This window comes from Macaca fascicularis, chromosome 7, assembly GCF_037993035.2.
Source record: "Macaca fascicularis isolate 582-1 chromosome 7, T2T-MFA8v1.1".
NCBI classification, from domain to species: Eukaryota; Metazoa; Chordata; class Mammalia; order Primates; family Cercopithecidae; genus Macaca; species Macaca fascicularis.
Window position 1 is genome coordinate 88,675,061 of NC_088381.1, and position 138,278 is coordinate 88,813,338.

A 138,278-nucleotide genomic window follows, 5' to 3' on the forward strand; every position below is an offset into this window, starting at 1 on the left:
ATTTGGAAACTATCTGTGAGTATTCTTAAGTTATGGCAACACAGTTATTTGCATAAGTGCAGTAAGAACCTGTTTTCTTTTGTAAGAGGACACAATTGGAAAAACTGGTTATTTTTACCATGGCTTTGACTGGAATGATGTGCTTTCCTTTAAGGAATCAAACTTGACTTATGAACCCAATAAAGCCCTTGGGAAACTGGCCTCATATTTTGTGTACACAGTCCCTGTACAGGGTTTCTGACCTGTAGTAAGTAAAAAATGTCACTTTCTGACAGGCCGGGACCCCCAAGGTATCTTGGAACCTCAAGAGGAAAGGAATTCACCCAACTCATAGGTATTTGATGGTACAAATTCATGTTTGGGCTTGGCTTTAAAGAGGTCTTATCTCAGATTCCTTCTATGGAACAAAGTTCCATGGAAGCCCATTTAAAAGGCCTATGTAAAAAATAATTATTCTTGCTTCACTTTATGCAAATAATCTGGCCAGGTATAATAAAGCAAACCAGTTCTATCATGATTTGCCTTTTAATAAAAATGGGAAACTGGAGAAAGAAAAATTGTTTCAAAACTACAGTACACCTGTTGTTAATTTCTAGTCTTGCCTTACGTTTTTCAGTTTTTATTATTTTCTTTTTTTTTTTTTTTTTTGAGACGGAGTCTCGCTTTGCGCCCAGGCTGGAGTGCAGTGGCCGGATCTCAGCTCACTGCAAGCTCCGCCTCCCGGGTTTACGCCCTCTCCTGCCTCAGCCTCCCGAGTAGCTGGGACTACAGGCGCCCGCCACCTCGCCCGGCTAGTTTTTTGTATTTTTAGTAGAAATGGGGTTTCACCGTGTTAGCCAGGATGGTCTCGATCTCCTGACCTCATGATCCGCCCGTCTCGGCCTCCCAAAGTGCTGGGATTACAGGCGTGAGCCACGGCGCCCGGCCAGTTTTTATTATTTTCTACAGTGTGGATTCAATTCTAATTTTTCTGACTACAAGTCTCCAAATAATGTTTTCAATTTTTTCCTTTTGCTTTTCCTTTTTCCCCACTTTTCCTAACTGAAAATCATTGAAACCTAAACTGTGCTTTCTTAAAGCCCTATAAACTGAAGACTAGACAACTTACATTTCAGAAGAAAACAGCAGCAACCTCTTTATATGTGTTGCTGTTGCATACTATTATGTTTCATCGGGCACTGCCTCTAATTCCCCAAAACAGAGAGTGCTACTGGGAACAAATCGACCTCTTCCACTCCAGTGCTGCATTCGGTGCCCCATAACAATGACCCTCTCTCAGCAGGAAGTAGCCAGAAAGATTACAATGCCCCATCTCCCTACGATTCTCATGATAAATAAATATACAAGCATGACAGAAATCATATGCAAATTGACAGTGGGGATTGTGGCAGGCCAGGCTTCACTAACGCAGGCCTCCATTGCAACTCTTTCAGTACTGACTGGGTAGTTAAGTTAAATATTAAAAGCCAGTGCCCTTAAACAAAGGCTGTAATGTAACAAAAGCCCATCAAGAGTTTTGCTTAGACCTTTCTTGGGCCTTAAAGCATGACAAAATAGTGAAGGAATTCTTAACAGGACCCACTTAGGATTAAACAGGTTTTATTGGACGTCTGAAGAAACTCCCCAGGCCTCCACAAACAAGTTTATTGGAGGTCTGAAGGAACTCCCTAAACGTCTGTGATTTAGCAGGAGACAAGATAAGGGGAATCAACCCAGCATCTAGACCCACTTAGATTAAGTAAACTTACTGAGGCTCCAGAAGTAGGTCTTCCGGACTCAGACCTTAGTCATAGATTAAAAGAAGTTAATCACTTATGTCTTTAGAAGACTGCACACTTACACGTAGACATATAGCTTAGAAGGTATATAAGCTCTGGAAAACTTTGTAATTTTGAGTTGATCTGGTGATCATTTCCAGGCCGTCTCCCCGCAGTCGGTTACAGAGATAAAACTCTTTCTCCCCAGTTCATCTGCATCTCGTTATTGGGCCACAAGAAATAGCAGGCCGACCCTCAGTTTGGTCCAGGAACACTATAGTATTGCTTTCACATATATTATCATTGAGAATGACACCAAACCAGGTGCTTATTTAAAGAAAGGAGGAGGCTGGGCATGGTGGCTCACGCTGGTAATCCCAGCACTTTGGGAGGCTGAGGCAGGCGGATCACTTGAGGTCAGGAGTTCAGCCCCAGCCTGACCAACATGGTGAAACCCTGTCTCTATTAAAAATACAGAAAGTAGCCAGGCATGGTGGCATGTATCTGTAGTCCCAGCTACTCAGGAGGCTGAGGCAGGAGAATCGCTTGAACCCGGGAGGTGGAAGTCACAGTGAGCCAAGATCACACCACTGCACTCCATACTGGGCAACAGACAGAGTGAGACACTGCCTCAAAAAATAGAATAAAAATAAAATAATGAAAGGAGGGGATGACCCCCTGTGTATAGAATGCTAAATACCACACAGCTACACACTCCCATTTGTTGCCTCTAGTTCTAGTCAAAGACTACTTGAAACTCTTAGAAAGCAATAATTTCCTTAGGCAATCCACAATCCCTGGGGGCTTGGAATGTAAATGGATGAACAAATGCCTGAAGGTACCTGATTAACTCAATATTTCATAATCTCAACAGGTAGACATTATCTCCACAGTAAGTCCAGGGAAACTGGCATTCAGAAAAGTTAAATAATTTGATCACATAGCTAGCTGGGTTTCAAGCCCATGTTCCTGTGATTCTAAGAAAACTTCAGTGTATAGATTCTCTTCTCCCTCGTTACCTTTTCCTTACCACATCCTCCCATCTCCCCAACCTATATGTTAGGATCCCAGAAGAAAGCAGATAGTACCTTAGATGATTGAGGTGATATTAATAAAGGGAGTATTTAGGAAGGTGTGGATTTGAACACAGCAACAAATCATGGGGCAACACCCTGGCACTGAATAAAAACAATGCAATTACCTAGGCTGAAGAGAAGGGAGCAGTTGTCAGAAACTAGAGAGGGCCATCCAACAAGAGCTGTGGCCTTTTGCTAGAGGGATGCAGCCAACCTGCAGGGACCCAAAAAGGAGGAACCAGGCAAAAAAATTTACTCTGCTACTCTTTGATCTCCTGCCAAATCCAAACAGAAGCCACAGGACAAAATATCTGTTGGTGCATTGCAACCAGGTAAGCCTCATGGGGCACAGAGCATAGTACCCAGATCTAAAGAGGCAAGCAGAAGATGTCCCACATACCATCCATTCTCTGCTACTTTCAACTCGAGTGATCTTGCTAGGGCTTTGGGAGAGATGAATTGAAAGGTATAAATTTATGTGAAAGCTAGAGAACTATTTCTAGTACAGAGGATTTGTATGGCTACAGAAAGGAGACTCAAGGAGAAGTACATTAGACTGTTGGAGCTCTTTGCCATGTTGTGGGTCACTGATGCTATTAGCATTTGAGGTAGATGAGGTAGAGTTTGGGATATGTCAAGCATAGGTAGATAAGTCATGAACTTTCTGCCTCCTTCTATCCCAGAAGCCCTTTTAGCCTCCTCTGTCCTCAGCCATCATTGCTTTCTTTCCTTTCCATGGCTATTTCCTTTCCTCTTCCCCAAATTCTTACCAACCAGGAACAGAACCATCATTAGTTTGAACCATATTGTTTCAAGAGCTAGAATAAAGCTAGAGAATGGCTCCATGTAGAGAATATCAGGGCAAACATCAGTACTAGGAAACTGAAATAATCTTTTGATTGTTTTCAGAAGATATGAATTCCCAGCAAGGAGCCAGAAAGGGTTATACAGAAGCAGAAGATGAACGTGATTTCTGAATGAGATTAAAACAAGAAAGGCTGGAATAAGAACAGGCATAAGGACCCTAGGACAGGAAGGAGAGCCGAGATGCCTGGGGCATGGTGACTACTAACCTGATTCAGGAGTAAGCCTTGATTCACTCAGTCCTAAGAGATCGATTATAACAAATGATAACTAGAATGACGAGAGGTGAAAAAATAAAAAAGAGCGAAAGGCCAGGCACAGTGGCACATGCCTATAATCCCAGCACTTTGGGAGGCCAAGGCGGGCATGTCACTTGAGCTCAGGAGTTCAACACCAGCCCAGGCAATATGGCAAAACCCCATCTCTACAAAAGAAGATACATATATATACACATATATACACACAAAAAAAAATACAAAAAACTAACTGGGTGTGGTGATGCACACCTGTAGTCCCAGCTACTTGGGAGGCTGAGGTAAGAGGATTGTTTGAGCCTGGGAGACAGAGGTTGCTGTGAGCTGAGATTGCACCACTGCACTCCAGTCTGGGCAACAGAGTGAGGCTCTGTCTCAAAAAAAAAAAAAAAAAAAAAAAAAAATCAGAGGAAGGACATGCAGGATGGGAAAAGGGAGGATGAGGGAAAACTAGTTGGAATAGTCAGGAGAGGATTTATGTAGAGCAATTCTCAAGCCTCCCCAATCCCTGTCCTCCATCCCTACCCCTCATTCTCCACTCCACATATGTACTTTGTATGTACTTAAAGAGGAAGAAAATAGAACAATGATACCTCCAACTGCCCTCCTAGAGCCAGCTTTCCATTTCTGCCACCAGTACATTTTTCTCTAAAGTAACCGTTTGGAACTCATCTTCCCTTTGCTTTCAAGCTGAGGGTTTGATTTGAATATTGCAGTTGTAGGATGACAATGTGTAAAGAAAGAGAGCTGGGGAATAGCATCAGGGAGAAACCAGAGTTTCAGTAGTAGTGTGGGAGGTCAGTCAGAGATCAACACACGAGGACAAGAACCATCTAGGAACAAAAACCAAAGAGCTCCAGACAAACTCTTATGAGAGTTTGTACCACTTCATCTCGCCCTGAAGGACAATTTTAGAGTGTCTTGCCACCCTCACCGCAGGAAACAGTCCCTTGCTCCTGCCTCTGATCTGATCAGGTACAAGGAACAGCTGCCAGAGTTTGAGTGGGTTTGTATGTGTGTGTGGCAACCAGCCAGACACCCTCACGTTCCCCCCACTGACCTGAGCAGGGAGCCCACTGCCACTAGCAAGGGGGAAGCAAAAGAGGTGCAGAGAGGGATAGTGCAGAGAGGCATTCCCAGCGTGGGAATGCTTACAAAATGCTAGTTGTTGATTTTTAAAATTTTTAAATTGTGTTCTTTGTTACTGTCTTCAAAGTTGTTGAATGTCAAATACACAAGACATTCTAATTTCACTGTATATTTATCCAATTCGTGGGAAATTCTGATGTTAGTGAGGAGAGAAGATACAAACAAATGACATTGCTCTGGGCACTATTTGCTCTCACCATACCCTGGCCTCTAGTCAGAACTGACTCTCACTTTCTAGTTAGTCCTCAAATTGCTCTAGAAAGGTGGTGTCTCCCAGCCAGGCACAGTGGCTCACGCCTGTAATCCTAGCACTTTGAGAGGCTGAGGCAGGCGGATCACTTGAACTCAGGAGTTTGAGACTAGCTTGGGCAACATGGCGAAAACCTGTCTCTACCAAAAAAAAAAGAAATGTGTATATATATACACATACATACATACACACACACACACACACACACACACACAATACAAAAAGCTAGCTGGGCATTGTGGCACACACCTGTGGTCCCAGCTACTCAGGAGGCTGAGATTGAAGAATCACTTGAGCCCAGGAGGCAGAGGTTGCACTGAGCAGAGATCGCACCACTGCACTCCAGACTGGGTGACAGAATGAGACCCTATTTGAAAAAAAGAAATAAGAAAGAGAAGAAAGAAGAAAAAGGAAAGAAAGAAGAAAGTGAGAGAGAGAAAGAAAGAAGAAAGAAAGAAAGAGAGGGAGAAAGAAAGAAAGAAGAAAGAAAGAAAGAAAGAAAGAAAGAAAGAAAGAAAGAAAGAAAGAAAGAAAGAAAGAAAGAAAGAAAGAAAGAAAGAAAGAAAGAAAGAGAAAGGAAGGAAGGAAGGAAGGAAGGAAGGAAGGAAGGAAGGAAGGAAGGAAGGAAGGAAGGAAAGAAAGAAAGAAAAGAAGAAAGAGAGAGAGAGGAAGGTGGTGTCTCCCACTCCAGGATTTTCCCGTACCATTCATATACTCTCTAATGTCTAACATCCATCCCTCCTACTGCAGGTTCATTGTTTTGTGTGTACCTTTAGAGACTCACCCTTTAAAAGCTCTTCATGAGATCCTGAATTTTCAAGCTGAAACCATAAGGCTCTTTTCACTCTGTTCTTGTTTCACTCTCTTTCCCACTGAATGTTCTCTTAGCTGTCTTGGGCTTTTGTCCCTAAAGTCTGGGAAATACTCAGATTCCTTGACAATAAGGGGAAGGGAGAAACAGGAGTCCTAAACCTGAAGCAGAGACAAAAAGTAGGGAGACTGTGGTTCTGCTTCTGTAAAATCACCTCTCCTCTCCTCTGAGCCTCCCAGCTCTGATCTTAAAAATCCTGAAAATGGTCAAGATCAATGGCCAACCGTGATATTAGGACCTCCTTTCTATAGAGCTACTACACAGAACCACAAAGTACAATGGAGCTGTAAGATGGAGGAAACACCAAGGGACCTGGGAACTGGGGAAAGTTATTAAGAACCATGTTAACCACAAGGGGGCACTGTGTCCCCGTGGACTAAACTAGAATGTTTAGCTGCTCGACATGGAAATGGGACATGGAATATGCTCTTGATTCTTGAGCTTTTCATCACTCTCCAACAGAGTAGGGAGGTCAGTCAAGGACAAAACCCCCACCCCACGACTAGCTCCCAGAAGAGGGCATCTTTTTCTCTACCAAACTCAGATTTCTTATGCAGAGACATCTATGGGAAAGATACACAGTCATCACCCATTTGACACACCCACCTACATGATAGATGTGTATGCACACACTCACCTATGTACACATACATGTAATGTGCTCCCATTTTTAGAGATTGCCCTGCTGACAGTGTTATCTATGTAGGAAAGACTTGCCTTCCTGTCCATAATACACAAGAGCAGCAAAGATTGATGCTGGTTATAGTTTTTTGCCTTTTCCTTGTGTTTTTCTGAGAAGCTACTTGGTCCCCAATGATTCCATTTATGCCGCTTCTTTTCTGCAGTGTGGTACTTCAGCACTCTGCTGCCTGCCCTGCGTGGGGTCACCCAACACCCTCACCATCCAATAACGTGCTCCACAACCCTGTTACCCAATACCTCCGCTTCCCCTTCTGACCCTGGCCTACCACATTTAAAATAGATCCAGTTCTATGAAGGAGAGTGACGAAATGCTCAAGAATCAAGGGCATATTCCATGTCCTATTTCCATGTCAATCAGTGTGTCAGCACCAGACATCAAGTGCATTAGTCCTCAACTCAGTTCCATTGAGGAAAGGGTATAATTGCCTGTGGAGTTTCTATAAAGCAATGTAGCAAAAGACCTTGTAATATTCCATCACAGTAGTGTTGCCAATAATGCTACAAGGTCCCTCCTCATTTTCACTTCTTGTGCCTCAAGACCCTAAGAATCAGCCTGCAACAGCTGCAAAATAAGAATTCCTCTTGATTGTTCATAGTTGTTAAAAAGCTTCTTTATAAATAAACCACAAACAGACTTAGTTAGCTCCCAGATCTGTTGGATTCCATGAGGGAAGAGGAATTCCCAAGAGAAATCCTCCTTTTTGCTGCATCCCTCCTGAAAGAGTCTTCAGGTGAAAATGAACTACGAGCAGCCCAACCCTTATAGTAAGTTCATGCACCTGGTCTACTGATTGCACTAAAACATCCAAAATGGAATCTTAGGTGACCCCCCAGGGAGGTTCCTACAGGAAGGTGGGTCTCAAGATATCCTTGGGCACTTCTGTCATCAGCCTTCTTCAATTTTTTTTTTTTTTTTTTTTTTTTTAGATGGAGTCTCACTCTGTCGCCCAGGCTGGAGTGCAGTGGTGTGACTGTGGCTCACTGCAACCTCCACCTCCTGGGATCAAGTGATTCTCCCACCTCAGCCTCCCGAGTAGCTGGGACTATAGGTGTACACCATCAAGCCCAACTAATTTTTGTATTTTTTGTAGAGATGGGTTTCACCATGTGGCCCAGGCTAGTCACAAACTCCTGAGCTCAAGTAGTCTGCCCACCTCAGCCTCCCAAGTGTGTTGGGGTCACAGATGCAAGCCACCGTGCCCAGCCTCTTCAATTCTTTCTTGAAGGTGGTGGTGGTGGTGGCATCTCTGAAATCCTGTGGCCTTTCTCAGTTACCCATAGTTGATAAGGAAGTCTCCTAAAATCTAAATGGTTCCTCTCTCCCAAGCTTAAAAATACTATCAATATCAAGGCAACACCATTGTATTGGAAAAGGGCCAGTTTCTACATGGTCATATGTTGTGAAGTGCCTATGCCACAAAGGCCCTCTCCCAGGGTTTATATCACTTTGAGAAGAGAATAAGAGACTTGGACAGGGAGAAGATAGGAAGAAGAGCATGATGCAGGCATACCTAGACAAATAATAATAATGGTACTTAAATTCATCTACAGTTTATTGTTATAGCAGAAGTTGTGGGAGACAGGAGGGCACCCTCCACACATAATACAGTGTGGTCAGAGCCCCAGGATAGCCCTTTCCATCTCTATGCCAAGCCCCAAATAGCCCAGCCCAAGCTTAGCTCCCTCCAGTCCCACTCTAGATGCACACTGAGAGCTACCAAAGTTAGTGCAGCCAAATGGCCCCAGGCCCCTTCCTGTTTCCCCAGCACCAATCCTTCCCCGACACTTGTTCATTGCCCACCAATTCCCATTCCAACTTCCTTTTTACACCCTGGATGTTTCTATCACATCCTGAGGACCACTAACCCACCAGCAAGTCTCCCCCTGACACACATTCATGTAGGTCCATACCCTTCAGAGTCCTAAAGGGTTAATGAGAAGCCATATCAGCTTTGGTAAATGGAGCCCCAGCCCCAAATCCCTCCCCTTGCAAATATGGGATAAGTAGGGAGAGTCTGATGGAGGCACCATGACAACTACAACAACCTCTTACCCCTCAGCTACAGACACCTAGATCAGGACAGAGGATACATGCCCTCTCCACCTTAACACCAAAATGGGGGAGGAGGAGAATTTAGGGGTCTGGGTCCCTAAGAGATATTAGGACATCTCTTTCAGGAGCTGGGGGGAATCACAGGTTAGAGGTCAAGGTTAGGGTAGCAATCAAAGATCAAGGTCATCTCCCCACATGATCTGCCCTTTTTCCCTTGCTTACTCTGGCCCAATGCCCCTTCAGCACCTCCCAGGTTAGTTCTGGGGGAGGTGAGGGCTGGGTCCCACACTAGGGCAACAAGGGTCATTCAACAGGAGACCTCCATGGTGTGCCCCGGGGGCCCCGAAGAAAGAGTTCCAGACTCGCTGCTCTGAGACAGGGTGCGAGAGCGGGACCGGTTGCCATCAATGGATGCTGCACTGGTTAGAGAGGCCGTACGAGACCGGGACAGGCGAGTCATGCAGGATGAGGCCACTGTGGAGACAGAAGGATGCACAAGCAGTCAGAGAGAAAGTGGGGAAATGGGGCTGGCGACTCAGGGTGTGGTCCTTGGATTATGACTAGTTATAACTAAGCCAGGGGATCAATGAGCTCGATTGGGCAGATAGTGGTAAGTCCAGGCATTAACCTAAAACAGTTCCACCCCGTCAGTGCCCATCTCTCCTACAGTGCAGCAATCTCTTGTCCCCATACTCACTGTAGCCCATGCCTTGCAGGAAGTACTTGAAGGCCTCAGACAGCTTGCCTGGCTGCGGAAGTAAGAAGAGGCGAGGGAGACAGTGAGATGAGGTTAGAGGCAGAGCTGGAGCCTGAGGCTGTGGCATTGTGGGGATGGGGTGTGTGGCAAAGGCAGAGCCCAATGCCACCAGTATCCTATGTCACTTCCCCATCCCATGGACGGCAGGGCTACTCACCTGAGTCAGCTGGGGCTGACCTCCAGAGTCAGCCATCTGTTCAGGAGAGCGCCACCCAGAAAAAGTGAAACATACATAAATGAGCCATGCGGAGAGGTGGAAAGGGTCTCTCTTCCCTAGCTTCTTCACTCCAGCCCCTTTGTTTTGTTCTTCGTTCACCCCATTTGTTCCCATGCAGGGCCCTGGAGGCTTAGCAGCTGAATTTAGAGAGGATATATGACTCTGGACAGGGGCCCAGGAGCAGGTTACTGACCTTGAGGAACGAGGTCTGGGTGGGGTCCAGTTTTGAGTTACATTCCACCTGGAGTAAGCAGGAGACTGAATGAATGAGTCACGCCCACTGTGGCCCCTCCCCCTATAAGGGACCCAGGAACCCAGACCCCATTCCCTTTTCTATCAGCTCCCTACCCAGTTACTCCTTACCAGGGATCAAATTCCTAGTGCCCCAAAGTTGATCTCCCTGTGCCAAACAGGGCATCCCCTTGGCAAGATACTCTTCTGACCACCACTCTAGGACCCCAGCCCTCCTCCCTCACTCATCCCAAAATCCCCTACTAACCACTGCATCTTCATGAGGTGCTTGGTCTCCTACCACCAGCATCACAGGACACCTAAAGACACAGTGTTGGGGAGAAGGCAGTGAGCCCCTGACACTCCCTCGCTGGCCTCTGCCTAGAAGTGCAGCTGGAAAAATGTCTGGCTCCAAAGAGAAAAGAGCCTTCTGTGTTTCCCTGCTGATGCCACCAAGAGGATTCAAAGGGGGAAGACCTAGAGGGAAGTGATTTACCAAATAGGATGGGGTGGGACATGACAAGGAAGTTCCCTGGCAAAAGATTCTCCTTCTTCTAAGGGATACAAGCTCCTAGGGAAGATCCAGGGAGACAGGCAATGCATTCTTTCTTAAAGTCTTACTTGAGGGTGATATCACCTCCACGCTCAAAGTTCAGGTCTCGGCGGCTGGAAAGGGGTTAAAAGAGTAGGAATTTTAGGTTGGCAGTGCTATCTAACCAAATATAAGCTATCTCCCCCATGATGGAACTATCGCTGTCCCAAAAATCACAGTCAAATATTGGTTATTAAAAGTGGAAACCAAAGGAGAAGGTGGCAGGCAGGCCCCAAGGACAGCTCCTATAATCACTTGTGCCCTAGATCCCTGGTCAGAGGGCAGCAAAAGGGGAGGAAGGGCACAGGATACAAGGTTATCTTACTTCTGGAAGTCCAATAATCCAAAGGAGGTAAACAAGAGAAGGGGGACAACCCCTTGCAATCCTTCCCACTGGCTCTGTCCTGAAGCTGCCCCCATTGCACACTAAATGCTGCATTCCTGGCACATTGCACACTACCCAGACCTCCCTCCCCTCCTGTGTGCCTCCCCATGACCCCCAATTACTGCTTCTGCATTTCTCTCACATGCATACACACGCAGCCCACCCACTTGTTGTAGCTGTTCCAGTACAATTCAATGTTATCCAGGTTGGGTGCATGTGTAATGATATTTCTGTACTTTTGTATCAACTCAGAATTTCCAGAGAGCTCTTCCTGAAGGAGATAACAAGGAAAAACATTAGGGATGGAAAGAGAAACCAACAATTACTGGAGGAAAAGAGGTAAGCCTTCTTCCTTCCCTAAATTCTGTCCCAGCTAAGGAAGTTAGCCCAAGCATTCAAGTTCCCTGCTGCACCCCTCGACTCTTCCACATCATCTTCTACAACCACTTACCTGGCTGAAAAGATGTCCAAGGATCATCTCCGGAATGGAAGAGGTGAGGCCCGTTAGCTATGAGGAGAGGACAGGTGAGAAAGTTCAGGATATTGGCCAGGCACAGTGGCTCATGCCTGTAATCCCAGCACTTTGGGAGGCCAAGGTGGGTGCATCACGAGGTCAGGAGTTCAAGACCAGCCTGGCCAAGATAGTGAAACCCCGTCTCTACTAATAATACAAATATTAGCTGGGCTTGGTGGTGGGCGCCTGTAATCCCAGCTACTTGGGAGGCTGAGGCAGGAGAATTGCTTGAACCCGGGAGGCGGAGGTTGCAGTGAGCCAAGATCAAGCCACTGTACTCCAGCCTTGGAAACAGAGTGAGACACCATCTCAAAAAAAAAAAAAGAAAAGAAAAAAAGAAAGTTCAGGATAGTATAAGAGACTTAGGCAAAGTGACAGCTTCACTTTCCTGCCCCTTTACTCCCTCCTTGAAGTTCGGAGTCCATCCAGACTTCAAGCATTAGACTCTACCAGAGCCTAACTGGATCCATACAAGGGGATCCCCCACCCTAGGTCTCAGCACACAGGCCCCTCCAAACCTTGTGGGCTGCCCAATCCATCCAACCCTTGGCATTGGGATCAATGTTGATGAGAACAAGACCTTCAACTGTGTCCGGGTGGTTAAGCTGAGGGAGAGAAGAAGGAAGGAAATGAGAAACAGGGCATGGCCTTATCCCCTCCCCGCTAAGCCCTACCCACTTTTGGACTCCCATGGAGCCTGACTCCCCGCCTAGTGCCCACTTCCTCCCCCAAACAGCACTAATAAACAGTATTCTCCTAATCAGTCTGGACCCTCCTTTCCCTTATCTGGGCTTTTTATTTCTTACAGCATATCTCGACAGGATGTAGGCTCCAGCTCCAACACCAACTCCAATTACTGTAGAAAAACTGTGAAAGGGAAAGAAATATATGCCTCACGGACTCTGCTGTCCAAAACCTGCCACAGCCCATCTCTTCAAACTCTTCACCCTCCCTCCTGAGTCCATGAGCACAAAGAAGGGCAGACACAGACCTTTCTTTGGAGGATGCGAAAAAGAAGGGCCCAAGGAGCCAAAGGTTGGCACGGGTAGTCAGGGTAGATCCCTGAAGTCTATCCCAGCTTTCTCCTGGAGAACTAGTGTCTTAAAAACAAACACCCATCCACCAGCCAACCAACACACTGTTTTCCTATATAGATAGCTCTTTGTCCATTCTCAATTTTCAAGAGCCAGTTCAACTTGTTCTGCTTTAGTTCCTGGTTCCTCTATAGGAACAGGAAGAATGGAACTTAAAGCAAATGTGAAAACAGACACAACTTTAGTGAACAAAGGGGAGAATGAGGAAAAGAGCAGCAAAGTGCTGAACCAGAGGTGCTGAGCCCTGGTGTCTAGGAGAAGCTTAGCTAAGAACAGCACCCAGGGGTCAGCACCTCCTTCTGAATACCAAAGACACGCAGTCTGGCGTTCTCTTCCTTCCCCCACTCTCTCTCACCCACAGAGCTCCCCACCCACCAGGTGTGGGCATGAAGGAGAGGGGAGTGGGAGAGAAAGAGACAAGTCTATCTGGTTCCTCAGGGATTATGTCACCCCCTTTTATTCCTCCCTTTCTGATCAGAGAAGGCCCTCCTTAGCCTGAGGCAGGGCCAAGCATAGACCCTTTTCCTTCCCTCCATCCATTAGGGCTACTCTGCTGATTCTGGCCAATTTTCCAAACCCACCACCTTTTCTCAATAATCAAGGTAGGAGCATGAAGGAAGAAGATATATTGAGTTCAGAAGCTGAAACTGGCTCAGGAACCATGGTGAACCTGGAAGTTCTAAGGGTCTCCTTGTGCTGGAAAGAGAACTCTGGTTTGGAGGGGTTCCCAGGACTCTCACTTTAGGTACTGTAGGACGCAAGGGATCATGTCTGCAAGCTGGTCCAGAGATGGGTACTGATATCTGGAAAAGAGAAGCACGTTAAGGAAGATACCAACCTGCCCTCGCACCCCCACCTCAGGATATCCTACTCATTCTCTCCCAGAATCACCACTGCCCTCCCTTTCCTCCTTCCCAGTCGAACCTTTCCCACACCTGTCCTGTTCCTCACAGTCTGGTGAAGCGGTAACGACCTAACTCTTACCCCAAAGGGAACACAGGGGCTCCCTCTTCCATTCCAGGGGCATCCACATGAACCCGCACGAAGTTCTGAATGATTTCCTGCATGTCCCCGAATTGAAACAGTGGCTGGAAGCAAGATTTATCTAAAGAGAACCCACATCACCTCAACAATAGAATCAGACAGGGAAACATGTGCCCCAGTCAGAACTCACCCTTCTTTTCATGCCACAGACTAGGAGAGAACTTCTCCTTCCCACGCTGACCCCTCCCCTCCCTCTGGGTTTCTACCCTTCCTCCACAGCCTCTTTCCAGACAGGAGTGGGAGACGAATGAAGGTCCTTACAGTTGAGTCCCACATCGTGGTAGGTAAGGATCGCTGGGCGTTTGGGTTTGGGGGTGCCATAGACAGTGAAAGTGACAGAGCCATACGGTGTCTCCACAGAGTGAATCTGCAGGAAAACAGGGCACCAGGAGCTAGGCTCAGAGAAGACGAGGCCAGAAAAGGAGCAACACCAAGGTCAGGGAGCTGGGAGTGGGCGGGCAAGGGGGAAAAGGGAACAAAGAATTAAAAACAGGATCAGCAAGAACTGAGGAAAACACAACACTGGAAGATGAGTCAAGATTAGAATAAGAAAGAATAGTGAAGATTAGAGAGAGAAGAGTAGGGGGAAGGAAGGAGAGGTGAGAGATAGGGAAGGGAAAGGACAGAATAGAAGGAAAGAAAACGAAGAGAGAAGGGCCAAGCAGAGGCCATCTTTCTACTGAGGAAGAGGAGAGCCCTTCCTCCCACCTTGGGACTGCCCCCACACTGTTACCTGTCCCTGGTCCAGGAGGATTTGGGCAGCTAACTCAGCCTCCTGGAGAGACACACACAGACACACACAGAAACACACAACCATGTGGTGTCCCAGATGGAGAGACAGACAGACAAAGAGAGACAAGTAAAGTCCAACAGAGACCAAAGACAGAAAGAGATTGACAAAGAGAGACATGGAAAGGATGAAGATTAGTGTAGTGACAAGACAACGGCCTGACTCCCAATTGTAGTGTATGGGGAGAGAGACTAGGGTGGAAGTGGAGAAAGTAGTGGTGTGGGTTAGAATAAGATCAGGCTTGGGAAGTTAGAAGGCAAGGGGGATGCTTAGAGGTCTCAAATTTGGGCATGGGAGTCAAACGGTCTCTAATAACCTTGGCCACCTCAGGCGTCTGTCCTGGCAGCAGTGGCTTCTCCTCTGTGATCTGCACCTCCTGCAGCTCCGCCATGATGCCTGGTAGGATGAGGAAACGAGACTGGGAAGTTGTCTCCACATCCCCACATCTCCTCAAACACCAGGCTTCCTCTCTCAGCACAGGAAGATGCAGGGAACAGAGGGAGCCAGGGGTTGAAGACTACTCCAGAACAGGAAGAGGGCCTTTCCTGCCCCCAGCTCCATTTCCAGGCTGATTGGTGGAAACTTTGGAAGAGGAATCAGGACACCGCTTCTCTTGATACTCACCATCCCCACCGCCACCCTCAACACCCACTCCTCCAGACCCCCTCCCTCCTCTGCCCTGGACCAAGATACCAGGGTGGGGCAGAAGCCTAGCTCAGATTTCCCAGGCTATCTTTAGGGTCTACTCCACACTCTCAGGTAGGGAGCGAAACTCGTAGCTCAGTGACTGAATATTCTAAAGGACAGGGTACCAAAAGACAGGATTTTGAGAGCTCACAATTGACCATGACCTTCAAGTAAAGCCCCAAGGTCGGCAGCTCAAAGGGGGCTAAAAATGACCAAAGTAACATGACCAAAGGGTGAGGTGGGGAAAACAACATAAAAGGGACATCTGTCCAACCAACCCAATGCCTCCCTTCCTCCCAAGACTCTTCCTCCCAACTCTGAATAAACTCCGTAAGTTCAACATTAGTGGGTGAGGAGCAGAGCACCTGGACAGACCTGCACAGGAAGGAGCCTGCAGCCTGCGAGGTGGGGTCACTTACTGGGCTCCTATTGGCTGGATGCAGTGGGATTAGGGGTCAGCGTTCTCACTCCTGACTCTGGGGTCTGAGAAAACACAGCCACGAGGTGAATGACATGGGAGACAGACCCGGGGTCTTTTAGTTACAGAAAGCCTCAGCCAAGACCCAGACTCCCAGGGTCATCAACCTCCGCGGGTCACTAACCCTCCCCAGTGTCTACTCCTGAGTCCAGAGAACACGTCCTCTCTAGGCTCCAGCCGGAATCAATACAGGCTACAGGGGCATCAGTTCAGGCTGCGCGGAGGAGAGAAGGAAGTGCTGATGTGGAGGAAGCCTCCGGATTCGAATCCCGGCTCTGCCACTCCCAGTGTGACCTTGCCCCAGTTCGTTACTACATTTGGCCTCAATTTTCTATCGGCAGGGGGACTAAATGCGGGGGACTAGGGGATCCCCAAAATTTTTGACAGCTCTCCAGTAAGAGGAGGGTAGCAGAGCATGGCTGTTTCCCTCCACAATATAAAAACAAACACAAAGCTTGGTGCCGTCGCTTCTCTCCTCTACCCAGTCTCCGTGTAGGTCCCACGAGTGGAGAAAGGGAGAGGAGGGCGGTCCCACAATCTCCTCCCGGTCTCCCCCGACGGCCCGCGAAGGCAAGCGCCATCGGGAAGGGATGGGTAGGACAGAGGGGACTGGCCGGGCCCAGCATCCGGAACCCGTCCCTACGAGTCCCTACGCAGCCCGTCCGCGTGGAGACGGACACCCTTGCGTGGCTGGTGCCAAGCGCCCCGGACCTTGCACACAACCTCGCGCGCACCCCAAACACGCCCTGCCGCTCTCGGAGCCTCAGCCTTTGTGCGCAGCAGCCGAGCGCCCCCTCAGTGCCGGCCCTTTCCCCAGAGCCGCCAGCTCCAGGGGACGGGGATCAATCACACCGCCCACCTACCCGGCTGGCGCCTTCCAGGCCCTGCGGCCCCTCGCCTGCCCCTCCCCCTACCTGCTGCAGCCGCTGCCGCTTCCACCTTCACTTGCCTTTGACTCGGGCCCGCCCCGGCTCGGGCTCCCCGCAGACCCGCCCCCGGCCCGCCCCAGCCCGCCCCAGCCCGCCCACGGGCGCTTGGCTCCCCGCGGACCCGCCCCAGACCCCCAGTAAACACGCCCCACCTTTCACCCCGCCCAGACTGCCGCTCAGGGAGGGGTTGTGCTGGGACCGGGGGACTGGGGGCGGGCGGCTAGACGCATCCAGGCTCCTCTCGAGCTCACCATAACATTCCCCCCACCCCCCGCATTGGGGCGGTGTGGGGAGTGCGGGGATCCCTCAGCACTGCGAGGGATCCCTCGGCTGCCCTCAGCACCGCCCCTATCCATGACCTGGATCTGCAATTCGCACTCTGGCTCCTTCCTTCGCCCCCAGACTCAGTGGTGGGAACCGGTAGTGGGGAGACGAACCCGGGATACTGACACCCCGCGAGTTCGAATCCCCCCGCCCGAACACAGAGAACTAGATTAAGAAAGGAGGAGGTGGGCGGGACCGCCGCTGAGGAGGCGGGGGTCTCGCCCGGTGGCAACGGCAGGTGTGCCGGCGCCGAAAGGGGGTACGGGGGAACGTCGAGGGCACAGCAGTTCCGACTCCCTAGTGCCCAGAGTCCTGGTACCTCTCCTCTCTTTGCTGCGTCCAGACGCCTGCTCTCCGGCTGCTCCGGGAGAAGTTGGACAACAAGGCGGGGAGGGGGGGCGGGGAATGCGGGGGGCCGCTATAAATAGAGGGCGATCGCGGGCGACGCGGGGGGGTGGAGAGGATGGCCAACAGGGACTCTGGGGTCAATGCCTCAAGGGGCGACGGGGGAGGGGCCGGGGACCCCCAGAGGCTCTGACTCCTGGGTAAACAGGCGCAGGGGCGGAGTTAACCCTGCGGGGGTGGAGTAGGGGCTTGGGTAGGACGCAGTGTCCCGGGCTGGGACCCAAGAGACCCTGTGGCTTCGCCGCTAACCCCTCCCAGTCCGGCCCAGAAAAGGAGACCAGCTCAGGCCCGCTGAATCGCAATGCCCAGGCGATGGTCTCAGGGACTGCCGCGTCCCTCTCGGTGCCCGAGTGGGTTTGCCACTCTAGACTTCACACACACACACACACACCCCAGATGAGCCCTCTTTGTGCCCCTCAGAGGAAGGCTCCCTGGAATGAGGTAGTTGATTAGATAATGTGGCTTAAGGAAATTCGAAGTTGTTTAGGCAAAAGGAAACCTGACTGAATTTCTCCCCTCCTGCCCCCTTTGTAGCTCCCCCAATCCCAGGATCATATCCACCCCAACCCCCTTCAGACTGGTTCCTGAGTTGCCATTTCGGGGGCCGGGCGTCAGGCCAGTCAGGAACAATGGCCAATGGAACTTGAGCTGCCAACTGCAACACCAGCACTGACTGCCCCCCCAAGACCCCCAAGTTCCCCTGCCCCCTTCTGCCTGGGAACCACCCTCCCACCGCCACCCTCACCACCCGCAATACCCCTCCCATCCAAGGAACATCAATGCCCCTTTCATCCCCACTTGGCAGGGTCTACTGGAAAGAAGGAGAGGCCAAGAGGGAGGAGGTGACCCAGAGTAGGAGAACTGGTCGGGCTAAAACCCAGCCTTCCACAACCCCAAATCTAAGGCCCCCACTACATTCCCCAATTTGGAGCACCCAACTTTTCTTCTGTTCCTTTCTCCCACTCCCTTTATAACTTTTTCCCCAGAAACTGGCACATAAGCTGGGCGCCCTGGCTCCTCTCCTAGGCCCCTCTTCCCTCTGGATGCCAGTTTAACACTCTCCTGGATGAGGAAAAGCCCTGCTGGAATAAGGATCACAGCCAAAGGTGCGGAAGACAGGAGAGATCTCACCAGCCCCAGAGGAACCTGGGGAGAAGGAGAGCCTGGAGTGAGAACTTTGTCTGCAGGCTTTTCTTTGTCGAAAGTAGTCTTACTTGGAGTGGGGGAGGGAAGGACCTGAAGGTTCCAGCATCTAAATTCGTCTCTGGGTCAGGATGACTCAGGGGGAACCTGATAAGAGGCCGACGCAGGGGCGCAGGGCAGGCAGGAGGTGGGAAATTTCCACTGAGATCCATTGGCTTCCTAGACGTAGGGGTCCCACCCAGTCTGCTGCAGGCAGAGGTAAGGCTGGTTCTACCCTAAGATAGGGTTCTTCCATGTCAGGGCAGCTCCCAGCCCGACCAGGGTGTAAGTGTTGCAAGGACAATCTCTCTCTCAACTCTTTCCCTTTGGCCAGAGCAGCTTCAAACTATACCTTCAACTAAGCAACAGTTTTAAGTATCTGTTATGTGCAAGCCACTGTGTAGATGAAATTCAAAGTGTGAGTCTGTTCACACCCTCTCTAGACGTTTGTGATGAGAAATGACATTTTGACATTTGTCAAGAGAAGGTACAAACACAGGACAAGTTAAGAAAAATTATGTATATATAAGATCAATCATCTGGACAATAAGTCCTGTAGCAGTAGTTTCCCACCCTTCTTGAGTGGGTGATCAGAGATTTCCAACCCCACATAATAGTTTTTGTATCCTCTGATGGAGAAAATACAAACTATGAATTCATCAATACTTTGAAGTAAGTTTCTGTCACAACGTCTGTAAATGTAGTAATACCTACACATGCAAGGCGTGTTATTTACTCAGTTTACACTCACTCTTTATACATACAGATTCTAGGGCCCTTTGCAAGATTTCAGAAATCCTCACGCCAGAAGGCTGTGGCCCACAGTCTAGAAACCATTTTCTTACTATAATTCAGAGAAGGAAAAGGGCTTTGTTCCTAGGGTGAACCACCAAGATGAGAAATGCAATCATGGAATACTTGAGTGGGCGTGAGGGGCATTCTATCCAGGCAGAGAGAGAGCATGAAGGACAGTCTGGAGGCAGAAACACTCGGGTTACTTTGGAGAACTGAATAGTAGCTTCCCATATATTATCCCCTAATACCATAAGGTTAGTGTTATTGTCCTCACTGTACAGATGAGAAAATTGAAACTCAGAAATGTTTAGTGACTTGCCCAAGTCCACTCAGCTAGTAAATGACATATCTAGGATTCATTTTCCCACCCAGATGCATTCCACTCCAGGGACTATGCTCCTTGCACTACCAAGTAGCCTGTCAAGTGTATAGCAGTTAGGCCATATGACCCCAGCTGAAGAATAATCTGGTTCTTAGGGTTTTTGTTTGGGGATTTTTTTTTTTTCTTTGAGATGGGGTCTCACACTGTCAGCCAGGTGGGAGTGCACTGACACAATCCTAGTTCACTGCAGCCCCAAACTCCCGGGCTCAAGCAATCTTCCCACTTCAGCCTCCTGAGTAGCTGTAGCTGGGACTACAGGTGCATGCCACTGCTCGCAATCACTTTTTTTATTATTATTTATTTATTTAGAGACAAGGTCTCACTTTGTTGGCCTCCCAAAGTGCTGGAATTATAGGCGTGAGCCACTGTGCGCCGCCCAAGAATGATGTTGATGAGAGGTGGGTGATGTTTGGTAGGGTAGATTGGGGCCTAGTTAGTTGTACAGGTCCTTGAATGCTAAGCAAGAAGATTTAGCCATGAGAAGCTGTAGTATATCTTGAGCCATAGAATGTTCCTGAGCAGGAGTAATAAAAAATACTGCTTTGTGAAAATTAATCTGATGGGGAGGAGGTTATACAGATGGATTATGGGCGCGTGGGAGTGAAGAATTAGATTTAGGAAAGAGATCATTTAGAAGCCAGAGTAGTCATCCAACTATGAGATGATAAGAACTTGAATAAGGGTAGAAGTAATAGGAATGGAAAGAAAGGAGTAGATTTGTAAGACAAAGAAAAAAAATAGAAATTGGTGGCATTATTAGATGGGAAAAGGAGGAAAGTCACCAGTCTCATTGCTCTGTTTTAGGATCCATGAGGTTCATCTATCTGTAGGGCCTCTGGCCAGAGAAAAGGCCGAAGAGAGAAAACCCTGAGGAACATCTTTGACCTGCATAGAAACTTATCTAAAGATTTTCAGAGTCTGAGCCTCACCCTCAGTCCATCCCAGTTTTATCCTGAGCTGTCCACATCTGTTACTCTCCAAGGCCTACTGGACCCAACACTGGAAGCCATTTAAAGTTTCTATTGAGACTGGCCTTTTAAGGGATTCTCCATGCTACACTTGAGCCTGGAGACTAGAAAAAATGCCAGCCTGTTTTCATTAACTGCTATGGTCTGAATGTTTATGTTGTCCCCAAATTCATATATTAAAATCCTAACTCCCGGCCGGACGCAGTGGCTCACACACGTAATCCCAGCACTTTGGGAGGCTGAGGCAGGTGGATCACTTGAGGTCAGGAGTTTGAAACCAGCCTGGCCAACATGGCAAAACCCCATCTCTACTAAAAATGCAAAAATTAGCCGGGCACAGTGGCTGAGCTAATCCCAGCTACTGGGGACACTGAGGCATGAGAGTCGCTTGAATCCTGGGGCTGGAGGTTGCAGTGACCCAGGATCATGCCACTGCATTCCAGCCTGGGCAACAGACAGCAAGACTCCGTCTCAAAATAAATAAATACATAAATAAATAAAATAAAATCCTAACTCCCAAAGTCATGGTATTAGGAGATGGGGCATTTGGGGGGTGATTTAGTTTTATGAGGGCAGAGCCTTTCTAAATGGGATTTATACCCGTATAAATAGGCCCAAGGGAACTCATTCACCCTTTCAACCATGTGAAGACACAGCAAGAAGGTACCATCTCTAGACCAGAAAGCAGCCCTCATGAAACACTGAATCTGCCCATGCCTTGATCTTAGCCTTGTCAGCCTTCAGAACTCTGAGAAATAAATGTCTGTTGTTTATAAGCCACCCAGTTTATGATATTTTGTTATAGCAGCCCAAACAGACTAAAACAACTTCCCTGGGCTCGCCTCAACTTCTGTTGTGGGGCAGAGCATAAGGCAATATGACTGGGACCCAGAGGATGGGTAAGCTTGGCTGAAATGATGGAAATGTAATCATCCGAAAAGGTCAGAAAGTTGGCAGTTTGCTCAATTCAGCATGCAAGATAGGGAGACCAAAAGCCCCCTCCTTTGAAGGCAAGGGCTGTAGCTGGGACCAGAAGTGATGTCACATAAGCACTGCTGAGGTCATAGAAATTTCCCTCTCCTCCCTCTGTCTCCTCATTTGCAACAGCCAACTGGCTACCACATATCTGCACACACTTAAATACAAAGGCCGGGAAGGGTCAGATCACCGTCCAGGTAATCTTAGGTACATAAAAGAGGTGGGGGAAAGAGAGAATCATTCAGTAGGTAGGATCCATATTGGTATCTCCAGTGCTGGGAAGGGGAGACTCATGCTGTAGTTGTGTAGGTGCAGTGGGAGCTGGGAGGGAGAGAGGAGACACCAACAGGGAAGAGGGGAGCTGTTCCTGTTGCTGACTGATTTTACCTTAACACTCATCCTCTTTACTCCACAGTCCTCCCTCCCCCTCCTCCTTCACCCCCAAGTCTCTCCCACGACTGCCCTCCCCAACCTCTAGCTGATCATGGCATCAGAGGCAGAGAAAACATTCAATCGGTTTGCTGCCTTTGGAGAATCATCAAGCAGTGGCACTGAAATGAACAACAAGAACTTCTCCAAGCTATGCAAAGACTGTGGCATCATGGATGGCAAGACGGTCACCTCCACAGATGTGGACATCGTGTTCAGCAAAGTCAAGTGAGGAGCCAAAGATGTGGGGGTGGGGGTGAGAAGAAAGTGCGAGGTAGTTGGCCATGGAAGGGTTCATGTGGCGGAACATTTGCAGTGGGCCTACCAAGCACCACAGGGTACCTGGCACTGTGCTATTCTTTGTCATTGAGACACTTACTGATAGGACAAAAGAGGACAAATCTGAGTGAGGTAAGAGTTGGACCTTGGAAGGTAATGCATTTGTGCTCCAAAGTTTCTGGATTTCTGTCTAACTGACCAGGGCCAAGAACGCCCGAACCATCACGTTTCAACAGTTCAAAGAGGCAGTGAAGGAACTGGGCCAGAAGCGCTTCAAAGGGAAGAGTCCAGATGAAGTCCTGGAGAGCATTTATGGACTCATGGAGGGCAAGGACCCAGCCACCACTGGCGCAACTGTGAGTGACAGTCTTCATCCCCTTGACCCTACTTCCCTAAATCCCCATTGTTCCAGTCTACCCTCCCTAACCCTGCCAACTGTGTGACTGTAGAGACAGGGAAGAAACAGACTTTAGAGATCATCTAGATATTCCAGAAGTCAGGAAAATGTGGCCCAGAGAAGGGAAGCGACTTGCTCAAGGTCCATGGCTATTTTAATAGTGGATTTAGAACTAACTTCCAAGTGTCCAGTGTCTGAGCCAGGCAGGTAGGGCTTGGTGGCTTTTGGAGGACATTAGTGTAGAGGATTTGGTACCTGATGCCCACTCCTCTTTCAGTTCTTATTTAGGGTTTGATCTCAGGCCTCCTGCCTCTCACCTACTCCCTTTTTTAATTGTCCTGTCTGAACTAAAAGCTCTTTCTACAATGGATATTGGGTTGGGGAGTGGGAGTGAAGTCCTCTGGCAGCAACCTAGTCAGAATACTTTTTGTTTCCTCTGGAAAGAAAAAAAAAAAACCACCCTCCCTCTGCACACACCACACTCATTCCCACACCACACTCCTCCTCCCCAACGAGTGAATGGCTCTTACCGGAGTTCCTGCCCACAGCTGCATCTGGGCCCTAAGAAAGCAGCACCCCATGCCAGTGGCAGAGCAAGAGCTCCAAGCACTTGTTCTAAGTATCTCTGGCCATCTTTGGGGAAGGGATATGACAGGGTAAGGAAAGGAAGAGGGTTCAAATCCATCCTCTGGCTTGCAGAAAGCAACAACAGTGGGTGCAGTGGACCGTTTGACAGACACCAGCAAGTACACCGGCACCCACAAGGAGCGCTTTGATGAGAGTGGCAAGGGCAAGGGCATTGCCGGACGGGAAGTGATGAATGACAACACAGGCTATGTGAGTGGTTACAAGGGTGCTGGCACCTATGATAAGAAGACCAAGTAAGGAGGAGCTTCATCTTAGCTCACTAGCCCCCTGACCCTGCATGTTTAACACCAGGGAACTTGGAAAATAATAAACATCTGTGTGTGCAGCAGCTAAAATATCTGTCTATGAGGGACAGATGGGCCTACTAGTGTAGAGAGAGGGAGAAGAGGCAGCGCAGGAGTGTGGGTTCTCAACAACAAACCCTTCACTCTGCTTAGCCTTATGCCTACCAGCCATCAGTTAGCATTCCTCCTCAACAGTTGCTTCCAAGAACAGGATGGAAGAATATATTTGAAGTTAAGAGATGAACCAGATGTGGAGGTAAAAGTATTTGCTACTTGTGTTCACATATTACTGATATTCACCTCTCCACCCCCACCCCCTAAAAGGGTGTAGCAGTTCCTGATGTGATGGACTATGACTGTATCATGTATTAGATCCTTCCCTGTCCCTCCACCTTCCTCATCTGTTACAGTTCAGGTTTTTTGGGTGGAGAAGTAGAAGCCAGCTAAGGTGGCCTGACTTCTATTACAAATTTGTTCCAGAGCTAGGGTAATGGGAGAGTCTATTTTCAACACCCAGCCCAGCACTAAGTTTTACCCCACATCACCTCCATCATGGTGCACATGGGACAGAAGAGCTTACAGACTGCTAAGGGTAGCTCAGGAAGATGGCCAGATGGGGGAGGCTGCCAGGATTCCAAGAGCAGGAGTTCTGGGGCACTGAAGAAAAAGCAATTAAATCACAAAGGAGTCAGGTGTATGTTCTTAACTTTTTATTTTGAAATGATTATGGATTCACAGAAAGTTACAAAAAAAAAATAGTACAGAGGGGTCTCTTGTGCCCTTCACCCAGTTTCCTCCAATGGTTACATCTTACGTACTCAGATGTGGTTTTAGAAATTTATGTTTGATTAGAGCTGGGCCTGCCTCGTTCCCTGCCTGGTCAGGGGCAGACTCTGGAGTCTGGGGGATTTGGGAGGAGCTTCTGGAAGAGAAGGGAAGCAGGAACCTCTGTGGAATGGATGAGAGAAGATACCTTGAAATGCCAGTGAGCCAAGGTAAGAAGACTGGAAGAAAAAGAGGTTGGAAAAAGGAAGGCAGGGTGACTAAGGTGGTGGGGAGTTGGGGGGAGAGACAGTCTTAGGCTCCATAGTAAGAAGAAAGAGGAGAGGAAAGTTATATGAAGGGAGAAACAATGATTTCACAGAGAGAAACAGGCTGGAAACTGGGTGTTGTGGGGAAGTGAGGCTAACATGAGTCTGAAGGCCTCAGGGAGGTTCCTATAGCTAGCCATATCCCCTGAGTAGGTGGGTGAGTGGAGGGAATTATAAGGGAACTAGGGGAGGCTGAGACGAGAAGGGTGGTGGGAATGGGGAGGTGAGACTCGGAGCTGGTGCCTGTTGCCATGGTGTGAGCTGAGGCCCTGGGCCTCCATCCAGGACTTAGGATCTGGCCCAGTGGGTGGACAGTCACTGCCAACTGGACACAGTCAACTTCTTGGGTGGGTTTTACTGTCTCTGGGAGAGGGAGGATGATGAGGAGGTGGGGGTGAAGAGGGGGTAAACAAGCTGGAAAGAACCTAGAAGATAGCACCACTTCGCACGGTGATCAAAGCCCTGGACATTTTCCCACCCACCTGGTCTCTTGGGAGGGGACTCTGCCTGCCTCAGAAGTGAGGAAGGAAGTCTTGTTACAGGAATCAGAGTGTTGGAAATGGAGACAGGCTGGTCTGTGGTGGTAGAGGTTGGGGAATGACTCAGGAATTAAACTCCCGAATAGAGACCGATGATACCTATTGGATCAGCTTCATACTTGCGGGAGCAGAGTAGGTAGAGCTTCTGGTTGGTCAGGGTGCTATCATAGTAGCAACTGGTGGGTGGCTGTTGGTAGTTCAGGGAGCAGACCGTGATGGGGAAGGAATCCTCGGTGAGCGTGCAGTATTCATTGTAATTATCACAGAAGTTGTCACTATACTTGCAGAACCTCTTGATGACCTTCCAAGGGGCATGTATCACATAATGGATCTTTGGGCAATCCGAATTTTGCACCTTGCCCCGCATATAGGACATCAGACCATTACAATAGCCCTTGAAACTCTTTGGGAAGATAACCCTGGGATAGTCAACGTTTAAAGCATAGAATTTCTTTTTGCCAATCTGTGTCTTGATGTCCATGACCAGAGTTGGCCCTAGAACAAGCTGAAGGAAAAGGAGCCGGGTCACAGCTGGTGCCATTCCTCCTGCTGGTAGAGTTAAGGTGGTTGGGGGCAGCAGTGGGCCTGGAATGACTGTCTGCCACATCCCAGAGCCTCCAACATTCCCAACCCAACAGTACTTTAGAGATCATCTCACCCATAACCGAGTTCTCATGACCCAGAAAGAGGAGATGCTTGCCCAAGGCCACCCAGCCAACCACCCAGCTGAAGGTGAAGCCACCCCACCTTCAGCCACCCCTGCTCCCTTGGTCCACCACAGAAATCTCAGCCTCTGCAAAGTTTGTGAACTGCAACACTTGCAGAATACGAGCTCTAACTGGCCTTGGGTGAGAGACTCTTCCCAATTATCCCTGGGCCCCTGGCACTCCTGCTAGTAAAAAATGCAGAGAAGAAAGAAGGAGCAGACTGACCTGATAATTCTCTGGCAGCTGGGAGGAAGGACAGGAGCTGAAGACAGCTGGGTAGGGACGGGTGTTCTTCTTGCCGAGGCCAAGACAGTCAGGAGATGAGGAGAGGCTAGAAAGGTTTCTGAGTAAAGATCAGTCTGGGAGGAAGGAATGTCCCCTGAGTTTGATGAGCCCCTGTGCTGAGGGGGTTGGATGGGTGGGAGGAAAGAGGCATTGCCATCTGGTCTCCTCCTCTACAGTGTCATTGGAACACTTAGTTCCAACCTCCCTGCCAAAAGTTCCTAAGTGTCTGGGCTTTCTTTGATGTTTTCTCTGTTCCATAGCCTGTGCTCTCATGGCAAGGTGAGTAGGAAAGCACTGTTGTGTTTCTGAGGAACAAAGTGCTTCTTATTCCTGACCCTCCGAGAACAAAGCGTTCGCCACTTTGTCATCCCACTCACGGGAGCCCAGGAGGGCATGTACTCAGGGGCCTCCCACCAAAGTGCTGGGCTGAGAATCAAAGACCTCCCTGTGGACTCCCCACAGTCCCTATCAGCCTTACTCCTGTCATACCCACAGCGCTCACCTGTGACCTCAGGCCTTGTCAGAGTCTGAGCACTACTGGAAATGTCTGCATGCTGACTCTGAAGCCTCAAACTTGGCAGGTTGGATTTGAAAGCATAACCTGAACATGAAAAGCTGTGGATGCCAGAGCCTGGCGTGATCTGTTTCTTACTGTTGGTTGGTCTCTGAGTGGTTTGCCATGCTGGGGAAAGGGCCACACTCCTATCTTTTTTTTTTTTTTTTTTTTTTTTTTGAGACGGAGTCTTGCTCTGTCGCCCAGCCCAGGCTGGAGTGCAGTGGCGCGATCTCGGCTCACTGCAAGCTCCGCCTCCCGGGTTCACGCCATTCTCCTGCCTCAGCCTCCCGAGTAGCTGGGACTACAGGCGCCCACAACCGCGCCCGGCTAATTTTTTGTATTTTTAGTAGCGACGGGGTTTCACCGTGGTCTCGATCTCCTGACCTTGTGATCCGCTCGCCTCGGCCTCCCAAAGTGCTGGGATTACAGGCGTGAGCCACCGCGCCCACACTCCTATCTTTTTCATCAACATCTTCCCTTTCATCACAATCAAAGAGCTAACTAGCTCCCTGGAGCCTGCTAGCCCTCACTCTTGACTTCCACAGATCACTCAGCCTTGTCTGTCTGCAAAGTGTCTTCCAGATTTGGGGCCTCCTCTTAGGACAGCCTTTTTACCTTTGCTGGACAGCAGAAAAGGGGAGTCAGAACACAGAAAGCTGAGTGCTCCAAGGCCCCCAGTATAGCTCAGGAGGAGGGAGTAAAGCCCCAGAGGGACAGATTGTTGTTCCTCATGTACAACCCCCTAAACTGGCACTTTCTGACAACACAAACTACAGTCCAAAATGGAATCCATCTTCCTCACAACTTGTTTCTCTTCCTGTGTTGTCTATCTCAGTTTCCCTGGTTACCTATGCAAGACACCTGAAAGTGATTCTAGACCCCGCCACCTCCCCAGTCCCAGCTATGGGGAGGCAGTCCTGCATGGTGGTGAAGATAAGGCTTTTGAGTAAAACAGACCAGGAATTGAATCCTGCCTCTGCAGCTTATAAGCTGCACACCACCTGTCTGTTTACTAAATCACTGAAAGCTTCCTTGTTTCATCTGTTCATGAGGATAGTATTTTTTACCTCATGGCAGTATTAGGATCCATTAAGATGTATATCAAGAGGTTTTAGACCAGTGCCTGGCACATGGTGAGTCCTCAGTATGAGCCTGAGTCCATCAGTCACACAGCCCTGACAATCTTAAACTTTTCCCAAGCCCATCTCTTCCATTCTTATTTCTTTCTCAGCAGATGCTCTTGTCTGTCCTGGACACCACACACACTCCAACTCCAGTAAGACTCAACTCAAGTATATATCTGATTCAACTTCAAGAGAAAAAATGTGGTCCCTTCTTTCGTCTAAAACTCTGCAATAGCTTGTTTCTCATAGGGTAGGGGTGCCCAATCTTTTGGCTTCCCTGGGCCACATTGGAAGAAGAATTGTCTTGGGCCACACATAAAATACACTGTCACTAATGACAGCTGATGAGCTTAAAACATGCAAAAAAAATTCATAATGTTTTAAGAAAGTTTACGAATTTGTGTTGGACTGCATTCAAAGCCATCCTGGGCCACACGTGGCCCATGGCCCATGGGTTGGACAAGCTTGTCGTAGGGTATAGTCCAAACTACATCTCACAGGACATAAGATTTCCCATGATCTTGCACCTGCCCATGTGTGCAACTGTGTCTGCATCCCTGCTTCATTCCCACCTTGTCCCTCACCTCCTCCATGCTCTATCTCCTGCTGTCTCCTCTATCTGGAACCCTGCTGCTGCACCACCCCTTCTCGCCCCCATCTATCTCATGGTGCTAGCTCATAGAAAGACTCAACCCAGAGGTCCCACTTAGAAAGCCTCTGGTTGTAAGGCCTCCCCAAGGAAGTGGGCACAGTCAAGTGAGTGAGGAGAGAGCCCACATGGGCAGGTGGCTCATCTGTATTCTTCAGGCTGCTCAACAGGACAACACTGAGTGGGTGCCGATGCAGGGTGTTGCCTGAGCCTGGCTGACTCAAGCCTTTGCTTTGAGGAAGCCAACCACATTGTAGTCCCTGCCTTGAATCATGCCACCTCTTCCCTGGTCCCTCAAGGCTGCAGCTTCCCTGAGAATAGAAAGGGACTTTTTATACCTTTTGGTCTTCCTCTTCCTTCATTCCCCACCCATCCATCACTGCTCTTCACTCCCCACACCCAACACCACTCACTTCTGCCAGACAATTACAGAAACTGAACAGCACGTTATAGAGGAAAGCATTCAGAACTTAAATGATATAATGATGATGAGCCTTTGGGTTCCCAACTGCAATCCTGGTGATCTATTCCCTAAAGTCCTATCCTAGAGGTGCTGATGAATAAGATTACTTCATCCATTCTGACATCCTCATCATGGTGTCATGTGCTCTGTAAGCCTGAGATTAGTGGGATTGTTGTCCCATTACACTGGGTTTTACATACTCAAGCATTACCCTAGGGATGAAAAACTAAGTTCTAGAGGGACAGTGGCTTGCTCAAGGTCATATGTCTAATTCAGTAGTTCCAGGGACAATTGGATAATGTCCTTTTATCCAATTGTCATTTTTGGAGACATGTCATTTCGGAGACGTTTTTGGTTGTCACAACCAGGACTTGCTACTGGCCTGTGGCCAGGGATATTGCTGAACATCCCACATTTCACAGGATAGCTCCCAAAACAAAGAATTATCCAGACCAAGATGTAAATAACACTGAGGTTGTGAAGCCCTGGTCTAAATAATTAGCTAAACAAATTTCTTAACAAAAGCAGACTTACTTGTATCTTATGTGTTAATGAAAATGATAAACATCTGTGACTTCAAAAGATTTTTGTTAAACAAATGTTGATTGTAATGGTGCTGATTCTACCAGCAAAATGTGTATTGATAGTTCACTATTGAAACAATAACTAAGTTGTTTTTCCTGTAAAGATGACCCTCTGCATGTAATCATTTACACATTCTCTCCCTGCCCTCCCCAATGGTAAACATTTGTAGAACAACTGGCTAGGGTGGCAGGTGCAAGGGTGACTCCCTATGACTGAGGAGAACCCCAAAATTTTGCCTTGAGTGGGCTCACCATGATCTCATTGGCATTACCCTTTGCCCTGTCCAATTCAAGTTGCTCAAACAATATACTGTGTCATGGACAGTTCCTGAGCTGTCCTTGAAACCGAAGGATTGCCTCAGCCATCTCAACCTTCTTCTCGTAGCATCACCTCAAACCCAGGGCTGAAGTCCAGAAGCTGCATTGTCAGTTCCTCATCTGCTAACCATCTCTGTGGGCTGGTAGCAATCCCATCTCAGACTGGGATCATTGAGGAGCAGACAGAATGCCTTCTAAAAGTTGAATCAGTTAGGGTCACTTATATGCAAGGCATTATGCTATATACTGTGAAATGTGCAAAAGAAGTATAACAGGTGGTCCTCGTGTTGTGGGAATTGACAGTCTATGAGAAAGATAATACATACATATGAAGAAATAACCAGTGATTCAAGGCAGAAAATGATACATTCTGAAGACAGTAAATGCTGTAGGAATTTAGAGGTGAGAAAGATGTCTCTGAATTTGGAGGGTCAGAGAAAGTTTTCCTCAGGGGTAACCCTGGCTTGGAAATGGATCTCGTGGTGAAGTTAGAAGTTAAGCGGAGATAAAGAAGATTATGAAAGACATGCTTGAAAAATGGGGGGAAACCCGTCTGGCTGGGGTTGAGGCACTCAGTGGGAGAAAAGTCAGAGATAAAGTTAGAAAGACAGATTTGCCCATTTGTGGCAGACCCTGATTACCAGGCTAAGGAAATGATACTTTGCTCTGTACATAAATGGGGAGCTGGGAGGGCTTGTGAGACAAGGCTTCAGTGAACCCCCGAATCAGTTTCCTCTTTCCTCCATCCTGGCTTGTCTAAAGGCATTGGTCTGGGAGCCAAGGATTCCAAACTTCTGTCAGTGCTGCCTCCTTCTGACCCACAGCTGTTCCAGGAAAGGTCATGGGAATTCAAGGACCTGAAGCAAGTCCCACATCTGATCTCAACTTGCTGTATGTTTCACTTTCTCAGTCTACAAAAATGAGCCCATTACCTTTATTTATCAAAGGACCAACAAAATTAGGATAACAGGACTTGGATCTGCTCTTGCTTGGAAGGAAACTCTCATGGGCTTTCCATTGGTATCCAGAGGCTGGGTGGAACTCCGGAAGGCAGAGAGGCTTGGCTCTGAAGGGTAGGCACCAATCCAGGCCCAGCCCTCCTCTCTCCCTTCCCCCTTCACTCCCTCCCAGCACAGGCGAGAGGAAGCAGCAGCTGTTGTCCTGTGGGGAAGACAGGCAGAGGTCCACCTGGCACTGTTGGGATTTTCACAACACCCGCCCCAACTTAAACACACACACACAACAGCAGCCTAAGGAGAAGCTCGGCCAACAGCAGTAACTTCGACGATAGAATGAGAAGGAAGCAGGGGTAAAGACTGCTGGTGTAAGGGACTTTTTCTTCCCTTCTGTCTTCTCTCCCACAATTTTGTCTTCTGCTCTTGCTCTCTCTAAGTCTTTCTTCTCCCTCCTGTGAAACTCCTGAACCAGTCCCTGGCCTGATGCCTGAATCTTTTTCTTCTTCCTAACCTTGTCCCCCTTCCTCCATCTTTTTCTGTTGCCCCATGAATGCAGTGAAGGCAAAATAGCAAAATTAGCCTACCAAGTACAAGGTGAAGCAGATCTTGGAAGCTGGATAATTTGGGCACACAAACAGAATCACCTCCCTTATCCAAATAATTGAGGCAAAACAAAGGTTTCAGTTGAATTGCACATATGGTAGGTTCAACTCTATTTCAATTTTCATGTGCAAACTTAAACCTTTACTCTCTTTTCCCTTTGGACTGAGGCAGTAGGGCCATGTTTATTTCACTTTCACACAGTCCTAAGGCAGCCTTCTACACAGCCCAGCATACTCGAGTTGAAGAACAAACTAGGATAATTACAATGTCAGGAAAACACAAGTGCAGAGGGAAGTTTAAATCATGGCTGGAAGACATCTCACTCTAGAATAATGAGAAGTAGAAAGGAGACCAAGCTAGGCATTCAAATGAGCTTGCAGCCTTCCGCCCAGCCTCCATTCCAAAGGCTAGACTGGCCTCTGCTGATACACATTTGATACACAGCCTGGTTTAAACCGTGGGTTTTATCTCCTAACATTCATGTTTCTACAGCAGCAGGGGCATAATTCTCTATCCAGAACTTCTATCCAGAAGTTCAGCCTGCAAAGCTTGGGACACCTTAACAAAGAAGTGAACAGCTGTTCCCCTAGCCAAGGCCTCGCTGAGGACAAACCAGAAGAGCCAAAGGCCTGTGTGAATTTGTTCTTGATTCTCTTTTGCCATCTAGTGGCATTTCTCATCTCCAACACCACTTTTTCTTCTAAAGATCCTTCATCCTGACCCCCAACCCACAGCTGTGCTGTCCGTCTACTAAAATAATGTCCTCCTGGACTCAAAACAAACTCCCCATCCTCCTGACTCAGAATCATAAATGCTGGACCAGAACACAAACCTTATGATCAGGATGGGTTGTGCGACTTCTCCACAGTTATAATCCACACAACAGCCAGGTAATCCTTTAAGCAGACAAGTTCTTTGTTCATTACTTAGAACCCTCCTAGGGTTGCCTATTGTGCTCGGAGTAAAAGTCACAGGCCTTCAAATGGTCTGTAAGTCTTCCCAATGACCTTGTCTCTGGTTCCTCTCTGAACTCTCAGTCACCTGCTCCAGCCACACTGGACACACTGCTGTTCCTCCAACACCTTAGGCATCTGTCTGCTCTGGGGCTTTTGCAGTGCTAGTCTCTTCACTTGAAACATTCTTCCTCCCTGATAATCACAAGTTCACTCTTATCTTCAAGTCTCTGCCCCAGAGTCAGCGATTTCAACCATCTTATATAAAATTACTGACCGCCAACCCCTATACTGTTCTACTTTTTTCCCCAGCAATTATCACTTTGAGCAAAGTATACATTTTGTTTTTACTGTATTTCTCCAATGGAATGTAAGCTCCACAAAGGCAGGGACTTTTGTCTTTGTTTGTTTTTGTTGTTTGTGTGTTTGTTTTTTGAGACAGGGTCTCACTCTGTCACCCAGGCTGGAGTGCAGTGGTGCAATCATGATTTTTCAACACAGATTTTATCTCCAAAGCTCAAGCAGTCCTCCCACCTCAGCCTCTGGAGCAGCTGGGACCACAGGCACGCACCACCATGCCTGGCTAATTTTTCAAATTTTTCGTAAAGACAGAGTTTCGTCACATTGCCCAGGCTGGTCTTGAACTCGTGGCCTTAGGCAATCCTCCTGCCGTGGCCTCCCAAAGTACTAGGATTACAGGTGTGGCTCACCGTACCTGGCCATTTTTGCCTTTTTTGTTCAGTGATATATCCCAAGTACCTCAACACTGAGTAGGTGCTCAATAAATATTTGTTGACTACATGAATGAATCATGCCCAAGATTCTGAGATTACCTACCACTTACAGGTAAATTCTGAAAACAAAAATACTATTCATCTCAGTTTCACAGGCCTTCTCACGCACAGAGGGTGATGCTTCTCTGTCTTGGCGTCTCGGTTCTCCTGAGTGTCATATTCCAAGCTCCCAGGAGCCCCCAGAGTAGCACTGACCCAGACGCTACACACAGCTGTCACCACCACAAGGAACAGGACATACAAAGTGAAGGAAGCACTAAGGCAGGATGTTGAGAGCAGCAACACCAATAGCATTTTAAACACAAACATTTGGGAAGTATTAAAGTTTCGTAATTTTCAATAAAAAAGGGAGGGAACAAGTGAAATTGAGAGGTGTTGGCTACCCTCTCCAGGTAAAGCCACATGGCCTTGGTTGGTACCTGGAACTGGAGAGGCCCATGAATCATTGTGGAACGGCTTTGCTACTGGGGATGGTGCCGGGCATCATGACAGTGATGATTCACCCACCTCCCTCGTGTCTCTTCCATCTCCTCCGAAAGGTAAGCAGTATCTCCAGATGACAAGGAATCAGACAAAACATCTTTCTAGGCTGTTCGATCTGTACCTCAGGTCAGAGAAGAAGCAACCCTTAACATCACAGTGATTGACTCTTCCCAGGATCGTGGACCATAGGTGTATATGAGAGGATATAAATGACAACTCTTCCTGAAATTGATTTCAGTTGACACCTGGATCAGGTGTTCTATTAAAGAGTCATTAGAACCATGTGGCCAGGGGACAAATATAGTCTTTGAATGTGACGATTCAAGCTTCCTCATTGCTGAACATGTTTAGGCAGGTACAGGCATCCTTAGGTGTCCACGTATTTGGGACATGTAAGTGGAGAGGCATGAACCTGATTCATTTCCTGATCCAGTGATGCTCCCCAGCCCGCCTCCAAACAGACGCAGCATAGCCCAGGCCAGCTCTTAAGGAGTTCAGGAGTGAGAAGAGGCCCTCAGAGATCTGACAGCCTAGCAGCGCGTGGACACCGCCTCAGCCCGCTGAGCAGGAGTCACAGCACGAAGACCAAGCACAAAGGTGAGGCTGCAGTAGGTTCTGGGGAGGAGTGAGGACAGAGAAGGAGGGATGGGCTCCGATCCTGACAGTACACTCGAGTGAGTAATAAAATGGTTAAAGGAGGGACTGGATTTAGGGGAGATGGGGACACGCATTGGGGAAAGGGGAGAGTGATGTTGGGGATGGAGGCAAAAAAAATGAAAAAGAATGGGAACACAGATGAGATGGGAATGGGGACACAGGAACATGGAGACACAAAAGAGATGAGATTTGAGGGAAAGGGGAGAGGACAAAGAGTGACAGGCAACAGGGACAGAATGAAGGGAGCAGAAATACAAGATGAGAGATGGGGCCACAGGGTTGGTGTTGGGACTGCAGCGGATGTGGACACACAGAAGAAGAGGCAGAGATGAGACAGTGAGGAAAGGAGACAACCGAGTAGGGAGATGGGTGATTAGCTCATATGAGCAAGTATAGGAGGACTAATTTCTCGACTGAACACCTGTGTCCCAGCGACCCCTGCCCTCATTCTGACTGCTCCCCCCTTGGAGAGATGGCACCGGCCAGAGCAGGATTCTGCCCCCTTCTGCTGCTTCTGCTGCTCGGGCTGTGGGTGGCAGAGATCCCAGTCAGTGCCAAACCCAAGGGCATGACCCCATCTCAGTGGTTTCAAATTCAGCACGTGCAGCCCAGCCCTCAAGCATGCAACTCAGCCATGAAAAACATCAACAAGCACACAAAACGGTGCAAAGACCTCAACACCTTCCTACACGAGCCTTTCTCCCGTGTGGCCACCACCTGCCAGACCTCCAACAAAGCCTGCAAGAATGGCGATAAAAACTGCCACCAGAGCCATGGACCCGTGTCCCTGACCATGTGTCAGCTCACCTCAGGGAAGTACCCGAACTGCAGGTACAAAGAGAAGCGCCAGAACAAGTCTTACATAGTGGCCTGTAAGCCTCCCCAGAAAAAAGACTCTCAGCAATTCCACCTGGTTCCTGTGCACTTGGACAGAGTCCTTTAGGTTTCCAGACTGCCTTGCTGAGCCTCAATTCCCTCTCCAGGCCTCTGCACCACTCCCCTACACCCAGAGCATTCTCTTCCCCTCATCTCTTGGGGCTCTTCCTGGTTCAGCCTCTGCTGGGAGGCTGAAGCTGACACTCTGGTGAGCCGAGTTCTAGAGGGATGGCCTTTCATCTTTTTGTTGCTGTTTCCCCAGATGCCTATCCCCAAGAAAGGGGCTAAGCAAGCTCAGGGCTGTGGGTTCCCTGGTCTATGCCTTTGCACATGTCTCCCCTGCCCCCTGGCATTATGGCAGCATGACAGCATGACAAGGGGAGGAAATAAATGGAAAAGGGGCATATGGGATTTGTGGACACAGCTGTTTCTGTTCCTGAACTAGAAGTCTTCCCCAGCTCTGACGTGGCAGTGAGGTGACCTGAAGCAAAGAAAAATATAAATAAATACCACTTCATATTTGTGTAGAGCCTCCACGTGAATCCTCTAATCCCCTGTGACATAGACTTGACAGGGATTGTATGCCTTCTTTATGGATGAGGAAATGGAGATTTTAGAAAGCTTAATTAATTAAAGAGCTTGTCTAATTAGTTAGTAGCAGAACCTGGACTTGAACCTAGGTCTCATTACTCTAAATATAGTGTACTTTCTACTCTACCAGTTGGACAACAAAGAAGACACCATTACAGGGGCAAGAGAACTAGGTAAGAGTTCACCCATGAAGAAATGAGTGCTCTGAAGAGCCAGTTACCCTGTGTTGGCTGCAATAAAGATCATTACCTCTCTAGCCAAGAGATTGTTTATAAGGTGCTCTGGCATCTTATTCCTTCTCTCTCTTCCTCTCTAACCGCCCCTCCCACTTCTCTAGACCACTGCTCTTCTAACCTGGGCCCTGGGCCTGGCTCTGGCTGGATCCCCTTGGCCTGAAGACATAAGGCAAAGGGAGTGTCTCAACTTCATCCCCCAGATCCAGGATCACATTTCCTTTGACCTTAAAGGACTTCCATGGCCCTGAGCCTGCTTGTCACAAACAGGCTGGTGGGAGCTGCCAGAGCTTCCTTCCTCCTGATAATGATCTCCCCTGCCTCGTTGCTTCCCTGGCTCTCCACTCTGGCAGTCTGCCCAGGCCTGAGGGGTTGAGATGCGAAAATGCCATTTCCCCGTCCCCCTGGGCTACAGATACCATTTCTCCTGCTCTGGTAAGTGGAGCTGGAGAAGATATGGCTTGGTATTGGCCAGTCCTGATGGTCTCTCCAGCATTGCCTGACCAGCACCATCCCCTTCTTTCTTCCTTTATCTCAGTCCCAAACAAGCTGCATTGTATCCCATGCCCGCCCTATTTCAAACCCAAATTCATTTTAAGACATTCCCAACCCTGATGAGGATTCCACTCTACCTGTCCCTCCCTATCAACTGCTGTGCTTTTTCACTACTGACCAGAGTCAGAGTAAGCTTGGGAGCCAGACAGAATCAGGTGTAAATCCTGACATCTACATGACCTCGAGCAATTGGCTAGTCTGTTTCTCTACAGCAAAATGAGAGGAATCCTACCTGCCAAATAGGATTCCAGGTAAAGATGTGGAAATGATATCTATGGAACTCCTGTCAGCCCCAAGGACTGATAGGTATTAGATCATGATAACTAGTAGTAGCAATCTCCATCTTTGGAAAACACGCAGACCAAGGCAAACACCCTCACTAAGGTCTCCCCAGAGACTTTCTTCTGCCAAAGTGATGATCATGAGTGGGTTAGAGGACAAGCCCGCAGGCAGAGTCCTGTGAGGCAGCCAGGTTGTCTGAGATGATAAGGAGAGAAGGTAGGGAAAGGATGATTAAAAGAAAGGAGAGCAGATCATTGAACAGTTCTAACAGAATGAGGGCCAATAAGTTGATGAGTTGGCCACCACAGCCAAACGACTGAGTGTAAAAATAACTACTACCTGGAAACAGAACATTGCCATCATCGAATGGACTTCTGGGATTCTTTAATAAATCTGAAGTTTATCCAAAATCTGAATTTGTTTTGAACTCTTGTGGTCACTATACTACATTTACCATTCTAAAGAGATGATTTTCACTTGCGGTGCATAGAAAAGCAAGATACTTGAGGCAGCCAATTTTTTTCTTCATTTTATTCTTTTTTCACAACTGTATCTTCTTTATTGATGATCTTTCTATGTATAATATAGTTTTAGAGACATTCCCCTCACAAAATTTAAAGTGGCTAAAAATTATGCCTTCAATACATCCTCCCAAAATAAGAATTTCCAAATAAAACTTTTTCTTGAAAGACTCATGACCTAAATAGCATTAAATAACTAGAAAGTTCTGAAGTAACCTGTGGCGATAGAGGTCAGAATAGTTGTAGCGTTGGGGAAGTACCAACTGTGAAGGGGCATGGGGGAGCCTTCTGAGGACCTGGAAATATTCTATTCTTGGTCTGGATATGTTTCCTATGTGAAAGCTCATTGAACTGCACACTTAAGATTTGTTTCAAGAGGTGGCAAGTGGTCATAAAAATAAATAAATTTTAAAAAGACGTGTATTTTATGTAAGTTTTATCTCCATTTCAAAAAACTCTTTCAAATATATGTACTTCTTATGGGATTATTTTATTTACATAGTAAATGATAATACACAAAGATTCTAAAAAGACTATGACATAATTAAATCATAGATAGAATTATGATGTAATCTAATTTCTATTGTTCTGTTTTGTACTATTTGTTAAATTAAATACTACTTGTGCTGTTTATTAAATTGTTGTAAATACATTGGGCTCAGCCAGGCACGGTGGCTCTCACCTGTAATCCCAGCACTCTGGGAGGCCTAACCAGAGCAGATTACTTGAGACCAGGAGTTTGAGACCAGCCTGGGCAACATGGTGAAACCCCATCTCTACAAAAAATACAAAAATTAGCTGGGTGTGGTGACACATGCCTGTAGTCCCTGCTACTCCAGAGGCTGAGGTGATGGATCTCTTGAGCCCAGAAGGTCGAGGTTGCAGTGAGCCATGATCTGCGTTCCAGCCTGGGTAGCACTCCAGCCTGGGCACCACTGCACTCCAGCCTGGGTAACAGAATGAGAGCTCATCTCAAAATAAATACATACATACATACATACCTTGGTCTCAGAAGGTACAGTTGGCTTTTGAACAACATGGAGGTTAAGGGTGCCTACTTTGTAGTCAAAAATCCAAGTATAACCTTTGACTCCCCCAAAACTTAACTACTAATAGCCTATTGATCACCTGAAGCCTTACCAATAACATAAACATTCAGTTAACATATCTCTTGTATGCTATATGTATTATGTACCATATTCCTATAATAAAGTAAGATAGAGAAAAAAAAGTTGTCATTAAGAAAATAGTAAGGAAGAAAAAATATATTTACCATTCCTATAGTGGAAGAGGCTCATCATAAAAGTCTTCATCCTCATTGTCTTCACGTTAAGGAGGCTGAGGAGGAGAAGGAAGAGGAGGGGTTGGTCTTGCTGTCTCAGGGATGGCAGAAGCAGATGAAAATTGGAATTTAGTGGACTTGCACAGTTCAAACCATTGTTGATCAAGGGACATAAGGTTCTTCCTAAAATTCTCTAGCTAACACACTCTCTCCTATTATTTATGTTACCTGTGAACTAATTTCCTATTTTTTAACCATGTAGAAATTTTAAATAATTGTTTCATATATAAGCTCTCACAACCATTAATAACATCTTTCTTAAAATAATAAATAATAAATATTCATTTATACTTCCACTGGCTGGTAGACTTTCAATATAATAATTTTTTTAAATTCACAAGGAAAATTTCACTCCAGGTTACATCTAGAATACTCACCAATATTTGGAAGTAACTATTCAGATATTAACAATAAATCCAAATGGCCTGGCCTATTCTCATTACTGGTGCCCTACCTGATTAGATTTAACAGTCACTCAATCCTTCATGTGATCTTGATCACAGCCAAGTTAAAGGATGCCAGGAATAGTGATGAAATAGGAATTTGGCTATTCAGGTTTCTAAAAGGCAACGCTGCACTACAAGAAGATAATAAGTTGGGCCAAATACCAAGTCTGGCTGAACTGTGATGCATTGCTACTTGAAAACTGAATAATAGGAAAAGGAGACTGCTTAATTATGAGATATTTCTGTTGCTGGGGCTGGGAGCTTGGAGAGAGGATGGTGTCCAGGGGAGCTTTGCCCAGTCTTGCGCAGATGGACTTAAAGAGAATTGTTTCAACATTGAGTGAAGGAGCAGAAATGGAGTTCAGTAAAGAAAGTAACCCAAGAACTGGAGATAGATGAGCTGGCTCTCCTAGGAGGGAGACTATTTGAGGTAGACTGGGGAGGAGATTTTCTACATGACTTTGGTTCCCAGAAGTCTCCACACACTGAAGTAAATGAGCTCTAGACATTATGAAGAGGGCCAACAGAATCACTGTGAAGAGAAGGATGCTCAGCTCCAGGGATTTCCTCTGCCTACACCCTGCCCTTAAGATCAGGACCCTTTGGCCCTCTTCATAGTGTCTGGGGCTCTGGGGGATAACCCTTGAGCTATGGTACCAAAAAACATACCAGTAGCAACAACGTCCAGGGAGCCTTCTCTTCTCCTTGGGAGAGCTTCAACTCATTTCATCACACTTCTTCCAGGCACCTGCACAACTGGGCTTCCAAAAGTGCTTCAAAGACTTCAGAGCCTCATTCTAATGTCCTCCCCCTACCCCCACCCCACCATAAGTGGGCAAAAAGAAGAGCAGTTATAGCTCTTACCAGGATGCTTACCTGTGCAAGACTCCAAAACCAGTAAGCTTGGGAACATCTATGGAGCCACAGGGACACGAGAAAGCCCACATTGCTAGTGAGATCTTGTAAGAAGTCCACAGTTCATAAGAGGAGAGGTAAAGAAAAATATGTGCTCGTGATGAAAATACACACTGTGATACAAGGCCTCTTAGTTTAGGGAGGTGGGAGTTTCCCCATCTATATAAGCTGGTCTCAAACTCCTGAGCTCAAGCAATCTACTCTCTTCGGGCTCCCAAAGTGCCGAGATTACAGGTGTGAGCCAAAGTGCCTGGCAATAATGCTACCAACAGATGGTTTTTGGGCTTGAATACCTTCAGGGACATGGATCTTCACTACCACTTCACAAGAGTATAAACGTGGATTAAAAGTAACAATACATATAAAGCGCTTAGTACAGTGACTAGCATGTAGGGAAAGTTTGAGTAGTGTTAGCATTTCTATTTATCACTGTGGTGTCAAATGTTGAGTGGCCAAACCTGTGATGAATGGAGCAGGCTTGACTTCCGTGACAGAAGAACAAAGGATTTAAACAAGGGAGGCCAAACTCCTCCTCATCCGCCTCTTGCCAAATAGCTCCTAGCCAAGAGTAGATAAGGTAAGGTTTAAGGTCAGACAAAAAGGACAATATGTATTAATTTCTCTAGATAAAGTAATTTGGGAGGAATGGATGGGTACTTTGAGTTGAAGGAGAAGAAAAAGGGGGCTTTGGAGAATTTCTTTTAAGATTACTTGAGGGAGGTTTTTCTGATCTCCAACCTCTGTGAATTTATGAATCCAAAGATGTGAAAATAGGTTGGAGGACTTAGGACCACTAACTTTTGAGGGTGCCTGTGTATTCCCTCCTATCCAAAGAATTTGATTACTGCAGCAATTGATGGAGACAGGGCTCTAGTGACATTTCCAACTTCCCCTCCTGAGATATTTAAATTAGTCCTTAGGAAGGCTTACTGTCCCCTCACCTCCATCACGGAAACCCCTTATATTTTTCCCACCCTCTGATTCAGCTCCATTTTCTGGTTCATTTCCCATCATTCAAAACCTCCACCAATGCCTGTGACTCAACGTCCGGTGGATTGGTTATAGCAGAAAAACATCGTGGTCATTACTTTCTATGGTTTTTTGATAGAAACTTAGTTGAATTGACACATTTAAAACATTAACTGTGGTGTGAATTAGTACAAATTCCTGCTTGGGTCATGGCATTTAGCACAAGACGGAATTTCCTATCTCCATGGCTTTAGGGCTCTCTCAGTAGATAATCACAATATTATAATGCTGCAAGACATCTTGGCCAGTGTTCTCGAGATCTTCTAGTGCTGCCTTCCTCATGTTGCAAATGAGCAAAATAAGACCCTGAGGACTTAAACACCTTGCCCAAGATTACATAAATAATTTAGGCAAAGAACTCGGGCTTTTCCGAACGAGCCCTGTGATATTTCCAAAGTGGCACTCCAACTAATAATATCGAATGGATCTCAGATATCTTTCTTTTTTTTTTTTTCTTTTTTTTTTTTAATGAGACTGAGTCTTGCTCTGTCGCCCAGGCTAGCGTGCAGTGGTGCAATCTCGACTCACTGCAACCTCCGACTCCCAGGTTCAAGCGATTTGCCTACCTCAGCCTCCTGAATAGCTGAGATTACAGGAATGCACCACCAGGCCCAGCTAATTTTTGTATTTTTAGTAGAGACGAGGTTTCACCATGTTGGTCAGGCTGGTCTTGAACCCCTGACCTCGTGATCTGCCTGCTTCAGCCTCTCAAAGTGCTGGGATTACATGTGTGAGCCACCGCACCCGGCCCAGATATCTTTCAGGGTAAAATCATACATAGACTGGCAAATCAATTTGCAAATGGGCAGACCCCTGGATTTGAGACAAAAGCATGTTCATCCAAAAGAGTATTTAGTGCCCATAATCCTGACATGTTGCATTTCTGACCTTCACCTGAATGCTCATATTGTATCATTGAGATGGAAAAAAAAATAGTACATGAGGAATTGATGGCAAACTAGTCAAGCATGTCCCTGGCCATGCCATTGGCTGCTGGAAACATAAATAAGGATACGCAACAAGAAAAAGCCTGGACCTCCCATCTGCTATTCGGGACCAGGGTGAAAACATTACAGAGATCCTGTTTGGTGGAGCTCCAGGTGGGCCTGAGATAACCCAAGCATTTATCTTTGGTAAGGGTTATCACCTTTTACCCTTGAAATTGGCATATCCAGAACAGGATCTTCATGTACAACTAGAACCTGCAGAGCAATGGTTCCCAGAATTTCCCCTGAAGTGCTAGTAACCACAGTGGAAGATTAACTAAACACCCAAAGGAGTGCCCAACAAGCTTCAGCTTTCTCTGAAGTCTCCTTCTTTCGCTTAACTCATATTTATAAAATAGTAGTGCAGATGAGTGTTTTATATGCTATCTTAAAATTTCGTCTGTGGTAATAATAATAATAATGGATCAATGTCAATCTCCTCATTTTGGTGGCTGTCCTGTGGTTATGCATGCAAGAGTACTTGCAATTAGGACATAGTCACTGAAGTGTTAAGGGGTAATGAGCATAATGTCTATAACTTGTTCTCAAATAGCTCAGAAATGTTAATAATTGGGGAACTGGGTGAAGCATATAGGGGAGCTCTGTGTACACTTTCTGAAATTTTTATATACATTTTAAATTATTTCAAAGTGAAAATATTTAAAAATTTTTTAATGTGATTCATTTCAATTTTTCTATCATACAATGTTATTTTTTGTAAAAATAATGCCTTAAATTACTCCCCACCCCCCAAAAAAAGATAGTTTTGGTAAAATGGTAAAGAAGACATTTATCTCGTGACTGTGTACCCTCTGCACACATCTGTGTCACCAGGGGTAGCAGTACACTGGCTTTAATGTTTTCCTTAACTTGCTCTTTATGGGTTTCTATCTCTGACCAGTGTTTCTTTTCAAGAACTGGTTGAGGAAGATAGGATAGTCATGGGGTTAGTGCATTGGAAAGCTCCTTTTCATGCTGAAAAATGAGAAAATAGACATAGAGCACTTGGAACAGTGACTGGAACATAGAAAATCCTTAGTAAATGTTAACTATGATTGTTTTTATCATTGTGGCCCTTGTCATTCCTAGGAGGGCTGAAGGCTGCATGCAGGCTTGTTGTGGTAAGTCAGAGGTCTTAGGAAGGCAGCCGGCCTATGAGGGGAGCTGGCGTATCCAGGGAGCCACATGCCTCAGCTCTGGTTGGGTTGAAGACAACATCCCCTCCCTCATGAAGATGAATCCAGGAGTGAGGAACAAAGGGAGACAGTCCACCCACAGAGACAAGTTCATAGTACAAATGGGCACCCTAGGAAGGCCTCAAAGAGCTACATAAAAAAGAAAAATGGACCTGGCAGGAGACGGGGTTAGCCACTGGAAACACAGCAGGGCTTCCCAAAAGGCGTGTGGCCACTGGATTCTATGTGGTGGAGCTCTGCTTCTCAGAGCCATAAACCAGGGTCCAGACCACAGGTCTCTCACCACCAGGAAGCTATGTGAAGGTTGAAGCTTGAAAAACCCTACAAGGGTGGCGCTTATAGTTCAAAGACTACCCTCATGGTGCTGCTGTCTTTCAGGCCAGCAACCCGGGAAAATTTCTCTGGCACCCTCGCTCACCCCTCCCTGGGTATCCTGAAAGAATGGGTCTTTAGGGGATAGTTGCTTATTCTCTGCTCCCATTCTTTGAAGTCGCCTTCAGAGTCTACTATTAGGCCTCTCCTTACATTCTAGTAAGGTGCTGGCTACTTACTAGCCCTTTGATGTTTTTTCTTGTGTCACACAAGTGTCAGAACCAGGGGGCATTTTAGAAATTTTTCAGCTGAAACTCCTTGTGTTATAAATAGTAAGGAGACTGAGAGGATCAGAGTGATGACTGAGTTCAACACACGGTTACTGAGTACTCCTGTGAGCTAGCCGTGTGCCTGGCACTATGAAGACAGAGAAGCACTGAAAGACCTGATTCCTGTCCCACAAGTTTACCGTCTACTTGGGAAGACTGGATGCTCTTACTGGATGAAACAGTTAAATAGCAAAACAAGGTAGTACATGATTTAGAACCCAAATGAGTGATACTATGAAACAGTTAATGCTAAAGGGGATTATGAGTTGTATGGGAAGTTTTGTAAATGTGATCATGAGCAAGATAATATGGTCAAGATGAGTTCTAAAGGATGGATAATATTTGAGGGCGGATTCACAAGGAAGAGGGAAACACAGAAGCAAAGTTGAAAACAGCAAAACATGTGCTGGAGACAAAAGGAAAATCGGGCTATTAGGATAGAATTTGGTTAGAATAGTTTGTGTTCAGAAGGAAGACGGGGAGGCCACTCATAAGGGATGGGCAGACTGGACTCCAAGTGAGTAGGAGAAGGCTTTGATTCCAGGCTGGGAAGGCTGGATGTTACCTTGCATGCAGGAGAACCACTGGAGATAAACAGATGTTCTTTAGAGAAATATTCATGAAAAGAATATTTTGACAAGATCCATCCAACATTATTATACATGCTCAATTAAACTCAGGAGAAAGGGTAGGCAAGGAGGCAGTTAGAAGGTCATAAGAGTCATCCAGACAGGCAGTGGAAAGGGAGAGAAATATATACAAGAGAACCAATAAGACTAACTGACTCAAGTGCCCCCATGCTTTGACCATGCTAGGTATTCAGTCTGTTAGCCTACTAATTGATATGGGGATGAAAGATTAGAAAAAGTCAGAGGAGACCAATATTTTCAACTGGAAGTGCCAAAAACAGAAACAGGGGCCTTACAAGGGGATAATCGGGTTTTGAGAAAAGTTGAATTCTCAGACAACAGAACTGGGTGCCTGATGTAACTGGTAGGTAGTGAAGATTCATGTCCCTGAAGGTATTCAATCCCAAAAACCATCTATTGGTAACGTTATTGCCAAGTGCATTGGCTCACACCTGTAATCTCAGCACTTTGGGAAGCTGAGGTGAGTGGATCACTTGAGTCCAGGAGTTTGAGACCAGCCCTGGCAACGTGGCAAAACCCATCTCTACAAAAAATAGAAAAATTAGCCGCACGCTGGCCGGGCGCGGTGGCTCATGCCTGTCATGCCTGTAATCCCAGCAGTTTGGGAGGCTGAGGCGGGTGGATCATGAGGTCAGGAGTTCGAGACCAGCCTGGTCAAGATGGTGAAACCCCGTCTCTACTAAAAAATACAAAAATTAGCCCAGCACTGTGGCGGGCGTCTGTAATCACAGCTACTCAGGAGACTGAGGCAGGAGAATCACGTGAACCCAGGAGGCGGAGTTTGCAGTGACCCGAGATCTCGCCACTGCACTCTAGCCTGGGTGACAGAGCAAGACTGTCTCGAAAGAAAGAAAGAGAGAGAGAGAGGAAGGAAGGAAGGAAGGAAGGAAGGAAGGAAGGAAGGAAGGAAGGAAGGAAGGAAGGAAGGAAGGAAGAGATAGATTAGCCACAAGTGGTGGTGTAGGCCTGTAGTCCTAGCTACTCAGGAGGCTGTCGTAGGAGGATCACCTGAGCCCGGGATATAGAAACTACAGGAAGCCATGATCGTGCCACTGCACTCCAGCCTGGGTGACAGAGCGAGACCCTGCCTTAAAAAAAGAAAAAAAAATACTCTTCTCATTAGAGCAAGAGCTAAGATTCAATGAACTTGGAAGTGCCTTCCTGCTTTGATATTCTATGAAACTGGGTCCATGTAAGCTAGTGAAGTGCCTTGCCCAAGGTCATGCAGCTAATTAGTGACAGAAGTGGGACCAGAATTTAGGTCTATTCATGTCTGGTTCAGTATTCTTACCACTAAACTATTTTAACTTTGATTGTACTCTGAGTTGTACTCTCAGGGGTGACCAGAAACCCCATATAAAAACAAGATCAGTAAAAACTGGCTCTGAAATGAAACAAAGCTGCAGCACAGCCTGACACAGTGTACAGAGTGTAAATTTGAGAATCAGATTGAAGTGGCTCTGTCACTCACTCCTGTATGGCTGTGGGCAAATTACTCAACTCCCACACACATAGACATTGTCTCCTCATCTATAAAATAAGCATAAATATTTCTATCTCGTGAGGATGCTGCAAGATAAGTAAGGAGATGTTTTTAGATAGATTGATCACAAAACATTATAAACACACACACACACACACACACTGCTGAGTTCAGTGTCAAGAACATAGTAGACATTAGAGATGGCATTCAGTCTTCTTCTCTTGTGATCTGGTGGGAACAGGCATCTACCAGTCAGAGCCAAGACTGGCTCATCTCCATCCCACCGCACACAAGGTGACTGTTAGCCCACAAGAGAAGGAAATGTTTAGGCCAGCCCTGGGATCCTGCTGCCATCCCCACTCTGTCACTTCAAAGGCTGGCAGCTTGGGTCTGTAACTGTTAATGAATTATCAACAAACAGGAAAGCAGTGTGGCAAGGAAAGATAACATGAACTTTGGAGCCAAACACACCGAATTTCGAATCCTGGCCCTGCCACTTACTAAATCTGTGGATCTTAACCTGCCAGAATCTTAGTTTCCTTTTCTGTAAAATGGGGACAATATTGTGGAACACACAATACAGTTTGTACAAAAAGTTGTACACAAAGCACAACGCCATGGCTCATGAAGCACCTTTGAAAATGAGATTCTTTATTTTCCACCAAGAACCTAGAACTGTACTGAGCACATTTTAGATGTTCATTACATGATGGTTGGTAGCATCTCTTTCCTCCTGCTGCTGCTGTACAGCCCTGTGCCGACCTGAACCATAAGTAATGTGGTGTATGTTATCCTGGCTGCCTTTAGTAGATGGTAAATATTATACTCTATACTACCATATTCCTAGGCATTTTACCACTCACCACACCACGTTGAATATGTAAGATTCCTCATTCAGTATCGTTTTTGCAGAAATGTATCTGAAAAGATTTTTAAAGTTTTACTTCTGAAATTATTTGACTGTAAGTAAGTTGTGATTGGCACTGTTCCTTCTGCATTCCAGGTACTTGGGAATTCCTACAAAATGAGAAAACTAACCAAAGATTGTTTTCCCATGTAGTGAGCTTTTTATGTGTCCCAAATTTCAAAATAAGTGAAATCAACTTCATGTTACTTTAGTAGCAGGTAAGTAAATATTTTTTATTTGATTCTATATTTGACTTTTCCTGTATTGGAGCCAATATATTTTTCCCAGTCTCAAATGTTGTAGGCCTTTGGAAACCTCCCAGGTTCTAAGCACTGAGCTTCTAGTGCTTAATGGATAAAACAGCCCTGAGGCTGTGGCAGTGGGGAAAACTCATGACGAATGACTAGGATCAAAATACACAATCAAAGGAACCCCATCCCCAGGCCTCCGTGAGTGAGGCTGGCCAGCTGCATGGGCCAGCACCTACTTGAGGGAAAGCATGTTTGCAACTTAATTGGAATCAGAGCTTGCAAATTCTCTGGTCAGTCATCTTGGTTGGCAGTAAATGTTTAGGCCAACTCTGGTCTCCTGGTGCCATCCCCACCCTCTCACTTCAAAGCTTGGCAGCTTGGGTCTGTAACTGTTAATGAATAATCACTTGGTAACCTTTCCATCCCAATGGGAGAGGCTCAGCTGAGGGCCTGCAGAGAGAAATGACTTCCTGGGGCAGGGGTGGGAGGGAGCAGTGGAGAGGGAGGGAAAGATTTGTTCCCTGGTGCCCAAGTCAACTGCTTTCTGGGTAATGTTTTCCTGGGTTCAAAAATCAATGTTTTGTTTGCTTTGTGGGGAGGAGTGCACGAAGCGATCCCTGCTGTGGAAAAGGTGAGTTCTATTGGCAAAGAAGACTCCTCCACCATGTTTGCCTGCGATGACAAACATCTCAGAATTTTTACATTCAGAAATGCAGGTACTAGGAGCCTCAGTGAATTTTGCCACTTTGGAGAGCACTTTATCCCAAAGGCAGAGAAGTTACACAAATCCCAGAGGCTGAGAGGTGGAGCAGAGTCCAACACGCTATCGCCGACCTGAGAAACCACAGTGCAGAGCAAGTTCCCCAGCTGCAGTCATTTGCTTTAACCGTTGACAATTTTCACAATATCTGCTTACCACCCCTATTATATTAATACGCTAAGTTTACATATACTCATTTATTTTAGATAATTCTTTAAAAATGAAACGGAGTAATGCCACCTTTCAAAGAATACTAGTGTTACTTCGTAAACAGAAATAAAAATAAATATAATGAATATCATCTAATTTTTAAATATTCTATCCAGATACTGTTTTCAGCTGAAGACTCAGCCTGAGGCCTGTTGTTGTTATTGAAAAGGAGGAGAAACAAAGACTGGAAAGTGTAAAAGAATTCACCTTCTTGCTCTAAGAGGAGACTTTCTCTTAAACATTTTTACAAGGGTCTGAAGAAATTAAGGCAATGTGCACACACCACCTAAACCCACAAACAGAGACACACTCACTATGCTGTGCTCCTATGGGAAACTCTTTACTCTTCCCTTTTTAGCTTGGCACCAGCCCAAAGGGATGGATTGAACATCAGGAAGCTCTTAGCCCCAGCTCTGCCACTCACTTGGTGGCCTTGGAAAGGGCATTTGCCCTTTCAGGAACTCAAGCTCCCTCATCTTTAAAATGAGGGAGTCAACTGAGATGATCCCTAAGGTCCCTTCCAGCCCTGACCTTCTATCCTTCCAAGACATTCTCCAGCAGGGCAAAATGTCAGGCGTGGAAAGAACCCAACTCGCCATACTGCTTTGCCAGCTGAAGCAGCGATCCCTTCACTAGGAGTGACCATTTTTTCTAACTTCAGTGAGAAACTGGACCACAGAATGGGGAGGAATGCATTTGACTCCACGACCTTAATATCAACTCTTTCAGGGACACCTGAGCTAGCCCAGCAGAGGGGCGTATGGACTTTTCACATGTTTTTCTTCAAGATTTAGTTTCTCAGCTGGGCGCGGTGGCTCACGCCTGTAATCCCAGCACTTTGGGAGGCTGAGGTGGGTAGATCACCTGAGGTCGGGAGTTCGAGACCAGCCTGACCAACATGGAGAAACCCTGTCTCTACTAAAAATAGAAAAAAGTAGCTAGGTGTGGTGGCGCATGCCTGTAATCCCAGCTACTTGGGAGGCTGAGGCAGGGGAATTGCTTGAACCTGGGAGGCGGAGGTTGCAGTGAGCTGAGATCGCACCATTGCTCTCCAGCCTGGGCGACAAAAGCGAAACTCAATCTAAAAAAAAGAAAAAAAAAATTTAGTTTCTCTTTGTGATTTCTCAGAGTCTCAGAAAAGATACCTGGGAGTGTGGGGAGAATAGGAGTTAGGGCACCTGAGAGGTCCTGGTTAAAATTTCGTATTCGACACACTCTAGCTGTGGGATGATATGGAATTTTCTTACCTTTTCTGAGCCTCATTTTATTCATATATATATATATATATATATGAAGGATAACCATACCACATAAAACTGTTGTGAGGGGTAAACAAGATAAGTGTTTATTAGAGGCACAAATTAGGCACATTATCGGCTGGTACTAAACAATAGAATGCCAGGGGTGTTCAATATTTTAGGCTGCACATTGCCCTAAAATAACTGACTTAGCGTATGAAATTCTTAGAAGGACTAGCAAGGCTCCCCCATGATGACCTATTCATCCACCTACCTCCCCTCTCTGTTCCACTGTCTCCCTTAGGAGAGATGGCACCGGCCAGAGCAGGATGCTGCCCCTTGCTGCCGCTGCTTCTGGGGCTGTGGGTGGCAGAGATCCCAGTCAGTGCCAAGTCCAAGGACGTGACCTCATCTCAGTGGTTTAAAACTCAGCATGTGCAGCCCAGCCCTGAAGCATGCTACTCAGCCATGAGCAACATCAGTAAGTACACAGAATGGTGCAAAGACCTCAACACCTTCCTGCATGAGCCCTTCTCCGGTGTGGCCACCACCTGCCAGACCCCCAACATAGCCTGCAAGAATCGCCATAAAAACTGCCCCCAGAGCAGCGGGCCCGTGTCCCTGACCATGTGTGAGCTCACTTCAGGGAAGTACCCAAACTGCAGGTACAAAAAGAAGCACCTGAACGCACCTTACATAGTGGCCTGTGACCCTCCACAACAGGGTGACCCAGGGTACCCACTTGTTCTGTGCACTTGGAAAAAGTTGTCTAAGGCCTGGCGCCCACATTCCACCTCACACTCTGCAGACTGTACACTGCTGCTTTTCCTCCCTCCAGTTCGTTATTAATCTTTGCTCCTCGTTGCAAATGCCATTTTCTTCACACACACCCAACCTCACATACTCTTGGTTTCTTAGGGAGTTTTAAAGACACTTCAAAGGATGAGGGGAGACAGCAGATTCTCTTCAGCCTTTCATTGTAGCTTACTTTGCAGCCCTTCCAGAGTCAAGCCCTCAGGATCCCCACAAGGATGGATCCAGGTTTGGTGAGGCCTGTGGCTTATCTAATTTTGAAGACCCTCTTAAAGAAAAAGGATATAAAATTACAAATGTAAAATAAGATGCTTGGAAGGGCTGTGGCTGGACAGTTCAGGGAGATCCCAGACAGGGGTAATTATCTAAGGAAGGAAGGAAGGGGAATCTGCTGTGTTCCCTGTGTTGGGCAAAGAAATGCATCTGATCTTGCTGTAATAAAGACTCTGCTGTTGCTGATGGAGTGTGTGTTACTGCCTTGGGGTAAGTGGAGAGGTTTGGAGCTCCAATTCCGAGGCCCTGAAAAGGCCCTGAAACACTTGACTCTGTGAGGCATCAGCTCCACCTGCCTTGCAGGCCGGAGGGAAAGCAGCACCCTGAGCAGGCACAGTCTCGGAAGCTGACTTGATTCTGTCCTCCAGCCCCTTGAGGGCTCTCTGGTCATCCCCTCTCATGTGAAGGGGTAGAGTGACAGGAAGGACAGGCTGAGCCCTGGGATGCCAGTCAGGTCTGAAGCCTGACCCCCTTGTTTCTGCACAAGACCTGAGTTCATGCTTCATCAACGTGACCCAAAGCAGGACCCTCAGCATTCTGGAGTGAACTTCCCTCCCTGGGGAATTTCAGAATCAGGACCTACTAAGAATCCTGATCTGGTCCTAATCATTACTGAAGACTAACTGTGGTAAAGGAGCAGTTTTATATGCAATCGGCCATAGACCAATACTTTTGTACAATACAGTACAATGAATTACTAGAAAATGAAATATAACTATAGAAAATACAAGCTCAATTGTTTTATTACTAGATTTAATTAATAGAAAATACTCTGTCAAATTGCCATAACAGTTACTGGTTTTTTGGGTTTTTTTTTTTTTTTTCACACAAGGTCTCACTCTGTCGCCCATGCTGCAGTGCAGTGGCCCAATCTCTGCTCATTATAGCCTCGACATCCTGGGCTCATGTGATCCTCCCATCTCAGCCTCCTGCGTATCTGGGACTACACGTACAAGCACAGCACTGCACCTGGCTAATGTTTGCATTTTTTTGTAAAGACAGGGTTTCACCATGTTACCCAGGCTGGTCTCAAACTCCTGGGCTCAAGCGATCCCTCAACTCCTGGGCTCAAGTGATCTACCCACCTGGACCTCCCAAAGTGCTGGGATTATAGGCATCAGCCGTGGCGCGCAGCCCATAAAAGTTTCTTAATGTTTCTTCTCAATTTCTGTACTTGTATTGATAGATATTCACAGAGAGAAAAACATACACATATCATACACATATACACACATACATACCTACATGCCAACATAAGGCACACACATAAACACCCTCATATGCATATACATACAGAGGAACACATAGTAACAACGTGCACCTGTGTGCACAACACCCACACATACACATATACTCATACTCAACAAGACACCCCCTCTTCTTCCCCAAGCTATCTCTGCTTTCTTATTATACCTCCCTTCCCATATTTGGAAAGAGAGTTTCCTACACAGGCTATGATTCAGAGTAAGGAAAGGATGTTTGGTGAAACGTGAAGTGGCAGAGAAAGCATAGAATCCAGAAATTCAAAATCCCAGTCCCCTTCTATGCTTTCTAGAACTAGAACTCAATGTAGCCTGTCACGCCAACACCATCTCACTGGCAGCGTAGTTTCCCCCACAGCCTCCAGCCCCCTCCACACTGCTCTGCCCATCACTACCACTATGTTACCCACCCTTGTGCTTATAACCAGGGAAGACATCTGGAAGTGAGAGACAAACAGCATTCTTCTATACCCTGGCTTCTTCCCAGTGTTGTGGGCAGGCTCCACTTCCTGTGGCTGCACCTTAAATGATGGTGTTTCTCAGGGTCCTATTTTGAGCTCTCTTTTCTTCCCACACTGTACTCTACTTGAGTGATTTGACTTACTTCCATGGCTCCAACCACCATTAACCTACTCCCAAAGACAGGTATATCTCCAGCCCAGAGCTCCCAAAGTCCAGACATACATGTCCATCTTCATACTGTTACTAGTCCAGTCAGTGTCCCACAGGCATCTCAACCCAAAACACTCAAAACTAAGTTCATAATCTGCCTGGCTTCCAAACCTGTCCCTCCCTACTCCTGCAGCCTCTCAGTGTTCGTTAGTGGAAACATCATACCCAATCATTCGAAGTTCTAATCTAAGACACATCTGTGTCAACTCATGCTTGTCTGTCTGTTTTTCCAGTAATTGCCCACCTTATCCCAGGAACTACCTCAAGAGGGCATAAAAGTTATTGAGTTTTATTTTCTTTTTTCCAAATAGCACTGAGTTCCTAACACGTGCTCAATACACATTATGGCTTTGGAGGGGGGCCGTGATTTGGAGCTAGGCAAATATGCGTAGGTTGGTACAACCGCAGATTCACTATCTTGTTTAGAGGGCAAGATTAAATAGTATATATGAAACTACCAAGTAATAAGATAGAAGAGAAGCATAAACCAAATGGATTCTGTAACATTTTTCTCCCACCTCATCTAGGGTTTCATTTATCCTCAAGTTCATTTATCGTAATCTAAAGTTCATTCTCCGTTGAATGTTAATTTTCCCGTTGCATACCTCTGGCTTAGCATTAGGTCTGTAGCCAGGGTTAGGCAACACCAGGAGAAGTTCAACCATTCAATATCTGTAAGAATTGTGGCCCCAGAAGCTGGGAAGAGTGTGAAAAGAATTCAGAATAGAATGAATTGTTAAGCAGACTAATTATATCTAAACAAGCGGGGGTAGCAACCTGGGTAGGAGTTTCTGACTTCCTTGTGTAGGCTGAAGAATTAGATGGAGTGTAACTTGAATCTAGGGGTCATGGGCTGTAAAACTGGCCCATTCTGAGGGTAATGATATAGCACGCATAAAACAGGGCTCAGTGGGGCAGCTGGGGCCACAGAAGAGCTGCCCAATAGCCTTGGGACAGAATTTCTACTGTTACGCTCTCTGGGCCCCTGAGAACGTGTTTCCAAAAAATCACTTGAGAAGGGTCTCCTCAGCGATTTGGGAGGACACAAGTATTTTAAAGTGGGTAAGTATGTTTTAATATCCAGAAAATTTAGAATGAAGTATAGAAATGTTTAAAAGAATCAACACATAGCATTCACATATTCGTATTAAGGAATTTGTATTACTCTTGTCATTCTAATTTAAAATGCACATGATTTGAAATGAGACTTTCCTTTAAAATTAGTTTTGGATCATTTAAGAAAACATAGAAATTGAATCATCCTATTTATAAATTGTTAGATTTATAAAGGTTTTTAGGTATTCAGGAATGCTTTGTTGGTTAGCTCAAATGGCCAAATTATAAGGACGTGGAATATATATTGAAGTTATAAAATATCTCTTTTAATGTTTAAAGAGTTTCCTTAACTACTTACAAATAAGATCAAACAGTCAGTGAATACGATTCTTTAAAGTGATTGTTAGAATTTATTTCTATGTAAGTTAAACATAAAAGCTTAAGAAAGCTGATTTATAACTTTAACATAGGAAACATAAATGTTAAAAAGCCAAGTGGCCTCTAAATACTCTTTGCTCGGCACAAAAGAAACATTTTAAAGACTCACATTAACACTACAAGACCGATTCATTTCCTATGATATTTTCATCTATACTGCACAGTGGGCTTTGGTGATTATATTTTCTGGTGTTAATATGTTTGTTGATTTTGCTGGGGCGTTTAGCAGGGAGGGAAGCTCAAGGCTCAGGCTCAAGGGCATGCGACTAGCAGTGGAGCTTTCAGAATGGAATCTGGACCTCTGTCTTTCCTCAGCATTCTCCTCCCTCTGCACTGTGCTGCCTTCAGTTGGGTTATTTTTCTGACTTGGGAATGGGAGTATTATATCCTAGAAAACCTGAGAAACATGAGTAGGGTTTCCCTGAGGCCAGTGTAGGGGTGGCAGAGGAATTCAGCAAAATATACTCCAAGAAAAAGTAAAACTGAAAGACTGTGGGCAGGTCTCCATCCTTTATAGGGACTTTTCCTCCTTGGCCAAACTTGGAGTTTTGAGACTACTTTTACTAAGCAAAGTAGTTTTTAAACTGTAAACAAAACAGGCTGGGCACAGTGGCTCATGCCTATAATTCCAACACTTTGGGAGGCTGAGGTAGGAGGATCAATAGAGCCCAGGTGTTCAAGACCAGCCTGGGCAGTATAGTGAGACCTTGCCTCTAAAAAAAAAAAAGAAAAAAAATTTTTTTTAATTAGCTGGGTGTGGGGATGCACACCTGCCTGTAGTCCCAGCTATTTGGGATGCTGAAGTGGGAGGATTGCTTGAGCCCAGGAGGTGGCAGTTGCAGTCAGCTGAGACTGCACCACTGTACTCCAGGCTGGGCAACAGAGCAAGACCCTGTCTCAAAAAGGAAACAAAAACAAACAAAAAAAATGTATTTTAAGCAACCAGTTTTAAGCAAAAATTGCTTAAAAATGCATTTTAAGGCCAGGCGCGGTGGCTCACGCCTGTAATCCCTGCACTTTGGGAGGCCGAGGCGGGCGGATCACGAGGTCAGGAGATCGAGACCATCCTGGCTAACACGGTGAAACCCCGTCTCTACTAAAATACAAAAAATTAGCCGGGCGCGGTGGCGGGCACCTGTAGTCCCAGCTACTCGGGAGGCTGAGGCAGGAGAATGGCGCGAACCCAGGAGGCGGAGCTTGCAGTGAGCTGAGATGGTGCCACTGCACTCCAGCCTGGGCGACAGAGTGAAGACTCCGCCTCAAAAAAAAAAAAATGCATTTTAAGCAATTTACACTTCAGTAAATTAGAGTGCCTGCCTACCAGTGATGTGTACATATGTGTGTGTGTGTATGTGTGTGTATATGTGTGTGTGTATGTGTGTGTATGTGTGTGTGTATATGTGTGTGTGTATATGTGTGTGTATATGTGTGTGTGTATATGTGTATGCGTGTGTATTTAAACAAACCCATGTTCAGGGTGAAGAAGTAAAGTTATGTTAACGGAATTAGGAGTGCTATATTCCGCCAAATACAGATCTTTTGGGATTCCAAACTCCTCATCTGAAGTGCAAATATCTATTGGCACGAATAAAACAAGATAATGTAACAATTACTTGGAATCAATCACTTAGGTGTTGGATTTGGCTTGGGGTTATTTGGAGGCAAGGCAAGGATATAGGTTTTGTAATGGGGGGGTCTTAGGAGTAGGTTCAACATGGGCAGAGACCTGGAGGTAGACACTGAGTACAAAAAAAGGAGATGTCAAGGAACTGGAGACAAAGTTTTACCCGCTGCTTGGCAGTTCTGAAGTCTGGGGGATGGGAGTGACTTCATGCGATTGAAATTCCCAGATTACCTGCTCCGGGAGACTGACTCTGCTGGGGTCTGCCAGTGAGAGCTGGGCTGCTGCTGGCTATAACAGGCACAGGTTATGTCTCAGTAAATGTTAATTTAACAAAATGTGGTTTTGGAGCGAAGGGCTAGGGCTAGGAAAATGTACAGATCATAAGTCTGGAAAGTTTATAAACAATTTCTTTAAAAGTTCTCTCATTATACTTAAATTTTTTCAGTGAGAGGGAATTTACCTATGGAGACAGCTTGTCCCATTTTCAGGCAACTCTTAAGTATTTAAAATTCGCTTACATAGAACCTAATCGGCTTCTCTATAACTGCAACAATTCACTGATGCCCTACCGCTTTGAGCCATTCAGAATAAGCCCAATTCCTCTTCACAATCAACCTTTTAAATATTTTAAGAGTGTTTCATGACCCCTGCCCTCCACATATTGCCACATCTGGCAATAACAAAAGTTATAAAATGGCTTCTACCATTTGACCCAATAATTCCATTTTGTAAAATATGTCAAATGGGAATAATTCAAAGTGGGGAGGAGTACATTTCTACAAATCTTTTTATACCTTTTCTTTGTACAATGGAGAAAAGTTGAACATAATATAAATTCCCTAAAATTGAGAGTGGCTAAATGAATAGTGAACAACTACTTGATTTTTTTTTTTTTTTTTTTTTGAGACGGAGTCTCTCTCTGTCGCCCAGGCTGCAGTGTAGTGGCGCAATCTCGGCTCACTGCAACCTCCGCCCCCTGGGTTGAAGGGATTCTCCTGTCTCAGCCTCCCAAGTAGCTGGGATTACAGGTGCACTCTGCCACACCCGGCTAATTGTTGTATTTTTAGTAGAGACTGGGTTTTGCCATGTTGGCCAGGCTGGTCTTGAACTCCTGACCTCAGGTGATCCACCCACCTCGGCCTCCCAAAGTGCCGGGATTACAGGCATGAGCCATCACACCCAGCCTACTTGATGCTTTAACTAAAGACAATGTAGGCAAAAATTATACTGATGCATGGAAATATATATGGACAATGCTACATGAAGAAAGCAGAACACAAAACTGTTATTTTCAAATGGGTTGCAACTACATGAAAGAGTTTCTGGGTTTGTATATCAACGAAGTCAGTAAGCAACTTTGGAACCTTTCCAGAAGTCCCCTCCAAACCATGCTTCCTCCAGACTCTTTTACTACAATGAACCTACATCTGAGCCAGATGATGGTCCACATCTGTCTTAAATTCTATCCCACAGCCAGGCATGGTGGCTCACACCTGTAATCTGTAATCCCAGCACTTTGGGAGGCAGAGATCAGGAGTTCGAGACCAGCCTGAGCAACATGCTAAAATCCCATTTCTACTAAAAATGCAAAAATTAGCCAGGCCTGGTGGCGGGTGCCTGTAATCTCAGCTACTTGGGAGGGCAAGGCAGGAGAATCGCTTGAACCCAGGAGGCAGACGTTGCAGTGAGCTGAGATTGCACCACTGCACTCCAGCCTGGGCGATGAGCAAAACTCCGTCTCAAAAACAAACAAAAAACAACATCAAAAAAATTCTGTCCTGCATGCTTTCTACTTGCAAATATCCTCCAACAGACAAACAAAAAAACCTCATGAGGACTGATTCCAGGAAGACAGGAAAGCAGCTAACCCCAAGCCTCTGCCTTGCCGTTCCCACCTTTCTCTTGTCCCCAATACCATTCCTGTTCTGTGGAGCTTTCTGCCCTCCTTTCAGCCTTCACTTGGATTTATGATCTCTTTTGGGAACTGGTCAGACACTAGCTGAAAAAGCAGTGACAAAATAGACAAGGTTTTTCATTTCATAAAGTTTATTTTAAAATTATATGTGGTAGAAAGGTGAGTCTATTATGATAGAAAATAAATACATAATCAATAGAGATAAATGCTGTGAAGAAAATAAAACAGAATAACATTATTCAGAAAGACGATGGGTGAGAGACCACTTTAGACCAGGTGGCCAGGGAAGAAGACCTTTGAGACTATAACACTTTAGTTAAGACCTGAAGGATGAGAGCCAGCCACTGGAATCATGAATGAAAAGAAAGCTCCAGACAGAAGGAAAGAAGAGCAAAAAGGTGCCAAATTAAACATCTTTAGGAATAAGTAAGGCATGTTTAAAGAACTGAAAGAAGGGGCCAAATGCAGTGGCTCATACCTGTAATCCCAACACTTAGGGAGGCCAAGGTGGGCGAATCACCTGAAGTCAGGAGTTTGAGACCACCCTGGCCAACATGTTGAAACCCCGTCTTTACTAAAAATACAAAAATTAGCTGGGTGTGGTGGTGTGCGCTTGTAAGCCCAGCTACTCGGGAAGCTGAGGCACCAGAATCACTTGCACCTGGGAGGTAGAGGTTGCAGTGAGTCTAGATTGTGACGCTGCACTCCAGCCTGGGCGACAGAGCAAGACTTTGTCTCAATAACAACAACAACAGCAACAACAAAAACCCTGAAAAACTGAAAGAAGGCCACTGTGGCTGCAGGGTCACCAGTGGCTTAGCATAATGTCACCACAGGGCTATGGCAAAAGATGAAGCAGAAAAGAAAAGGAGAGATAGGTAGAAAAGGAATCATGATGCAAATGGAAAGCCATTAGACGGGGTTGATAAGATTTATTTGGATTTTTTTTTCTTTTTTTTTTTTTTTTTTTGGAGACAGAACCTTGCTCTGTCGCCAGGCTGGAATGCAGTGGTACAGTCTCAGCTCACTGCAACCTCCACCTCCCGGGTTCAAGCAATTCTCCTGCCTCAGCCTCCCAAGTAGCTGGGATTACAGGTGCGTGCCACCACGCCCAGCTAATTTTTATGTCTTTAGTAGAGACAGGGTTTCACCATGTTGGGGTTTCACCATGTTGGCTAGGATGGTCTTGATCTCTTGACCTCCCGATCCACCTGCCTTGGCCTCCCAAAGTGCCGGGATTACAGGCATGAGCCACCGCGCCAGGCCTGATTTATTTGAATTTCTAAGATTACTCTGGCTATGGTGCAGAGAATGGCTTATCAGAAGGTAAGAGTGGAACAGGCAGACAAGTGGGGAAACTAATGTGCTAGCACTGGCAAGATGGTGGTGGTATGGACCTTGATGACACTTAGTTCAGAGAAGACAAGTTGTAAATTTTTGAAAAAATATTACCCAATCAAGTAGAACCAAAACCAATGAAAAACTAAACCATAAATAGAACTGACATATATTTACATATCACACAAATTTTTTTACCCTAAAATAACTAGGATATTGACCCCAGACTCCTTGGAAGGCAGCGCTAACAAGAACATGTGCTCTCAAGCCCATCCCTAAAATTCCCTTTGTGGTCCTTCATTAATTCCCCCTAACTTGAGGCATGGGGCTGAGGCAGAGTCCTAGTCACTGCTACCCTCTAAGGGAGAAATAGTGAGCAGCCTAAAACCCCAACCCTCTATAAGATGGCAGTCATAGCTCTTGGTGCACATAAACCGCGCAATAAACAGTACAGACACAGATGTTTTTCCACCTTCCCCTGTATTAGGATAGCACTAGTTTTCCATAAGAACCATACCGCAAATGTCTTCAGAATTATTTCAACTATTACTCTAAAATAAGTCTAGAAAAAACTAGTTTTTTTTTTTTCTCTCTGACCCACAGGGACATATCTATCACTTATAGAATCTCAGTGCTGGCTTCTACGAAAACAAATTTAACATTTTTTTTTTTAGCGTGATGGTTAGGTGGCAGAAACAGTGATGTGGTGTTTAAAACTCTTCTTTTATGAACTTTGACAGCTTAGATGAGACCCTATAACTTATTAGTTGCGAGTGAAGGCTCTGGCATCAGACAGCCTGGGTTCACGTCCTGGTTTCTCATTTACCGTGTAGCTTAGAGAGAGTTTATTAACTTCAGTAAGTTACAATGTCATCTGTAAAACAGGAGTTCGAGAAGCCCCAAAGAATCTTTAATGGGTGAAGTATGGTAAGAACTGTTTGTGAATGAGAAGGCTTCTAAATCTGGTCTATTCCCAGCCTCTAATTTCTCCATTATAACTACCCCTTCATATTCCCCCACTAAAAATACATGTATCAACACATACTCTGTTGTGTACACACACACGTACACACACACACTTTTAGTTAGTAAGAGCCTGCATTCTTGGAAGAAAGTGGTATTTAACTGCTGTGACCACATGTCACTTACTTAAAATAAACCATTGTAATTTAGCACAGATTTGAAAACTCCTGGAAAGAAGGGGTAACTGCATCCCTGATTCTGTATCCAAACTTCCTTACCCCACCAGCTCAAAAACTTTCAGTGGCTCCCCTTTTTCTCCATGAAAAAAAAAAAAGATCCACTCCCTTTTCCCAGGAGTTTGTGGCCCCCCATAGCCAGATTAATTTATATTCCACTACCTAAGAGTAGTGAGCCTTGGAGTCCAATGGACAACCTTCGACCCTACCAAGGGTTCCCTAAACAATATGGGGAGTGGAAGGCCTGGTGAGGAAAGGTTCAGACACTCAACACCGAGAATGAATGAGCTGGGTTTGAGACAAGTGGATAAGGTTTTTTAAACACTGGCCCCTGTAACCGGCCACTGGGCAGTATTTACGGAATGGACACCAGGGGGTAGCAAAATCTCACTCTCCTAGCTCTGGAGAGTGTCGGTGACTCGAGGGTCCCATAACCCAGTGTTAGAAAGAGCTCCAACTCCTGTGCGGGGAAGATGGTTACTGGGGCTTGTTGCCATAGGTTCTTTTTTGACGCTATGGAGCAGAGGCCTCTTCTTGCCTCTAAGAAGGATGAACATTTGCTCTGTCCTTTTCCAGGCTCAGCGGAGCGGAGAAAAAGGTGGAGGTTAGCGTCCAGAGGAGGTGAGAGAAGAGCAAGCCACCTTGGCGGCTCCCCCGCCTCCCCTCCCGCTGTTCCAACAACTGCCCAGAGGCTCCGGCCTCCGAGGAACTGCAGGCGAGGCCGGACGTTTTCTCATCATCGCCCTCCAGCTGCAGGGGCACAGGCGTTCACGCCCCTCCGGGGACTATTCGGCTTTCTGATCTCCTCTCCTCTCCTTTCCGTCCACCCTTTAGAAGGGCTCACGGAGCTGCGGGGCTTCCCAGTGCCTGCTCAGAGGCCAGGCAGGGCATCTCCCCGCCGTGCCCGTGCCTCTCCCCGGGCTCCTGAGAGACCTCCATCCGGCCTTCCTTTCCCATTCAGACACGGTCGGGGGACGCTTGGGGTTTGATGAGGGAGTGAGGCTAGAACTTTCGTAACTAGCCCACCCCGCTTTGTCTCCTGCGCCAAATACCCATCTCCACGGCCACGAGCCCTAGCGGCCCTGCAGGACGCTATAATCACCCCAACAGAAGGAAGGGGCTGGCATCCAGTACCGAATTATCAAACTGGAGGCCTGGTGCCTTCCCTCTTCTAGCCGAATAGACAGATAGGGATGCGGAAGGGAAGGGCCACGGAGGAGAGAACTCAGAAAATGTCCGGCGAAATGCACGCCCTCCATGAGCATCCCGATCCGGGAACCTTGCCCCCTCGGCCACGATGCCGCCCCCTATCCCAAGCCTTCGCTGCTCCCTGACTCCCGCACACTCCCGCCTTCCCCAGGCAACACAGAGGAGCCCATTGTCAGCCCAGAGGCTCCAGGCCCGAGGAGATGGAGGGAAAGGAGGAGGGCGGTCAAGCCCCATGGGGATTGGGGAATCCCCTGATTCCCGGCCTTCCGCTCTCTGCTAGGCAGGCAGGGGCCTGAAGGTCTCATTTGAGCCCCGGGTCCTGCCCAAGTCTAGAAACCGATGAGAGAAGAGGGTCCCGGGCGAGTTAGAGCGGGGAGGCTTTCCAGCCGCAGGAAGACCCCAGTTCTGGGAAGGGGCGGCACAAGGGAATTCACGCACGCCCCAGCCTTTGGAGCATCCCTTGCCGAGGCTAAACTGATCCCGCGGGGAGCTAGGCGGTGGCGGGAAAAGAGGGGCATCCTCGGCTGGGCGGGCCTCCGAGGGTCAGGGTCGGGGTTACCCGCTGGAGGGCGGGGCGGAGAAGAAAGAAGGTTGCCGGTGAACGGGACGGATAGGCTGGGGACGCCCAGGGAGCGGCAGAGAGTCTCGACGCGGGAGATAGAGTCCCGACAAGGGGTCCCGCGCGGAGGCGGGGGCGGGCGCCGAAGGGCGGGGCGGGGAGGGGCGGCCGTCTCGGCCCTCCCTGGCGGGGCCCCGCGGCCTGGAAGCCGGAGCGGGCCGAGCCGCCACCGCGGCCGGAGCTGTCCCTTAGCCAGACCCGGCGAGACACGAGCGGCGGGAGGGAGGCGGTGGCGCGCCCGGCCCCGCCCGCCCGACCAAGCGTCGGACGCGGCCCGGCGCCGAGCCATGGTGAGTCCAGCGTCGCAGCCCCCTGGGTCCCCTCGGCCTTCGCGCAGCCCGCTCCGGGCCCCCAGTCCCCAGCCTGGTGCCTCCCGATCCTGCCTCGGACTGTTCAGCGCTCCGGGGACTCTCCTCCCTCCCTTCCCCCCTTCTTCGATTTGTCTGTTCGTCTGCCCGACTGTTTAGCTCTGTCCCCACCGAGTATTGCCCTCACCCTTTCTTCCTCCTCTCCTCCGCCTCCTTCCCCATCCTCCCTTGGGTCTCTCCCCTAATCCACACACCTCCCCGCTCCCCGCCCTCCTCTGTCCTGACCTGTGCCTTTCTTTCCTGGAGCTTCCCTCCCCCTCCTGGTCCCAGCTCCTTACCCGCGGGAGACCCCTGCGGGTTGGTCCTGCAGCGTCCCTGGAAGAGGCCCGGCCCCTCGGGTCATGAGAACTGACCTGCATGGAACCACCATTTTCCATCCCTGTCCCCAACCCGGTGAGGCAGGCCCACCCATCCGGCCCTGGGGGACCGGCCACAGCTGTGGCTGGGACGGGGCCAGGGGCATGGCCAAAGAGGGAAATTCCCGCAGAGAAAAAGGGCTGCCTCAGGGTAGTTGGGGGTGCTTGGGGGGAGCTCACAGAACCAGGGGGCGTGACACTGCCAGAGCCGACCGGAGTTTGTGGGGGAGGGAAGTGCCCCAGAGCTCTTGCTGCAGGGAACTGAAGGGCTGCCTCAGGGCACTCCTGCGGCAGAGAGTGGGGAACATGAGCCGGAGCGCCCTGCAGGGAGTAGGGGACCCTGGCCGAAGCAACTTGGGGCGCTGGAAGCTGGAGGGTATCGCTAAGAAGAAGCCCACACCAATAGGAGTGAACACTGCCCTGGGAACTTTCACTGCAGAGTACTCTGAAGCATCGCTGCAAGAGTGGGCACTGCCAGAGAGAGCGCCCACTGCAAAGAGGGCGGGGGCATGGCCAAGGGGGCGCTCCCTGCAGAGTGAAGGAGGGGGAGAGGCCTTGCCAGGGGGAGCTCACCGCAGGGAGTGGAGGAGGGGCAGGGGCACTACTGGGGCCGCCCCTCTACGGAGGGAAGGGCACCCTCTGGCAGGGAGGCTGGAGGAAAAAGAAAGAGGAACTGGGCCAGGGAGAGCTGACTCAGTCTCTCTGGTCTCCTCTCTGGTCCCCGCCGGCAGGAGGCTGGGTCTCCGTGCTCCCGCCCGCCGCCTCCCTCCCCAGACCCCTCCTCCCCTCCTGCCGCTGCTGTTTCCTGTGGCTGAGACTCTCGCTCAGCCATGAGCTCACCGCCCCTAATGGGTTGCAGCTGCCTAGCTGCTCAAGCCCTAGCTCCGCACTCCCGGCCTTGGAGCAGACGGCCCCACTCTGCCTCACCCCCGGCCATCTCCACCTTCCCCCCACCCACGCGCACTGCGTCCGCCTGGTCCCGGAACACTGGGGGTCTGTCTGCTCGCCCACACACCTTGGGGCCGGGTCTGCGCGCTGACGCGCTGAATGTCCCGGTCTCTGGAGTGGTTGCCCTAACTTCCCAGACGGTCGAGACAAACTGGATGGAGGAGCTAAGAGAAAAATAAGCTATTTTGTTTTATGGCAAAGGCAAGACATGGGGGTAGGGCAGGTAGAGACCAAGGTAAAGGCTGCATTGAGTCTCCCCTTCCCCATTTACTGCAAAAAAAAAAAGAAAAAAAAAAAATTCCAGTAAAAGGAACTTCAAAGACTGTCTTGAAAGAGAAGTTTGCAAAGGAATAGCCCAAGGGGTGGTTGTTTAGGTTGTGGGATGGAGGAAGATGTCTCATTGACTCACTTAGGGAGGGGAGTCTGGATGAAGCAGGGCTGAGTCTTTTTGAGACTCCTAGTGGAGGTTGGCAGAGAGAGGTCCCACTGGAATCAGAAAAGACCAGCTCTAATGCATACCATCAAGGCCTCCTCCTCCCTTCCCACAAGTTCCTTTTGTGACTTTTTTCTCTTTCAACTGCCCCCACCCGGTTCTTTGTAACCCAATCCCACATGCTCTAGGATTGGGTGATTGCTTCAGAGCCACTGTGGGAGAGGGAAGAGGGATGCTAGAAAGACCCAAGACAGTCACAGACAGTCTTTCCATCCTCCTCTTTTCACCAAATGACCATCTCTCTTTCACCAAATGATCATCTCTAGGACATAATTGTGGGTGATGCACCTCCACCTGAGATGGGGAGCTCTGGATGGTGTGTCTTATGAGAAGGGATTTGCAGGATGGCTCACCCCCTCAAGTTCTCAGCCATAAGCTCAGTCCCCTGATAGCCCAAAAGCCTGTCTTTTCTCTCCTAGGAAAGGTCTATGCAGTCACCCCAACTCACGAGCACCCGGAACAGCCCTGATTGGGGGCATTCACAACAAATTCTCTCTGGATCTCCAAAGCCAAGGTCTCAGAACTTGAGTGTTGAGTGCCCTGCCACGCTTGTGCACTCCGGCCCAGCCCCACTCCCATTCTGGGCTCATCAGCCAGCATTTCCTGAGTGGCCACTTTTTGCACACATTGTACAATGGGGGCCTTGGAGAACACAGCCACCCCCAGACCAGTGCAGCTCCCAAGGAGCCGCGATTGGGTGATCTCTAGGGATCTGTAGCCTGGTCCTATCTCTACAGGAGCCTGAGCCAGTGGAGGACTGTGTGCAGAGCACTCTCGCCGCCCTGTATCCACCCTTTGAGGCAACAGCCCCTACCCTGTTGGGCCAGGTGTTCCAGGTGGTGGAGAGGACTTATCGGGAGGACGCACTGAGGTACACGCTGGACTTCCTGGTACCAGCCAAGCACCTGCTTGCCAAGGTCCAGCAGGAAGCCTGTGTGAGTGGCCGTGCATCACTATTCTGCCTTCCCCAAGATCCACTGCCACACTCTACAGACTAGCCAGGCTGACTAATTCCCCCACTAACCTGGAGATACAGCCTCCCCTAATACTGATCTCTCCAAAGTCACTTAAGCCTCGTTCTCTGACCTCCCACAAACTTTGACCTTCACAGGCACTGACCATTCAGACACTAACACACACACGCACACATTCATCTTCCCCAAATTCATCTTGACCCCTGAGAAACACTGACCCCCAAAGACCCTAACTCTCCAGACCCAATTCCAGACATTTTCACCCCCTCATATGAATTTCTCAAGATACTAACTCCCCCGTACATGAGTCAACAGAGATCCTTCATTTCTACAGATATAAAGACTTCTAAGAGTCTTTAACTTCTCCAAGACAATGGCATCTGCTGACCACGTCTTGGTAACGATTCAGTTCTTACCCTCCCACACACGGAACTAGCTTCCTAGAGAAGCTTCCTACCACCAGGAGACCGATCGGTCCCAATCCCTTCCTCTCTGCCACCTGAATACCCCAAATCTCCCCTCCTGCTCTCCTGAGAGTGTAATCTTCCAGGCATAGGGCTGGTCCTGCCTAGGGTGGGCCCATTCTAACCGCCCTCTTCTGCTGGCTTCTTCAGCAGAGGCCTGAGTGCAGCCTCCCATCTCTCTCCCCAGGCCCAGTACAGTGGATTCCTCTTCTTCCATGAGGGGTGGCCGCTCTGCCTGCATGAACAGGTGGTGGTGCAGCTAGCAGCCCTACCCTGGCAACTGCTGCGCCCAGGAGACTTCTATCTGCAAGTGGTGCCCTCAGCTGCCCAGGCACCACGACTAGCACTCAAGTGTCTGGCCCCTGGGGGTGGGCGGGTGCAGGAGATTCCTGTGCCCAATGAGGCCTGTGCCTACCTATTCACACCTGAGTGGCTACAAGGCATCAACAAGGACCGGCCAACAGGTCGCCTCAGTACCTGCCTACTGTCTGCGCCCTCAGGGATTCAGCGGCTGCCCTGGGCTGAGCTCATCTGCCCACGATTTGTGCACAAAGAGGGCCTCATGGTCGGACATCAGCCAAGTACGCTGCCCCCAGAACTGCCCTCTGGACCTCCAGGGCTTCCCAGCCCTCCACTTCCTGAGGAGGCGCTGGGTACCCGGAGTCCTGGGGATGGGCACAATGCCCCTGTGGAAGGACCTGAGGGCGAGTACGTGGAGCTGTTGGAGGTGACGCTGCCTGTGAGGGGGAGCCCAGCAGATGCTGAAGGCTCCCCGGGCCCCTCCAGAGTACGGACAGTACCCACTCGCAAGGGTGCTGGAGGGAAGGGCCGCCACCGGAGACACCGGGCGTGGGTGCACCAGAAGGGCCTGGGACCTCGGGACCAGGATGGAGCACGCCCACCCGGCGAGGGGAGCAGCACTGGAGCCTCCCCTGAGTCTCCCCCAGGAGCTGAGGCTGTCTCAGAGGCAGTAGTCTTAGAGGTGTCTGAGCCCCCAGCAGAGGCCGTGGGAGAAGCCTCTGAATCTTGCCCCCTGAGGCCAGGGGAGCTTAGAGGAGGAGGAGGAGGCCAGGGAGCTGAAGGACCACCTGGTACCCCTCGGAGAACAGGCAAAGGAAACAGAAGAAAGAAGCGAGCTGCAGGCAGAGGGGCTCTTAGCCGAGGAGGGGACAGTGCCCCACTGAGCCCTGGGGATAAGGAAGAGGCCAGCCACCAAGAAGCCCTTGGCAATCTGCCCTCACCAAGTGATCACAAGCTTCCAGAATGCAGCCTGGTTAAGGAGGAATATGAAGACTCAGGGAAGCCAGACTCTGAGCCCAAAGAGTTCAAAACAGCAGGCGAGAAAGAGCCTCAGCCCTCTGAAGCCTGTGGGCCTACAGAAGAGGATGCCAGAGAGAGAGAGCAGGAGGGGCCAGGCCTGGTGTGTATGGCAGGTGAGATGACACTGAGTGAGGTTCATGGGGAAAGGGCCAAAGCAGGTCGGGCCTATGGGAGGGGGCAGGATGAGGAGCAGGGTTATGCTGGGAGCAGAACAACCAGAACCATCTTAACTTCAGTCCCATTTTTCTGTCTGTGTCTGTGCAGCACACGCAGGCCCAGAAGGCCTCCTGTCTGACACTCCGACACCTCTGCTGGAGACTGTGCAGGAAGGAAAAGCGGACAGCATTCCAGAAGAGGCCCTTCCAGTCTCCATCTCTGATGACCCTGATGTGGCTTGGGACTTGATGGCATCTGGATTCTTCGTCCTGACAGGTCAGTGGGCATCAGTGGGTGAAGGGAAAAAGGACTGGGAAAGAGAAGCAATTGGGTGGGCTTGGGGACTGGGGGAGGCAGGGTGGAAGGGAGGTAGGCTTGGACTGCTCCCAGCCAGGACAGCCTGGCCGTTTTGTGTCTTCAGGAGGGGTGGACCAGAGTGGGCGAGCTCTGCTGACCATTACCCCACCGTGCCCTCCTGAGGAGCCCCCACCCTCCCGAGACATGCTGAACACAACTCTTCATTACCTCCACTCACTGCTCAGGTAACCGAGGCCCAGTCCTGGCACCCTGGACACTAACCTCCTGGTTCATGAGGACCCTCACCTCCTTCTTCTCAGGACACTGACCTTCTGACCTCTAAGGACACCTCCTTCTTCAACCTTCAGATTTCAAGTCATTGACCTTTGGCCTTACTGACCCTGACCTCCAGCTTCATATCTTCATTGATCCTCAAAAGCAACACTGTTGACTTTCACTGTCTTCCAACACTACCAAGATCATCAGGACATTGGTTCACTTATTCAACAAATATTGATTGAGCACTGAGTACCTATTAGGCACCATACTACAGGCTGACATTGAATGCATGCCATTCCAGAACAGAATTCTGAACTTTCCAGACCTTAATTCCTTGGCCTAGTAGCCATATGAATAGAGACTCCCAACTGCTAGGCCACTTCCTCCTGTACACCCATCCCAGAATTTGGCCCTTTGCCCATTTCTTCCCAAATGTACCAGCAACTAATATCTCCTGAGGACTATTAACTAAATACAGACCCTGTATGTCTGCCTTGCTTTATCTCCTATCCCCCAAAACACACACACAGCAGCCTCTTTGACTCTTCCTGCTCCCACAGGCCTGATCTACAGACACTGGGGCTCTCCGTCCTGCTGGACCTTCGCCAGGCACCTTCACTGCCTCCAGCACTCATTACTGTCTTGAGCCAACTTCAGGTAACCACCACTTGAACAGGCAGTTCCCCTGGATCCTAACTCTTCACTAGTGGCCAGTCCCGGACACCCAATTGCCCAGTTTAGGGTTATTCTTCTCTGCCCTTAGGACTCAGGAGATCCTCCCCTCGTTCAGCGGCTGCTGATTCTCACTCACGATGACCTTCCAAGTGAACTCTGTGGATTTCAGGTTTGAGCCCTTCATTCCTACCTAGTTTCCCATCAGTAGTGGAGAAAGGAGAAGAAGCTGGCTGGAGCCCCAGGCTGGTTTCTGAGTCCTTGGGTGCCCAGGAAGAAACCCCTGCCTTACCCTCTACAGGGTGCTGAGGTGCTGTCAGAGAATGATCTGAAAAGAGTGACCACGCCAGAGGAGCTGCAGTGGGAGTTAGGAGGTCACAGGGACCCCTCTCCCAGTCACTGGGTAGAGATACACCAGGTAAGCTTCCCCTCTAACACCTAGCATCCTGGGAGCCAGGAATGACCCAGCTGAAGACATTCTAGGACAGATGCCAGGTCCAGGACATACCATGGGGCTGCAAAAAAGTGGTTTCCATTCCATTCAATTCAACAAGCATTTATGGCTCCCAAATCATGAGGAAAACATGTGCACTGTGCCATGGTCTACTGGGGAGATGGGAGGAGTATGTTAAATTATTATTATAATTACTATTTTTAGACAGTCTCGCTCTGTCACCCAGGCTGGAGTGCAGTGGTTCGATCACAGCTTACTACATCCTCCATCCTCCAGACTCAAGCGATCCTCCCACATCAACCTCTTGAGTAGCTGCGGCTACAGGCATGTGCCGCCACACCCAGCTAATTTTTGTTTTTTGTTTTTTGTTTTTTTTTTGTAGAGATGGGGTTTTGCCATGTTGCCCAGGCTGGTCTCAAACTCCTGGACTCCAGTGATCCACCCGTCTCAGCCTCTCAAAGTGCTAAGATTACAGGCATGAGCTACCGTGCCCAGCCAAATAAATTATTAATATGACATTAAGTAGTACATGATTTTTGGTGGGAGATAAATCATGAAACAAGTAGAGAAGAGTGCAAGATAGTGTCAATGGGTTTCTGGAAAGCACTGAGTCAAAAGGCTGATTCTTGTTCCAAATTACTTTACCTCACTTGCAGAAATAGTGCCCTTTCTGTACCCACCCCTTGCACCAACATCCAGGCCTCGGGATCTTCATCAGCGAAGTGTAACAATCACAGTATAATTGCTAAAGGTCCTTCCAGCACTTATCTCATGTAATTCTATGAATATAAGTGTTGTGAGTATTCAAGAAGAGAGAAATAAACATGATCTGAGCTGAGTATAAAAGAGGGGTCTGTAGATGGTCTCTAAGTTTCGCCTTTAGTGTCAAAGAGGAAATTGACATGAATAGGCAGAGAGAGGGGGTTTGACAGGGTGAAGCCCCACTGAAGACAGAGAGAAAGGAAGGTCACAGTTACCAAGCTGTGCAATGTGCCAGGCCCATGCTAGTTGCTAAACTGGCATCATCTCCTTAAAAATCACAGAAGCCTTTCTTATCCTGACTTTACAGTTGAGGAACTGAAGTTCAGGAAGGTTTCTGGACCTGCCCAACATCATACAATTAGTTAGCAACAAAGTCAGGAACTGAATTCAGCATTGCCTCCATAAAAGTCTCTGGGGCTACCTCACCCCAACCCTAGGGCTTAAGTTCCTTCTTGAACTCTAATCCTCAACTCCATCCCTGCGTGTGGGTTTCAGGAAGTGGTAAGGCTATGCCGCCTGTGCCAAGGTGTGCTGGGCTCGGTACGGCAGGCCATTGAGGAGCTGGAGGGAGCAGCAGAGCCAGAGGAAGAGGTATGAAATGAGATGGGACAGTGGGGGGATGGGATTGGGATGGGGCTGGGGTGGAGACTCTCTGGTGGAACCCCAACTGGCAACTGCTCCCTATCCCCAGGAGGCAGTGGGAATGCCCAAGCCCCTGCAGAAGGTGCTGGCAGATCCCCGGCTGACGGCACTGCAGAGGGATGGGGGGGCCATCCTGATGAGGCTGCGCTCCACTCACAGCAGCAAGTACGAGGGATGGGTGTGCGGGGGCAGGTGGAAGTGGGAGGTGGAGACACAGCCGAAGGCTGCCAACAAACCTTAGCTGCCAGACCATTCTTATTGTGCATGTATCTGGGCAAGATACCATGCTTTTACACTTACTGTCTCATAACCCTCACAACATCCTTGCGTGCCATTTACTATTACAAATGAGGATTTGGAGGATCAGAAATGTTAACTGTCTTGGCCAACATCGGTCAGTAAAGAGTCAGGATTCAAACCAAAGCAGTCAGGGTTCAACCCATGCTTTTGATCCATGCTGCTATGCAGCTTCTCATGTTTGCATCCCTCGGAGGGATGGGAGGACAGAATTGAGGGGCTCAACAAAGGAAATGATTCATTCTTTCCTGCTCCTTCCCCAGACTGGAGGGCCAAGGCCCAGCTACACTGTATCAGGAAGTGGACGAGGCCATTCACCAGCTCGTGCGCCTCTCCAACCTGCACGTGCAGCATCAAGAGCAGCGGCAGTGCCTGCGGCGACTCCAGCAGGTGAGCCAGGACTCCTATGTCCCTCTTACTCGGCCTGGGAGTATGGCCTCCAGCACCTTTCCCGTTGGTACTTATAGTTGATGGTGTTCTTCTAGCCTGGCTTGGTTGAATGCCCCTCCCTGTCTCCTCACCTTTGTTGGTCAGTGTGAGATTCAACAAGAGGGTGGGAGCATCGTAGCACCAGTAAAGAAAAGCCAGGTCTCCCCCTCCCCACTGTTTATGCTTGATCGAAGATGCTGAGAGATTGTGAGAGATGCTCAGCTGCCCTAGGGGCTTCTGAAAAGAGCTGATCAACTCTGGAGTGCCTACCTTCTTAGCTGAAAAATAATAAAAGTCTATTGATACCAGTTCATTAGTTACACTGCCACACATGCACCCTTAACTCCTTATGTGATGTCATCCCTCAGACCTGAGGTCGGAAAGGTACCACCTCCCTCCACCTTGGAAGGAGAGAGCATTGAAAGCACCTAAGAGGAACTACAGGCTTCTTTGTGGGGAAGATTCAGGAATAAGGCTGGCTTCTCTGAACCTTGATTCTTCTCTCCTGGGGTTAAGAGCCCCATAGGGATTTGCTCTCCACCACACCATGTAAGGTAGAGGGAGCTTTGAAATCTGATTGTTCCTCCTTAGCCCCGAGCATGGTGAGTGGACACTTTACGGACCTGCAGGTGGGCATCAGAGGAAAGGTCATCTCAGGGCCAGTGCTAAAGCGGGAGCCGAGACTTTCTGTTTCCTAGGATTTCTTCGTATTGGCTTCCTCTAAGCCAATATCCTAGAGATGGGTTGCATCTCCTGTTTGCTTACCTGCTTATTAGCTGTTTCCCCAACTGGTTAAAAACAAGATTTGGAATCTAAAGTGCTCAGCTTGAGTTCTAGTTCTGCCATGTGTAAGATGTTGGACAAGTCATGAAGCTTCTCTGAGTTCCCAAGTCCTCATCTGTAGAATTGGGATAGTAACAATTAACTCACAACATGGTTAGAAAGATCAAATGAATTCAGCAAAGGACTATAAAAGTGGTTATTGTTGGCACTGGCTCTTAGGAACAGTCTCAGACTTCTCATCCTCAGGCTGTCCCACCCCCAGCTTCCAGCCTTTCTTCAGAGGAAGATATTATCATCACTTTTTGGTCAAATATCTCAGAACCAGCATGAGAGTTTGTATAGCCCCATAACAGGCAATTAAAGCTGGACACACACACACATACACACACACCCCTTCTGTGCTGTTTCTCCAGGCTTGGTCCCTGCGACCCTTGCCCACCAGTTGCCAAGGCTTAGTGAAAGCCGTCAGTCATCCATATGACCCTCATCCTGCCTTTGGTTCACCCCAGTTTGATGTACTTCACACTCGGGCATAGCTCTGGAACTTTGACCCACCTCCCTCAGTACTTTCCACCAGCCCAGCTTCCCACTCATCTGGCACCTTACTGAAGATTTCTTACTCGGTTTTTCACTTGACCCTTGTGGAAACTATTACCATTCACTGTTGTCATTCCCACATTGCAGATGAGATGCAATAGTTCACTCAAGGTTCTACAGATTGGTGTGGTGGGGCTGATGCTGGATCTCAGCCCTTCCTTGCCTTTCCACTCCATGACCCCCTACTCTGCCACCCCATCTGCCTCAGGTGTTGCAGTGGCTCTCGGGCCCAGGGGAGGAGCAGCTGGCAAGCTTTGCTGTGCCCGGGGACACCTTGTCTGCCCTGCAGGAGACAGAGCTGCGATTCCGGGCTTTCAGCGCTGAGGTCCAGGTGAGAAAGGGCAGGAGGGCAGGTGAGAGGAGGCAGGGAGAGACTACCTAGGAGTGAGGACCAGGTCTGAGAGCAGCCTCCCTTCTCCAGGAGCGCCTGGCCCAGGCACGGGAGGCCCTGGCTCTGGAGGAGAATGCCACCTCCCAGAAGGTGCTGGATATCTTTGAACAGCGGCTGGAACAGGTTGAGAGTGGCCTCCATCGGGCCCTGCGGCTACAGCGCTTCTTCCAGCAGGTACATGCAGAGCCTTTTCCTTTTGTTCCCCCCATTTCCATTTCTTTACTTCCTTTCTGCCTGGAGAGGCTAATCAAGTTGTTAAAAGCGGAGGCTGAGGAGCCCATCTCCTTGGTTTTGACTCTTAGCTCTGCCACCTGCTTGCTGAATGACCTGGGACAAAATACTAAACCTGACTGTGCCTCCATAGATCTACCTCACAGGGCTGCTGTGGGGATTACATGAGGCAATATATAAAAGCCGTTAGCCCAGAGCCTGCCACTCATAAACGCCATATGAGTACTGGTTATTCTTTTATATAGGCTCTTCCATCTCCATACCAACTCCAAGTGACATGGTTAGGCAGTGATGCTGGAACAGTGAGAAAACGGGGAGAGTGATGGGCATTGGGAAGCCACAGGCAAGAGGACAAGGGCTGTCGTTGGGCATCCTTTGTGAGCAACACAGGCCCTTACCCTTTCTCTCCCATCCCCAACCCCTTTGATTTTGTAGGCACAGGAATGGGTGGATGAGGGCTTTGCTCGACTGGCAGGAGCTGGGCCGGGTCGGGAGGCTGTGCTGGCTGCACTGGCCCTGCGGCGGGCCCCAGAGCCCAGTGCCGGCACCTTCCAGGAGATGCGGGCCCTGGCCCTGGACCTGGGCAACCCAGCAGCCCTGCGAGAATGGGGCCGCTGCCGGGCCCGCTGCCAAGAGCTGGAGAGGAGGATTCAGCAACACCTGGGAGAGGAGGCGAGCCCACGGGGCTACCGACGACGGCGGGCAGACAGTGCCAGCAGTGGAGGGGCCCAGTGGGGCCCCCACAGCCCCTCACCCAGCCTCAGCTCCTTGCTGCTCCCCAGCAGCCCTGGGCCACGGGCAGCCCCATCCCATTGCTCCTTGGCCCCATGTGGAGAGGACTATGAGGAGGAAGGCCCTGAGCTGGCTCCAGAAGCAGAGGGCAGGCCCCCACGGGCTGTGCTGATTCGAGGCCTGGAGGTCACCAGCACTGAGGTGGTAGACAGGACGTGCTCACCGCGGGAACACGTGCTGCTGGGCCGGGCTGGGGGGCCAGACGGACCCTGGGGAGTAGGCACCCCCCGGATGGAGCGCAAGCGGAGCATCAGGTGAGATCCCAGCCCAACTGGTGCCCAAGAGGCAGACCCAACTGCCCAGTAGGAAAAGAAGGTGATATTGTTGGGGGTAGTGGCTCCCTCCCACACCTCTGCCACTCCTGTTGTGCCTGCAGTGCCCAGCAGCGTCTGGTGTCTGAGCTGATTGCCTGTGAACAAGATTACGTGGCCACCTTGAGTGAACCAGTGCCACCCCCTGGGCCTGAGCTGACTCCTGAACTTCGGGGCACTTGGGCTGCTGCCCTGAGTGCCCGGGAAAGGCTTCGCAGCTTCCACCGGACACACTTTCTGCGGGAGCTTCAGGGCTGTGCCACCCACCCCCTACGCATTGGGGCCTGCTTCCTTCGCCATGTGAGTGATCCCCTCACCTTCTTCCAAGTGCTCTCTCTTCTGTGTTCCAGCCTCATCCATCTGTCCCTCTTTCTCAGTACCCACAGCCCTCTCCTCCCATGTATGGTCCATGCCATTGGGGCCCAGCCCTGTTCTGTGGGCACCTCTGCCTCTACTCAGCCTCTGCGTCCCTGCTCTCAAGGGCTGCCTGGACTATGCTCTCTCCACAGGGAGCCCTTCCCCACCTGGCAGGCAGAGTGCTCCCTGGTGACCCATCCCTCATTTGGGCTACAGAGAGGATGGAGGGGGAAGAGAGAGGTTTGTCTGCACAGACCTCGCTGGAGACACCTTATCTGTTCTTTACTGGCACAGGGGGACCAGTTCAGCCTTTATGCACAGTACGTGAAGCACCGACACAAACTGGAGAATGGTCTGGCTGTGCTCAGTCCCTCAAGCAAGGTAACTTTTTCTCCAATCTTCAGAAGAAAAGTAGAGGGGCCAGGAAGACCTAAAAACCCACCCCAAAAATCCCACAGGGAAAAAAGCTTTCCTGGATGTGCCCAGGAACATCACCTACCAATCATCTCCTAGAATTGCCGAGGGTGGGACAAGCACTGGACTGGTGAGGCCAGGTTCTTATCCAGTCCACCTGAGGGACCAGGCAGGACTCCTGACTCATCTGGGCCTCCATTTCCACATCTGGTAAATGGGGGCGATAGTCACTATAGCCAGCTCACAGGGAGGATCTGAGCAGCAGAAGAGCTCACATCAAAAGACGTACAAGTGACTTTAAAAGTTCAAAGCCAGTGGCCCAGCGTGGTGGCTCACACCTGTAATCCCAGCACTTTGGGAGGCCGAGGCGGGCGGATCATGAGGTCAGGAGATCAAGACCATCCTGGCCACCATAGTGAAACCCCGTCTCTACTAGAAATACAAAAAAAAAAAAAAAAAATTAGCCAGGCGTGGTGGTGAGCACCTGTAGTCCCAGCTACTCAGGAGGCTGAGGCAGGAGAATGGCGTGAACCTGGGAGGCGGGGCTTGCAGTGAGCCGAGATCGCACCACTGCACTCCAGCCTGGGTGATAGAGCAAGACGCCATCTCAGGAAAAAAAAAAAAAAAAAAAAAGTTCAAAGCCAGAGAGTACAGGAGATTACTATTTTGATTCTTGTTCCATTTCCCTTCAAGATATAGACGATGATTGCTGGCCTGCAGGCCCCCACCTGCTTTCTTTCCAGGTGGAAGGGTTTCGCCTTACTTTAGGGAGCATCTGGGCTTCATCTATACCCAAAAGCCTAGGGTATCACCCACCTACCCCCCAACCCCTGAGCTTGGCCCCTAGAGGCTCCAGCCCTCCCCTCATCCCTGTCTGTGTCCTCCTCAACCTAGGGCTCCATGGAGGCTGGACCTTACCTGCCCCGAGCCCTGCAACAGCCTCTGGAACAGCTGGCTCGGTATGGGCGGCTCCTGGAGGAGCTCCTGAGGGAAGCTGGGCCTGAGCTGAGTTCTGAGCGCCAGGCCCTTGGGGCTGCTGTACAGCTGCTTCGGGAACAAGAGGCCCGTGGCAGAGACCTGCTGGCTGTGGAGGCGGTGCGTGGCTGTGAGGTGAGGCCCTGGCTCCAGTCACTGCTGCTCAAACGGCCCAGCCCTGGCCTCAGAAGCCATGTAGGTTGGTGACAGGAGAACCAGGCTCCAGGTCAGAGGGCCCCAGGCTTTAATTTCTAACCAGCTGGGTGGCCTTGATTGAGTCACTGAACTTCACTGGGCCTCACTTTCCTCCTTTGTAAATAAAGAAGCTATGTCCTCCCAACATCCCATGTTCCTACATCCGCCTTGTACTCTCCCGTTCCTTTCCTAATTGTTATCTTTCCCCACCTACCCTATACTTCCTCCTGCCCCTCAACACCCAGCACATACCTTATCTCGTCTACCTAGTCTTTTTCCAGCCCTGAGGTTCCAAAACATGTTGGAATCCTATATCCTCCTCTGGAATAGACCTATTTCCCTTTCAGTTCTTCACTGATTCTCTTCCTGGATCCCCAGCATGCAAAGGCTTCCCCACAGGCGGCTATAAACCTTACTATGCAGTGCACCTTGCCATCTTCAGAAACAGGGCTGTGCTGCTCAGCTGGGTGGGCTGTGCATGGTGACCAGTGGATGGACTCTAGGCTGAGGGCTTCCCTGACTTCCTGACCCTGCCTGAGAACCAGTGCGTTAGGCCCCTTGCCCTATAAATATATTTTTGCTCCCTGTAAAATACAAACAAAGGGCCCCTGGGCCAACCACTTTTGCTTTTCCTTTCTCCAGATAGATCTGAAGGAGCAGGGACAGCTCTTGCATCGAGACCCCTTCACTGTCATCTGTGGCCGAAAGAAGTGCCTTCGCCATGTCTTTCTCTTTGAGCATCTCCTCCTATTCAGCAAGCTCAAGGGCCCTGAAGGAGGGTCAGAGATGTTTGTTTACAAGCAGGCCTTTAAGGTACAATTCCTGGAGTGAGTGGTGGAGGTGACAGGAAGTCATTCTCTTCTTGAGAACTCAGGATGTTCTGGAAATTCAACCCCAACACAGGTTGAGAATCTGCATCATCTAGAATAGGCTTTGGCTTGTAATCGACCATCAAGTTAGGGTGTCAGGGGATGTTGGAAGTCCCTGTCACTGGTCTACCTCATGAGGTTTTCCTTATCATTCATGCGGAAGCCTTAGGAGGCATTCCAAACGAGACTGGAAGAGGAGCTTTCCCACTAAGGACACACATGCCTTTGGAATTAGGGTTGGTTCCTAGGGCATGAGGAGAAAGCACGCTATACTTTGACTAAAGAATCCAAGAAGAGGCAGGCCTTGCTTTAGGGAAACAGCCTTGATATCCAGATAAGCATTTATAGCAACCTATGGTCCTGGATCAGGCAGTGTGGGGTGGATTCTAAGGGTTTCTAGACTTTGTACCCCCTGCATGAGTATAGCATAGAGGAAAAGGCCTGGGTCCACTTCCAGCTCTACTAAGCTATGAGAAGCCTTTGTGCAAGTTGTTTCATGTTTCTGGCCTCATTTCCCCTTCTGTAAATTATGGTTGTTGTGAAGACTAAATGTAGAGCACTTGGCACATGATAGGTGTTGAGCAAACGTTTACTGAACATCCATCAGATGCCAGGCTAAGCCCAGTGCTTGCCATGTGGCGCCACCCAGCCAGGACTTGCTCTGTCTTCACCCACTGCCCTCTGCTCTTCCTCAGACTGCTGACATGGGGCTGACAGAAAACATCGGGGACAGCGGACTCTGCTTCGAGTTGTGGTTTCGGCGGCGGCGTGCACGAGAGGCATATACTCTGCAGGCAACCTCACCAGAGATCAAACTCAAGTGGACAAGTTCTATTGCCCAGCTGCTGTGGAGACAGGCAGCCCACAACAAGGGTACTGGGCAGAGCTGAGGAACAGGGTGCTTGGAGTCAGGGTTATAGCAGGAAGTTTTCTGGAGAGTATGGGGACTGCTTGGGAAAACAGTTTATAGGATGAAGAAAGAATGGCTTAGAAGAAGATTCAAGATTTGGCTTGAGAGAAATTACTGAGGTAGAAATAAGCCTAAGATATACCAAAAAGAAAGAGAAAGCTGGCAAATTTCAGGGAAGCAAGAGCAAGTAGGGGTCAGGTGCATTTTGAGAGAGCAAAGTGGGAGGATTGCTTGAGGCCAGGTGTTCAAGACCAGCCTGGGGACATAGTGAGACCCCATTTCTACAAAAAAGTTTAAAATTAACTGGGCATGGTGGTGTGCACCTATAGTCCTAGTTGAAGAGTAAGGTAGGAGGATCACTTGAGCCCAAATGTTCAAGGCTACAATGAGCTATGATGGTGCCACTGCACTTGAGCCTGAGTGACAGAGCAAGACTCTGTCTTTAAAGGATTAAAAAAATTTTTTTTAATAAAGCAAATGGCTGGAAAAAGAAGGTGAGAAACCACTCACTTGGATTTAAGAACTGCTGCTACTTGCTGTGTGACCTGGACTAGTTTTGTTTTTTGTTAGTTTTGTTTTTATTTTTGACTTTTTGCTGGGTTTTACCTTGGTTTTAATTTTCGGAACTTCATTCTGCTCATCTGAAAAATGAAATAGTAATGTCTTCATCTTAGTGTAATAGGGATGATTAAGTAAAGTGAAATATATGGAAGCACCTTGTAAACTGTAAAAGTATGTAAAAATGTGAGGGTTTTTTTGTTTTGTTTTGCTTTTTTTTTGCTCTTAATACCCAAGATGCAGAGTAGAAATCAGGCAGCTGGGATGCCAAATGGGCAGGATGCAACATACTGGAGAGAAGAGCCAGATATCTGAGGAGGAAGTCACACCATCATTGCCATCCATGTTGTGATAGTCAACAGGAGGAGTAAAAAGAGACACGAGAGGAATGAAAGGGAGGAATGAGGGTTGGAAAGGAGCAAAACAAAAACAAAAACAAACCAAAAAAGTAAACCATGACGTGCTAGGGCTAGAGAGAAGGGCAGGAAGAAGTTGGTAACAAGTGTCCCTATTCCCCAGAGCTCCGAGTGCAGCAGATGGTGTCCATGGGCATTGGGAATAAACCCTTCCTGGACATCAAAGCCCTTGGGGAGCGGACGCTGAGTGCCCTGCTCACTGGAAGAGGTGAGGGCCATGGTGCTGGGGGGTGGCCCCCAGGAGTGAAGACCTTGACAATGAGGATAAGGGGAGGTGTGGTGGAAAGTCAGGAAGGGCATCTCGTTCCCAAATCAGTGGGACTGGCTGGGAGGCCCTCTGTGAGACTGAGGGTCATTCCAGGGAGCCAAGAGGGCTTTCCCACACCAGCACCCCACCCCCCACTCCCCACTCTCTGCAGCCGCCCGCACCCGGGCCTCCGTGGCCGTGTCATCCTTTGAGCATGCCGGCCCCTCCCTTCCCGGCCTTTCGCCGGGAGCCTGCTCCCTGCCTGCCCGCGTCGAGGAGGAGGCCTGGGATCTGGACGTCAAGCAAATTTCCCTGGGTGAGGCACCTCTGAAGGGGTGGCTCCCAACAGCTCGGTCATGGTGGTGATGTTCAGGCTGCTTGCTGCTGAGCAATTCCTTTTTCTAGCCAAGTAGCCCAGTTGCCATGACAACTATGTACAGCTTCCCCACTGCTAAAAGAACCGTCTGGTTGCTAGGGTGATGCTTACAACAGCCTGTTGCTAAGAAGCACTTCCTCTGTACCTCTCTCTCTAGCTCTCCTTGGGTTTCTATGGAAACTGCCTCAGCTTCCTGTTGTACCCTCTTGGTTCACCACGGCAATCCTTATAGTTTCCTGTCGCTTCTTCCCTGGTTGCTCTAATGATGCTGCTGACAATTTCCTGCCTCTTGGTAGGGGGTTCCCTTGCAACTGGATCGCTATGGTGACTTACAGCTTCCTGTTGCTATGGAGCTTTTTCTTCCCTGATGGAGCAGCTTGGTTGCTTAAGGTAATCTGGAGGGATTCTATACTCTGCTCTCACCCTAGCTTCCCCTTCAGCCCCAGAAACACTTGACTCTTCTGGAGATGTGTCCCCAGGACCAAGAAACAGCCCCAGCCTGCAACCCCCCAACCCTGGGAGCAGCACTCCCACCCTGGCCAGTCGAGGGATCTTAGGGCTATCCCGGCAGGTAAGTTCCTACAATGAGGCTAGGAACGAGGTGATCTCTTTGGCTGCTTTCTGGGTGGGCTTTTCTGATCTTTCAACCCTAGGGGGGTTGGGGGAAAACTGTGAACCTGTGCTCCTAGCTGAGGCTACAGACTGGATTTATTATCTTGTCTACCTTTCTCCTCTCCCCGGGACCTGGCTAAGAGGCATCAAGGTCACAGGTTAAAAGGAATCTTAAATAAGGAGTATAGTGCTGGGGTGGATGGAAAGGGGAGAATGACAGTGGCCTGGCTTGAACTTGGGTTAAAATGGCAAAACTCAGGCCAGGTGAGGTGGCTCATACCTGTAATCCCAGACTTTCAGAGGCTCAGCTGAGAGGATCACTTGAGCCTAGGAGTTCAAGACCAGCCTGGGCAACATAGTGAGACCCAATCTCTACAAAAAAAGAAAAAAAAGTTTTAATTAGCTGAACTTTTGAGGGGTGCACACCTATAGTCCCAGCTACTCAGGAGGCTGAAGCAGGAGGATCTCGTGAGCCCAGGAGGTTGAGACTTCAGTGAGCCACATTTGTGCAACTGTACTCCAATCTGGGCAACAGTGAGCACCTGTCTCTAAAAAAATAAAAGTAAATAGCAAAATTCAAGGACTTTGGGTAGGAAAGAGAGATGAACTGACAGGCTTGTGGGGAGGGATGGAGGGAAAGAAAGCGAGAGAAAGACAAGAAATATGTCCCTAAATTCACTGTAGTTTCTCTCCCCCCAGAGCCATGCTCGAGCCCTGAGTGACCCCACCACGCCTCTGTGACCTGGGTGAGTCAGCATCCCCAATTTCTTCCACATCCAACACTCCTTCCGTCTTGCATGTACCTTCCTTCCTGTCCCCAGCTACTCGGGAGTCTGCTTCTTCCCTCTCCCAACTCATCTCCCTCTTCTCTCCTGGCTTCTAGAGAAGATCCAGAACTTGCCTGCAGCTTCTCCTCTCAGCACACTTTGGGCTGGGATGGCAGTGGGGCATAATGGAGCACTGGGCGATCACTGAATTTCTTCCCTCTGCTTCCTGGACACAGAGGAGGTCTAAGGACCAGAGTATTGCCCTGCCACCACTATCTCTAGTCCCCCTAGCTTGGTGCCTTCTCCTGCAGGAGCCAGAGCAGCCACATTGCTTGCCTTCATACCCTGGAGGTGGGGAAGTTACCCCTCTTCCAGTGCTTTCCCATCCTGGGCCACTGTATCCAGGACATCACTCCCATGCCAGCCCTCCCTGGCAGCCCATGTTCTCCTCTTTTCTCACCCCTTGACTTTCCCTGAGAAGAATCATCTGTGCCAGGTCAACCGGAGTTCCCGGTGACTCCATTCTGAGGTGTCACAAGAAATGAAGCTATGCAAACTATAATAGGAGGGTGCAACAGGGAACTGTAGACTTTATATATGTAATTACTGTTATTATAATACTATTGTTATATTAAATGTATTTACTCACACTTTGCCTCCAAGGAGCTAGAGTAGTCCTCTGGATTAAGGTGATAAATAACTTGAGCACTTTCCCTCAACCAGCCCTTAACTAGAACACAGAAAATAAAACCAAGACTGGAAGGTCCCCTGTACCCTTCCCAGGCCCAGAGCTGACTGTGTGTGAGCCTGGGAGAATGTGTCTCCTCCACAGTGGCTCCCAGAGGCTCCACTCTCTGAAGCTCCTTCTCCCACACTGCACCTACTCCTTGAGGCTGAACTGGTCACAGACAAACTGGGATGCAGCACAGTCCAGCAGTTCTCAAAATGAGGCCCTCAGGCCACAGTGTGTGAGAACTCGATTGGCTATTTGTTAAATGCTGATTCTTGGACCCCATCAGAGCTGCTGCATTGAAACCTGGGGGTGAAACCTAATATTCCGCATTTCTTATCAAACTCTTTGGGTGATAACTAAATGTCTGAAGAGGTGACTATTTCCTGACAGAAGGGCCCAAAGAGAGGAGCAGGACATAGGTAGGCAGACAGACACAGGGCCCTGTGCCTCACGACACCTGTTTATTGGGGACACGACTCTGCAACAGGGATGACAGGAATCGTACCAAAAATAGCGACGTCTACAGAGCCCCTGATGGGGCTAGAAGGGTACAGTGCTCCCCACCCTCACCCCTTGTACAAAAATAAACTCTCACGCCTATGGACCAGCAAAGACTGGCAGAGTGGCTCCTCAACAGGGACACAAACCCTCTCTGCCAGCCCAGGGACCCCGTTCTTTGACCCTCACCTCTGCCACTTCTAAGGCACTGTGACTCCCTTGGGCTGGGTGGGTACCGCCAGCCCACCCTCCTACGCCCTCCGCCCCTTCCACCTCTGGTCCGCCTGGGGCTGGGATATGGGTCCCACGCTGCCCCCTGCTGGCTTCTCTACCCAACTACCTCTAGCGCTCCCCCGCTCCGGCGGGGTAAGCTCACTAAGCTAATCGCCCCTGAGGGCTCACTACCGTTCTTGCCCCCCTAGCCCTGCCTCTCCGGGTCTGGACAGCCCGGAGCCCTCCTCCCCTTCCTGCGAAGGACTGGGAGGGGTCTCTCCTGATGGTACTCGGGCAAAGGGCGAGGACGCGTCAGCCTGGGGTGGCCGGCGGCCCCTAGCCCGGCGGCTGTGGTGCACTTGAAGGTGCAAGGCCATGAGCTCTGGGGCTCCAGTGGCGAAAGGGCAGAAGAGGCAGCGGTGGAGGGCACCCCCCGGCCCGGCCTCGCCTCCCGGCCCTGCCCGCAAGGACAGGTCCAGGGGTTCGGCCTCACCACCTCGCCCGTTGCGCAGGGTCCTCCCAGGGCTGGCGGGCTTCCGACGGGACCCCGGCCCAGCACCGCTAGAAGGAGGCCGGGGGCTTGAGGCACCCTCCACCCAGGTCGCAGGCTGTGGAGACGGCTTGGCTCCAGATTGCGGGGCTGAACCCCGCTGGGAAGGAGGCGGTGGTTCCGGGGGTGGCCCGGGGCCGGCCCCGCTCCTCTGCTCCCGGTGGTGGCGCTGTAGGTGATACTTGAGCGAGCCGGACTGGGTGCCCGCGTAGTCACAGTGCGGACACTTGTAGGGCCGCTCGCCTGGAGAAAGTGGGTGCAAAAGGGTTACGGGGTCACGATCACTGCACGCACCCACCCGAATTTCGCCCAATTTAGAGACCTCATTCTCAGAACCAAGAAAGGGCACTGCGTCTCCCACCCACTTTGATTTAATAAAGGAGCCTCATTTCCCAAGTGATCTCATCCAGCCAAACTGAAGGCTTCGGAACAAACTTCACCTCCCGGTGTTTCGGTAGCCCTCGCCTTTCTGCCCGCCCCCTAGTCCCCTCTCCACGCCGGAAGCTGCCTCCCTCACCTGTGTGCACTCGCAGATGCACTTTGAGGTGATGTGCTGAGCGGAAAGATTTTCCGCAGAAGGGACAATCCTTGCCGGTGGCGCCCCGGCCCCCTTCAGGCCTGGTTCCTCCAACCAACAGCCCATTCTCTTCTGCAACACATATATTAAGAGGAAGTCAGCGGGGGCCTACACTCTGTCCAGGTCCCGTGCACCCACCCCACACCCACCCCATACCCACCCCACACCCACCCCATACCCACCCCACACCCACCCCATACCCACCCCACACCCACCCCATAGGGCTGCTTCCCCTCGGAGTCCAGAAGGAAACAAAAGTCTGAGGGGTTAGATTTGTTGTGACTAAAGAGTCAAGTGTTCTCAAATGATGGCAAAGCCTCCAGAAAAAAAAAAAAAAAAAAAACTCAGAAGAAATAAAAGATAAGTTATTTTAAAAAGGAAGCTATGGGGGAGTGGCGGCGTAAGAGTCAGAGGAGGACGCGGCGTACCCGGAGAGCGGAGGGTCCCTACATACCCTGCGTGGTGGTCGATCTTGCCGGGGCCCCAGCAGAAGGGGCAGAGTGCCCCGGTCCCTCACCCGGGCGCGGATGCAGGGAAGCCAGAGGGCCCAGCGACCTGCCCCGGGCCCAGGTCTCCTCCTCGGCCTCCACCACCTCCTCTTCTTCCTCCGGCTCCTCCGCACGGTGCCGGCGAGCCCGGGCCGGGAGAGCAGAGGACAGCGGGCGGAAGCCTCCGAAGCTGCGGCCGGGCCCGGGCTCAGCACCCTCGCCGTTGGGCCGGCTCTCGCCAGCCCGCAGGCTCAGGTAGCCCAAGAGGCTCGGGGGCTCACGGCGCTCGGCCGGGGTGGGCGCCGGGGCCAAGAGGAGCGCTGGGCCCAACGGCTCATAGGCCAGCAGGCCGAGGTCAGGAGGCTGCGGGGCCCGGGCAGGCCCGGAGCCAGGCCCCGGGGCACGCAGTGGGCCCAGCTTGCTGGCGTGCACCTTCATGTGGTTCTTAAGGAACCAGGGCTCCTTGAAGCAGCGGCCGCACACCGGACACGCATGATCGAAGGAGGCCTTGTGCTTACGCATGTGGCCCTTGAGAAACCAAGACTGTGTAAAGCTCTGGCCGCACACTTGGCAGCGGAACTCTGGAGGTGCTGGGGGCTCCTCGGGAGCGACAGGAGCTGGGGTCGGGGTTGCCTCACGTTCGGGCTCGGGCTCCGGCTCCGGGACTGATCTAGTTTCGGGCTGGGGTGGAGGCTGAGGCTGAGGCTGAGGCTGAGGCTGAGGCTGAGGCTGAGGCTGAGGCGCAGCGGTGGTGGCCGCCAGGGGGCGCTCGGGAGCCCCGTGGGCCGTCAGGCTGTGGTGCAGCAGCTCCTCCTCCTGGCTGGAGCCGAAACTGCACAGGCCGCACTTCCAGGGCCTGTGCAGGATGTGCAGGTGGCGTTCGCGCTCCGCCGAGGTGCGAAACTTGCCTTTGCAGTAGGGGCAACGGAAGGCGGACGATGAAGGAGCCTGGGGCCGCGCCAAGCCCTCAGTGGCAGCGGTGGCCTGCATGCCCCCTGAGCTTCGGGCTCTCCCCAGTCGAGCCTCGCGTAGTAGCGCGCGCTCTTCCAACTCCAGCAACAGGCGTGCAGCAGGACTACGTGGGCGCTCGGGCTGGTGTGTGCGCAGGTGCGAGCGCAGCAGAGCCCGCTGCGCCGCGCGGTGGCCGCAGTGTGGGCACTGGAAGGCCTGGGCGCCTGGGTGCGCCCGCAGGTGCAAAGCCAGGATAGAGTTGAAGCGGAAGCGCTTCCCGCATACAGGGCAGGGGAAGCGCCGTTCGCCTGCACGACTCTCAGACCAGCTCACCGCTCCCATCCCGGGCGACCCTGCGCTCACGGCTGGCCCGTTGGAGTATCGCTGCAAATCCAGCTCGCCGTCGAAAGCCGGCGGCGACGGCGCTAAGTGGCCGCTCGGGGCGCGGGGACGTGAGCCCTGTGGAGAAAGATCTGCGTAGAGCAAAGGGTGAAGGTAGAGCTGTAAAGGAAGAAAGGGCGTCACCTCGAGGGCCAGGACAACACGAGGGAAGGTGGACTGGGGCCTGAACTAGGAACACACAGTGCTACTCACCTCGGGAAGTTGGGGGTGGGGTGTATGGGAATCGAGATGTCAGGACCAAGGAGTTAACTTCTAATAATGGGAGGTCAAAGAGAGAGAGAGGTAGGCAGGAGAAGGAGTATACAGTTGTAGGTACTTGTAGGTTGAAGCCAGAGCTTCACTCACCTCCATGGACCCCCTTCACATTCTTTGGTTCTGGGGAGTGCAGGGAAGAGGAGGAAAAGCTGCTAATGAAGGCAACAGGTGCTGTGGAGCTAAAGCAAGAGAGACAGATTCGGAGGAAGAGATGAGCCCTAGTTTTCAGCAGTAAAGTCACTCCCTACCCCCAGACTCTCAGCACTCTGTATTCCCAAAACCAATCCCTTCTCCCTACTTGCATCTTGAGGCACGAAGGGGCTGCTGTACTCAAAAACTGTACCTCTTGATTTGCCAAGCCTACAAGCCTCCCAAATAATCCAGATTTCTTCCCGAAATTCTACATTTTAAATGCATGGTCCAGAACAACCACAACTACCACCCCACCCCCTGGCGGTGGGGAAGACCATCACAGTATGCCCCTCTCCCATGTAGGTTGGGCTATGCAGTGTGGTGAGCAAATGGGGTGGGCTTGCCATGCTCCCCAGTTATCCAAATGGGATCAGTTGCTCTGAGACCCCTAACTGACCAGCCAGCCAAACATCCTTCCAGGTTCCACAGTGCTTCCTTCTGCCCTTACCCTGTCTTTCTGTCTTTCCCCCCTCATTCTCCCTCCCTCCGCCTGGATTCCTGATCCATTCATTTCCATTCATTACAGAGACTCATTCATGCATGGGAGAGAAACACCTCCCAGCAGCAGAGTCTGAAGACAGACAGAGGGGGAGGGGCATGAGGGGGAGGGAGCCAGAGGGAGAGGGAATGAAGAGAGAGTTGGGGGAGGAGTGGAAGTTAAGGGGCACAGCTAGCCTGGGGAAGGGGCTAAAAACTGCAAATACCGTATAGGATTCATCCCCTTGTTTCAAACCTTGGAGCCTGCAGTATGATGGGGCATCTGAGCCCCTTTGTCCAGGGCTGTTCCGAGGCAGGCTTTCCTCCTCTCTGCAGGGGAGAGGCTCCCTCACACAAGAGGAGGATTACACTGGCTCTGAGCTCAAGAGGCTGGAGTGAGGGACGGGGGGCGGGGCTGGGCCATCTGCACAGATAGGGACTCAGCACATGCTCTGAGCAGGAAGGGGTTAAAATTCTCCAGGCTAAAATTCCCTAGGCCTGGGACTTGCAGAGCTCCAGTGCTGGGGAAGGAGATCATTGAGAGGAAGAGGATGGGGGGGGCGGGTGCTGATCCTAAGCTGCAGAGGAGTTTAGCATGAGGACTTAGAAGAAACCCCAGAATCAAGATTCATGGAAATAGGCCTGGGAAGATGACCAGGAGTCATCTAGTCTACCTTTCTGCCTCATACAGAGAACGGTATCTGGTCAAGGCTAAATGAATGTGGGCCTAACCATATTTTTTTTTTGTCTAAGAAAGAATATTTGAGATATAAAGAACTTCCTTACAATAGGCATCACGAAACTGAAATGGGTTACTGAGAAAGAAAAAGATGCAAGCACTACTTTGCCTAAGGATCTTTAATAGAAAAGAACTGGGCCAGGAGTCAACCTGCCTGTCAGCAGAGAGAAAAGGCTCTGGAGGTCCAAGGCTTCTTTAATTTTTGACATTTAGTGGATGTGGTAAAACTCCATGAAGGGGCAGGTACCTGTTACATGTGGAATCGGGGCTATAGGATTATTATTAGCAGTTATTATAATTAACAAAGTGTCCTTGTCCAAGGGTCACCAGATGACCTCCACTATCACTTAATATGTGTATTTCTGTAGCTTCAAATTAGGGCACCCACTCTCATCCTCTGGATCCTTTCCTGGGACTAAGAGCCTAGCTAGGCTTATTGAATAGTGCCACAGAAGGTGAATTAGAATAGGACTGAGGGGTACAAGGCTATTGTAGGCCTAGTCTGAACATTGATAACCCTACAACCCTTACTAAATCACTTAACCTCCCAGTTTACTCATCAGTAAAATAAGGGGATTGGACTAATTTATATTGTTAGTCCCTTCCTGCTCAAAAAAATTTGTGGTTCTAAGTCATAGAACTCTTTTGGACCCCAGAGAGATGTTAAAACAAATGGTCATCCCTTCAGTACCATGGAGAGTGCAGTGGGCTACCACAGAAGCCACTTGGGCCACCTCAGTACCATAGATAGAGCTATGAGGTGCTAGAGGGGCTCTTTGCCATTTTAGCATCACAGATACAACACAGAAAAGCTAGAGCATTTTTTTTTTTTTCGTTCCTATCTGAAAACCATAGAAAAAAACCCAGTGGTACCAGAGGGATTATTTTGGCCTTTTAGATGTCACTGAAAATAGAAAGAGCTAATAGAAAATAGATGTAACTAGAAGAATTTTAATTAGCTATAAGGAGCATCCTGACAGTTACAGTTTGTACATCCTGGAATGAGTTACTGAGGCATCATATTTGGGTCCATCACATTCTGTTGCTCTCCCGGGGATTCCCGGAACATCCTGGTGTACAGCCAATCTGGTATATTCAGAGGAAGCAGATGGTGGAGGCGGGGGGGCTGGGAATACTGCATGGTCATAGCTGACTAACCTATGGGCACATACTCTCATTCTGAGAAGATTCTAGGGCCCATAAAACTGTCTGTAGGATAGCCAGCAAAATCTCATAGGAAGCTGGCCTCATATCTGAGGCAAAAAGAGTGGGAATAGGGCAAAGCTTCCTATCCCAAAACAAAACAACAATAAACCACTTTGCACATAGCAGTTTCCAGAACAGAAATAGAGTGATATACAAGAAGGCCCAAACTGAAGCTGAATTCCCCAGCAGGGAAAGTTTCCCCAGAATGTGGCCTAAAATCAACAAAACTCACTGAGATACCTTCCTAGGCCCAATCAAGATCTCCTGAATCATCTCCATATCAAACCAGGTTCCAGATACCTGATCCCATGATTTTTTCTCAGTAGGGGAAAGAACTGACAGGGACTGGGATACTATGAACTGCCTTGGAACCGAGGTCATGCATATATTGCCCTGGACAATAATCACAGAGTTTTCTATAGTCAGGCCTTAAACACCATCCCGAGACTTGGCCAGACAGCAGCACTGACCTACTTTCCACCCCCACTGGGAATCAGGGGTTATCTTGCCCTTATTTGGATTCTGTAAGGATGAAGGGCCAGGGATAGGTATCAGAAACCTTTCAAAAGCAACAGGCCAATTATCCTTACATGCTGGGGCAGCTGGTAGGGAAGTGGGTGTGGATCACTAAACCTTACTCAGTAGAGAAGGATGGAATGGTTGGTGAAAAGACTTAGAAACAACAAGGACAGGTACATAGAAGTATTTGCTAAATGGAACACAAAGACTGTCCCTCAAGTCTTGTGATTCAAAAGTTTTTAGGGTCAAAGTGTAAGGAGCAAGGGTTCAGGACTTCTGGGGTCCAGTTGTAACTGCCTCTGGTCACCTCTAACACAACAGTTTTCCCTCTTGAGAATCCTACACCTCCCGAATCTGCTAACAATTATGATTACCACTGCACTAGATGGGGTTAAAAGCAAAGGGAGCTTCTAGGGCGGTCTACAGTCAAGACTACCTTGATCACACACACACACCAGTAGTTCACTTTTATGGTCTCCTCTCCATGGCCCTCTGAACCTCACTGCTCAGATAGCTCCTCCAAACCCACTCCACTCTGCAGCTCGCCAGCCTTTTTAGACTGAGTTCTTGGTAAAGCCTCCTTCCCTGTGTCCTCACTCTCCTGAGTTGGAGACATGGAACCTCAGCCATGGACTCCAAAGGTACAGCAGGAAGCAAGAGGAAGGCACACCTGCTCACCTGCTGCCATCCCACCATGGGGAATCTTATCCCAGAGGCATGTCCTAACGCAACCCCGATTTTGATTTTGAAAGTTCTGGAGGACCTGGGTTTGGGAACGGGGGTCATGTTGACAGCCCTAAGTCCCCTTAAGTAGAGCTGACCCTAGAAAAGTCAGTATTAGCACCCACGTGAGCCTCAGTCCTCAGACTGGGACGTAGGGGTGACCAAGGGAGCCTCTGGGAAAATCCCCCTCCCAGAAATAGATTGCTAAGTAGGGTAGGACCTGCAATCCTGCCCGAGAGGTTTTTCCAGCAGCACCTCAGACCCCTCCCCAGGAAGATAAGCCAGAAGGATGATGGGGGGCAGGGTTGGGAGATAGGGAGGCCAAGGCTCAGCTACCCCCGGCCAGGAGAACAAAAGCTGAGTTACAGCCGCCTCCGCTGCTGCCGCGGGCCGAGCTCTTTGTGACACTTTGTTTGGGACGCAAAGAGGGAAGCACCCCCCATCCTCTCCCCTCCCCCGCCACCCCGTGCTCCCGGAGAGTTTGGGCTCCTTCCCCCTCCCCCACCAGCCCTACCTGGGCCGGGGGTTGAGGGGTGCACATCCACTCAGGCTCGCGGCTCTGCCGCCCCTCACCCCCAGGCCCCTCGCGCCCTGCCTTCGGGCCCCTACAAAGACACCCGCCACCTCCCCCGCCACATCCCCCCCGTTGGCCCTTCCCTTTGGTGTCTGCTCCCCCAGCTCCTCCACCTGGCCCCCCCTTCCTTGGGGCCCCCCAGCTCTCCAGGCTTCCGAGGCCGCCACCCCCACCCCGCCCCCCCAGGAGCTCTGGGCGAAGTTTGCTTGGGGCCGAGCCGGCGCCCCTCCCCCGCCCCCGCCCCCTGCACCTGCTCCGAGCCGGGCGCGCTGAGCGGGCCCCCCCTCCGGGAGGGGGGGAGGGGGCCGGGGGCGGGGGCCGGGTGGCGGACGGGGGGGCCCGGGAGTGGGGGGAGCGGCTACTCACGAGCCCCGGGCGGGCGGCGGCGGAGCGGGCGGCGGCGGCGGCGGCGGCGGCGGGCGGCGGGCCGGCGGCGCGGGCGTCAGCGTTACGTGGGGCCGGGGGAGATGCGCCGGGCCCCGGCCCCCCCGCCCCCGGCCCGGCCCCCGCCCCCTCCCCGGTCCCCCGCCCCCGGCCCTGGCCCGCATTGTGTGCGGCGGGAGGCGGCCCGGCCATTAGCATGCGGGGGGCGGCGCGGCGGGGCTGGGAGCCGCGCGGGAGCCGGGCTCTGGCTCCGGGGACAGGGAGCTGGGGACCCCGGGAGCCGCGAGAGGCGGCCGCCAGGGGCGGGGTGCGGGCGGTTTGGAGACGGGGGGCGCTGTCGGAGGGAGTAAGGGAGGGAGCGGGGGTGGGGCGCACAGAGGATTCCAACAGGAGACTGGAAGAGATTTTGAAAGGTCATCTCGTCCTTCCCCCAGCCTCCAAGCAGCACTGCCCCTCCCTCCCTAAACCCGGACATACCAGGGAAGGAGTTGGCTCTGCCGCTCTTTCTGCCCCAACATGCACAGACTCGGGAAGTTCTTCCTGGGGTTTTATCTCAAAGCCTCTCCCTTACAATTTCTGTCTCTCTTTTGGGGGAGGAGGAGGGGCGATTATAGAGATAGTTAATGTCGGCCGTATAAGAAACATTATTAAAGTTACTCTTCGGTCCTTTCCGTTCTTGATAAACAATTCCTGCTCCTTCCTCTCGAATTCTATTTTCCATCCCTCAAGTCACTTTAATGGCTCTTCAATACAACAAATATTTACTGAGTGCTTACTAAGTGCCAGGCACTGGGCTCAGCGCTGTGAGGGATGAGAGAGAAGTGGTACCTTCCTTCCAGGCGATTGTAGTCTAGACTACAAACTAGTAAGTAGTATACTCAGATTTATTCAATATTTACTGAATGCCTGTTCACCTATCTAATAGTTTATAATCTTTCCAATAACCCTCTATAATAAAATTAGTCCCCATTTACAAGTAAGAAAAATGAGGCTTCAGGAAGTCTCTTTCCCCAATGGCCTGCAGGCTCAGGGATCCTCAGTGCAAGCCCAACATCTCACATCGCCACCAAATAAAATCAATGCACATGGGAATTGAGGAGGAGTAGATACACAACAGTTTTCTGGATCTCTTTAAAACGTGACTCCCACTCCCCGGGAAAGAAAAAAGTAGATACAGTGCCCCGCCGATGTTGGCACAGCACTGATGGGGCAGGAGTGGCTTACAAAAGATCACTTGCCTCCCAGGACCGTGCCTCCTCTACTAACTTCTAGAGTCTTCTGGCGCAGTCTCCTCTTACCGTCAACAACAAGAAGTAATAGTGATGATGATCATAGCCACTAACATTGAGCACTTGTGTGCCAGATACTGGGCTAAGCTCTCTTCCATGCTGAAAGCAACCCCTTGAGACTGGTATTATTAACTTCCTTTTATAGATAAGGGAACAGAGAGATTAAGCAACTTGCCAAGGGCACCCAGGTAGACCTGGGATTTGTTTTGATCTATAGACTATATTTGGGCCCAGCTGGTTGTGCTTCTGACTGTAGAAATGTGTCCCCAGCTCACCTGCTGAATAACACCTTTAGTGTATGGGCATCAGGCTCATCAGTTTGACCTCATCAGCACCACTAATAGTAAGCACCCACCCTGAATCAACAACTCTTCATAGTCATATTGTTAGCCCCCTTTTATCAGTGAACAAACTGAGGTTCGAATAGGTAGAAAAACGTATCTATCAGGACACACACAGTGGCTCACACCTGTAATCCCAGCAGTTTGGGAGGCCAAGGAGGGGAGATCACTTGAGCCCAGGAGTTTGAGACCAGCTTAGGCAACACTGTGAGACCCTGTCTCTACAAAAAATTTAAAAATTAGCCAGACATGGTGGCATGTGCCTGTGATCCCAGCTACTTGAGAGGCTGAGGCAGGATGATTATTTGAGCCCAGAATGTGTAGGCTACAGTGAGCCATGATCATGCCACTGCATTCCAGCCTGGGTGACAGTGAGCCCCTCTCTCAATAATATAATAATAATAACAATAATAATAATGTATCCAAGATCACACAGATGGAGAAGCAGCAGAGCTAAGATTCCAGTCCAGGTCTGTCTGGCTATGAGGCACCTTCTCTCTCAAAAATATTAATTGTTGCAACAGCATCCTTCCAAGACTCACTATTTGAGGACCATCTTATGTATACATATATATGTGTGTGTGTGTGTGTGTGTGTGTGTGTGTGTATCCAGTTGCAGGTTATCATTGAATCAAAAACAATCACCACTATAAACAGAGTCCCCCCATCCATTTAGTCAGTGTTCAATTCAGAGTAAAACCTTCAAGAAAGAAGGGAAGGGAGACTGTCCAGAAAGTGAGAGGCAAGAAAGCCACTGGAATTTAACCTTACCTGGTCTGGGGGCAAAGCTTCAAGTAGTAATGACAGGGGACCAATCCAGACAGAAAGTAGGATCTCTAAGGAAGGACAAATAATTTGAGGAGGAAGCCAAAGCAAGAAGTAAGATCATGTGGAAATGAGGGGGATTGAGGTCCAGAGTGATAGTGTCCATGGGAATGAGGTAAGTGAAACCAGAAAAGGAACCCAGGATGGGCAGAAATGCGGGTAATGAGAAATGAGAACAGAGTGAGGCCAGGCTAGACATCTTGTGGAGCGAACTGAGGCCGGTATCTACCCAGGGCCACTCCCTAGATCCTTAGGCCTTCATAGAAACCTTTGCCCCACCACACCCCATCTCTGACAGCCTTTCTCTGCCAGGACAAGTTTGTCGTCTGCTCTGAGCTATCAAGCCCCTTAGGAGACCTAAGACCCAGCTGGGTCCCATCCCTTTGGAGTTAACTGCTTCAGACTAGGTAGGTGTGAGGACCTGGACCTCAAATCCCTGGATATTGGGAGTGGGCAGAGGTATAACTGAAAGATATGTTGTTGAATGTCCTGTCTCCTAATAGATGGAACCTATAATGTATTTTTCCCAGCCTAGGAAGCACCTAATTCTTGTGGGCAAAGGAGCCATGGAAGATAGAGCTGGTCAGCAAGAGCAGGAGAGACACAGCCTCCGTCTGGAAAAGCTACAACATTGGGCGAGGCACAGGCAGAGTGGGCACCTCTTGGTGCTGGCGGTGAGGACAGGCTACCCCATCCCAAGTCTCAGCATGTCCACTTCTACCCAATTCAATTCCATCCATCCATCCATCCATGTTAAGTGAGCACCTACCATGTGCCAGAAACTGTGCTAGGATCTGAATGGGAGGAGGGTAGAGGAAAACAGAAATAAACAAGGCAAGACCCTTAATCTCCAAGTAGCTTCCATCTTGTGGGGGAAAACATACAGGTAAGTAACTAAACTACAATATGAGGCAGAAAAAATTAAATGATACTTATTTTTTAATGATCACTTCCTTCCTTGCTCTGGGTTGACTGCTTTCCTCTACCCTCCATTCAATCCCATTTCCTGATCTCTAAAGAGGCAGGAGTTATGAGAAGGGAAGAGAATCCCTGACAGTTTCTCCTCAATTACCCTGCCCTTACCCCAGGTGAGTCAGCTATGGCTGGCAGTGGTTGTGGTGCCCCTTGCTGTCTCAGTCACCTGCCTGAACTCTGAATGTCACATGGCCACAGCGCTGCCTCTTGGGCCTGGAGCCTCAGTAAGACCCACCACAAGGGAGGGTGGAAGGTCCCAGGGCCCCTTCCTAATGGGACCAGAGCTCAACACTTGCCCCTCTCACCATTCAGGGTCTCCTCACTGGGACTGTTACCCTAGAGCTTCGCAGAGCACCCCGCCTCTGGAAGGTGAGAAGGAAGAGAACGCAGCACTGTCCCCCCACTCCCTAAAACAGACACCTACAACCCTCAGCCTAGGAAGTAAGTGGCTAAGTGTTGACTCATCCTCTCAGCTGTCACCACTCACTGGCCTCAATGACTGAGGAGGGAAAGCAAAAAAGTTAGAGGGCTTATGGCCCTGTTTGGAGGCTGAGAAACCGAAGCTGAGTTTTGTCTTCAGCTAGGCTGCAAGTGGGGATTGAGGTTGGAATGACTCCCCTAGGCTGGGCAGGGCTGAGCTGGCTCACTGGCAGGTGCGGGCCATGATGATATTCAACACCTTCAACTTGATCTTGGGTTTCATCGTGGTGGTGGTCGAGGTGATGAAGACAGCCTTGGGGCCTGCCCCAACTGCCTCCTCCCAGGTACTGGTGAATGAAGGAGAAGGTGGGAGGATGAGGAGGCAGGAGGAGGTGAAAAGGGAAAAGGGCAGGGGCGAACAGGTGCGGGGTCCCTGCATTCTCAGCCTTGTCTACCTGCAGCATGCTGGCTTGCTGGTGCTGGAGCTCAGTGCTGAGGCCTTCACCCTAGGGGGAGTGCTGGTCTCAGTGCACGCCCTATTCTTGCTGAGCCAGAGGAAACCAGGATGCTGCAGGAGCCAGAGTCTGCACTACCAGGAGCTGCAGGAGGTATGGGGGCAGGGAAGAAAGCATGAATAGCTAGCTGCCAACTAATTTTTCCACTAGCTATCCTGGTCAGTGGCATTTAACGGAAAACAATGGGGCAGGAGAGAAGAGGTCCTAGAATGAAACTGATTGGCTTTCTCTGGCTTTGGACATTTCTCCCCTAATGGTGGGTAAGAGGGAATTGGGAACCCAAATGATTGAGGTTAAAAGAGTGGGAAAGCATTAGGAAGCTGCCTAAATATTGGCAGGACTATGGGAAACAGGATAAAAAATTGGGCAGGAGGAAGCAGTTGTTTCTGTCTGGGGTTTCTCCTTTCTCACCTCTACAATTTGCTCACACCTGTCTCTGGTTTTCAGGGCTTCTCTGAGTTGGAAGAGGTTCCTGGTTTGGAGAATGGTCCCACGGTGGCCAGCACAGGAGCAAATGAGAGGGCGGGACAGCGGGAACAGACACGTGCTGCTCTCCTTCCACCCTGAGAGAATGCTCTCCAGACATTCCTGCCCCACCCCACCAAACTCAGAAGCTTGCTGGGATCCTTTGAGTCCAACAGGAAGTCCGGGAATGCCTTCAGTTTTCACTCAGAGCAGGCCCTTTTTGCGTTCCTTCCCTGTTAGGGGAAGATATACCTGGACGAGAATATATCTCACCTACCACCTTGAAAAGCTGCTTTCTCCCTTCCATCCATATCCTCCCTGTCACCTCCCCATACAGCTTCACATCTGCCTCATCTCACTCTTTTTTTCTGTCCACTTTTCATAATCCCATCCACTCCAAATCCTGGACCCTGCACACGCCAACTCCCTGAATCCAATTCAGGAGTGCCCCAGTTCCCCTTTCGATCCGTCTCCTTTCTGCTGCAGCGGAGACTACAAGTCCCAGGATGCCCCACTAGCCCGTGACCGGCCGGGAAATAAAGAGCCTTCTCTCCGCGGTAGGGGCGCTGTGGGTGTGCTGAGTGACGCGAGGCGGGGAAGTCGGGGCCTAGCCTAGCGCTTTCTCGGACGCGACCACTGGCCCCGCGTTCGGGGAGGAGCCGGGCGGGCGGTCCTGCACTGGCGTGCCGCTCCCCCAGCCACTGCAATAGAGAGCTGGCTCTGGGTCCCCAGCCCTGCGCTGGCAGCTTCAGAGACTGGCGAGGGCTCGGAGCTGACGCTTGGCAGAGCTGGGGCTTCCCAGATGCTGTCGCCGCACCCCCTCGCAGGAGGGCCCAGGTCCGAAGTCCTGAGACTTGGAGCGCGCGCGAGAAAGGGGTTGGAGATGATGAGTCAGAAGCGCGGGGCCTTTCTCGTCCCCTCCCCTGGGGCCTGGGCGCTGAAGACAGGCTCGCTGGGCAGGCGGGTAGATAGGGCAGGCAGAGGGAGGGACGCTGCGACCTGCGTCTCTGCCTAACGCTTTCCCGCCTCTTGCGAGCACGCCGGTGTAACGAGCCCGCGCTGCCGCCACCCTTTATGTCCAACGCGGGAGCGGGACTGCGCAGGCTCGGCCTCTGGGCTGACCCGCCGACCTTTGATCTCCGCTGCGGTCGGGTTGCTGAAGTTCTGGCTGCGTTCAACCCCCACCGTTTACGACCTTTGCAAGTGTGCAAAGATAACAGGCTCGCTTGGGCTTGGGAAAAGCCCGGAAGAACTGGGAGTCCCAGTAGCAGCAGCAGCTGGGCAGCTTGCTAGTCGCTAGAAACTAGAAATTGACCAGAGCTGGAGTACCAAGAGAACTCACCCCAAATTCACATAGTGCCCGGGATGGCTGTTGGCCTCACACTCATTTTTGTTCCCACTTGAGAAGGCTTCTTTCCCTAGAGAATGCTGCTTCTCCCGGCCTAGCCAGGGCCAGGCACCAGTGAGGATAGAGCGCAGCCTGGCTGCCTTGCCTTGACATTGCAGTGGCGCCCGCTGCAGCTCCTTTCTGTTTGTGACGCCTTGGAAGAGTGGTAATAATCTTCCTATGACAAGGTTAAGTGTGAGTACTAGTGGGTGGGGACAGTTCTGGGATCAGGCTCTGGAATGGAGAAAAGATCTAGGCCTTCTGCATTTCTTCCTCTCCCCTAGTGTAACTGCCAGAATAATGGAGAGCTCATGTGTGCAGGGCCGAGAAGAGTAATTTTCTTGAAAGTCAGAAGGTGGTGGTAGATGAGGAGGCTGAGGGAAGAAAATTAACAATTTGTTCTGTTTTCCAGGTTTTAGTGATGTGATCAGATTAGATATTGCATTCTAGTTCCTAGAGAAGCTTGATGACCGTGTAAATTAACCTCTATCAGTCAGATTAGGCTAGGCTCTGCTGTGGTAAATGCCAAAACCACAGTGGCTTAAAAACCACAAAGGTTTGTTTCTCATACTCCGTGTCCAAAGTAGGCTGGCAAGGGGTTCTGTTCATTGCAAATGTTTAAGGTACCCAAGCTCATGGAGCGCCACCATTTTGAGATCCTACCCTGTCACTATGAAGGTTAAAGTTACCCACCCGCCCCCACTCTCGGAATGGAAGTAAGCATGAAGAATTCTTCATGGACTCTTAAATGCTGCCGTGAAGTGATACATTCATGTCACTTCCACCCATTCAATGGCCAAAGCAAGTCATATAGCCACACCCAACTTAAGGAAGGCCAGAAGGGCAATGCCTGCAAGGAGAGGGGAAGCAGAAATACTTCATTAAAAGAAACATAGTTGGCGGGGCTGGGAGGTTCACGCCTGTAATCCCAGCACTTTGGGAGACCAAGATGGGTGGATCACCTGAGGTCAGGAGTTCAAGACCAGCTTGACCAATATGGTGGCCGTCTCTACTAAAATTACAAAAATTAGGCCGGCATGGTGGTGGGTGCCTGTAATCCCAGCTACTCGAGAGTTTGAGACAGGAGAATTGCTTGAACCCAGGAGGCAGAGGTTGCAGTGAGCCAAGATCACACCACTGCACTCCAGCCTGGGAGACAAAGCGAGACTGTATCAAAAGAAAAAAGAAATGTATTAATAGTTTGTGGTGATTTTTGAACAGCTTAGCAGTTGAAATTTATCTGTTCCAGCAGTTATGCTCATACCTACTTCTTTGGTTTGGTTTCATGAACCCCTAAGTTCTTACTAGAAATTTTTCCTCAATAGGACTGGGACTCAGGAAACCTAGATTCTAATTCTGTTGCTTGGGCAAGTCAGACCTCTCTGAACTACATTTTGTTCACTTGGAGGTTATGGTAATAATATTTATTCTCTCTACCTTACTGGAGTATCAAGGCTAAAATAAAATCACACAAGGAAAAGTACTTTATTTATTTATTTATTTTTTTTTTTTTTTTTTTTTTTTTTTTGAGACGGAGTCTCGCCTGTCGCCCGGGCTGGAGTGCGGTGGCCGGATCTCAGCTCACTGCAAGCTCCGCCTCCCGGGTTTACGCCATTCTCCTGCCTCAGCCTCCCGAGTAGCTGGGACTACAGGCGCCAGCCACCTCGCCCGGCTAGCTTTTTGTATTTTTTTTTTTTTAGTAGCGACGGGGTTTCACCATGTTAGCCAGGATGGTCTCGAACTCCTGACCTCGTGATCCGCCCGTCTCCGCCTCCCAAAGTGCTGGGATTACAGGCTTGAGCCACCGCACCCGGCTAGGAAAAGTACTTTAAAATTATAAACCACTTCAGGGGTTGAAAATAAATTGCCTGTAGAGGTAAGAAGTCGTTTAAATGATAATTTCTTAAAACTCAAGAGCCAGTTCAGCTATAGTTCTTCAATCATCAGTCTGCATTAGATAAACATAGTAGGAATTCAGGTTTTGAATATATGTTACAGTTCATGTAGACCTTGCAAAGTCTAAGAGTCTTAGATTAAACATTAAATTCTTAAAACCTTTCTGATAAAACCTTTTTCATCATATCCCTCTAGGGCATTGGTTCTCAGAGAAGGGTCATTTTGTTCCCTAGAGGATATTTTGCAAGGTCTGGACACATATTTGTTAGTCACAACTGAGGAGTGGGGGAGGTGGGAATATGTAACAATGGAAGGCGCAGTAGATGAGAAGTCAGATTTGGGATTTAGTTCCAGTGCTACTAATGCCGCCTTCCTGTGCATTATCCTCTGCCAGCTGCAAGCAAAGACTATTTGAAACTTGTCCTGTGTTCCTCATTATTCCCCCTCCACACTGCCTATTGCCAGAGTCCCGGGCTGCTCCATGACAGCATTCTGCTTTGCTGCAGTGATTCCCAGCAACCACTGTATCTGCTTCTTTCTTCATCAGTTTGGCAGCCTCTGTGGAGGTCACTCATCTTACTTGAATGAGAACTTCACCGAAAGAAGAAACTGACAAGGTTTCCGCTGACATCAGTTTTTAAAGGCCGTAACCCCTATCTATTCTTTTAAACATTAAAGAAATCCAGTTCATGATATGTGGCTTAATATGCAGCAGTGGCACATTGGTGGTTGGGAAATTCTCCATGTGAATACATTTTACCCTCATTTCTTTGAAATTCTGTCATTTATTCTGGCTTTTAATACATGAATATAGACAACTGACGATATTTCACAAATGAACTTTTTCCATTTCTGAATCTGCCTTTTGGCAAGATGGCTCAGGTTTCTTGTCCAGGGCTGTGTCCTCTGCTGCCATCTCGTGGCCTCTTGGCTGCCCAGGTTGAGGTCTCATAAAGCGCCTTCCCTAAGGTAATGTCGTTTGGCAGTGGCTTAGTTAGAGAAAGACTCTCCTCTCCATGGTGTGGGGCGCTACCCAAGTTCCTCCTCTGCAATGGGTCCCTGAGGGCAGCAGCACACTCGGCCTGGCTGGAAACCTGGGCCTCACAATGAGGCAGGAGGTGGAGGGCCCCTCCTGGTCTTCTGCAAACCCTTGGGCCTCTGTGTCTGTTACGCAGTCCTGGCCAGGAGCCACCAAATTCAGTGAACCCAACTGCCCACGGGTAATTGAAGCTGAGCGCCTGCTTGGCCTGAAGAATGCAGTCTCTTGCCCCTTGCCACCTGGGGCTGGGATGCTCTTAATTTCAGTAAGAAATGAAGAGTCTCCCATCAGGTTTTGGATTCTAGGCCCACACAAAATGGGCCTAGAGAAGAAAACAGAAGAGTGTGTTGCTCTGTGTCCACACCCTTCATCCTAGCGGGCCCAGCCAGTGCTGCCTCAAATTTGACATTTGATTGATGGACTGAGCGGGACAGAGGCAGTGGTGCTGTCGCTGAGTCACTGTTTCCTATAAATATGACAAGATCTATGTACTACAGTGATCAGAGGTCCATCACCAGGGAACTGGGAATGTGAGAGACTGCCCTGACCTGGGCTGCTGCTGCTGGTCACTGAGCAGTGAGCACAGGAGGTAAGGCAGGAAAATGTTTTTAGTTGCTATTTTTTTCACTGTGAACGTGAAATATATGTATATATACAACTATATATATATACACACATATATAGTTAAAAATCTTCCCATTGCTAACAGTAATTCGTACAACTTTCCCCTAGTTGTGAGCCCCCTCTCCTGACTCCACCCAGTTCCCATAACCCTTAATCCCAGCCTTCTCAAAAAAAAGGGAGGAGGAAGAGAGGAGGAGCAGAAGGAGAAAGGGAAGGAGGAGGAGGAGGAAGAAGAAGACTGCTTTTGGTGTTTGCTTTAACCTGATGTCCTCATTATAATTCAGAAGGAAAGGCCTGCTCATCTAATTTCCTAGGGCCTCAGGCCAGAGACAGCCATACTTACAGGTAAATTGCTACTAGGCTGGCGTGTGTTGCTTCTCCTTAAAATTCAGATGCCATTTACTCTCATCTTCTGTTTCTTTTATGTTTTTCCTTGTTTGCCTATTTTTCTTTTTTCTGACTTACTTCATTTATATTTTGTGTTGCCTGTTTTTCCTGGATCCACTTAGCATCTAAATCTTTGGTTTATTTTTCTTATCAGAAGCTTTTCCTAAGTTGTGTCCAGAGTTAATGGATTTTCTTTGTTGATTCTTGACAGTTTTCCCTTGCCATTATAAAGTTTTCTTGTTTTTACCCAAGTCCAAACTTCTACAATATAATTTTGTTTGCTTTGCCTCTTTATGTGCTCTCTTTATATATAAAGAAAATGCTATGTGCTCGCTCTTATTCCTTTTTTTTTTTTTTTTTTTTTTTTTTTTGGAGACAGGGTCTGGCTCTGTTGCCCCAGGCAGGAGTGCAGTATTGTGACCTTGGCTCACTACAACCTTCGCGTCCTGGGCTCAAGCCGTCTTCCCACTTCAGCCTCCCACCTAGCTGGGACTACAGATGTATGCCACTACATCTGGCTACTTTTTGTATTTTTTTGTAGAGAAGAGGTTTCATCATGTTGCCCAGGCAGGTCTCCAACTCCTGAGCTCAAGCGATCCACTCACCCAAGCCTCCCAAAGTGCTGGAATTACAGGCGCGAACCACCGTGCCTGGCCTAGTATTATTACAGGCGCGAACCACCGTGGCCGGCCCAGTCTTATTCTTTATGTAAAGCTGAAGTCATAGCAAAGGAGAAAGAAATTATGCTTTTATAAACCTCAAATATAATTATGACGAAAAGAAATTGTTCTTTGCGTAACTAAGAAGTGAAACTGGGTCCAGTGGTTACTTGTTATAGAGAGGTCAACTTTAGACTGAAAAATAGAAACTGGACACCTTTCAAAAGATGAAATGCTTTCAAGTTGGGCTTTCAACCTCTGGATATGTTAGAGGTGTTTTGTGCAATAAACTTTATCATGCAATGACAGGTTATTGAAGCAAATATTCAAATATCAGCTGAGTGGTTGAATTAGATAACTTTTAATTTCTCTGCCAACACTCAGATTACATTAGCTTTTCAGCAGTGGTGATGTTTTTTAATTGACCCATCCATACTCTCCGATGTCTGGCCCTGGAGAAAATTGTAAAGTAAGATGCTAGTATTCCTCTAGTCCCTAGAACCGAGTGTTTCAGTCTTGGCACTATTGATATTTGGGCCAGATAATTCCTTTTTATGGAAGACTGGTGCATTGATTTGTAGAATGCTAAGCAGCAACCTTGGGCCCTATCTACTTGATGTCAGTAGCACCCCTCCCTCCAGTTGTGACAACCAAAAATATCTCTACACGTTGCCGGATGTCTCCTGGGAAGCAAAATTACTTCTTTCTTTGAAAAACAATGCCTTAGAAGGATATGATAAAGGTTTTAAGACGAACTTAATGTCTAATTTCTCAAGATCCTTGTACTTAAAAAGACCTACAAAGATCTACCATAACCAAACAGCACATCCAAAATATGAATTCCTGCCCTAGCTTTTTCCCCCTACTCCTCTTTTCTGAATTTTCTATGTTGTGTTATTGTTACCACATCAGGCCAATCTGGTTCAACTTTTATGTAGCAAAGTTGTGAGTTATTTCTCAGTTGCCATGGACCCCAGGTTGAAAGTCACGTAATCTGAGCATGTCCAGATGAACACATGTGCTACCTCAGGGGAAACCTGAGTGCTCAGACCAGGAAGGGTGGGGGCGACTGAATTGAGAAGCAGACACCGCATAACAGGATCCAGAATCCAATCAGATGAGCTCTCTCATCACCCCATGGCAGGATCCAGTCATATCATGCCTCCTGGCATCATGTCATTGCAAAATGCAATCAGATCACACCTCATTACCCTATGCTTATAAAACCCAATGCAACCCCCAGCTCAGAGAGACAGGTTTGAGCATTTCCTCCTATCTCCTTGGCAGTTGAATCATGTTGCTTCCCTGCTTAAAAGCTTTTCAGTCCTCCCCATTGCCCACAAGATTAAGTCCAAGCATTTTTAAATGGTGCATGGACCTCTGTGATTTAGCTTCTGCCCACTCTTCCAGTGTCATCTCCCATGTCCCCTCTCTTGCTTTTCACGATTTGGTGATAGCAGTTTCAGGGAGGTAGCATTGACATTTTTTTTCCCTTACCAGAGCTTTCTATCTCATCTGTTTTTTCAGTCTCAAGAGTACATTCAGCATAATGCTGAATTAGGACAGCATACAAAGGGATCAGTATCACTTCCCAACTCTGTTAACTCTTCCAATGAAGACACGCAAGGAACTTGGACACAGGAAGGGGAACATCACACACCGGGGTCTGTTGTGGGGTGGGGGTAGGGGGGAGGAATAGCATTAGGAGATATACCTAATGTAAATGACGAGTTTATGGGTGCAGCACACCAACATGGCACATGTATACATAAGTAACAAACCTGCATGTTGTGTGCACATGAACCCTAGAACTTAAAGTATAATAAGAAAGAAAGAAAGAAAGAAAGAAAGAAAGAAAGAAAGAAAGAAAGAAAGAAAGAAAGAAAGAAAGAAAGAAAGAAAGAAAGAAAGAAAGAAAAAAGACATGCAAAGATAATGGTCTTTTAACATACCAGGCAATTTTAAAGTTTTATGTTGACATTGAGAACATCTCACTGGTATTAAAAACTTCAGCTCTTTAAATGTATAATTTGTTTAATCAAATTGCACCTTCTTTTTTACACTTTGCAAGTATGGCGTAGTAAATACATTATATTTAATTAAGTAACTTGCCATAGTTTCTGTATTGGGGATATTAACATCATTGGTTGGATCTTTTGTTTTGTCATCTTGCTATTTTTCAGAATCTTGAAATAGCACATTTCCATGATGTCTATTCTCTTCAGTGCCCGTGGAAACATACAAAAAAATGTGATGTCTATTCCCCATTTCTGGTTTTCCTGACTCTAGATTAACAGTTGTATCTCCAGCGTTTACTTCTTGGACTTGTTCCTTGGTTGCACAAGCCTCCTCAATATTTTCTCCGAAACTGACATTTTCTTAACTCTTTGTTGTTAGAATATCTACAATTGTGTGTCACATCTCTTCAATAGGCTGAGCCCCTGCCAGAATGGCCTTCTCATAGATGGTGAGAATACTTTCAGTAGGACTTGGGGTTGGTTCAGTATGTGCAAGACATATTCAATATTTTACAAGATTTTTGGCATCTGGAATATTTTAAATCAGATTGTTCAGTGTGACCAGTATTTCTTCTTCTGGGCATCCTTCATTAGTTAGGTTTAGGCATTCAGAAAATGTGTTGCTTACCTTTTCAGTAAATAATCTTTGTTCATCTTCTATCATGGTAGTCCAAAAGGACCCAACTGGTTTTTCATTTTTTCCTTAAGGCTCACACTAGGTAACTATTCAGTTAGGAGGCCTTTTCAGCAGTCTCTTTGCCAGCTTTCCACTCATTCAGATGAGCTTTTCTCTCTTCTGAGTTTTCTTTGGATTGAGTTGATCTACTATCAGCAGTTGGTTTTGCTATAGTATGTCTTCACTAGTCAATGGGTTTTGATTTTGCTATCAGTTTGGCATTAGACGATGAAGCACGAGCTGGGGGCATTGGCTCACACCTGTAATCCCAGGACTTTGGGAGGTTGAGGTAGGAGGATCCCTTGAGGCCAGGAGTTCAAGACCAGCCTGGCCAACATAATGGAGCCTATCTAAAAAAATAGGTTTTTTTTTTTTTTTTTTTGAGATGGAGTTTCACTCTTGTTGCCCAGTCTGGAGTGCAATGGCGCTATTTCAGCTCACTGCAACTTCTGCCTCCCAGGTTCAAGCAATTCTCCTGCCTCAGCTTCCCAAGTAGCTGGGATTTCAGGCTCCTGACACCATGACCGGCTAATTTTTGTATTTTTAGTAGAGACGCAGTTTCATCATGTTGGCCAGGCTGGTCCCAAACTCCTGACCTCAGGTGATCCACCCACCTGGCCTCCCAAAATGCTGAGTCACCGTGCCTGACCTAAAAAATAAATTGTTAAAACAATAAGATGAAGCAAGCCTGGCTACAATTTCACATGCTACGCTCCTTTTTTTTTTTTTTTTTCCTTTTTAAAACTTACTTTATTTTGGCAACCTCTTGTCCAATAGATCAGATGCTATGCTTATTGATTGTGCCTTATTTCTTTTCTATGTCCTGAGACAAACTGGTTTTGACCCTAGATAAAACTGTTTTTGATTGTAATAATTCTGTTTTATGAGACCTTTTCCTGATTGTAAACAAGGCTGAGGTTCTACCGATGCCTTCTTTCACAGTGTCCTGGGTATTATTGGATGACTTCTAATAAGAGATCACACAGACTTAGTGAGCACTACATTTGGTGTACCCCAGGTTACATTTAGTGTAACCTCCGGTCCTTGCACACGCTGTGAAAAAGTACACACTGTTGCACCTTGAGTTTTTGTTGTTTCAAAAAGTTCCAGGAAGAAGCAAAACAAAACCCCTTCCCTCCAGAGATGCCCTCTGAATTGGAGATGAATTTGGCAAACTCCCCACATTACCATACAAAAGTCCCACCCAAGGAGGAGTTTTTTGCCACTTTCTATTCATGTGATATACGAAGAAGCATGACTGATGACTTTACTCCACCTCTACATATGATGACTCAGCTAAGCAGCCCAATACAAGCCCTGTTTTTAGCTTTGTTCCGAGAGGAACTGTTTTGGGAATTATCCCCAGTATTCTCCTTACTTGTTGCAAGTAATGAAATCCCCTTGTTAAATTTTCCTTGGTTGTGGTCATTGGACTGTCACTGTCCAAGCAACCGAACTCACCCATTGTGTGGGTAACACTAGCAGTCGTGTTTGAGACTCTATTACTTTTCACTGTTACGCTGCTGGTGTTTATAGGCTGAGGCTCTGTGGCTTTAGGAATAGTAATTGAAAATTTCTTTGTTGCTGCAGAACTCTCATCTTTGACTTGTAGAGGTTTTCTAAGGGAATTAAACTTAGACTGAACAATTTAGCCTCAATAAGATTCCATCACAGACTTCTTGGGCGTGTCAGCCTCTTGCTTTTGTTTTTCTGCAATCATATGTTTCTGTTTACTATTATTGTTAAGGTGAAATGTCTTATATTAATGTCATATGTTGACATTGGGGGTCATCTTCAGTTGGTAACAACTTCAGAGTTTGATTATTATCCTCAAATTTATGTGTGACAATTACTATAGTTGAATTGGTCAGTTCATTAGAAGGTTTTAAAGGAATACAATTTTTACCACCATTGTATTGTTTTTGCTTCTCATGAGTTTGTTGACATTTTCTTTACCAGCCATTTCTGACTTAAGTTTCAAAATATTTGTCTCTTTTTTTTTTTTTTTTTGAGACAGAGTCTCGCTCTGTCGCCCAGGCTGGAGTGCAGTGGCATGATCTCCCCTCACTGCAAGCTCTGCCTCCCGGGTTCACACCATTCTCCTGCCTCAGCCTCCCGAGTAGCTGGGACTACAGGCGTCCGCCACCACGCCCGGCTAGTTTTTTGTATTTTTGGTAGAGACGGAGTTTCACGGTGTCAGCCAGGATGGTCTCAATCTCCTGACCTCGTGATCCACCCGCCTTGGCCTCCCAAAGTGCTGGGATTACAGGCGTGAGCCACCACGCCCGGCCTAATATTTGTCTCTTCTTGGAACTCGTCCTCAGATGTCACCACTCTCTGGCCTCTATTGAGGTTACGCAGCTATGGTAGCCAACTTACAGATTCCAGCTCAGGTCTTTACCATTCTCGGATGCAAAAAGCCTGGACATTCTCTGATTTTCCTGTTTGTATGCAAAAAATGTTTTTCTTCTTAACAGATGTTTCTCGAGTCTTTGTCTTTTTCGCTCTTTGAACATGAATTGGGCCTTGGAGGTCACTGCAGGTCCTGGAATATGGCTTGGGTATTTGTCACAGTCTGAGGTGAGGGGATGCATCTCCAGCTTTAACTGCAGATGTAGGACTCCAGGCCACAGCCAGCGAATACCGCCTATTTGTTTTCTTGTGTAGTGAAAATCACAATTCAATATTGGGTTCCACCCATTTTGCTTTGACTCATACTGTTTCCTTAGTGCTACTCAGCAATTAGTGAAATAATCTCTGGTACTGCACAAAATATGAAATGCTTCAAGAATTTGCATGTCATCCTTGCTCACAGGCCCTGCTAATCTTCTCTGTATTGTTTCTTTTTTTTTTTTTTTTGAGACGGAGTCTCTGTCGCCCGGGCTGGAGTGCAGTGGCCGGATCTCAGCTCACTACAAGCTCCGCCTCCCGGGTTCACGCCATTCTCCTGCCTCAGCCTCCCGAGTAGCTGGACTACAGGCGCCCGCCACCTCGCCCGGCTAGTTTTTTGTATTTTTTAGTAGAGACAGGGTTTCACTGTGTTAGCCAGAATGGTCTCGATCTCCTGACCTCGTGATCCGCCCGTCTCGGCCTCCCAAAGTGCTGGGATTACAGGTTTGAGCCACCGCGCCCAGCCTGTATTGTTTCAATCTTAGTATATGTGCTACTGAAGCAAGCACTAAATTATTTATTAATATGTATGACAGATTCCTCCATCTCATCCTTGCTTTATTCTCTCCCTCTACCTCCTTTTTTTTTTTTTTTTTTTTCTTGTTCTTTTTGATTATCCCAAGGATGATGATGATGACAGCACTGACTCAGTGATGGGCTAGGTGAGGGTCAGGGCTGTTTGTTGTACACACTAGTGAGATGGCAATAAAAAAAAAAACTGTTCCCGGACCAAACTGAGGGTCGGGCTGCTATTTCTCAGGGTCTAATAATGAGATGCAGACGAACTGGGGAGGAAGAGAGTTGTTTGTTTGTTTGTTTGTTTGTTTGTTTGTTTGTTTTTTGAGACAGAGTCTCGGTCTGTCACCCAGGCTGGAGTGCAGTGGCATGATCTCGGCTCACTGCAACCTCTGCCTCCCAGGTTCAAGCAATTCTCCTGCCTCAGCCTCCTGAGTAGCTAGGATTATAGGCACCCACCACCACACTCGGCCAATTTTTTTGTATTTTTAGTAGAGACAGGGTTTCACCATGCTGGTCAGGCTGGTCTCGAACTCCTGACCTCAGATGATCCACCAACTTAGGCCTCCCAAATTGCTGGGATTACAGGCATGAGCCACCTTGCCCGGCCAGTGGAAGAGAGTTTTATTTCTATAACCGGTTACAGGGAGAAGGCCTGGAAATTATTGCCAGGCCAACTCAAAATTTTCCAGAGCTTATATACCTTCTAAGCTCTATGTCTATGTGTAAGTGTGCATTCGTCTAAATACATAAGTGATTTATTTCTTTTAATCTATAACTAAAGTCTGAGTCCTGAAGACTTTCCTCTGAAGCCTCAGTAAATTAGATTACTTAATCTAAATGGGTCCAGGTCTTGGGGTGATTACCCTTATCTTGCCTCCTGCTAAATCACAGAGGTTTGGGGAGTTCCTTCAGACCTCCAATAAACTTGTTTGTGGAGGCCTGGGGAGTTTCTTCAGACCCGCAATGAAACTTGTTTAATCCTAAATGGGTCCTGTTAAGAATTCCTTCATTATTTTGTCACGCTTTAAGGCCCAGGAAAGGCCTAGGCAAAACTCTTGATGGGCTTTTGCTAAATTCCAGCCTTTGTATAGAGCACTGGCTTTTTTTAGTTTTTAATATGTAACTAAACCAATCAGTCAGTACCGAAACAGTTGTGATAGAGGCCTGCATTAGTGAGACCTGGCCTGCCACAAAACCACGAGTCACAGTGATATGATGTCAAAATAACTGAGTTAAAAATTCTTACTTTAGCATATATATTTCTTACTTCCATTCTTTACTTAAGCTGTTGTATCCAGTCCTAGCCCCACGCCTGTCCTTCAGGACTCCCTCTGCTCAGTACTCACCCACTTTGGGAAGCTTCCCTTGGCCTTTCCGGCAACCATCATATTATGGTCTTCAATACTCCCTTAGTACTCTATACACAGTCTACACTTTAAAAAAATTTTTTTTTTTTTTGAGATGGTGTCTCACTCTGTTGCCCAGGCTGGAGTGTAGTGGCGCAATCTCAGCTCACTGCGACCTCTGCCTCCCAGGTTCAAGCAATTCTCTTGCCTCAGCCTTCCAAGTAGCTGGGAATTATAGGTGCATGCCACCAAGCTTGGCTAATTTTTGCATTTTCAGTAGAGACGGGATTTCACCATGTTGGCCAGACTGGCCTCAAACTACTGACCTCAGGTGATCCTCGGCCACCCAAAGTGCTGGGATCACAGGTGGGAGCCACCATGCCCAGCAAAAATTTTAAACTTTTTATGCAAAAAAAAAAAAAATCACAATAATGGTAAAGTTCAAATGAAAAGTTGAGGAAGGAAGGATGACAGAGAATAACATAGGTAAAAGATTGTTAGTATTAATATTGAAAAGAATTTTAAAAATTGATAAAGACAAAATAGCCAATTTACCAAAAAGAAAGAAATTTAAATGGCCAATAAATCTACGAAGGATTATTTATATTCATAGTAGTTAAATAAATGCAATTTAAAACAACAAGATGCTGACCAGGTGCACGTATCGTGCACATATAGTCCCAGCTACTCAGGACTCTGAGGAGGGAGAATGGCTTGAGCCCAGGAGTTTGAGGCCAGCCTGGGCAACATGATGAGGCTCTGTCTCTAAAAAACAAAAATAGGCCAGGCAAGGAGATTCCTGCCTATAATCCCAGAAATTTGGGAGGCCAAGGCGGAAGGACTGCTCGAGGCCAGGAGTTCTAGACCAACCTAGGCAACACAGTGAGACCCCCATCTCTACAGATGAAAAATCAGATGAGATAGTGGCACACACCTATAGTCCCAGCTACTCAGGAGGCAGAGGATTCCCTGAGTCCTTGAGCTGCAGTGAGCCATGATCTTGCCACTACACTCCATGGCTTGGGGGATAGAGTGAAACTCCATCTCTAAAAAAATAAAAAGAAAAAGAATTAAAGCAGTAAGATGCCATTTTATGCCAATAAGATCATTAACATTTTCAAACGCATAAACCCAGTGTTGATGATTATGCAAGGAAATGGGCACTTTCTTATATTTCTGGTAGGACTACAAATTGGCATAACTTTAATGGAAAGCAATTTAATGACTTGTATCTACAGATTAAGAATTGCCTACTTTGGCCCAGCCATTCTGCTTCTAAGAATTTTTCTCAGGAATAGAGTGCAGGGAGTACTTAATCCAGGGCCTGACAGGCAGGTTTGTTTCCTCCTTTCGGACCAGAGGCTACCACCGCTCACATGTTCCATCAGATCCTCGTTGGGGTCAAGAAGCATTCACACTTGATCCCCCTTCGTATTTATTAAATCCGGAGGTACTGGAGCAGTGCTGTATGTCCAGCATCTGGCATTGTTCAATCAAGATGTTAGTTGGGACAGAAGACATAAGCCAGAACCCTGGAAGAAACTGGGTCCCAATAATCAATAAAGACAAAAATATGTTATTTATATATTATTTATTTTATTTCTATTTTATCAATAAAGACAAAATTATATTACAATAATCTATAGTCAGTGAATATAGATTATAGCAAACTAAAAAAGGAGGTCCAGACTTCTAAATGACATGTTTCACCATAAAGCTGCTTACAATGAAGGTCTTCCTGAAGCCATCCACACAATTTACCACTGAACCAGGAAATAGTTCTCCTCTAAATGCATAAAATCACTTTGATGTGTTGGGGATTACACCGATTATATCTGAAACTTGGGAGAAAAAAAAAAAAAAAAACTTTTCCCAGGAATAACCTTGGACATGTGCAAAGAGTTACTCGCTGAAATGTACATTACAGGATTAATTTTAAAAGCTTCAAAGGCAAACAGTCTAGATATCCAACAGTAAAGCAACTGACTTTTTTTGTTTGTTTTGTTTTGTTTTTTTGAGACAGGGTCTCACTCTGTCACTCAGGCTGGAGTGCAGTGGGACCATCCTGGCTCACTGCAACCTTTGCCTCCCGGGTTCAAGCGATTCTCATGCCTCAGCCACCTGAGTAGCTGGGATTACAGGTGTGCACCACCATATTTGGCAAATTTTTGTATTTTTTGTAGAAAGGGGGTTTCGCTACGTTGGCCAGGCTGGTTTTGAACTCCTGACCTCAAGTGATCCACCTGCCTTGGCTTCCCAAAGTGCTAGGATTACAGGCATGAGCCACCGCACCCAGCCCATAGTATATTTTTAAGTGAAAAGCGTACTGCATTCAATTTTTAAATTGGCAAATGACTTGAATAGACATTTCTTCAAAGAAGGTATACAAATTGCCAACAAGGACATGATAATGATGTTGAGTAGGGAATGCAATTCAAAACTACAATGAGATACCACTTTACCACTTCACACCCACTAGAAGAGCTATTAAAAAATGGAAAATAGGCCAGCATGGTGGCTCATGCATTTAATACCAACAATTTGGGAGGCCAAGGTGAGAGGACGGCTTGAGCCTAGGAGGTCAAAACCAGCCTAGGTAACGTGGTGAGACCCCCATCTCTATAAAAATTTATTTAAAATTAGCTGGGCGTGGTGGCATGTGCCTGTATTCCCAGCTACTCAGGAGGCTGACGTTGGAGGAGCCCTTGAGCCTGGGAGGTCAAGGCTGCAATGAACCATGACCACACCACTGCACTCCAGCCTGGGCAACAGAGATCCTATCTCAATAAAAAAGGAAAATAACAAGTGTTGACAAGGATGTGGAGAAATTGGAACCCTCATATATTACTGGTAGGAATGTAGAATGCTGCAGTCACAGTGGAAAATAGTTTGGTGGTTCTTCAGTAGGTTAAGCACAGAATTACCATATGACCAGCAATTCCATTCATAGGTATATACCAAATGGGTGCTCAATTGCACATGAATGTTCATAGCAGCACTATTCACAATAGCAGAGTGGAAACAACTCACATATCCATCAACTGATGAATGAATAAGCAAAATGTGGTATATACCCATATGATGAAACGACATTTATTATTTAACCATGCTACAGCATATATGAACCTATATAATATTACGCTAAGTGAAAAAAGCAGACACAGCCACATATTGTATGATTTCATTTATATGAAGTAGCCAAAACAGACAAATCCATGGAAATGGAAGAGCATATTAGGGTTAGCAGGAGCTGGGGAAAGGAGAGAATGGGGAATGAATGCTTATAATGGCTATGGAATTTTAAAATGATGAAAATTTTATTGAACTACAATAGATAATGGTGATGTTGCACAACACTGTGAATGTACTAAATGCCACACTGAATTGTGCACTTTAAAATGATAAAATGATGAATTTTATATTATGTGAATTTTACCACAGGAAAAAAAAAAAGCATCTTACAAAACAGTAGAGGGCCGGGCACAGTGGCTCACGCCTGCAATCCCAGCGCTTTGGGAGGCCAAAGCGGGCAGATCACTTGAGGCCAGTTTGAGACCAGCCTGGCCAACATGGTGAAACCTCGTCTCTACCGAAAATACAAAAATTAGCCGGGCATGGCAGCGCACACCTGTAATCCCAGATACTTGGGCGGCTAAGGCAGGAGACTCTCTTGAGCCTGGGAGGTGGAGGTTGGAGTGAGCCAAGATTATGCCACTGCACTCCAGCCTGGGCAACAGAGTGAGACCCTGTCTCAAAAAAAAAAAAAAAAATCCACGGTAGAAATAGTCTTGTTTTTCTAGAAGTATATGCACAGAAAAAAATGGTGTAAAGATAAATATCAAATTACTCTAGTTGTCCATGGGTGGTCATTTAGGACTAATGTTCTAATTTTTCTACAGCAATCCTAGATTCCTTGAGTACTTTTAAAACATGCTGTAGAATAATATCTAATGAAACAGGGGAAGTGGCCATCATATATTTGTATATTATTAATCCAAAACACTATATTTGAGTGATCCCAATTTGCACACGTGTGCAAAAATACACACATTGCATAGAAAAAAACCTACTGAAAGAATATATGCCAATATGTTACTAGTGGTTTTCAATGGAGTGATCATAAGTGAATTTTATTTACTGTTTAAAAAATATATTTTCAAAATTTCTCTAGTGAATATACATTACTTTTTGTTGTTTCATTTTAATTTTTATATTTTCTTTTACTTGTGTGTATGTGACAAGGGATCACTCTGTCACCCAGGCTCTGGACTACAGTGGTACAATCACAGCTTACTACAGACTTGACCTCCGGGCTCAGGTGATTCTCCCACCTCAGTCTCTTGGGTAGCTGGGACAACAGGCACACGCCACCATGCCCACTAATTTTTTGTATTTTTACGGGATTTCACCATGTTGCTCAGTCTGGTCTCAAACTCCTGGACTTAAGCAATCCACCCATCTCGGCCTCCCTAAGTGATGGGATTATAGGCGTGAGCCACTGCACCCGGCCATATATTACTTTCATAATCTGAGTTTTAAATATTTTTTAAAAGATTCTCTTGGCCAGGCGCGGTGGCTCACGCCTGTAATCCCAGCACTTTGGGAGGCCGAGGCGGGTGGATCACGAGGTCAGGAGATTGAGACCATCCTGGCTACCATGGTGAAACCCCGTCTCTACTAAAAATACAAAAAAAAAAAATTAGCCCGGTGTGGTGGCCGACGCCTGTAGTCCCAGCTACTCGGGAGGGTGAGGCAGGAGAATGGCGTGAACCCAGGAGGCGGAGCTTGCAGTAAGCCAAGATGGCGCCACTGATTTCCAGCCTGGGCGACAGAGGGAGACTCCGTCTCAAAAAAAAAAAAAAAAAAAAGATTCTCTTATATATATTGAGCCCAATATTATCAACATATTGAGTCAAAAATTCTCTCTTTTTTCTTTCTTTTGTTTTTTTGAGACAGAGTCTCGGTCTGTCACCCAGGCTGGAGTGTAGTGGCATGATCTCGGCTCACTGCAACCTCCACCTCCCGGGTTCAAGCAATCCTCCTGCCTCAGCCTCCCAAGTAGCTGAGGATTACAGGTGTGCACCACTGCACCTGGCTAATTTTTGTATTTTTAGTAGAGACGAGTTTTCAACATGTTGGCCAAACTGGTATTGAACTCCTGACCTCAAGTGATCCATCTCTCTATGCCTCCCAAAGTGTTGGGATTACAGGCATGAGCCACTGTGCCTAGCTCCCAACATTCTTCTTACTGGTTAAATGAAACCTTTAGTTGGGGGGAAATTGAAAGAGTTTTAAAGATAAATAACATTGAACAATTTAGAAACTATTAAAATGAAGGAGGAAGAGTGAGGAGGAGTATGTTCAGAGAGACCAGTAAACATGTGCTTAGACATTTTTTAAAAATCTGAGCTGGGAATATGGCTCACACCTGTAATCTCAGCTACTTGGGAGGCTGAGGCAGGAGGATCCCTTGAGGCCAGTAGTTCAAGACCAGCCTGGGCAACATAGTAAGAACTCCTCCCCCTGCCAACATCTCTAAAAAATAAAGAAAACAAATGCTGGCCAGGTGTGGTGTCATCCGTATATAGTCCCAGCTACTCAGGAGTCTGAGGAGAGAGGATCAATTGGGCCCAGGAGTTTGAGGCCAGCCTGGGCAACATGGTGAGACTCTGCCTCTAAAAACAAAAAATAGGGCTGGGCACAGTGGCTCATGGCTGTAATCCTAGCACTTTGTGAGGCCGAGGTGGGCAGATCACCTGAGGTCAGGAGTTCGAGACCAGCCTCACCAACATGGAGAAACCCCGTCTCTACTAAAAATACAAAATTAGCCAGGCATGGTGGCGCATGCCTGTAATCCCAGCTACTCGGGAGGCTGAAGCAGGAGAATCGCTTGAACCTGGAAGGTGGAGGTTGTGGTGAGCCAAGATCGCGCCATTGCACTGGGCAATAAAAGCGAAACTCCGTCTCAAAAAATAAATTAATTAATTAAATAAAAATAGGCCCGGCATAGTGGTTCAAAGGGCAGGGGAAAAAAGAAATTTAAAAAAAACCTCTTGCATAGTTGTCTAGCAGAGTCAAAGATATTATTGTAGGAGAGAAGTTCCTTTTGCTGTAAAGACAGGGTCACCCTTTGTCACCCAGGCTGGAGTTCAGTGGCACAATCGTAATTCACTGCAGCCTTGAACTCCTGGCCTCAATAGTTCCTCTTGCCTCGATCCTCCCACTTAGGCCTCCCAAGTAGCTGATTCTACAGGTACCAGCCACCATGCCTAGCTGAGGAGTATCTTTCAAAAATGGAAGAGAATGAGGACACCACAAAATTATATTAGAAGATAGAGACTAAAAGTTGCTTTTGCAGTAAAGTTGCTTTTGCAAAACACAGAGCCAGGGAGTTTAAAAAGAACCTAGAAAAGGAGTAAGAGAACTGCATCCAAATTTGTGACCTCTGATTTTGGCTGGCCACTGGGTTGCAGGACAAATGGGCTGCAAGAGTGGTTTGTGTTCATGAAAAGGCCTTCAGAAGGGGTCTGGGGTAATAACAGTTATGCACAATCATGTAGTATCTACAATGATAATAATAAAGATACTCACATGTTATAACAATATTTACATAGACCTTTGTCATGCTTAGTATTAACATATATTTGGCACTGCCCTAAGCATTTTAGTGTTTTAACTCATTTAGTCCTCACAGTACCCATAAGAAGCAAGCACTGTTATCATCTCTGTTTTACACATAAAGAAAAATGAAGCACAGGAAGGTTGAGTAATGTCTCAGATTACTAATGTCACGTAACTAGTAAAGGACAGAGCCAATTTGTATCCAGGTGACTTTACTCTGGAATTCATGCTCTTAACCACTGTATTTTACACTGCCTCTGCAGCCAAAATATCCCCTCAGGCAGTAGTTCACAAAGTGTAGTATAGTCTTTTCAAGAAGTCTAGGAGGTCAAAACTATTTTCATAAAAATATCAAGATTTTTTTTCTTTCTTTTTTTTTTTTTGGCACAATCTCGCTCTGTTGCTTAGGCTGGAGTGCAGTGGTGCGATCTCGGCTCAGGGCCATCCCCACCTCCTGGATTCAAGCGATTCTCATGCTCAGCCTTCTGAGCAGCTGGGACTACAGGCATGCGCCACCACGCCCAGCTAATTTTTGTATTTTTTTGGTAGAGGTGGGATTTTGCCATGTTGGCCAGGTTGGTCTCAAGCTCCTGGCCTCAAGTGATCTGCCTGCTTCAGTCTCCCAAAGTGCTGGGATTACAAGTGTGAGCCATGGTACCCTGCCTAATACCAAATTGTTTTGTTTTGTTTTGTTTTGTTTTGCCTATTTTACTCTCATTCTGAGTATGCAGAGGAGTTTTCCAGAGGCTACAAGACATGTGATAACATCATCACTCTAATGGCTAACAGCAAATGTGCTTGTATAGTCTTGTATTTTCTAGAAGTTTCTATAGTAAACTCTTTGGGGTCCTGAAACCAAAAAGTTTGAGAACCATTGCCCTAAGGTAAAGGCAACATGATTTCTCAAGAGATAATCTATACCAATTGCCAGAATTCATCTATACATTCAGTCAGTCAGTCAATATATAACTATCAAGCACTACATTCTAGGCACTGTGCTTAGTGTGGGGATTACAGTGGTGAGCAAGAATGGTATGGTCCCTAGACTTATATAGTGCAATGGTCTTAAAACATTAGAGTGCAGAGGAATCCCTTGGTATGTTAATCAAAAATGCAAATTCTGGAGCTCCGTCCCAGAGATGTTGAGATCTTTAGTTGATCCTGACACAAAAGAACCTACATTGAAAAACATTGTTCTAGTGGTTGTTTAGCCTGAAGAGAAAACCTGATGAAATGAAAATGATCACCATATATAAAGACCTGTGTGACTCCAGAGAGCAGAATAGCTACCAATAGGTAGAACCTAACCTGAAGACAGGTTTCTACCCAATATTAGGAATGGTCACTCAGCTGAGGCAGTGGGCTCCCAACCAACTGCAAATTTTGAGTCCAGTAGACAGCCATCCCAAAGACATTGTCATAAGGATTCCCACATTGGATGTGACATTTTTCCTATGACCTCCAAGCATAAGGGAATTATAACAAGAACCAAGAGGGATTGATGAATACTGTGACTTAAGAAATAAACCCTCAGAATCTCCAAAGTGATAAGTGTCTTTTGTATTCTAAGGAGATAACTGGTGGCTGGAGCCTGGACAGCTTTAGGATAGGGGCTGGATGCCAGAGAACCAACCATGTAATTAGAGGGTTGGAACTTTCAGCCAGTGCTTCTGCCACCACCATGAGGGGAGAAGAGCTGAAGTTTGTGTTGATCACCAATGGCCAATGAATCAATCATGCCTACGTAATAAAGCCTTCATAAAATCGTAAAAGAATGGTGTTTGGAGTGCTTCACGGTTGCTGAACGCTGAAGGGTGGGGTGCTCCCAGGGGACAAGGAGCTTCCATGACTCTTTCCCCATACCTTGCCCTATGTACTTCTTCATCTGGCTGTCCATCTGTATACTTTGTAATACTCTTGCTAATAAATCAGTAAACATTAAGTAAGTGTTTATCTGATTCTGGAAGCTGCTCTAACAAATTATCAAACCTGAGATGGGGTCAAGGGAACCTCCAATTTATAGCTAGTTGGTCAGAAATTCCAAAGATCCAGATTTGCCACTGGCATCTGAAGTCTGTGGGACTGAGCCCTTAATTTGTGAAATCTGACCCTAACCCCAGGTAGATAGTGTCAGGACTGAATTAAATTGTAAGACACCCAGTTGATGTCAAAGAATTGGTTGGTATGAAAGAAAAATTCACATATCTTGTTCCAGAAGTGTTATGTTGAGAGCATAGTAGGAAAAAAGTTTGTCTTTTTCCTATTACACAAAAGATGTAACTGATTTAATGCACTGTTTTAACCATTCATTTTCCCTAACAGACTGTGTCAAATCAAATTATAAGACAAATTCCAAAGTGAACACATAGGCTAGAACAGTCTATAAGAGCTGGCCAAAGTTCAAGGACTTTGAGGATGAGAGAATGAGGACTTTGAAAATGAGGAAAAAACGGAACAGCTTCCCAGACTTTCCCATGTTACTCATGGAATGGCACCTAAAGTTCAGTGACTTCATTAGTAAGGGCAGAAAACAGCAGATCTTTCTTCTTTTTGGGACCTTGGGAGAGGGTGTTTACCAGACTTAGTCACAACAACTAACAACACCTGCATTCTAGGTTCATATATTCTTTCTGTGCCATAGAAATACAACATAGTTATGAAACACATACGAAGCATTTTATATAACTTGGCTAGTTCTGAGTTTTGTTTCTTGCTGAGCTATTCGGCCTAGTCAAGATTTCAGTACAGCAAATTTAGCCATGGCCTACATACTTTAGGGGGTCTACATGCACAAACATTAACCCTTGGAAGCAAACACTATTATCTCCATTTTAGGAAAGACTATTGTTAATTTTATAAGTCACTCTTTATTTCACTTGGAAAATAGGAGAATCCAATTGAAAACTGATTCATCTTCCCTTACCAAAGCTATCAAACTACTTGGATCTGTAGCCTGCCTACCTTCTCACCTATTACAGTAGATAAATTTTTCTCACTACTATCAAAGAACCAATCCCCCCATTTGTATACTAGACTCCAATCTCTCTTCTTTACTCACAGATTTTGCTCCTCTGATTATACCCTCTCTATTCTGCATCATCAAATTATTCCTCTGTAGGATTATTCCTATTATTCTAAAAATATGTTATAGTATCTCCCATCTTTATAAAAAGGTTGTTTCAGTTGAAGGATTTCATCACCACCAGATGTGTCTTACAACAAATGCTAAAAAGAGTTATTTAAGCTGACAGAAAAGGATGCAAATTAGTAACACAAAAACATATTAAAGTATAAAACTCACTGATAAAAGTAAGTACACAGTCATATTCATAATACTCTAATACTGTAATTTTGGTATATAAGTCACTTATATCTTTAGTATGAAGGCTAAAAGACAAAACTATTACAAACAATAATAGCTGATTAGTTCATTAAGGGATATTCAATATAAAAAGATGTAAATTGTGTCATCAAAAATGCAAAATGAGAAAGTGGAGTAAAAGTGTAGAGTTTTTTTGTAATCAAAGTTATTATCAGCTTAAAATAGCTTGTTATAACTATTAGAAGTTTTTATAAGCCTCATGGTAACCACAAAGCAAAAACCTATTGTAGATACACAAAAAATAAAGAGTAAAAAATCAAAACATACCACTACAGAAATCTCTTAACCACAAAGGAAAATAGCAAAAGTGGAAGAAAGGAACAAACGATCCACAACCAACCAGAAAACAATTAGCAAAATGGCAGTTAAGTCCTAACTATCAGTTATTACCCTGAATGTAAATGTAGTAAATTATCCACTCAAAAGACATACAGTGGCTGAATGGATTTTTTTAATTAAAAAAGACCCAATTATATGCTGCCTACAAGAGACTCACTTCACCTGTAAGAAGACACATAAACTGAAAGTGAAGGGATGGAAAAAGACATTTCATGCAAGTGGAAACAAAAGCAAGCAGGAGTAGCTGTACTTATATCAGATAAAACAGACTTTAAATCAAAACTATAAAAAGAAGGCCAGGCACAGTGGCAACCCCTGTAACACTAGCATTTTGGGAGGCCAAGGCAGATGGATCACCTGAGGTCAGGGGTTTAAGACCAGCCTGGCCAACATGGTGAAACCCCATCTCTACTAAAAATACAAAAATTAGCTGGGCATAGTGATGGGCACCTGTAATCCTAGCTACTCAGGAGGCTGATGCATAAGAATCACTTAAACTCGGGAGGTGGAGGTTGCAGTGAGCTGAGATCAGGCCACTGCACTCCAGCCTCAGTGGCAAGAGTGAAACTCCATCTAAAAAAAAAAAATTATAAAAAGAGACAAAGAAGGTCATTATGTAATGAAACAAGTCAATTCAATATTCAGTAAGGGGGTACAACAATTGTAAATGTATATTCACCCAACATCAAAGCTCCTAAACAGGGGTCCTCAACCCCTGGGCCACAGACCAGTACCCATGGGTGGCCTGTTAGGAACTGAGCCACACAACAGGATATAAGCAGCAGGTGAGTGAGCATTATTGCCTGAGCTCCACCTCCTGTCAGATCAGCAGTGGCATTAGGTTCTCATAGGAGTGTGAACCCTATTGTGAACTGTGCATGTGAGGCATTTAGGTTGCGCACTCCTTATGAGAATCTAATGCCTGATGATGATCTGAGATGGAACAGTTTTATCCCAAAACCATCTGTCCTCCCCCTCCCCACCCATGGAAAAATTGTCCTCCATGAAACCAGTCCCTGGTGCCAAAAAGGTTGGAGACTGCTGCTCCTAAATATATAAAGCAAATATGGATAGATCTGAAAGGAAAAATAGACTATGATACAGTAATAATAGAAGACTTCAATATCCCACTTGAAGCAATGGAGAAATCACTCAGACAGAAAATCAATAAGGAAACATTGGACTTAAACTACACTCTGAACCAAATAAACTTAACAGATATATACAGATTTGACATACATTCAACAATAGCAGAATACACATTCTTCTCAAGTGCACATAAAACATTCTTCAGGATAGATCATATGTTAAACCACAAAACAGGCCGGGCGTGGTGGCTCAAGCCTGTAATCCTAGCACTTTGGGAGGCCGAGACGGGCGGATCACGAGGTCAGGAGATCGAGACCATCCTGGCTAAAACGGTGAAACCCCGTCTCTACTAAAAAATACAAAAAACTAGCCGGGTGAGGCGGCGGGCGCCTGTAGTCCCAGCTACTCGGGAGGCTGAGGCAGGAGAATGGCCTGAACCCGGGAGGCGGAGCTTGCAGTGAGCTGAGATCCGGCCACTGCGCTCCAGCCTGGGGGACAGAGCAAGACTCCGTCTCAAAAAAAAAAAAAAAAAAAAAAAACCACAAAACAAGTCTTAATAAATTTATGAAGAATGAAATTATCTCAAGTGTGTTTTCTGCCTACAATGGTATAAAACTAGAAATCTGTAACAAGAGAAACTTCAGAAAATTCACAAATACATGAAAATTAAATACTATGTTCCTAGACAACTAATGGGTCAATGAAGAAATTAAAAGGGAATTTAAGAGGCCAGGCACAGTGGCTCACACTTGTAATCCCAGCACCTTGGAGAGCCAACGCAGGAGGATTGCTTGAGCATAGGAGTTTGAGACCAGCTTGGGCAACATAGCAAGACCCCCATCTCTAAAAAATCCAGGGGGGCAGTGGATTAAAAATATCTTGAGACAAATGAAAATGGAAACACAACATATTAAAATTTATGAGATGCATTAGCTGTGTGTGCTGGTACACACCTGTAGTCTCAGCTACACAGGAGGCTAAGGCAGGAGGATAACTTGAGTCCAGGAGTTGGAGTCTGCAGTGAGCTATGATCACACCACTGGACTCCATCCTAGGTGAAAGAGTGAGATCCTGTCTCTAAAAAACAAAAACAAACATTTACAAGATGAGCAGCAGAGGTCAATAGCAATAAATGCCTAAAAAGAAGAAAGATCTCAAATAAAAAACCTAATATCTCATTGCATTTCAAGAGACTAGAAGAACAAGAACAAACTAAGCTCAAATTTAGTAGAAGAAAGAAAGAAATAAAAATAAGAGTGGAAATAAATGAAATAGAGATTATAAAAACAAAAAGTATTAACAAAACATATTAGTCCATTTTCACACTGCTGATAAGATACCCAAAAATGGGCAATTTACAAAAGAAAGAGGTTTAATGGACTTACAGTTCCATGTGGCTGGGGAAGTCTCACAATCATGGTAAAGGCAAGGAGGAGCAAGTCACATCTTACACAGATGGCAGCAGGCAAAGAGAGAGTTTGTGCAGGGAAACTCTGCTTTGTAAAGCCATCAGATCTTGTGAGGCTTATTCACTATTACAAGAACAGCACAGGAAAGACCTGCTCCCATGATTCAATTACTTCCCACCAGGTCCCTCATTCAACATGTGGGAATTCAAGATGAGATTTGGGTGGGGACACATCCAAACCATATCACAAAATGACGAGTTTATTTTTTAAAAAGATAATCAAAATCAGTAAACCTTCAGCTAGATTAAGAAAAAAAAGAGAAGACTCAAATAAATAAATCAGGCCGGGCACAGTGGTTCACATCTCTAATCCCAGCACTTTGGGAAGCTGAGGTGGGAGGATCACTTGAGACCAGGAGTTCAAGACCAACCTGGGGAACAAAGCAAGACCCTGTCTCTACAGAAAATAAAGAAAACTTAGCTGAGCATGGTGGCTTGTGCCTGTAGTCCCAACTACTTGGAAAGCTGAGGCAGGCGAATTCCTTGAGTCCAGGAGTTCAAGGCTGCAGTGAACTATGATCACACCATTGCACTCCAGCCAGGGTGACAGAGTGAGACCCTGTCTCAGATAAATAAATAAAATCAGAAATGAAAAAGGAGATATTACAACTGATACAGTAGAAATAAAAAGGATCATAGGAGACTATTATAAGCAATTATATGTAAACCAATTGGATAACCTAGAAGAAATGGATAATTCATAGACACATATAATCTACCAAGATTGAAGCTTGAAGAAACAGAAAATGTGAAGAAACCAATAACAAGTAGGAAGACTAAAAATAATAATAAATCTTCCATCTAAAAGCCGAGGACCTGATGGTTCACTGATGAATTCTACCAACAATTTAAAGAACTAATACCAATCTCTCTCAAACTCTTTCAAAAAAATTGAAGAGGAGGCAATACTTTCAAACTCATCTTATGAGGCCAGCATTACCCTGATACCAAAGCCAGATAAGGACATTACAAAAAAAGAAAACTACAGACCAATATTCCTGATAAACATAGACGCAAAAAATCCTCAGTAAAGGTTCTCACTTATCTGTGGAAGCTAAAAATTAAAACAATTGACCTCATGGACATGGAGATAGAGAGTAGAAGAATGGTTACCAGAGGCTGAGAAGAGTAGTCAGAGTGAGGGGAGGGGGATGGTTAATGGGTACAAAAAATAGTTAGAAAGAATAAATAAGACCTAGTATTTTCTAGCACAACAGAGTAAAAGATAATCTAATTGTACATTTAAAAATAACTAAAAGAATATAATTGGATTGTTTGAAACACAAAGGATAAATGCTTGAGGTGATGGATACCCTATTTACCCTGATGTGATTATTATGCATTACATACCTATATGAAAATATCTCCTGTAACCCATATATATATATACCTATATATATATACCATAAATATATATACCTACTATGTACCCACAGAAAATTTAAATTTAAAAAAACCCTCAATAAAATACTGGCAAACAAAATTCAACAGCCCAGAAGAAAAGATGATTCACCATGATCCAGTGAGACTCATCCCTGAGATGCAAGAAAGGTTCAAAACACGCAAATTAATAAATGTGATACAACACAGTAACAGACTGAAAGGGAAAAACCATGTAATTCTTGCAATAGATCCAGAAAAAGTATTTTACAAAATCAACATTATTTCATAATAAAAACTCAACAAATTAGATATACAAAGAATGTACCTCAACACAATAAAGACCATATACAACTAACCCACAACTAACATCATACTCAATAACATCATACTCAGTAAGGAGAAGTTGAAAGTTTTTCCTCTAAGATCAGGAACAAGACAAGGAGGCTACCTCTGGCCAGTTCTATTCAACATAGTACTAGAAGTCCTAGCCAGAGCAATAAGCCAAGAGGAAAAAACAATAAAATGCATCCAGATTGGAAAGAAAGCAGTCAAATTATCTCTGTTTGCAGATAGCATGATCTTATATATAGAAAACTCTAAAGATTCCACAGAAAAACTGCTGGAACTAATAAATGAATTCAGTAAAGTTGAAGTATACATAATCAATTACAAAAATCAAGTGTTTCTATACACTAACAGTGAACTGTCTGAAAAAGAAATCAAGAAAACAATCCCATCTGCAATAGCTACAAAAAAATAGGCCAGGTTCAGTGGCTCATGTCTGTAATTACAGCACTTTGGGAGGCTAAAGGAGGATCACTTGAGCCCAGGAGTTCAAAATCAGCCTGGGTAATATGGTGAAACCCCACCTCTACAAAAAACAGAAACAAAACAAAACCTTAGCTGGGCATAGTGGCACATGGATATGCTTCTAGCTACTCAGGAGGCTGAGGCAAGAGGATTGCTTCAATCCAGGAGGCTGCAGCTGCAGTGAGCCATGTTCATTCTACTGCATTCCAGCCTGGGTGACAGAGTGAGACCATCTTAGAAAATAAAATAAAATTTGCCAGGCACAGTGGCTCTCGCCTGTAATCCCAGCACTTTGGGAGGCTGAGGCGAGTGAGGTCAGAAGTTCAAGACCAGCCTGGCCAACATGATGAAACCCTGTCTGTACTAAAAATACAAAAATTAGCTGGGTGTGGTAGTGCACACCTGTAGTCCCAGCTACTAGAGAGGTTGAGGCAGGAGAATCACTTGAACCTGGGAGGCAGAGGTGGCAGTGAGCTGAGATCGTGCCATTGCACTCCAGCCTGGGTGACAAGAGCAAGCTCTGTGTCAAAAATAAATAAAATGAAATAAATAAAATAAGATAAAATAAAATAGTTAGGAATAAATTTAACCCAGGAGGTGAAAGATATAGATGTTGAAAACTATAAAACATGGAGGTGGCTCATGCCACCAGCTCTTTGGGAGGCCGAGGCAGGTGGATCAACTGAGGTCAGGAGTTCAAGACCAGCCTGGCCAACATGGAGAAACGCTGTCTCTACTAAAAATACAAAAAATTATCCGGGCAGGGTGGTGGATGCCTATAATCCCAGCTACTTGGGGGGCTGAGGCAGGAGAACCACTTGAACCCAGAAGGTGGAGGTTCCAGTGATCTGAGATCACACCATTGCATTCTAGTTTGGGCAACAAGAGTGAAACTCCATCTTACAAAAAAAAAAAAAAAGAAGAAAGAAAGAAAGAAAAGAAAAGAAATTGAAGAAGACAAATAAATGGGAAGAGATTCACGTTCATGGAGCAGAAGAATTAATATTGTCAAAATGTCATAATACCCAAAGAGATCTACAAACTCAATGAAATCTCTACCAAATACCAATAATATTTTTCACAGAAACCGAAAAGAAAATCTTGAAATTCATGTGGAGCCACAAAAAAACCCCTAATAGCCAAAGCAATCTTGAGCCAAAAGAACAAAGCTGGTGGCATCACATTGCCTGACTTCAAAATATACTACAAAGTTATAGTAATCAAAACAGCATGGTACTGGCATAAAAACAGATACATTGACCAGTGGAATAGAACAGACAGCCCAGAAATAAATCCACGTATTTACAGCCAACTGATTTTCAAAAAAGGTGCCAAGAACACACATGGGGAGAGGACAGTCTCTTCAATAAACAGTAGTGGGACAACTGGACATCCATATGGAGAAGAATAAAAGTAGACCCTTACCTCACACTATATAAAAAAATCAACTCAAAATAAAGACTTAGGCCAGGAACAGTGGCTCACGCCTGTAATCCCAGCACTTTGGAAGGCCAAGGTGGGCAGATCACGAGGTCAGGAGATCAAGACCATCCTGGCTAGCATGGTGAAACCCCGTCTCTACTAAAAATACAAAAACAAAATTAGCCAGCTGTGGTGGTGGGCGCCTGTAGTCCCAGCTACTCAGGAGGCTGAGGCAGGAGAATGGCGTGAACCCAGGAGGTGGAGCTTGCAGTGAGCCAAGATCACGCCATTTGCACTCCACCCTGGGTGACAGAGCGAGACTCCGTCTAAAAAAAAAAAAAAAAAAAAAAAAAAAAAAAAAAAACCAGAAAAAGAAAGTGAAGGAAAGGCCTTAAACATAAGGCCTAAAACTGTGAAACTACTAGAAGAAAACATACAGGAAAAGCTCTATGACATGGCGCTGGGCAATGATTTTTTTTTAATATGACCCAAAAAGTACAGGCAACAAAAGCAAAAATAGATAAATGGGATTACATCAATCTAAAAAGCTTCTGCATAGCAAAGAAGACAGTCAACAGAGTGAAGAGGCAACCTACAGAATGGGAGAAAGTATTTGCAAACCACGTATCTGATAAGGGATTAATATTTAAAATATTTAGGGAACTCAAATCAACAGCAAGAAAACAAATGACTCAATTTAAAAATAGGGCCAGGTGCAATGGATCACTCCAGTAATCCCAACACTTTGGGAGTCTGAGGTGGGTGGATCACCTGAGGTCAGGAGTTCGAGACCAGCCTGGCTAACACAGTGAAACTCCATATCTACAAAAAATGCAAAAATTAGCCAGGTGCGATGGCATGTGCCCATAGTCCCAGCTACTCAGGAGGCTGAAGCAAGAGAATCGCTTGAACCCAGGGGGCAGAGGTTGCAGTGAGCTGAGATTACACCATTGCACTCCAGCCTGGGCAACAGGAAAAATATAGGCAGAGGACCTGAATAGACATTTCTCAAAAGAAGACATACAGGTCAACAGAGGTGTATGAAAAAATGCTCAACATCATTAATTAGTGTGGAAATGCAAATTAAAACCACAGAGAGCTATCACCTCACAACTGTTAAAATGGCTATTTTCAGAAAGACAAAGATAAGTGTTGGTGAAAATGTGGAGAGAAGAGAACCATTGCACACTGTTGGTAGAAATGTAAATTAGTACAGCCATTATGGAGAATAGTATGGAGGTCTGTATTAGTCCTTTCTTGCACTGCTATAAACAACTACCTGAGACTGGGTAATTTATAAAGAAAACAGGTTTAGTTGACTCACAGTTCTGCAGGCTGTACAGGAAGCATGGCTGGGGAGGCCTCAGGAAACTTACAATCATGGTGGAAGGCGAAGGGGAAGCAGACACGCTGGAGAAGAAGGAATAGTGAAGGAGGAGGTGCTATACACTTTTAAACAACCAGATCTCGTGAAAACTCACTATCACAAGGACTGCAAAGGGAAATCCACCCCCATGATCAATCACCTCCCATCAGGTCCCTCCTCCAACACTCGGGTTTACAATTCCATATGAGATTTAGGTGGGGACACAGACCCAAACCATATCAAGGTCCCTCAAAAAATTAAAAATACAATTACTATATGATCCAACAATTCCACTTCTGGATATAAATCCAAAAGAATTGAAATCAGGATATCAAAGAGATATTTGTGTGCACCTGTGTTCATAGTAGTATCACTCACATGGAAGCAAACCAAATGCTATCCGTGGATTAATGGATAACCAAAATGTAGCATATATATGCAATTGAATACTACTGAGCCATTAAAAAGAAGGAAATCCTGTCATTTGAGACAACACGGATGAACCTGGAGGATATGATGTTAGGTGAAATCAGCCAGGCACAGAAAGACAAATCCCACATGATCTCACTCATGTGTGGAATCTAAAAACATTAAACTCATAGAAGTAGAGAGTAGAATGTGGGATACCAAGGGCTAGTGCTGTGGTAGGGGAGGGAGTTGGGGAGATGTTGGTCAAGGGATACAAAATTTCAGTTAGATAGGAGGAATAAGTTCAAGATATCTGTTGTACAATATGGTGACTATAGTTAATAACAATGCATTGTATTTTTGAAACATTCTAAGAGAATTGATTTCAAGTGTTCTCACCACAAAATGACAACTATGTGAGGAATTCCGTCTTATTTAGCTTGATTTAGCCATTCCACTATATATATATAGGTTTTAAAACATCATGTTGTATATATACAATGTTATCTGTCAATTTAAAAAAAAAAACAACTTTTTTTTTCTATCATGACACTGCCTCTTTTCTTTGCTCTCCTTCTATGTCAGTGGGAATTAAGTCTAGTCACATATAACAGAAAACCCAAATTAAAGTAGCATATATAAGATAGGGTTTGTTTTCTTCTATATGAAAGAAGTCCAGAAGTAGATATTGTAGTTCCATATAGTCACTAGGGACCCAGCCTCCTTCTGTCTTCCTGCTGTGTCATGTTTAGTGCAAAACTTCCATCCTCAAGGTCACCTCATGACCCAATATGGCAATTCTAACTTCAGTCTTCATTTTATCTCAGTTCCAGGCAGGGAAAAGGAGAACGTTGGGGGCAGGGAGTGACAAAGGAAATAAATCCCAGGCTTTTTTCCACACCTCTGTCCTAAAAATATTTTTATTAATTACCTCCATTTCCCTATATTTCATATTAAATTTTCTGTTCTCATCTGATAGAACTCCCAGTGACATGTGATATGCTTGACCTGACCATACTTTTTGAAAGAATGCTTTCATCTGTTATCAGGGACTCCACATTCTTCTGATTTCTTCGTACTTCATTGGCTGCTTCTTCTTAGTCTTGTTTGTTGGATCCTCCTTGTCTTCCCAATTTAAATATCAATTGCCTCTGGCTTCATTTCTTGGTCCTCTTTTTTACATACACTATTTCTCTAATGATCTCATCCAGGCCCATGATGTTAAATACTCCCTTATGCTGCTGATTTTATAAGTCTGCAGGTCCAGACTTCTGTACTGAACCCCAGACACATATGTCATCTCCACTTGGGTGTCTTATAGGGGTCTCCAGAAACATAGCATGACCAAAACAGAACTTTTTTTATTTTTATTTTTAGACGGAGTCTCAAATAGCCTGTCCCCCAGGCTGGAGTGCAGTGGTGTGATCTCAGCTCACTGCAACCTCTGCCTCCCGGATTCAAGCGATTCTCCTGCCTCAGCCTCCCGAGTAGCTGGGATTACAGGCATGCACCACCATGCCCAGATAATTTTTGTATTTTTAGTGGAGATAGAGTTTCACCATATTGGCCATGCTGGTCTCGAGCTCCAGACCTCAGGTGATCCACCTGCCTCGGCCTCCCAAAGTGCTAGGATTACAGGCATGAGCTACCACAGCCGCCTCCAAAACAGAACTTTACATTCTCATCCTAAAATAAATAAATAAATAAATATTATACTTTATTATTTCCCATCTCAATAAATGACACCACCATTCATTACAGTTACTGTGGCCAAAACATAGAACTCATGCTTGGTTACTTTATTTTCCTCCCTTTCCTGGCCTCTTTATGTCCGAAATATATCCCTAACCCAACAACTCTTATGCTTCAAATGTTCTTGCCCACATCATCACTGTGTCTTGTCTGGTTTATTTTAATAACCTCCTAATATTTTTCTTTCTTCCAGTTTTGTTTCCACTAAAGGTCAGGGTTAATAGTTACAAAAAAAACCAGACATTAACTGGCTAATTTAAGCAGAAAAAGAAATAAGGTTGGGTGTGGTGGCTCACACCTGTAATCCCAACACTTAGGGAGGCCAAGGCAGTAGGATCACTTGAGTCTAGGAGTAGTCCAAGACCAGCCTAGGCAACATAGTGAGACCCTCATCTCTACAAAAACATTTTTAAAACTTAGGTATGGTGATGTGTGCCTGTGGTCCCAGCTACTTGGGAGGCTGAGGTGGGAGGATCCTTTGAGCCCAGGGGACTGAAGCTACAGTGATTCATAATTGTGCCTCTGCACTCCAGCCTGGGCAACAAAGCGAGACCCTGTCTCAAAAAAAAAAAAAAGTTTGGAGGAATACTGCCAGGGAATTTGGAGACAAACTGTGTACAGCATTGGTAAAGTATATAGTAGGATGCAGCAGATAAAATAATTGAGTATTATGCAGTTGTTAGAAGCAACATATTGGAGCTCCTTAACACAGCCTCCATAGATACCATCCACAGTGGTCTAGGATGTTGCCACTAGTTTTACTGTGAAGCCAAACGCAACAACTGTTCCAAAGCAAACCTGCAGAAAGGGGGAAACAGAATTTTAAGAAGCCTTTTTTCACTCTCACTGCTACCCTCTGCCCAGACTATAGTCTCCCCTGCTTCCCCCTGCTGTGCCCACTCCCATATTCTCCCACTCCTTCTCACACACTTTAGTGCAAGACAGTCTCTAGTTTTCCCGGGGGGTTCTTACAGAGGTAGTGGTAATGATGGTTAATTCCTGGAGTCTATGCTTACCTCTTAGTTTATATTTTCTGCAGGGCTGATTTCAGAAGAAGGAGCCAGCAACCTGAGTTCACTTGCCATCTTAGCAGTCGCAGGTGTGTTCTGATTCTTGGCAAGTTCCTGCGGTTATTGGAGGATGCATTGTTACTGAAAGGAGGGGTCGGCCTAGAGATATTTTTAAACCCCAAATTGCACAACTTATAGAAAGCTGACTTAGTGCCACCAGTGCAATAATTACAACCCTGGGAAGGGATCTGTAGTGCATCATGGATTAAGAGTCATCTTAATGAACTCAACAAATACAGTTACTTGGCTAGTTATTGTAAGTCCCTCATGTCGTTAGAAATAAAAATGGGGGGAGTAGGCCGGGCGCGGTGGCTCAAGCCTGTAATCCCAGCACTTTGGGAGGCTGAGACGGGCGGATCACGAGGTCAGGAGATCTAGACCATCCTGGCTAACAAGGTGAAACTCCGTCTCTACTAAAAAATACAAAAAACTAGCCAGGCAAGGTGGCGGGCACCTGTAGTCCCAGCTACTCGGGAGGCTGAGGCAGGAGAATGGCGTAAACCTGGGAGGCGGGGCTTGCAGTGAGCTGAGATCCGGCCACTGCACTCCAGCCTGGGCGTCAGAGTGAGACTCCGTCTCAAAAACAAACAAAGCTCTTTCCCTGCCGCGGCGGAGTCGCGCGGAGGCGGAGGCTTGGGTGCGTTCAAGATGTCGCTTCACCCGTAACCCACCGCCATGGCCGAGGAAGGCATTGCTGCTGGAGGTGTAATGGACGTTAATACTGCTTTACAAGAGGTGCTGAAGACCGCCCTCATCCACGATGGCCTAGCACGTGGAATTCGCGAAGCTGCCAAAGCCTTAGACAAGCGCCAAGCCCATCTTTGTGTGCTTGCATCCAACTGTGATGAGCCTATGTATGTCAAGTTGGTGGAGGCCCTTTGTGCTGAACATCAGATCAACCTAATTAAGGTTGATGACAACAAGAAACTAGGAGAATGGGTAGGCCTCTGTAAAACTGACAGAGAGGGGAAACCCCGTAAAGTGGTTGGTTGCAGTTGTGTAGTAGTTAAGGACTATGGAAAGGAGTCTCAGGCCAAGGATGTTATCGAAGAGTACTTCAAATGCAAGATATGAATAAATAAATCTTTGGCTCACAAAAAAAAAAAAAAAAAAAAAAAAAAAAGTGGGTGGAAAAGCTGTCTCTGCCCCCTAGTGGAGAAGGAGAGAAATTATCTTATAATTGTAATACTGGAAATTTAGATAATTGCTTTAATAGAAGCACGCAAAAAGTTATTAGGAGTATGGATGCTTAGCAAAAGGATGTCTTCACAGGAAGGTAGCATTTCAGCAGAAAACTGGAAGAATGTATAGAAATTTTCAAAGAAAGCAAATAGAAAATGTTACAGGCAAAGAGTACAATATGATGCAAAGAAAAAAGGCTTGAGGAATACAGTGTATTTTGGGAAATACAAATAGATCAGTGTTTCTGGAGCATAAACTCTGAGAAAGGTACCAAGAGATGAGACGAATGAGAAGGCAGCCCTAAGGAATTTAGGCTTTATCTTATAAGTCAATGTTATCAACTTTAGAGAAAATTTTAAGAACAGATTAATTTTAATTTTAGAAACTAATAATAAAGATAAACCACAATTAAAAATAAAAGCTGCCTGTAATCCCAGCACTTTGGGAGGCCAAGGCAGGTGGATCACGAGGTCAGGAGATCGAGACCATCCTGGCTAACACAGTGAAACCCCGTCTCTACCAAAAACACAAAAAAATTAGCCGGGTGTGGTGGCAGGCGACTGTAGTCCCAGCTACTGGGGAGGCTGAGGCAGGAGAATGGCGTGAACCTGGAATGCGGAGCTTGCAGTGAGCTGAGATCACGCCACTGCACTCCAGCCTGGGCGACAGAGCGAGACTCCGTCTCAATAAATAAATAAATTAATTAATTAAAGCTAAAACACATTCATCTCATATCTATCTGTGGAAGGGCTAATATTGTTTGTACCTATTACTAGGGTATAATGGTTAATTATACGTGTCAACCTGACTGGGCCTGGGGGTGCCAGATTAAACATTATTTGTGGGTGTGTCTGTGAGAGTGTTTCAAGATTATCCTTTGAATCAGCAGATCAGTAAAGTAGATTGCTCTCCTCAATGTGAGTGGGCACCATCCAATTTGTTGAGAGCCTAAACAGAAAAGGCAAAGGAGGGAGGAATTCACCCCTCTTGCTACCTGCCTGCCTGAGTTAGTTGGGACATCTCATCTCATCTTCTGCTGTCTGACTGGGATTTACACTTTTAGTCCTCCTGGTTTTCAAGGCATCAAATTCAGACTGAATTATACTGCCACGTTTACTGAGTCTCTAGCTTCCAGATAGCAGATTGTGAGACTTCATAATCATGAGATTCAATTCCTAATAATAAACCTCTCTCTCTCTTCTGCCCCCACCCAGCTCCCCCTCTCTCTATATATAGTCATAACCCAAATAATCATGTTTTGGTCAATGACAGACCTCATATACAGTGGTTGATCCATAAAATTATAATAAAACTGAAAAATTCTATCGCCTAGTGAAGTCATAGCCATCATAAGGTCATAGTGTAACACATTTCCTTTTCTATGTTTAGACGTGTTTAGATACACCAATATTTATCATTGTGTTACAGTTGTCTACAGTATTCAGCACAGTGACACGCTATACAGGTTTGTAGCGTAGGAGCAACAGGCTATACCATATAGCCTAGGGACGTAGCAGACTAAACCATCTAGGTTTGTGTAAGTACACTCTATGGTGTTCACACAATGATGAAATCACCTAACAGGGCCAGGCACGGTGGCTCATGCCTGTAATAGCACTTTGGGAGGCTGAGACAGGCAGATCACCTGAGGTCAGCAGTTCAAGACCAGCCCAAACAACATGTGAAACCCTGTCTCTACTAAAAATACAAAAATTAGCCAGGCGTGGTGGCACATGCCTGTAGTCCCACCTACTCAGGAGGCTGAGGCAGGAGAATCACTTGAACTCAGAAGGCAGAGATTGCAGTGAGCAGAGATCGTGCCACTCCAGCCTGGGAGCCCGGGTGACAGAGTGAGACTCCATCTCAAAAAAAAAAAAAAAAAAGAAATCGGCCGGGCGCGGTGGCTCAAGCCTGTAATCCCAGTACTTTGGGAGGCCGAGACGGGCGGATCACGAGGTCAGGAGATCGAGATCATCCTGGCTAACACGGTGAAACCCCGTCTCTACTAAAAAAAATACAAAAAACTAGCCGGGAGAGGTGGCGGGCGCCTGTAGTCCCAGCTACTCGGGAGGGTGAGGCAGGAGAATGGCGTGAACCCGGGAGGCGGAGCTTGCAGTGAGCTGAGATCCGGCCACTGCACTCCAGCCTGGGCGACAGAGCGAGACTCCGTCTCAAAAAAAAAAAAAAAAAAAAGAAATCACCTAACAATGGTTTTATTAGAATGTATCTCTGTTGTTAAGCAATGCGTGACTCTATGTGTGTATGTATATGTGTGTGTATATATGTATATAATTATATATAGATATAAATGGTTATATATATGTGTATATATACTGGTTCTGTTTCTCTGGAGAACTCTAATACACAAGAGTGTCTTTATACAGCTCAGTGACATATAGAGAGCCACATTCATTTCTTACTCTAGGTGGCATGTATATGTTGTTTCTCTCAAAGAGTTCTAGGTATTAGTAAGAAATAGACCCAGAATTTATGCTTTATCAGATACTTAGCATTTCACATGAATCTCAATTCATAAACTCAAGTTTGCAAGAAGTATTTTTACATTTTTTTCATTGCCAAATAAAGCACCTATTTAGAAAAAAATGCATAAAACATAACTGTTTACTTTAGTGAACACTCTTGCATGCAATGAGTACCCAGTTCCAGAAATGGAACATTCTCAGCATCCCATTAGTTCCCCTTGTGCCCTTTACCAGTTGAAGTCACCTGCCTCTCCCCAAAAGTAGTCATTTTCTTGAGTTTTATGGTAATCAATTCCTTACTTTTTGAATCCTTTTTCCACCCAATCTGAGAACTTTGTATACATGGAATCATATGTATCTTTTAGCATCTGGCTTTGTTCACATAAGACACTTATTGTCGTTAGCTATAATTTGTTCACTTTCATTGCTGAATGGTATTCTATTGTATGAATGTATCATAATTAATTATCCATCTTGTTGTAAATAGACATTTAGTCTGTTTCCATTGTTTGGTTATAATAAATAGGCTTAGCCGGGCGAGGTGGCTCACGCCTGTAATCCCAGCACTTTGGGAGGCCGAGGCAGGCGGATCGCAAGGTCAAGAGAGTGAGACCATCCTGGCCAACATGGTGAAACCCCCGCCTCTAGTTAAAAAATACAAAATTTAGCTGGGCGTGGTGGCACGTGCCTGTAGTCCCAGCTACTCGGGAGGCTGAGGTAGGAGAATCACTTGAATCCAGGAGGCAGAGGTTGCAGTGAGCCAAGATCGCACCACTGCACTCCAGCCTGGGCAACAAGAGTGAAACTCTGTCTCAAAAAATAAAAACTAAAATAAAATAAAATAAATTTTTTAAAAAATAGGCTTAGCTGAACATTCTTCTACATGTCCCCTCATGTACATGGTCACATATAGCTGTTGGGTGAATATCACAAGGAAAGCTGTTAGACCATAATACATGCCTATTTTCAACTTAAGCAGCTAATGCCAAGCTGCTCCAAAGTGCTTATACAAACTTACATGATACAGGTTTGAAACTTGCAGTTGATTCAAATCCTTGCTATAGACACTCAGGTGAATATATAGTTGGATCCTATTGGTGAGTGGGTAGTATAATTCAGTCTGAGTCTGAACGTATAGTTGGATCCTACTGGTGAGTGGGTAGTATAATTCAGTCTGAGTCTGAACGTATAGTTGGATCCTATTGGTGGGTGTGTGAGTTATGAGTGTTTTCTTGATTACTAATAAATCTTTTTTTGGATTTAATGACAATTTGAATTCTTTTGTGAAGTGCCTGTTCCTCTCATCTATTTTTTTCACTAGGTTATTTATCTATCTGTTTGGTTTATACATTCTGGATGCTTGTCATTTGTTGGTTATATGTGTGCAAATGTTTTCTCCCAACTTTTGGCTTGTCTTTCTTTGCTTTTAAAATGTCTTTTAATAAACTGAGGTTTAAATGCTGATACAGTCAAATTTAGTCTCTGCCTTATGATTTATAATATTTATGAACTGATTTAGAAATGTTTTCCTATCTCAAAGACATGAAGTTATTTTTGTGTATTATTTTCTGATAGTTGTATTGTTTGCCTTTCTCACCTAGATCTAGTGTGCACCTATATTGAAATTTTGTATACGTTTTGATGAAAGTTTTGTGTTGGGTGTTGTGTGAATTTCCAGTTTTATTGGTCTCCTTATCCATCCTTGCGCCAAAACCACATTGTTTTAATTACTCCAGCTTTACCATAAATCCAATCTAGTAGACTATGTTCTCCCACCTTATTTTTCTTATTTTTGTTTTTTTTTTTTTGAGAAGGAGTCTCGCCTGTCGCCCAGGCTGGAGTGCAGTGGCCAGATCTCAGCTCACTGCAAGCTCCACCTCCCGGGTTTACACCATTCTCCTGCCTCACCCTCCCGAGTAGCTGGGACTACAGACGCCCGCCACCTCGCCCGGCTAGTTTTTTGTATTTTTTAGTAGAGACGGGGTTTCACGGTGTTAGCAAGGATGGTCTCGATCTCCTGACCTTGTGATCCGCCCGTCTTAGCCTCCCAAAGTGCTGGGATTACAGGCTTGAGCCACCGCGCCCGGCTCCTCCACCTTATTTTTCAAAGCATTTAGGTTATTTTTTGCCATTTGCATTTCTATATGAATTGTAAACTCGGATTGTAAGGTTCTATAAAAAAACTTATTGTGATTGTGATTGGGATTGCACTAAATCTGTATGTACTTTATCAATTTAGAGAGAATTGATATCTTTTTATAAGAATTTACTTTTCCAGTTCCTGAACACTGTATATTTTTCTACATATAAGATCTTCTTTACTTTCTCTCAATAATGTTTTATATTTTAAAAATAAGAGGTCTCACCCATATTTTATAATTTATCAGTGTTTGATACATTATTCTATTGTAATATTTACAACTCATATACAAAAATAACTGGGATAGCATTAGGAGAAATACCTAATGTGGATGATGAATTGATGGGTGCAGCAAACCACCATGGCATGTGTAAACCTATGTAACAAACCTGCACGTTCTGCACATGTACCCCAGAATTTACGGTAATAAAAAATAATAATAAATAAAATATATTAAGCTTGTTAAAAAAATATCTGCAGCCTGGATGACATAGTGAGACCCCCATCTCTACAAAAATAAAATATTAACCAGGCATGGTGGTGTATGCCTGTGGTCACAGCTACACAGCTACTCAGGAGGTTAAGGCAGGAGGATTGCTTGAGCCCAGGAGTTTGAGGCTGCAGTGAGCTATGATCATGCCACTGAACTCCAGCTTGGGCAATAGTGAAACCCTATCTCTAAAAATAAAATAAAATACATTTTAAAAACATTCTATAAACTATGACTAGATAGGGACTTCTTCAACCTGATAAAACCGCAGAGCTAACATTTTATTTAATGGTGAAAGGCCAGATGCTTTTCCCCTAAGATCAGGAACAAGACAAAAATGTCCACTCTCACCAGTTCCATTCAACATTGTATTGGAGGTTCTAACTAGGGCATCAGGCAAGAAAAATAAATAAGTTATCGGCCCGGGTGTGCTGGCTCAAGCCCGTAATCCCAGCACTTTGGGAGGCCAAGACGGGCGGATCACGAGGTCAGGAGATTGAGGCCATCCTGGCTAACAAGGTGAAACCCCATCTCTACTAAAAAATACAAAAAACTAGCCGGGCGAGGTGGTGGGTGCCTGTAGTCCCAGCTACTCGGGAGGCTGAGGCAGGAGAATGGCGTAAACCCCGGAGGCAGAGCTTGCAGTGAGCTGAGATCCGGCCACTGCACTCCAGCCTGGGCGACAGACCGAGACTCAGTCTCAAAAAAAAAAAAAAAGAAAAAAAAAAAAAAGAAATAACAGTTCTCCAGACTGGAAAGGCAAAAATATCCACAAACCTATCTCTATACACAGATTACATAATCTTACACATGGAAAATCCAACGGAATCCGGTAAAAAAAAAAAAAAAAAAAAAAAAAAAAACTATTGGAACTAATAAATCAGTTCAGCAAATTTGTAGGAAATAAGATCAGTAGGCCAAATTTTTATAGACTTGCAATGAACAATCTGAAATGAAACTAAGAAAATTTCAGCCAGGTGCAATGGTCCGTGCCTGTAGTCCCAGCACTTTGGAAGGTGGAGGGGGGCAGATCCCTCGAGTCCAGGACTTTGGAACCAGCCTGGGCAACATGGTGAAACCCCGTCCCTAAAAAAAAAAAAAAAAATTAGTCAGGCATGCATGGTGGTGCATGCCTACTAATCTCAGTTACTCAGGAGGCTGAGGAGGGAGGATCACCTGAGCTCAAGAAGTCAAGGATGAAGTGAGCTGTGATTATACTACTGCACTCCAACCTGGGTGACAGAGTGAGACACTGTATCAAAAATAAAATAAAATAAAATAAAATTTTATTTATTACAATGCATCAAAAAGTATTGTAATAAATTTGACAAAAGAAGTGCAAAACTTATACTCTAAAGACTATAAAACATTGTTGACAAAACTTAAATATCTAAATAAACAGAAAAAATCCACGTTTATGGATCAGGAGACTTAATATTGTTAAGATGGCAATATTCCCCAAATTGATCTACAGATTCAACACAATCCATTTCAAAATAGCAGCTGACTTCACCGTAGACATTGACAAGCTGATTCAAAAGTTCACATGGAATTGCAAGTAAGCTAGAATATCCAAAAATATCTTGAAAAAGAAGGACAAAATAGGTGCAGTCACATTTCCTGATTTCAAAACTCACTAAAAGCAACAGTAATCAAGACAGTGTGGTTCTAGGGTAAGGATACACATGCAGATCAATGGAATAGAATAGAGAATCCAAAAGTAAACCCAAACATTTGTGGTCAACTGATTTGTGACAATGGGGCCAAGACCATTCAATGTGGAAAACACTATTTTCTACAAATTGTACTGGGGCAACTGGATAGCCACATGCAAAAGAATGAAGTTTTTCCCTTATCTCACACCATATAGAAAATCAACTCAAAATTGATCAAAGACCTTAATGGAAGAGCCCTGCATCACCTACCTTTTGCACTAGAAATGTCCCCTTTTGCAGGTTTGTCACACTGTCTCCTGATCATAAAAGTTTGGGAGCCTTGAAGTCTCTTTTAATTTTGAATTCTGCCCTTTTTAGCCCAAGAGATCACCCTCCCACCAATATAATCCTTTCTAAAAACTAGGAGTTCCTAGGAGTCTGGATCAGGTTCACTCTATCAGTCAAAAGCCGGGCGCGGTGGCTCACGCCTGTAATCCCAGCACTTTGGGAGGCCGAGGCGGGCGGATCACAAGGTCAGGAGATCGAGACCACGGTGAAACCCCGTCTCTACTAAAAATACAAAAAATTAGCCGGGCGCGGTTGTGGGCGCCTGTAGTCCCAGCTACTCGGGAGGCTGAGGCAGGAGAATGGCGAGAACCCGGGAGGCGGAGCTTGCAGTGAGCCGAGATCGCGCCACTGCACTCCAGCCTGGGCGACAGAGCGAGACTCCGTCTCAAAAAAAAAAAAAAAGCCAGACTCACCAATCTCTTCTAGACAGGCCATTCCTAGCTTGGACTGTGAGTCAGGAGGCTGCAGGGTGTCCTTAAGATTCTTTAAAGTCTTTTTTTTTTTTCTAGTTGAAAGAGTCTATAAGGAACTGATGGAAGTCTTTTTTTTTTTTTTTTTTTTTTTTTTTT

The 138,278-nt window shown here is 47.0% G+C and overlaps 9 protein-coding genes, 1 long non-coding RNA gene, 1 other non-coding gene and 2 pseudogenes across 84 annotated transcripts; 6 read left to right on the plus strand and 7 right to left on the minus strand.

Moving 5' to 3' along the window:
* Positions 1-8,460: 8,460 nt before the first annotated feature.
* On the minus strand, positions 8,461-17,416 carry NDRG2 (NDRG family member 2). 38 transcript variants are annotated; one of them, XM_065548575.1, is made up of 18 exons: positions 17,338-17,416; positions 15,890-15,979; positions 15,707-15,770; positions 14,917-14,996; positions 14,544-14,585; positions 14,072-14,177; positions 13,751-13,871; positions 13,507-13,569; positions 12,479-12,539; positions 12,191-12,277; positions 11,610-11,666; positions 11,326-11,429; positions 10,803-10,847; positions 10,450-10,501; positions 10,144-10,191; positions 9,891-9,926; positions 9,674-9,725; positions 8,461-9,450 (listed from the first exon to the last, which is right to left on the minus strand). In XM_065548575.1, the coding sequence occupies exons 4-18, from the start codon at positions 14,989-14,991 to the stop codon at positions 9,284-9,286; spliced, it is 1,116 nt and encodes a 371-aa protein (XP_065404647.1). In that variant the 5' UTR covers positions 14,992-14,996; positions 15,707-15,770; positions 15,890-15,979; positions 17,338-17,416; the 3' UTR covers positions 8,461-9,283. The 38 variants fall into 38 exon arrangements, with proteins under 38 accessions (XP_065404647.1, XP_065404651.1, XP_065404648.1 ...); XM_065548579.1 differs by having other exon boundaries at positions 15,663-15,770; XM_065548576.1 differs by lacking the exon at positions 17,338-17,416 and adding an exon at positions 16,680-16,712.
* An 894-nt stretch (positions 17,417-18,310) lies between these two features.
* TPPP2 (tubulin polymerization promoting protein family member 2) lies at positions 18,311-23,807 on the plus strand. 2 transcript variants are annotated; one of them, XM_065548588.2, is made up of 4 exons: positions 18,311-18,591; positions 22,144-22,385; positions 22,639-22,792; positions 23,533-23,807. In XM_065548588.2, exons 2-4 carry the CDS (start codon positions 22,213-22,215, stop codon positions 23,716-23,718), a joined length of 513 nt encoding a protein of 170 aa, XP_065404660.1. In that variant the 5' UTR covers positions 18,311-18,591; positions 22,144-22,212; the 3' UTR covers positions 23,719-23,807. The 2 variants fall into 2 exon arrangements, with proteins under 2 accessions (XP_065404660.1, XP_065404659.1); XM_065548587.2 differs by having other exon boundaries at positions 18,311-18,529.
* A 655-nt stretch (positions 23,808-24,462) lies between these two features.
* On the minus strand, positions 24,463-26,463 carry RNASE13 (ribonuclease A family member 13 (inactive)). 2 transcript variants are annotated; one of them, XR_012415517.1, is made up of 2 exons: positions 26,328-26,463; positions 24,463-25,900 (listed from the first exon to the last, which is right to left on the minus strand). XR_012415517.1 is itself a non-coding variant. In XM_065548586.2 (2 exons), the coding sequence occupies exon 2, from the start codon at positions 25,934-25,936 to the stop codon at positions 25,466-25,468; it is 471 nt and encodes a 156-aa protein (XP_065404658.1). In that variant the 5' UTR covers positions 25,937-25,944; positions 26,328-26,463; the 3' UTR covers positions 24,463-25,465. The 2 variants fall into 2 exon arrangements, 1 of the variants encoding a protein (XP_065404658.1); XM_065548586.2 differs by having other exon boundaries at positions 24,463-25,944.
* A 7,923-nt stretch (positions 26,464-34,386) lies between these two features.
* On the plus strand, positions 34,387-36,248 carry RNASE7 (ribonuclease A family member 7). The gene has a single exon (XM_065548604.2). It carries the CDS (start codon positions 34,910-34,912, stop codon positions 35,468-35,470), a length of 561 nt encoding a protein of 186 aa, XP_065404676.1. The 5' UTR covers positions 34,387-34,909; the 3' UTR covers positions 35,471-36,248.
* A 1,808-nt stretch (positions 36,249-38,056) lies between these two features.
* Positions 38,057-62,820, minus strand: LOC141407258 (uncharacterized). 2 transcript variants are annotated; one of them, XR_012415522.1, is made up of 3 exons: positions 62,704-62,820; positions 38,859-38,923; positions 38,057-38,532 (listed from the first exon to the last, which is right to left on the minus strand). It is a non-coding gene; the product is annotated as an uncharacterized lncRNA (long non-coding RNA). The 2 variants fall into 2 exon arrangements; XR_012415521.1 differs by lacking the exon at positions 62,704-62,820 and adding an exon at positions 40,043-40,162.
* On the plus strand, positions 49,733-50,512 carry RNASE8 (ribonuclease A family member 8). Its single transcript, XM_015453518.4, is given in 2 exon segments — positions 49,733-50,384; positions 50,387-50,512. Coding segments are annotated over 2 exon segments (555 nt in total). The 5' UTR covers positions 49,733-49,855; the 3' UTR covers positions 50,413-50,512.
* ARHGEF40 (Rho guanine nucleotide exchange factor 40) lies at positions 62,252-82,114 on the plus strand. 15 transcript variants are annotated; one of them, XM_073996892.1, is made up of 25 exons: positions 62,252-62,347; positions 64,642-64,736; positions 64,960-65,157; positions 65,848-67,093; positions 67,245-67,412; positions 67,558-67,678; positions 68,273-68,369; positions 68,476-68,556; positions 68,686-68,802; positions 70,096-70,191; positions 70,292-70,407; positions 70,803-70,929; positions 72,557-72,679; positions 72,770-72,913; positions 73,406-74,016; positions 74,139-74,373; positions 74,725-74,811; positions 75,739-75,954; positions 76,657-76,827; positions 77,579-77,756; positions 78,871-78,975; positions 79,187-79,330; positions 79,819-79,961; positions 80,702-80,748; positions 80,886-82,114. In XM_073996892.1, the coding sequence occupies exons 4-24, from the start codon at positions 66,223-66,225 to the stop codon at positions 80,741-80,743; spliced, it is 3,993 nt and encodes a 1,330-aa protein (XP_073852993.1). In that variant the 5' UTR covers positions 62,252-62,347; positions 64,642-64,736; positions 64,960-65,157; positions 65,848-66,222; the 3' UTR covers positions 80,744-80,748; positions 80,886-82,114. The 15 variants fall into 15 exon arrangements, 14 of the variants coding, with proteins under 14 accessions (XP_073852993.1, XP_045252039.2, XP_005560808.3 ...); XM_045396104.3 differs by lacking the exon at positions 64,642-64,736; XM_005560751.5 differs by lacking the exon at positions 64,642-64,736 and having other exon boundaries at positions 79,831-79,961.
* ZNF219 (zinc finger protein 219) lies at positions 81,943-96,632 on the minus strand. Of its 19 annotated transcripts, none has more exons than XM_073996901.1 (6): positions 96,423-96,632; positions 85,527-85,615; positions 85,374-85,433; positions 83,795-85,238; positions 83,281-83,412; positions 81,943-83,006 (listed from the first exon to the last, which is right to left on the minus strand). In XM_073996901.1, exons 4-6 carry the CDS (start codon positions 85,119-85,121, stop codon positions 82,402-82,404), a joined length of 2,064 nt encoding a protein of 687 aa, XP_073853002.1. In that variant the 5' UTR covers positions 85,122-85,238; positions 85,374-85,433; positions 85,527-85,615; positions 96,423-96,632; the 3' UTR covers positions 81,943-82,401. The 19 variants fall into 19 exon arrangements, with proteins under 19 accessions (XP_073853002.1, XP_073853003.1, XP_005560819.3 ...); XM_073996902.1 differs by lacking the exon at positions 96,423-96,632 and adding an exon at positions 90,728-90,778; XM_005560762.4 differs by lacking the exon at positions 96,423-96,632 and adding an exon at positions 90,728-90,778 and having other exon boundaries at positions 83,795-85,252.
* TMEM253 (transmembrane protein 253) lies at positions 93,087-95,638 on the plus strand. Of its 2 annotated transcripts, XM_015453528.4 has the most exons (6): positions 93,087-93,379; positions 93,794-93,904; positions 93,993-94,049; positions 94,334-94,444; positions 94,562-94,708; positions 95,063-95,638. In XM_015453528.4, exons 1-6 carry the CDS (start codon positions 93,209-93,211, stop codon positions 95,180-95,182), a joined length of 717 nt encoding a protein of 238 aa, XP_015309014.1. In that variant the 5' UTR covers positions 93,087-93,208; the 3' UTR covers positions 95,183-95,638. The 2 variants fall into 2 exon arrangements, with proteins under 2 accessions (XP_015309014.1, XP_065404677.1); XM_065548605.2 differs by lacking the exon at positions 93,794-93,904.
* On the minus strand, positions 95,829-104,951 carry LOC102143458 (cytoskeleton-associated protein 2-like; annotated as a pseudogene).
* Positions 104,952-104,964: 13 nt separating this feature from the next.
* LOC135964415 (cytoskeleton-associated protein 2 pseudogene) lies at positions 104,965-106,360 on the minus strand (annotated as a pseudogene).
* Positions 106,361-106,534: 174 nt separating this feature from the next.
* Positions 106,535-106,639, minus strand: LOC123574772 (U6 spliceosomal RNA). Its single transcript, XR_006699972.2, has one exon. It is a non-coding gene; the product is annotated as a U6 spliceosomal RNA (small nuclear RNA).
* Positions 106,640-130,073: 23,434 nt separating this feature from the next.
* LOC102138668 (small ribosomal subunit protein eS12-like) lies at positions 130,074-130,494 on the plus strand. The gene has a single exon (XM_065548606.1). The coding sequence runs from the start codon at positions 130,087-130,089 to the stop codon at positions 130,483-130,485; it is 399 nt and encodes a 132-aa protein (XP_065404678.1). The 5' UTR covers positions 130,074-130,086; the 3' UTR covers positions 130,486-130,494.
* The last annotated feature ends 7,784 nt before the right edge of the window (positions 130,495-138,278 follow it).

What these genes read in the sequence shown, in the direction of transcription:
- NDRG2 (XM_005560724.4), bottom strand. Translation starts at nt 14,991, where the DNA reads ATGGCGGAGCTGCAGGAGGTGCAGATCACAGAGGAGAAGCCACTGCTG. An exon ending in TGCGTCCTACAGTACCTAAA is followed by an intron (nt 12,540 to 13,506) that starts GTGAGAGTCCTG and finishes TCCCTTTCACAG; the next exon opens with TTTTTCTACAGTAATTGGAG. An exon ending in GTCAGCCCCAGCTGACTCAG is followed by an intron (nt 9,726 to 9,890) that starts GTGAGTAGCCCT and finishes TTACTTCCGCAG; the next exon opens with CCAGGCAAGCTGTCTGAGGC.
- TPPP2 (XM_065548588.2), top strand. Translation starts at nt 22,213, where the DNA reads ATGGCATCAGAGGCAGAGAAAACATTCAATCGGTTTGCTGCCTTTGGA. An exon ending in ATCGTGTTCAGCAAAGTCAA is followed by an intron (nt 22,386 to 22,638) that starts GTGAGGAGCCAA and finishes CTAACTGACCAG; the next exon opens with GGCCAAGAACGCCCGAACCA. An exon ending in CAGCCACCACTGGCGCAACT is followed by an intron (nt 22,793 to 23,532) that starts GTGAGTGACAGT and finishes TCTGGCTTGCAG; the next exon opens with AAAGCAACAACAGTGGGTGC.
- RNASE13 (XM_065548586.2), bottom strand. Translation starts at nt 25,936, where the DNA reads ATGGCACCAGCTGTGACCCGGCTCCTTTTCCTTCAGCTTGTTCTAGGG.
- RNASE7 (XM_065548604.2), top strand. Translation starts at nt 34,910, where the DNA reads ATGAGCAAGTATAGGAGGACTAATTTCTCGACTGAACACCTGTGTCCC.
- ARHGEF40 (XM_045396104.3), top strand. An exon ending in GCCTGCGGCGACTCCAGCAG is followed by an intron (nt 70,930 to 72,556) that starts GTGAGCCAGGAC and finishes CATCTGCCTCAG; the next exon opens with GTGTTGCAGTGGCTCTCGGG. An exon ending in GAGCGCAAGCGGAGCATCAG is followed by an intron (nt 74,017 to 74,138) that starts GTGAGATCCCAG and finishes TTGTGCCTGCAG; the next exon opens with TGCCCAGCAGCGTCTGGTGT.
- ZNF219 (XM_045396109.2), bottom strand. Translation starts at nt 90,414, where the DNA reads ATGCGGGCCAGGGCCGGGGGCGGGGGACCGGGGAGGGGGCGGGGGCCG. An exon ending in CCGCCGCCCGCCCGGGGCTC is followed by an intron (nt 85,616 to 90,232) that starts GTGAGTAGCCGC and finishes CTCTTGCTTTAG; the next exon opens with CTCCACAGCACCTGTTGCCT. An exon ending in CCCACCCCCAACTTCCCGAG is followed by an intron (nt 85,253 to 85,373) that starts GTGAGTAGCACT and finishes TGCTCTACGCAG; the next exon opens with ATCTTTCTCCACAGGGCTCA.
- TMEM253 (XM_015453528.4), top strand. Translation starts at nt 93,209, where the DNA reads ATGGAACCTATAATGTATTTTTCCCAGCCTAGGAAGCACCTAATTCTT. An exon ending in CTCTTGGGCCTGGAGCCTCA is followed by an intron (nt 93,905 to 93,992) that starts GTAAGACCCACC and finishes CTCACCATTCAG; the next exon opens with GGTCTCCTCACTGGGACTGT. An exon ending in GAGCACCCCGCCTCTGGAAG is followed by an intron (nt 94,050 to 94,333) that starts GTGAGAAGGAAG and finishes GCTCACTGGCAG; the next exon opens with GTGCGGGCCATGATGATATT.
- LOC102138668 (XM_065548606.1), top strand. Translation starts at nt 130,087, where the DNA reads ATGGCCGAGGAAGGCATTGCTGCTGGAGGTGTAATGGACGTTAATACT.